This window comes from Podarcis vaucheri, assembly GCF_965113315.1.
Source record: "Podarcis vaucheri genome assembly, chromosome: 2".
In the NCBI taxonomy this organism is placed as follows: domain Eukaryota; kingdom Metazoa; phylum Chordata; class Lepidosauria; order Squamata; family Lacertidae; genus Podarcis; species Podarcis vaucheri.
In genome coordinates this window covers 64,159,685-64,303,863 of record NC_138760.1, presented here as the reverse complement: position 1 = coordinate 64,303,863, position 144,179 = coordinate 64,159,685, and the positions used below count along the sequence as shown (strand labels likewise).

General features: G+C 41.6%; 1 protein-coding gene across 2 annotated transcripts; it reads left to right on the top strand.

The window, feature by feature from the left end:
• The first annotated feature begins 33,431 nt into the window (after window positions 1–33,431).
• TRPC7 (transient receptor potential cation channel subfamily C member 7) lies at window positions 33,432–142,130 on the top strand. Of its 2 annotated transcripts, XM_082211557.1 has the most exons (13): window positions 33,432–33,759; window positions 42,962–43,741; window positions 77,564–77,746; window positions 100,358–100,522; window positions 104,629–104,845; window positions 108,549–108,782; window positions 112,063–112,327; window positions 119,428–119,623; window positions 121,118–121,339; window positions 128,834–128,911; window positions 135,415–135,468; window positions 140,052–140,127; window positions 140,938–142,130. In XM_082211557.1, the coding sequence occupies exons 2-13, from the start codon at window positions 42,989–42,991 to the stop codon at window positions 141,078–141,080; spliced, it is 2,586 nt and encodes an 861-aa protein (XP_082067683.1). In that variant the 5' UTR covers window positions 33,432–33,759; window positions 42,962–42,988; the 3' UTR covers window positions 141,081–142,130. The 2 variants fall into 2 exon arrangements, with proteins under 2 accessions (XP_082067683.1, XP_082067684.1); XM_082211558.1 differs by lacking the exon at window positions 121,118–121,339.
• The last annotated feature ends 2,049 nt before the right edge of the window (window positions 142,131–144,179 follow it).

Below are 144,179 nucleotides of genomic sequence, written 5' to 3'. Positions count from 1 at the left end.
ATAAACTAATGAGAAGAACTTGGGGGTTAAATCTGCTACCTGCTGGGAGTCCCAGGACACTGAACCACCAGAAATGAAGCCTGCTCTTATCTTCTGCATTGTATCACCCTGGGCTTTGTTTCTTAGTTGTAGAGTAGAGCATGGCTGAATGTCACTATTTGTAGAAGTAAAATTCAGTTTCCAGGAGTGCTTTCTAGAATAAGGAGCTAAGATGGCTATAATGTTAGCAGTTCATCTATTTTACTGCTCAAGAGAGCAACAATAAGCATTCTACAAAACATTTCATGAGTCAGGTTTCCCGACTGCCTTAACTTGGTAATGGGAAGTGCCACTCTTTCTTGCTTTAGTGCAATCTTCTCAGTGTGTATTGACGCAGTTGGGAGCAGCACACAAAGAGTTGCACTTCCATCGGTGGTGGAAGGGGAGGTGGCAAGAGGCTTGTCAGTTTTGACACTTCCTTGCCTGGTTCTTCAAAGAACTACATCTGGCATAGATTACCATGCTTAATCCTTTGATGCTCAAAAGGCATTAAAAAGATGCACACAGAATTAGACAAACTCAGCTTCTGTTCATTATCTTTCAAGTTGTTCTTGTTTGCTTGTTGGTGCTATTCCTACTTGGGTTTTGTAAACAATGAGAGTCAGGCTAATATGTGGGATGATTTGTACCTAAACTCTCCAGGATTAGCCACCTCCCTCTTAAAAAAATAACATTTAAGAATGGCCATCAATTACCTTAAAAGGAAAAAGGACAGTCATTAATTCTGATGCAATTTTATATTGCATTTAATGGGTTTGAGCAGCAAAAGAGGCATTTTAATACATGGATTTCTTTATATAGCCAGTCCATTATTTTTTTCATATTTTGCTCATCCAATATTCGGCAGCCAATTATTCGCCACCCATCTTCAATTGTTGTTTACAACTTGATTTCTCAACTATTTATTGCTGTTTACTATATAAAGTGCATAGACAGAGTTCACTACTCCAATAGGGAAAAGATAGAATGGATAGAATCAGTACAGGACATGGCAGCTCAGGCTGACACAACCCTCCCTCATGCTGAACCCTATCTTCCAGTCATGTCTTATTGCTTCCTACATAGTTCAGGACTGTTCCCTGTGCTGCTCAAGTAGTCCCAGAGCAGAAGCAAAAGCATGGCATATTGACCCTGTTGTGCAATACCATGTGTGGTTAGACTGCTAAATGGGTTCAGTATCAGAATGGGTATTTCATATTTTCTCATTTCCTTATTTTCCTACTCTTTTAGTTCAGTTCTCCACATTTCCACATACGTGTGTACATTGTTTGTTTGTCTTAAAAATAAGTCTTCATGAAAATTCAGCAGCATATGAGGAGTTTCTCCTCATATACCAATCTTTGTATGCAATTATGCCTCATTTACACATTCTTAAAAGCAAGTTCCCCTGATATGATGCCTTTCGTATGGTATTTGTACTAAAATATGCATTTCCCACACACTTTACCCTAGAATATGTATTTTGGTGCATGTTGCACCAGAGAAATGCACATTTTGAAGGATTCAGTTTGTGCATTGTTTTGCAAAGTGAAAATTGGATATGTTTGCCCAGTGCTTTTTTTCTTTAAAAATGTTTAGGGGTATGCGTCCCCCCCCCCGAAAAAGCACTGTGTTTGCCTATAAATGCTAACTGAATTTCTTCCCCATCTCTAGCTTAGTTGGTCCTATAGTCTACAGCCTGTGATACTCTGTGAGCAAATTAGCACAATATTCGCAAGAAAATAGCAACAGTTTCCTGCCCTCTCACATGTTTAGAATACAGCATCAGAGTGCCTCTGGGCACATACTGTACTTAGAAAGGATTTTTATAAGCAATATAAGAAAAAGATTAAAAAAACCCCATTCCTGGTTTCTTATACCCCTTCATTCCATCAACCAAAATGGATGCCAACCAACACAATGGAAGAAGATGTTGTTTTTTAATGCTCATCTTTATGGTTGTTCATTATACTGTGAGGGTGTGTGTAAGGCTACAGAGAAAGCACTTCCCTTCTCACAACTGCACCTGCTCTTCATCTGTCTCCTCCTTCAGACTTTCATGGCAGCTCTCAGTAGTGGTTTGGGAGAAAAAGAAGAGTGAGCCAGCCAATGGCAAAGCACCGCATTTACATTTAAAGCTTTTAGGAAACTCTAAAGCTTTTGGGTTGTGTGTTAACAAACATTATTTAATTTTTTTTAAGCATGTAACAAATGTGTGCCTCAGCAAACAAACATGAACCATAAACCAATCCCCAAGTGGCTAATTGCTCATACTGTTGAGAAAATTGCACTGGGCGACCTGCCTCCTTCATAGAAATGTGAAAAACAAGACACAATAGTAACTTGAGTCTTTTATCCAGAAGGTCTCTCCACAAGTCTCCATGAGTTTGAGGCGACCTTCTCATTTGATCTTCCTGGCACATGGTTGCCATACCACATCAAAGGGTAATGGGTTTCATTTACCTTTGGCTGCTTTTACTTAACAAGTTAACTCTCCTTCCAGGGTAACAGACTAGGCTTGTGTATACCAAGAGTTCAGTGATAGTCCCATAGCAAACATTTGTTTTGAAAAAACACATTTAGCCAGTTTCTTTATTTGCCTCAGACAATAGAACGATGTTATATAACGATTATCATTTTTGGCTGGATGTCCAAACTATTGCCCAGCTAGGCATTTTAACTTGCGGTGTCTTTAGACCTACAAGGTTATAACAGGAAATAAAACCCCACCATTGTGAGAACCTTAGATTAGATCTGTGGGATGTGGATGGCATTGTGGTCTAAACCACGGAGCCTCTTGAGCTTGTTGATTGGAAGGTTGGTGGTTCGAATCCACTCGACAGTGGTGAACTCCCGTTGCTCTGCCAACTTAGAAGCTTCTGCCAACCTAGCACTTAGAAAGCACACCAGCGCAAGTAGATAAATAGGTACCACTGTTGTGGGAAGGTAAACAGCGTTTCCATGCACTCTGGCTTCTGTCACAGTGTCCCGTTGAACCAGAAGCGATTTAATCATTCTGGCCACATGACCTGGAAAGCTGTCTGCAGACAAACAACAGCTCCCTCCGCCTGAAGCGAGATGAGTGCCACAACCCCATAGAATCATAGAATCATAGAGTTGGAATAGACCACAAGGGCCATCAAGTCCAACCCCCTGCCAAGCAGGAAACACCATCAGAGCACTCCTGACATATGGTTGTCAAGCCTCTGCTTAAAGACCTCCAAAGTAGGAGACTCCACCACACTCCTTGGCAGCAAATTCCACTGTCAAACAGCTCTTACTGTCAGGAAGTTCTTCCTAATGTTTAGGTGGAATCTTCTTTCTTGTAGTTTGGATCCATTGCTCCGTGTCTGCTTCTCTGGAGCAGCAGAAAACAACCTTTCTCCCTCCTCTATATGACATCCTTTTATATATTTGAACATGGCTATCATATCACCCCTTAACCTCCTCTTCTCCAGGCTAAACATGCCCCGCTCCCTTAGCCGTTCCTCATAAGGCATCGTTTCCAGGCCTTTGACCATTTTGGTTGCCCTCCTCTGGACACGTTCCAGTTTGCCAGTGTCCTTCTTGAACTGTGGTGCCCAGAACTGGACACAGTACTCCAGGTGAGGTCTGACCAGAGCAGAATACAGTGGCACTATTACTTCCCTTGATCTAGATGCTATATTCCTATTGATGCAGCCCAGAATTGCATTGGCTTTTTTAGCTGCCGCGTCACACTGTTGGCTCATGTCAAGTTTGTGGTCAACCAAGACTCCTAGATCCTTTTCACATGTACTGCTCTCAAGCCAGGTGTCACCCATCTTGTATTTGTGCCTCTCATTTTTTTGGCCCAAGTGCAATACTTTACATTTCTCCCTGTTAAAGTTCATCTTGTTTGTTTTGGCCCAATTCTCTAATCTGTCAAGGTCGTTTTGAAGCGTGATCCTGTCCTCTGGCGTGTTAGCCACCCCTCCCAGTTTGGTGTCATCTGCAAATTTGATCAGGATGCCCTTGAGTCCATCATCCAAGTCGTTGATAAAGATGTTGAATAAGACCGGGCCCAAGACAGAACCCTGTGGCACCCCACTAGTCACTCTTCTCCAGGATGAAGAGGAACCATTGATGAGCACCCTTTGGGTTCGGTCAGTCAGCCAGTTACAAATCCACTGAGTGGTAGCATAGTCAAGACCGCATTTTACCAGCTTCTTTACAAGAATATCATGGGGCACCTTGTCAAATGCCTTGCTGAAATCAAGGTAGGCTACATCCACTGCGTTCCCTTCATCTACCAGGCTTGTTATTCTGTCAAAAAACGAGATCAGGTTAGTCTGACATGACTTATTTTTCAGAAATCCATGCTGACTATTGGTGATCACAGCATTCCTTTATAGGTGCTCACAGACTGTTTGCTTAATGATCTGCTCCAGAATCTTCCCTGGTATTGATGTCAGACTGACTGGGCGGTAATTATTTGGGTCCTCTCTTTTCCCCTTTTTGAAAATAGGGACAACATTTGCCCTCCTCCAGTCTGCCGAGACTTCGCCTGTTCTCCAGGAATTCTCAAAGATGACTGCCAGTGGTTCTGAGATCACATCTGCCAGTTCTTTTAATACTCTTGGATGCAGTTCATCTGGCCCTGGAGACTTGAATACATCTAAACTAGCCAAGTATTCTTGTACTATCTCCTTAGTTATTCTGGGCTGTGTTTCCTCTGCTGAATCATTTGCTCCAAATTCTTCAGGTCGGGCATTGTTTTCTTTATCGGAGAAGACTGAGGCAAAGAAGGCATTGAGGAGTTCAGCCCTTTCTGTGTCCCCTGTTTGCATTTCACCATCTTCTCCTCTGAGTGACCCCACTGTTTCTTTGTTCTTCCTTTTGCTACGGACATACCCATAAAAGCCTTTTTTGTTGCTTTTAACCTCTCTAGCAAGCCTGAGTTCATTCTGTGCTTTACCTTTTCTGACTTTGTGTCTACACGTGCTGGCTATTTGTTTGAATTCCTCTTTGGTGGTTTCCCCCCTTTTCCATTTTTGGTACACATCCTTTTTTAATCTTAACTCAGTTAAAAGTTCTTTAGATAGCCACCCTGGCTTCTTTAGGCACCTTCCATGTTTCTGTCTCATTGGTATTGCCTGACGTTGTGCTTTTACTATCTCCCTCTTAACAAACTCCCAGCCACCATGAACTCCCTTTCCTTTTAGTATTACTGTCCATGGGATCTCACCCAGCACTTCCCTAAGTTTTATGATAGTTGCCTTTGATTGGACTTAACCATCCAGGGGTCCTTTACCTTTACCTTTTTACCTTTTAGATTAGGCTCATGCCAGCTGTGACTTGCTTGCTAACTACTGTGTTCTCTACCTGCTTTACCTAATTACCTCCAAAGATAACTCATTGCCTTTTCCAGTGCCCAATCTGCAGCAACACGGAGGGGATCACATGGCTAGTAGTCTGCATTCAACTTGATGAGTCACTGGGCCATATTCAACCTAATGCTTGTGCTAATGGAAGCCACTGCTCCAAAAGGTTCAGAGAAGAGGGAGGTTGTTTCATTGGACAAGCAGAAGTGCTTGTGATAATGGAACAATCTCCTTAGCACTTCTTTGAATATAATACTTTCCAGGTATTTTGCCTAGTACAGTGGTACCTCGGGTTAAGTACTTAATTTGTTCTAGAGGTCCGTACTTAACCTGAAACTGTTCTTAACCTGAAGCACCACTTGAAGCTGATAACCCGAAGCTAATGGGGCCTCCTGCTGCCACCACTCTGCTGGAGCACGATTTCTGTTCTCATCCTGAAGCAAAGTTCTTAACCTGAAGCACTATTTCTGGGTTAGCGGAGTCTGTAACCTGAAGCGTATGTAACCCGGGGTACCACTGTATGAGAATTAAGACTCATTGTCATATATTTTTAATATAACCAGTTTGATAAAAATTAACATAAGTAGTGATTTATACATTATTTTCAAATATTGTTATCCCAAGATTTGGCATGTTGTAAGCACCCTATTATTGGCACTTCAACTTCCTTTTCCCTATGGGCCTTTTACAAAATGCCAGGGAGCTGTTTATATCCATCTAGAATATTGTGAAACTGCTTTGAGCTTTTTGTTTTATTTTCTTCTGACATATCCCGAGGGTGCCAATACCCAAAGCCACTCAATGTCTCTTTTCCATCATAACTTTAGGTCTGACTCATCCTAATAGATCTCTGGGCTGATATCGAGGTGCTCTTTACTCACTCCTAAAAAAGCAACTCCCTATGGGCAAATGAATGTTATTAAAATGATGGTTTGTAGGAAACATCAATATCACACAGAGCCTAGCTCCCCAGCTTGACCATATGCTCAAAGGGACAATTTCCTCAACAAAACAACTGAGTTCGTTATTCTCACACACTGCTTTGAAAAGCCTTTGGGGAATTTCCTACAATTCCCTAGCTGTGTAGAGTTTTAGGTTTATGTAGGGCAGAGATAGGGGACCAGTGGTCCTCCAGATGTCACAAAATAACAGAAATAAAAAATTGTAAGTTGGAATGGACCCAAAGGATTATCTAGTCCAACCCCTTGCAATGCAGAAATCCCATCCACAACTATCCTTGGGTGGAATTGAACCACCAGTCATTTTGGGACTCTAACTCTCACTAGCCATGAGTAGTGGCCCTGCTGACTTGGGGTGATGGGAGTTGGAGTTGAATGACATCTGGAGGGTTGTACATTTTTCCACCCCTGCCATATGGGCTTAGAGCTCCAGCTGCTAAAGGTACTGCTCATACACAACATTCTCAATATGAGGGATCGTCAGTCAATAATTTTAGTGATCTTGAAGCGGTGGCCTTTGTGTGATGAAAGAAAGGATGAGTGCTTCCTTTGCTTCTACTGTGCACTTCAAAAATACATATGAGTCGGGGCATCTATACCAATGGAGAGGTGTATTAATGCAATGCATTCTCCCCCCCCACCCCTAAAAAAAGGATCGTGTGTGATGTCTCTGGGTACTTGGGTGTTACTGTGAGGCCAGGGCTCAGATATTCTCTGAAGTAAAGAGTATGTCACTGCTCTTCCACCATACAAAGAACATGCCCAGTTCCTGGGGTGTTCCTGGAGAACATTCATACAGCAGCTTCTTGGTGAACTGATAAAGAGGGCATAGGGATCCAAGTGGACAACATGAGATGAAGCTGTGCTCTTCCCCCAAACCTTTTGGAGACCAATTGCTCCTATTGTCACAGCCTTCATAATTAGAATGGATAGAACGAAAATGTTTTTAAAATAACATGATATGAATTATACACAAATAGACTTAGTTACCTTGGGGAGGGTGGATCAGTGAAGATGGAACAAGGTCTACCAGGGTCCATGAAATGAAAGACAAAACAAGCAGTAATTATAAAAACTGTTGATTTTTAACATTTTTAATGCTATCTCACTGATTATGTGACATGTTTAATTACTGCAAATAAATCAACCTGGCTGGGGATTATCTGTGCCACACGGCATTAATTTGCTTAACTTTTACATAACATTGTAACTTTCAGCAATGATTTTCCCTTTTGTCACTCACACCTGGCCCAATGGCATTGCTGCTTGCACCCTTTTCCAATGAGCCACACTCCTTTCACTGCCTGCTAAACTGCAGAGGACAGAGGTGATATTCTATGTAGTTGGTGATGCAGTTGCCCTAGAACCACAGAGTTGAGGGAAGAATACTTTTCCTTCTGCCATCAGCTGAGAGACCAGGGGACACTGGGATGTTTCCCCACCTATCTCGAAAGAAGATAATGATAGTACTGGACCAATATGTCCCTATCCATCAGTCAGCGAAGGGCCTTGCTTCTGACCTCACAGTCACAGAGAACAGCTGGCTTCAAGTGCCCTTTGTCCTAGGTGTCAAAGGGAATTGTGCTCAGCTTCATCCGTAAGCCAGAAGTCCATCTAGAAAGTCTTTCCTAAGGTGGCATGTGAAATTTCTATGAAAATAAAATAAACTATTCTCCCTCACTAGTAAGAAGTTTTTGGTACATGCTTAGTTCAAGTCAACCTGGCTATGATTACAGAAACTGGACGATATTAATAGCTAAGAATCAAACCCAAGGGCATGTAGTTTACCTCATGAGAAAGAAAGAAAAGTCCTCAGGTTGGCCTATGAGAATTCTGTTATCTCTTCAGATGTTTGAATGAGATTATGAGTGAGACGGAACTTCCAGTAGCAGCAGAGATATGGAAAACACACACACATGTAAAATTGCTGTTGTAATTTTATCTCAAAACAGATGACTTAGCCATGCCTGTTACATGGTGGCTGATATATCACTAGTCCTAATCATTAACCTTTGTGAATGGTTAGCATTTGTAAAAACTGGAGACAAACAATAGTGCTTAGTGTACATCACAGTTCAATATTATAGCAGTTTTTTCTCCATTGCTTTCTTTATAAATCTTTATAAAAACCTACCTTCTGCCCTTACTGATCTATTTGTGGACAAATGAATCACCCTTTATTGACAGAGGTGTCTACATATGTTTACTGGAGATAAGGGTCTGTTTCCTTCCCTCCACCCAGCTTCTTAGATTTCATGCAACACATGCAGAGAATGAAGTATATTTGAGAATCTAATGTTCCTGCCATTGCTGGTCATCTTAAATTGGCAATGTGACTGGAGGCTAGAGTAAATTAAGTTCATCTGCCTTACTTTAGTAGAAGTTATTATGCAGATTATTTGGGGAGAAATTGTCACACTGTTTAAAATGTGTGTGTTCACTAATGATAAGCAACTCTTTGGCACTGAATGGAAAATTAAAATATAATGTTGAGGCTAGCAATGTATGTTCATTGTGCCAGCTATTTTTATATGTGAATATAGGTAAAGGGACGCGGGTGGCACTGTGGGTAAAACCTCAGTGCCTAGGACTTCCCGATCGTATGGTCAGCGGTTCGAATCCCTGCGGCGGGGGGAGCTCCCATCGTTTGGTCCCAGCTCCTGCCCACCTAGCAGTTTGAAAGCACCCCTAAGTGCAAGTAGATAAATAGGTACCGCTTTATAGCGGGAAGGTAAACGGTGTTTCCGTGTGCTGCGCTGGTGCTGGCTCGCCAGAGCAGCTTCGTCAGGCTGGCCACGTGACCTGGAAGTGTCTTTGGACAGCGCTGGCTCCCGGCCTCTTAAGCGAGATGAGCACGCAACCCTAGAGTCGGTCACGACTGGCCCGTATGGGCAGGGGTACCTTTACCTTTATAGGTAATGTTGTCTATGCATACATATGTAGAACCCACCCAACACACTCAGAAACCCCTTCATCTCAGAAGTGCTACTATGTCTCATCCTTCTCCCTATGTCCATTACTTTGACCCCCCCCCCCGGTGTGCATCAGAAAAGCAGCAAGGAGATAGCATATGCTATAGTACTGTAGAGGGACTATTTTATCCTATCTTTAATAACAAAAAAGACACCTTACTTGTGTACTACATATAGGCAGAATGCTTATATGATGAAGGCATAAATGAGAGCCAGTGTGGGGCAGCGGTTACAGTGCTAGACCTGAGAGACCAGGGTTCAAATCCCAGTCTGGATTCCACCATGAAGCTCACTTAGGCCAGTCATTCACTCCCATCCTAATCTACTTCAACCCTTTGTGAGGATAAAATGAGGAGAGGAAATTTTCAGAATTCCTAGGATAATGGTTTTGAATTTTGCTGAGTGAGCATTAAAAATATATATATAAATGTTGATCCATAGGGAAACATATCCCCAATTTATAGTGCCCCAGCAGCAGCAGAAGTCAACTAAAAAATGAGGCTTTAAGTGGAAAAACAACAACAACACCTGATTGTACCAATACAATCACTTTCTTTATCTGGCTGTTGAGGGGGAAATATCCCTCCTATGTGCCAGAGATGTCATTAGACACATTTTATTGCTCCAGCGATATGCTCTTGTTTGCCACTGAACTGCCATCTATTCAGGATGACTAATTTATGTAAACATACCTTACAAAGCTTTGGTGTAAATCAAGCAAATGAAATAAAGAAGACTGCCAACTTCCTGAATTTTATCTGACATCATTCCCCTCCCCACCAATAATAATAATAATAATTTTGAATGAGGAAGCATTGAGCATTCTTGAAAATGTAAGCACATTAAAACAGGCTCAACTGCTTTGAGCTGCATATGGACACAGTTATCTTTGCGATGTCAAAGAAGTCAGGTAGAAACAATTTTTACCTCCTTTCATTTTTCAAATAGGCCATAACTGATTGATTACTATTTACCTACCACAAATAATCAAGGAACTACAGGATCTTACCCCACTCTCAGAAGAACACTAAAAAAAATTGGTTGCTTTTATTTTCTGTGGCAGCTTCATTTTTATCACTGCTAGACATGATGAGACCTGCAAGACAGCACACTACATTTGTAACTGGGAACAGGAAGATAATTGCATCATCACGTACTGCAGTGTCTCAGCTTGTTGTGGGCAGAGTAAAGTGTTGGTTTTATTTCATCTGAAGGCATAGCCAGATCTTGATCTCTAACAAAGACTCAAAATATGACCAGGTTACTATCCAGTATTCCAAACCAACCAAGAGTCCTGCAACACATAAAAAGCCAAACAGATTTATTGTGGTGTGCGTTTTCATAGAGTACACTTCATCAGAGCCAAGCAATACTGCAATAGGCAATAAATCTAATAGAGAGTGCAATTCTCTCCTGTCGTCTGTTGATAGCTTTGGGGTGGGAGAGTGGAAAGAGCAGGACGCTGCATGGATTTCTCATGGGGCTTCACCATGGAGTTGGTTTGAGCTTCAGAAAGAAGAAGGTATTGCTGTTGGCTCTCCCACTGGTGGTAGCTTACAGCAGTGTTTCCCAACCACTGTTCCGCGGCACACTAGTGTGCCGCGAGATGTTGCCTGGTGTGCCGCGAGATGTTGCCTCCCATCACCTTCAAAAATCCATCCTCGGTACAGAAGAGTTCCTGGTCCACAGAAATCCTAATGTGAACCTTCCTTTTTATTTCATCTCCTTGTATACAGCACTCACTGCTACGATCTAGACAACACTCCCATCACATAAAAGCACTTTTTGTTTTAGGCTATAAAGCTAATCAGCTTCTCTGCCACATTGCTGTTGTGACAAGTGTGATGGATGTTCAGCACCTTTAATCCCAAGGGTTTCCCCTCCTTTAACCAATTTCTGCTCTCACCTGTCAATGGAGTTTGTTGATTTGTTGCAAATACAGAATATATAAAGCAGCTTGTTTCAGGCTGTCCAGTTCAACTCAGGGACTGAATCCCAAATCTGAATAGGCAATACTTTGTGTCTCACCCATTCACTATTTGGGGGGGGGGAGTTTAACTTTTTAGTCTTCTTTTTTATAGAATTAAATGAAAGTTGCAACTATAGTGGTTCCTCCTGAGTGGATAACACCTGCCAAATTATAGACAAATAGGTTCAGAAGACTTTGTCTGGGTACTTCAAAAACTGGATTTTTCAAAAATGGACTGTGCATCACTTTATAAACTTATTTTGACAGTCTTGGATGAAAGTGGCAAGCATGATGTGATTAAGTGCAGTGGTATTCCAGCCTTGGCGAGCTACAAAGGTGAGTCCTGTTTTCAGGGCACACTATGACAATGGGTGAAGTTGCTCACTACAGAGGACTGTGGGGGAAGGAAGTGCTTCCCTTTGTTGCCTAGGCAACAGGGGTGCCATTTCCCTTTGTTTCCACAACATAGAGTACCGTATTTTTTGCTCTATAAGACTCACTTTTTCCCTCCTAAAAATTAAGGGGGAAATGTGTGTGTGTGTTATGGAGTGAATGCAGGCTGCGCAGCTATCACAGAAGCCAGAACAGCAAGAGGGACTGCTGCTTTAACTGTGCAGCGATCCCTCTTGCTGTTCTGGCTTCTGAGATTCAGAATATTTTTTTTCTTGTTTTCCTCCTCCAAAAACTAGGTGCGTCTTATAGAGTGAAAAATACGGTAGGTGTTTCGAATCTCAGGCCCAGAGAACTAATATGTCCTCTCTTCCTGGCCCTTTGAACACTCCCTAGGCCACTGTCCTTGCTGTTGCCTGGCTTGAATGTATCATTGAACTCATAACTTCTCTTGTTTTCTGGGTGGAGGACAGAGAGAGATGTATGAAAAGCCAATACAAAGGTAAAACTTGTATTCATTGCTCTACTTATCTTTGCCTCTGGATCCATTTATCACCAGCATGTGGCCCCTGGAAAGTTGCCCAGAAGGGTATGGGCTGGCAAAGGGTTTCCCACTCCTGGCATAGAATCAGAAGTTGAATAAGTTACTTAGGCAATTTTGGAACAAACCGCTTTGGAAGGACTAGATCATTCTGGCTGCAAACAGCCACAATAAGACATACTAGGCTGCTGCATTTCATGATCCACAAACCCCTCATGTCATCCATCACATTTCTAAAAAAATTTGTGGTTGTTTACATACAATATAAATTACGCAGTTGGATAGTTATACTTAATTTAACTTTAAACCGGCTTTAGAAACATATTGTGAGTTAGAAGCCCCCCTCTTTGTTCTGAAATATGTGTGAAACTAATGCAATCAATGAGAAGTGAGAAACTCTTTGCAGGCTCAGGGACATGCATCTTCAAAAGTAACTCTGAAAACCGGTTCTGGGTCTCAGCATGTGCTCAAATGAATCTCTGATGTTTACACACTTTAATATATAAATGGTCTTGGAATTTCTTTGTCTAGTATTCCTGTATCGTATACTCCATTGTAAATTTGAGATTTGAAAATAAGTGCCATAACAAGGCATGCCCCCAGGGAAAGTTCCCCCTCTATTTTAGGCCCTAGACATTATTTTTGTCATGCAGATTTCACACTCCACACTTTGAACTCACACAATTCCCCCCCCCTTGTTGAACACCAGAGTTGACTCACAGTAACCGCGATTTGTGTCACCACCAGCAGACATATTTAGATGAAAGGAAAGGTGAAGAATTAATTCTTTTCCTTTCCTTCTGACTGCAGTGCTGAAAGCACAAAGGTAAACTGCCAAGACTGCAATCCAGCTCTGTTAAAAGCCATAGGAGTTTTGTCACTGGTATTACTGGGAGGTGGATCACATCAGTAATCTATATTCCATATTTTCATTTTGTCAAGTTTGAGGAAGCACTTGAGAGGTTATTATTATTAGCAATGTTGACAGTAACAGGTGTGCTCATTTCACTTCGGGACAGGACAATTTTAGAAGGCAAGCAAAGGGCATGTGTGGATCAATCAGCCAGTCAACCAGTACTTAGTGTTCTGTAATCAGGTTTTTCCAGATAAAGCTGTTTTGAAGCCAGTATTTTATGGATAAAGAAAAATTCACAGGAAAAACAACAACTGTACAGGTGGACTCTTTCAAAACTGCAGTGATCTTGAGTCTGGTTTTGGAGTGGAGCAGTTGTCCTGGAGGGCTTCAGCATTCACACTGAGTCTGCCTTTAATGACTGTCTCCATTTGGTACCAGTCCAATTTACAGAGCAAGACACATACTCAATTTACTCTTTACCTCAGCGTGTGAGATGGATGGTCTGGAGATAAGGGGACATTGACATAACTCCAATGTTAAAGTCAGGTCAGCCTCTGGAGAGACAGTGAAGAGAACAATAATGGATGATGCATTCCATTAGAAAGTAGAAAGTGGATTGTGGCTGAAATCCTAATCCTGCTTCGCTGGGAGTAAGTCTCCTTGAATTCAGTCTGATTTACTTCTGGGTAGACATGGTCAGAATTGCAGTCTTAGTGCATATGTTTGGCAACAAACAACATTTCAGAAACAAGAAAAGCAAAGAGGCACCTGCATACATCCATAAATAATCAAAGCAATTTACATATTTATTTATTTATCTATTTATGTATAATATGTGCATGTTAAAAATAATTAATTGTGGAGAACTAAGGTAAATAGCTTTCAAAGCAAGGGCTTGATAGTCCATTTTCAACAGATTCCTCCTCTGACATCCCTACCAGAGAGGGTTTATTTCTGCTTTATATGCCACAGAGGAAGACGGAGAGGATGATGTAGGACAGAAGATGTGGTAGGTCGACACCTGTGTGACAGATTTGGAGCATAAAGGTAAAGGAACCATTGCTTGATTTAAGTCCCTTTTGTACAGTCTGGATCCAACCCTATGCACAACCACTGGCCCTGGTCCTGAGTTCTTATGAATCAGAGCTGAGAACACAGTGAGCCTTGTGTTTATTAGTGATTTGATAAACAGTGCACTGATCCTGGGAAACTCTAATTTAAAAAAACAACAACATCCTGGCTGGGAGGTTTATGAGTCTTGGGGGCTATCCCATTTAACAATAGTCTCGTTCAAAATGATCTTGGTAAGGTGCCATATTGCTTCCTATCTGAACATTTATTGCATCAGGAGGAAATCCAAGAAGTTATAATCATTCATCTCTTTGTAAACATAATATATATTATCTGTAACTTGTGATAAAGGCAGAAATGGCCTTCAGGCACCACATTTCCTCCTGTGCTCCTTTCAACTTGTAGCAAACAACCCATAAAGCTTTCATTGCTGTAATCTTGCGAGCACGAGGCCATCTGCCGTTCTATTCCCAGAACATGTGATTTGCTGAAACATATAGTAATCTTAAATATTAACAATCAAGAGTGTTGCTGTTTTCCAGTGTGTCCACAATGCAATATCCTGTTATATACAGGTCTTCAAGAGGGAATGGGACTTTCTCTGACCAATTATATCTCTAATAATCAAAAAGAAGTGGATGTAATTGTGATTATTGGGTTGGCGTCACATTTTAAATGCAGTGTAATGTTTGCATTTACGTTATTACCTGTCTTACGTGTAATTTTAAATTACATTGTGCATTAATATATGTGGAATTGTTTTTTGTGGGGAAGAGTAATTATGTTAATGGTATTTTTGTAAAACAAAATAAAAATATGTTGTGAATAGTTGGAGTAATAGCCAACATTAATTATACCCAGAGCAGAAACATTAAAATCAATGGACTAGACAGTATTCAATGCCCTCATTTTGTTAGCACAAGCATAAATCTTTGTGCTAATTAAACAAGAGCCTTAGTACTTCTTTGTGTACACAGCAATATTATTATTAATAATATTGCTTGGTTAATAATGGGTATGAATAATATGTGCTTCTTAAACATTGGGCTGTTCAAAAATATAGCAACCTACGCATCATACATATTCTACTGCATATGCCAAACTGATTTTACAGTAGCTTCTATAAAATTCTATAAAATAAGCCCTCCTCCCTACATTGAAGCCATAGCCAAAAAACCTGGCCCTTAGGCAATATAAAATGCTCAGTATCCTTTGTACTTTCCAATTCTCATGGGTTAACATGCCTTATTGTTCATTACATGGTGCTGTTGTCATTGTTGTCCAGTCTTAACCTGCTGTTTTAGAGAACTAGTGGATCAGTGCTAACTTTGCCTGGAGATTATTGAAGTGACGACATCACTCCAGTCATGACAGAATGTAGGTTGGCTTTTGTGGGGGTTGCTGTACCAGCTCCAGGCAGGTGGGGATGGGGACAACAAATGGTTTGGTGTAAGCTATGATGGATCCATAGACAGTCAAGGTCCAGCTCTTGCATCCCAAGAGCATCCCATTTTGGGGGTCCTGAGCCAGGCAACTACCACCAATGGGAGGAACATCAGCACCAGCTGGTTTGGGTGGAGGTCAGGCCTTTGCTGCAGTGGAGCCCTCTTATCAGTGGCACTCCTCCCTGCCAGCACAGATGGCCTACACTTCATCCTAACCACTAACCCCAGGTATCAACATTGGTGGGTTGAAATTGTAGCCCAGGGCTGTGTATTCACATGTAGTCTGAAGGAGCATCTCCACCCTCATCCAAGGCCCAGTATACCTGACGGAGCGTCTCCACCCCCATCGTTCTGCCTGGACACTGAGATCCACTGCCGAGGGCATTCTGGTAGTTCCCTCAGTGTGAGAAGCCAAGTTACAGGGAACCAGGCAGAAGGCCTTCTCAGTAGTGGAACACCCTCCCATCAGATGTCAAAGAGATAAACAACTATCTGACATTTAGAAGACATCTGAAGGCAGCCCACTTTAGGGAAGTTTTTAATGACTGATGTTTTAATGTATTTTTAATCTTTGTTGGAAGCCGCCCAGTGTGGCTGGGGAAACCCAGCCAGATGGGTGGGGTATGTATTATTATTATTATTATTATTATTATTATTATTATTATTATTATCTGATTATCCCACAATAGGCCAAGCTTTACACTGGGTACAATGAAAATATCAGGCACAACACTACAGAGATGTTAGGATAACTTGCAACCTCACTGGTATTCTGAAGATCTTGAATAAGAGACATACTGTTTCTTCAGCTTTTTTGATAAATTGCAGCACTGTGGAACTGTGCCTTTGTCAAAGAAATGGATTTCCTAGCCATTTCAACACTGAAGAATTAAAATGGGAGTCAAGGAGTTGAACCCTAGTAAGTTATCCTCAGAATAGATCCATTGAAATTAATGGGCCTAAGTTAGTTGTGACCATTAATTTTAATGGGTCTAACCTGAGTATGACCGATACTGGATATAATCCAGAGACATGCAAGCTTAATTTATAAAAATGTGACACTGTCTAATGGACTTTAGTTGGGTCATGTTATGTATAGAGGTGATCAAACTGAAATCCAATAGACAGTGCCACATTTTTACAACAATAATATTTGATTCATTATTCTTGTAATGTAGGCGTAATATAGAAGAAGGTTTGTTAAGTGTAACGTTGCAGATACTCCTCTAGTATATAATGCAACAATGACATTCCTGTGTTACCATTTCCATCTTTCAGACCAACTCTGGTTTATTTTATTTTTTTAACAAAACTTATAGACAACATTTTATTGCAGTGCACCAATTGTATATTTCTATTTTATGCTTAGAAATCAAAACAGGGAAAAAGGAGCGTTCCATCAATTTGTCATGTCTTTACAAACTGCATGTTTTGCATATCTTTATCTCCTCTTCTGTCCTTGTCCTTGTTTCCTGTTTTGGGAGAGTTATATTTCTTCTCTGGAAAGCTCTTAGTTTATTTTAAGTAGGGCTGTGCCAAAAGCAATTTTTGTGACTATTTTCATTTAAGGAATTTTTCAGGGATGGGTACAAAACAGGAATGAAAGTGTTTGCCTCAATCAAAAAGCATTGCCCTGAATAGGCATCATTTGAGGTTCTGTGATTGTCTAGGATCATCCATGCGACTAGGACAGGAAACATATCTCAGTCAGGTTTTTCGCCCTCAGTGATGTCAGCTTGAAGCCAAATCTGACGGGCCACAAAGCTTTCTCCCACCGGAACATCTGTGATTGTCAGAGACACCATAATGGCTGCTATGTGATCCTGATTGATTGGGTCACTAAGACTAATCTAGTTGTTTAAAAAACATAGAAGTAGATGGTGAAAGTAATGGTGGTAAGTAGAATTGAAAATGGTGAATAGTCTCACTAATTAAGGGGGATTTGGAGAAATGTTTATTCAGCCCTCCCCCCCCCCAAAAAAAGCACTAGTTTCATCCTGGAAATGGAAATGGGTGAACATTTGGCACAACCCACATTTTAAGTGTGATACAAATAAATAAATAATCATAAACATGTTTAAAATCTCTCACTCACAACCCCCTGCCAGTTCAATACACAGAAAATATAATGCATGCAATAATCAGGCCTTAGCGGTTTTATATATGAAAGTTGGAAGATATAGGAAGAAGACACCAAGTATTCTATTAGAGTAGGATGTCAGATGCAAAAGATGATAGGGCTTCTGTACCTTTAATAATTGTGCAGAACAGGTAATTTCATCACTTCTAGCCTCCACAACACCTTCTGAAATTTCGTCTTCTACACCACTATTAAAGATGCAGGAACCCTGTCTTCTTCTACATCTATTCAAGATTCAGGAGAATGCATGCAGCATAGCATTTGTCGAGCATTGAAGCTCTGGAACTGCCCCCATCATATCCAATTCCTCTTCAAGATCAAGATCAAGCTCTGGGTTTGGGTTTGGGAGGGGAATGATTTTAAAAGCTGAAGCAAACGCTGGCAATTATAGAGCACAACTTGGTTGTCACTGCCTGTGATATCGCCAAGACACTTCCTTATACAATGGCTAGAACAGGTTTACTATTTTTACTTGAGAAATAAAATAAAATGAAGGATGAATATGGTGCTTTGAATGGATCTCAGAAGTCAGGAAACATTGGCAAAACTGATGGCTGGCCCAGGGTTAGCCTAGACAGAAGATACACCTGTTTTGTAGATGATAATCCTGGAAGAAAGCCATGCTCATCCCAAACTACTTCTATTCAAATTTCTTTAGGTTAGGGGAAGCTTGCTTAAATAGATTGAAGGAGGAAATGAGGGTTTCTTAACTTGGTGCTATAGGTTGGCAGACTGATTGTAATCATTAACCTTGGCTTGAAACTATAATCTTTCAGCTGTTGTATACCAACACCACTTTAGGCCTGGGTGCAGCTGGTGGTTGTAGCAAAGATGGCAATCACTACCAATGTGCTTCAAGCTACGATTTAATTTATATGGAGGATGCAAGATCTGAAACCAGAAAGGGAAAAATAAAGCAAATGAATGAGAAAAATAAGCAGAATTGGGTGTCCTAATCGGCAGCAAAAGAGAGTGCACTTCAAAGGCTATGCAAATGTTACACCAAGAGCTTGACTGAAGTGCATTTGGAATGGTGAGTACTTTTTGCATATTTTTTATTATTACTGTAAATATTGGCGCTACAACCTCTGGCGTATTCCTCTGCTTCAAAATTAACTCTGATGTGTAGACTGAGGTAAATCTGAAAGTGTTTCTATCTCAAAGTCTCTCTAGCTATTGAGAGTTTTGTGAAACGATAACATGGGCATCCTGTAGTGATGGCACAGAATTTCAATGTTGCTTGTATCTTAATGAGATAACAACGTTGCTTGTATCTTAATGACTTAGTCACAGGCATATACAGGACATTAATCAATAATAATAATAATAATAATAATAATAATAAAATAAATTAATTATATCCTGCCCTCCCCAGCCGATACCGGGCTCAGAGCGGCTAACAACCGTAAAGTAACACAGCATTCTAAAATCAATTCATTATAAAATCAGTTCAAATGAAATTAATGGCAACCATTGGGCTAGAGTTTTGTGAGGATTACCAAAGAAGGGGTCAGGCTATGCCTTGGCCAAAGGCATGGTGGAACAGCTATGTCTTGCAGGCCCTGCAGAAAGACGTCAAATCCCGCAGGGCCCTAGTCGCTTGTGAGACTAGGTTTCCAGAGGTTTCATTTATTTCAATGAAGAAAGAAGTGGCAGGGTGGCAAAAAGCTCATGAAACAAGCACAAGAGTGGTCAAGAAACCCAAACAGGATTTTGGTTTTTTTGGCAGAGAAAAAGGCCTGTGCTAAGCTGACCAGAGGCAGGACAGATCTGGAAAGTTGAGGGTGTTTAGACCATGTGACTTTAGCAAGTCATCTTTGTTTTTCTATACAAATAATTTAGAAACATTTTTCAAACTGAAGTTGAACTCTGTCTTTTCTTGCTGCTGTATGAGAAAGCACATGAATCTGACCTTTGAAGAGTTTGTATATTTCCATGCTTTACTTTACTGCATGTTTTGTGATCCTAAATCTCTGCTGGGGCTATCTTGCCAAAGAGTTCTTGCCCCAAACCTGGATCTCGGCATCCAGTAAATTCTCATTTTATCACACCATATCTTTGTTCTTTTAACTAAAATACAAAAACCAATACCTGATTCAAATTTATTTCTAAGCATTCTTGAAAAGTTTCACTCAAGCGCATTCTGATTTGAGTTTTCCTATTGCTAGTGGCAGCTGATGCAGAGCTGATGAAACTGAAGGAAGACGAAGGACAATGCGATGTGCAAATTGCTGAGGATGCTGGCAGGCACGCAAGGACTTACGATACTCAGAAAGCAGAAAGCAGAAGACCATGTAGGAATTGTTTCAGTTCTGGAGAATGGTCTCACTAGGGAAGCCACCTGGCACTTTTGTGGATGCCATTTTGGTGAAGAACTTTTTTTATTCTCCCAGACTTTTATAACATTTTAGGCCACTGTAAAAGTTTTTATCTTCTGTGTTTTATTACGTTTGCCTTGCTGTTCTGTTGTTCTGCTATTTATTGATTATATGAGGTTCATGATATTGCATCTTTTATTGTGACTCATCCTAGGAGCTCTCGTTGGGGGAGGGAAGGAGGGAGGGAGGGAGGGAGGGAAGGAAGGAAGGAAGGAAGGAAGGAAGGAAGGAAGGTGTAAAATGGCAATATCGTGTTTAGTATACAGTGTTGCTCCCATTGCTCGGTCCCTGCTCCTGCCAACCTAGCAGTTCAAAAGCACGTCAAAGTGCAAGTAGATAAATAGGTACCGCTCTGGTGGGAAGGTAAACGGCGTTTCCGTGCACTGCTCTGGTTCGCCAGAAGTGGCTTAGTCATGCTGGCCACATGACCCGGAAGCTGTACGCCGGCTCCCTCGGCCAATAAAGCGAGATGAGCGCCGCAACCCCAGAGTCAGTCACAACTGGACCTAAGGGTCAGGGGTCCCTTTACCTTTACCTTTATACAATGTTAGTACGGTGTGTAGTTGAGGATATTGAGAAGACACATGCTGTGTGTATACAGAACAGCCCAGGCTTAATCCCTGAGAACTTCAGCCAAAGAGTCTCAGGTAATAGTACAAAGATGCCAGGGATTAATGCCAATTAGGGCATGGATAGACTAATGGTCTGTATCAGTATATGGTGGCTTTATTGATTCAAATGTAAACAGTGGGTTTTATACAATGGGACAGGTTTGAGGTTGTGACTGGTGATCATGAATAGCACATGAAGTGGAAATAGATGTGCTGGCGTGTAAAATTCTACTGTCTGTTGCTGGATAGAATAGCATTGTGCTCTCAGTATTTCCGGGAATTACCTAGACTTTAAACTCTGTTGTCAGTCAAACTCTTATAGAGGCCTTAAGGGTCATTATATTGACACAAAAGGCATCTTTGCAGTCCCCCCTGACCTTGCTCATTGCAAAAGTCCTATGGTGTCAGTGCAGAACAATTGTAGCTGACTTAATGAGAGTGCATGTTATAAAGTACAACCACTAAGCTTGTTTTTCTATTTCACTTCTGGAGCATCTTAAGTAGATGTGTGCATTTGATTTTATCCTTACAGGGTTATTAATTACACAAAGGAAGTTCACCTTTAGTGCCAGCTTGCTTTAACAGATAACACTGACATCACCTCGGGAATGCATACATGAATCCACTTTGAATAAATTGAATCTTGCTGGTCTGGAACTTTTTACAGTAAATTGCAGGAGGAGGGAAGAAACCTACAGAGACAAAACTTGATGGGATAAATAAATAAATTTTCACCAACGTAATGTGTGCAACCTTTTTCATAGCTTTCACAAACAGTGAATTTCAAACACATCTATAATCTTTGAGAATTCTTGGAGAACTGGTGAGGTCCCTGCAAACTGGAAGTGGACTAATGTTCTCCCCACCTTCAGAAAGTGGAAAAAAGAAGACCTAGGTAACTACCAACCAGTCAGCTTGATGTAGTCATGGCTAGGATTCAATCCATACAAATAGTATTTGGGATTTAAAATAATGAGCTATGCCTATAATGGTGCGGTCTGTAATTAGACTGTATCTGTTCTCCCCTGCACTCCCCTTCCTTGACCCATGTCCTCTTCACTCTTGCAATCTCTTCCTGACTTCCAGCCTTTGTCTGCCCCACCTCTCTTCTGCTGTTCTGCTTTGATCCTGCAAAAAGTTGGTTTATCATCTCACCTGCTTATGTTTGACATCAAGCTGTTGTTGAAAGCTAATTGTCTGTGCCCTTGTCTAGCAACTTGTGATGCGCTAACTCAGTTAGCCATGTTTGTGCAAGCTCTCCCTCCCTCCCTCCCTCCCTCCCTCTTCCTCATACAACAATGTAACTCTCATACCCAGCAGTAGCATCAGACTGAGATAGGACAGCTGATGGAACTAGGCAGGGTTAGCACAGGAAAGAAAATGAAGAACAAGGACAAAGAGTGGAGATGGAAAAGTGCTAAGGCTAAGCTTCATCCAGGACTCTCACCAGACATTTTGCTGTCTCAATGGAGCAGCAAACGGTGTCCCCATCTCAAGCTGCCTAGTACCAGCTGTGAAGTGAAGGGGTGGAACAGCAGCAGCGTTGTTCTAATGATGGCAATGTGCTCACTGGGGTGGGTCAAGACATGGTGATGGCAAGATTGCAGGAGCTCTGGTTTGGTGGCAGTGGGATGAGAACAATGCTGCAAGACCACCACCACTGTCAGTCCAGACTTCAGTCACCCTCTCTGGCAAGTGCAAACAAGAATGGCCCTGTGTCCTGCCAATTGGTCTTCCTCTCTGAGGCATGGTAGGAAGCTGCCCAAGGCTTGGCTCTGTTGGCCTACTTTCACCTGTGGTGGCAGTTCTGCTCTCTGAGAAGCGCAAGTGTCCTTGCTGTTGAGGGTGACTTGCAAGCTTGGTTGAATCCACAGCTCAGGCAAATCTATCCTAGGCCTTGTGTTGCCTTCCTTTCTAGACTACATCAGTAGGTTGACAATGATGCCCCGAGGCTGCTAGTAGATATGGGCTAGATAGCAGCAGATACACCACAAGCACAACATACTTAGTATTTCATAATTATTATGCCTTGTCTATATTCTGACAGATGCTGTGCATTCTGGGAAGTCACACTGAAGCCTTGTTGATATATTTTTGGAAAAGAATTAGTGCCCACATGACTGCACTCGAATGACAGTCCCATTAGGCTGAGTTGAAGGGAAGCTGTTCCAGGAGTGGGACTTTTACCAATGCTGTTAAGTAGATATTCATGATGGGGAAAATAATAAAAATGGAAACTAATGTGCTAAATTAAATCTGAGAGGCAGACATGCTGAGGAGCAAAAAAGAGAGGGCATTCAACGATATTTATTTTTCTACCCATTCTTTACATTTATGTAGATGCATTTCTTTAATTGAAACAACAATGTTTACTCTGGGAAGAAGTAACTCTTGACCCACTTTTTATATTCCAAGTAGGAGCAATTTGCAAATGGTAAATCTTCCAGCATCAGCATGTGGTTGCATGGAATGAGTGTTTTATTTCTCTAGCACTTTGTATGATTAGGAGCAGGGAGAGCGGGTGTCTTCCCCACCCCACACACACCATTAAGGGCTGAGATCACTGCAGCCACAGCTTGCAAAAGGACTGTGCCACCATTTATTATTATTATTATAAAACAAATCCTTGAAACCACTAAAACAACAGAGTCCCCAAACCCAAGAGAATGACAGCAACAGCCAGAATTACTTAAGCTACCAGATCATATTTATCCACTCAACAGCCAAGACCCTTCCTTCAAATAAATATTTTTACACATGTAAACCATAAGAGAGTTAGTCAAATGACTCAACTTCCTTTGATAAAGGGTGCCATGGCATGGACAGGAAGTATCACTACTGAGGAAGCCTTGGAATCCACATAGACCAGCTTTTACTTTACATTCTAACTCCTTCTTACTCAATTTCATATCCTGCTGAGCAGAACTAAGTGTCTCAATCTAGTATGGGGGATTTGTGAGTGGAAACAGTTTTATAAGGGTTGCATCAATGAGCAGTGAACATATGAGCATTGAAAGAGGGGAAAGGTAGTGATGACACAGTGCATAGAGAGGGGCATCGTTTAAGCAGGACTCTCCAGGACGTCTTTTAAATCCTAGGAACATACAAACATAGTTCTAGGGCCTTCTTGGTAGTGGCGCCTTCCCTGTGGAACACCCTTCCACCAGATGTCAAAGAGAACAACAACTACCAGGCTTTTAGAAGACATCTGAAGGCAGCCCTGTTTCGGGAAGCTTTTAATGTTTGATGTATTATAGTATTTTAATATTCTTTTGGAAGCCGCCCAGAGTGGCTGGGGAGGCCCAGCCAGATGGGCGGGGTATAAATAATAAATTATTATTATTATTATTATTATTATTATTATTATTATTATTGGAACATAAGTGCAGTGTGTGTGTGTGTGTGTGTGTGTGTGTGTGTGTGTGTGTTATAAATAGTCATAGTCACAGATGTGTAGGATTAGGGGCAGCAGGTCTATATCACTTACTTGTCACTTAACTGTCAACACTTACCTGTCAACAAACTGCAATGAATTCAGTATTGGGCTAGCTATGGTTAGGATTGCACTGTTATAAGAATATCAACATTTACAGTGGTATGACTATTTCCCAACCAAAAATATCCTAAAACTTAAAACTAACACACACACGCAGAGAGAGAGAGAGAGAGAGAGAGAGAGAGAGAGAGAACACTCATTTTGATAGAGAGGAGTAACAAAAACACATCCCATCAGGAATTGATAAACTGTTATTGGGGTATTACTATGAAGAGCAACAGGCAAAAGACACAGCAAAATGGATTCACAATCTCTGGATGCCTATAACTTTTGATATATGAGAATTTAACTGGATGTCTGGCGTGTGTTTTTCTCTTTGTCTTGAAAGACAACTGTGCAGATGGTACATAACTCAAGGTACTCTTTGAAAAGTAATAATCTCTTAGAGTATCGTATGTTCCAAGTGCAATAGAGAAACAGGTGCCTACTTTCATACGTGAGGCACTTGCAAATTTGCGCCATTGAGAATTAGTAAGCAATCCTTGAAGCTAAATTACTGAACACATATATTTTGAAGTGTAAAACTTTGTTTTAGCATAAACTGTGTTCAGGCATTTGCGGGCAGGGAAGGGCAGAAAACCCCACCCCAAGGTTCCTTGACTAAAAGGCTTTGCGTCAGAGAGTTTTAAGCATGCTTAATTGACTGTGCTTAGAAACCCTTCCACAAGGGGGACCTTGTCTTATTGGGGTTTCTGAACAATCAAACATGCTTGAACTCCTCTGTGTGCTAATTGCACAAAGGTCTGAGGAGCAATCTGTGTACCAGAGGAGACCACCCTATTAGAGCTAATGGGGCACTGCCCCCTGCAAATCCCAGTCTGCTTTAAGGCAGCTCCTATCTGCCTGCCGCCTTGGTTCTCACTTACAACAAGCCAAGGAGGTAGAACTACCTGCCAGCTTCCTCCTCCTAAGTGTTAGTGTTCCCCCTTGTAGAACTCAGCCAGAGGACGATGAGGAACAATAGAATTTGTTGGCTTCGTTTGTCATTTACAGTTGGTCTCCTCGCCTTCCATCCTACCAGTTCCTATAGGAACCAGCCCCCACTGCTATGAACCAAGGAATGTTGGGGGTGGAGTTTGCATCCCTGCCCTGTTTTAGGTTTTACAGCTCACATGTTCAGGCAAATAGTCATTGCTCAGTGACAAAGCTTCGCAACTCTAGGTAAGCATGGAATAATCTGTATGGATTCTGGAAAGCTGCTGTCAATGAGTGTCAGCAATAATGAGATAGATAGATGGATAGATGATTAGATAGATAGATAGATAGATAGATAGATAGATAGACAGATAGATAGATAGATGATCCAGCTCATTATAAAGCAGTTTCCTATATCTGTACCTAATAAAAAGAAACAAAACACTGTACTAACACATTATTGTGAACTATAATCTTACATGAGCATTGCCTGGGGGTGGGGTTTCAGGCATGGGGAGCCAGATCTTTATCTCCCCCTTACCCCCATGGGCCACCTTTGACAAGTGATGTCATAAAGACATCATGTGATTGACAGATGGATTGCCCCATCCACCTTGCTGCTGTGCCTGACCCAAGCAGGACTGAACTCCCTGCACATCAATTGATTTTGGCAATCAAGCAAGCAAGTGAAAAGCGTGACAATTAAAAAAGAACCTTATTAAAGCATGAAAATAAAAACCAAGAAATAATGTGTAGCCTCCACGCAAACAAATCAGGATAACCGATAGATAAAGAAAGGACATAGTATAACCTCCAGGCAGGCTTTGTGTAAAATCAGAATAATAGACAGATCATCTGAAGGAGTCATGTACCTTTCTGTGTGATTTGCAGGTTTGAACACTGGGTTCCAGTTTTCCTTGAAATTCATCCACTCCCTACTATTACGGCTCATTGGTATCATTTGCCATCAATGGAAAGATTTTCAGAAAACCGTTTGCTAAAATGCATACATTTTTGAAAGTAAAAAAAGGAAAGAAAAAAGAAAGAATGGCTATGGAATGTCAATCAACTTTATTGTGTGCTGCAGGCTGCTTGAAGCTCATAAAATATATTTTTCTCTGTCTTTTGCTCAGCAGAGCAGGAGCTGGAGTTGTAGTGGGAAGTCTTCAATGAACAGTAAGTAGAAGAAAGTACGTAGTTTCCCCTTAAAATTATAGCAGATGTGCTGTAGGTCACTTGAACAAAGGGGGAAGCTGACGATTAAAAGATAAAGCAGATCAGAAAGCTCTGTAAAAGGAATGCGTAGCAAAAGAAATGAACTTTTGTAGGCTGCCAGTTCAAGAGTTCTATTTATTACTCAGGCTTAGTTGAGCAAACACCCGCAGCTTATTATCCAGAGCTCATGTGTACATGGGAGTCCTGCTGTGGGACAAGAAAGAAAATCTGGCAGATTGGGGGTACTTTTATTTAATTAATGAAATAAGATATAACAGAATTTTAAAAAGGGAAATACAGTTAATGTCATTTGTACACTTTGAAAAGAATCCACTAATTACGAAACAAATATTCAGTAACAGTCTACCTACCCTGCTAGATTACAAACATCCCATTCAGGAAGAACCCTTATTGAGGAACTAACTCCTAACTTCTGTCTGTTACTTTGTTTTCGAAGGGCCCTGTCCTCCAAGTGTTTTGGACCACAGCTCCCATCATGCCTCACCATTGCCAATGCCAGCAGAAGTTGATGGGAGTTGTAGTCCAACATTTCTGGATGCGATGCCACCTGGTTGGGGAAGGCTATTCTAGATGTTGAATGGAAACATTTTAACCAGAGTCACAGTTTGGTATTAAGAGAGACAGTGTAGCGTGTAGTGATAAGAGCAGGGGTAGCCAACGTAGTGCCTTCTAGAAGTTGTTGGGGTCATCAGCCCTAACAAACATGGTCAGTGTTTAGGGGTGATGAGGGCTGTAGCCCAACAACATCTGGAAAACAGCATTTTGGCTACTCACAGGTTAGAGGGGGGAGGACTTTAGTTCTTGCCCTGCCATGAAGCTCACTACACGACCTTGGGTCAGTCTCTCTCACACACAACCTAACCTCCCTAACAGGACTGTTCTGATTATAAAAAGGAGGTAGAAAAGCCTTTTATGTTGCCTTCAGTACTTTGAAGAAAATGTGGTGTGTATTCATAAATGCCTGTATGTATAAATAAGGTGGTCAGTATTATCTCTGAATTTAGATGTTTTACACGAGGTTATGGCATGCTAACCCACCCAGGCATGATCTCAACAGCCTAAATGTTAGGAATTCATTATGCCATCACCTCAGCCGTGCAATGAGAAAATACGCTCCAGATATGTAATATACTCTTTAAGTGTATAATCGAAGAGGAACCCAAATGAGGGAACAAAAAGTCGCCAAGGGACCCAAGTGACTGGAGATTTTAGAAACATATTAGAAGAGATTGTTGGGAACATGGCATAACATCTGATGAGAAAAGGCAATGGAGGGAAAGAACACGAAGGGAAATGAAAAAGAATTCGAAGGTAAATTAATATATGCCCAAGAGAAAGAATAACCATCTGGCAATCTGTGCATTGCATCTGCTTTTGGGGGGAAGAAAGGGGAAATATTATCTGGGTAAAATGAAAAAATATATATGTGATTTTGACTTGTATATGTGGATATCATTATGCAATAGTAGCACATAGTGGAATTGAACAGTGGTTTTGTTCTTCCAACATTAGCAAGAATAATACTTTTTAAAAATCTTTATAATAATAATAATAATAATTTAATAATTTATTATTTATACCCTGCCAACCCAGCATTTCGAAAGGACGTCAAAGTGCAAGTAGATAAATAGGTACCGCTCCAGTGGGAAGGTAAACGGCGTTTCCGTGCCCTGCTCTGGTTCACCAGAAGTGGCTTAGTCATGCTGGCCACATGACCCGGAAGCTGTCTGCGGACAAACGCCGGCCTATAGAGCGAGATGAGCGCGCAACCCCAGAGTCGGTCATGACTGGACCTAATGGTCAGGGGTCCCTTTACCTTTACTACCCTGCCCATCTGGCTGGGTTTCCCAGCACATACACCAATTTCAGAAGAGAGACTGATAATTTATATCCCAACTAACTTTTCTTCTTTCTTTGGCGATCACTTGCAGCCAAGTAAGATTGTCTTCCATTAACATGGTCTTAACAGTGAGTCCATAAGTGACTGTGGAGGCCAATTCTGGATCTACACCTCCTTCCACAGTGGGGACATATAGGTTTCCGGGTGGGAGTTGACCATGGTGAGGGTTTGTCAAATGTGCCTTCCTCTTAGCTGGTTTCTCCCTTTCATCCTGAGTTTGAGCATTTTCAAAGTCCATGACATCTTTGGTAAAGGTTGTTCTCCAACTGGAGCGCTCGCAGGCCAGTGTTTCCCAGTTGTCTGTGTTTATACTACTTTTTTCCAATTTGCCTTGAGACAGTCTTTAAACCTCTTTTGCCGATCACAAGCATTATGCTTTCCATTTTTAAAGTTCAGAATAGAGTAGTTCCTTTGGAAGACAATAATCAGACATCCACACAACATGACCAGTCCAACGAAGTTGATGTTGAAAAATCATTGCTTTGACACTGGTGATCTTTGTTTTCCAGTACACTGGCGTTAGTTTGCCTGTCTTCCTAAGTGATATGTAGCATTTTTTTGGAGACACTGGTGATGGAATCCTTCAAGGAGTTGGAGACGGCATTTATAAGTGGTCCATGTTTCACAAGCATACAGTAAGATTGGTAGTACCATATCTTTGTAAACAAGCATTTTTGTTTCCCTGCAAATGTCCTGGTCCTCAAACACTTTGTGCTTCAATCGGGAGAAAGCTGCACTCGCATTTTTCTTGAATTAGATTTGTGGTGCTGCAGAGGGGTTGCTTTGTGCTTGTTGGTGCAGCACTTCGGATTTTGAGCAATAGGCCAAGGTTTTTGTAAACTTCTGCGAAGATATTTAAGATGGTTTCAAGGTCATCCTCGGAGTGTGCACACACCACATCGTCATCAGCATACAGAAGCTCTACGATGGAAGTTACAGTAACCTTACTCTTTGCTTCCAGCCTACTCAAATTAAAGAGCTTTCCATCTGTTTGATATATGATTTCTACTCCTGTGGGTAGTTTCCCTTCAACAATGTGTAGGATCATGGCAATGAAAATAATAGAGTTGGAGCAATAACACACCTGATCCTACTGTGAATAGATCACTTTGAGAGCCATTGTTATCTGTGATTGTTGCTGTTGTTGTTATCATGGAGGAGCGAAAGGATCTTCACAAATTTATCTGGGCAGCCGATTTTCAGAAGGACAGTCCACAGGGCATTACAATTTACAGTATCAAAGACCTTAGTCAGGTCAATAAATGCCATATACAGGGGTTGGTTTTGTTATTTGCATTTTTCTTGAAGCTGTTGAGCAGTGAAAAGCATGTCCACTGTCCCCCTGGAAGGTCAAAAACCATTTTGGGATTCAGGAAGGGTAGCCGTGGATATAGTTATGAGACAGTTTGCTAAGATCCTTGCAAGAATTTTGTTGGCTGTAGCTAATAAAGAGATGCGTCAATCGTTTCCACAATCCACTCAATCGCCTTTTTAAAAAATGGTTGATAATTTTGGCATCCCTAAAGTCTGCTGGGATCTCCTCTCTCCCCCAGGTTTTTCCGGTGAGCTTGTGAAATTGTTGTGTAAATTCAATTCCGCCCACTTTGAAGACTTTGAAGGCAGGTATCCCATCAGGTCCACTGACTTGGTTGTTTTTCATTTGGTTACACAACTCTCTCAGATTTGGAGATACTACAAGCTCATCTCTAATTTGTTTTTACAGAGTTTGTCAGATGACTTCAGCATCTATGGGGGAGTTGCGGTTAAAGAGATGCTGGTAATGTTCTTTCCAGCGCAATGCAATAGCTTCTTTATCTTTTGGAAGTGTGGTACCGTCTGTTGAGCATAGGGGGAACATACCATGATTTATTGGCCCATAGGTGGTCTTTGTGGCTTTAAAGAAACTCTATGCATCATGAGTGTCGGCCAAGTGCTGGATCTCTTGAGCTTTATTTAATCCCCCAAGTGTTCTGCTCTGAGATTGGGGTGGCGTGTAATGATATAAATGATGCAAAATACTGGTATTTCCTACACAAAAATTATCATTCATTTCAGCTCATTGTGACTATAACTGGAATATTATTCCTAAAGGAAATCCCCAAGTGCACTAGAGCACATACTGATCGAATGCTACATTTTCATAATATAAAATATGGTTTGAAGAAGATCCTAATATGACAAAAATAAATTCATCTAATTTTTTTAGCATTTTGTGTGCCTACAAAAAAAATCTATTAGCATATAAATTACTCTCCATCTGATATGTGTTAATAGTCAAAACTGAATTTTCAGGGCTGTGATTCAGACAAGGCAGCCATAACTCATTCTAGAGTTAGTGGGTGATCTTCCCTCGCAGACTAAGAGAACATTGGCATAAGGAACACTGAGTGCCTACCTGCCCTGATTAATAATAATAATAAACTTTCTGGGAATCACCAGCAGTACTAAGGATAAAAGTAATCATTACCATCTAACCATTAGATTATTTATTTATTTATTTATTTATTTATATAAAAGTATCTCTAGATTATGATAATTATATGGAAGGATTTTTTTGTTTTTTTATACGATAGAAAGGTAACAGTGTAATCACCCCTAAAATCTGCTCTGATGGGTTTAGGAACCCTGTAGAGCAACTTTTTTGGGATATGCAGGGGGCTGGAGGGGGGGGAAGAAACCAAAAGCCCTGTGGATTTCTGTCAGGTAAGCAGGTAGACATCATTTAATGTTTATATTGTGTTATGTATTTTAACCATTGATTAAATGGATAATGTCCTATCACATTATGCTGTGCATGGCCCTGACCTCCTTCAGGTGGCATGTTGATACATAAATATGATACATAAGCCCCATTGTATACAAATATGTGGGCAGACATAGGATCAGACTGCCAAACATGCAATGTTACTGCTTTGTTCAGCATCCTCAGATTACATGGTGCTTTACAGAAAGCATCATAGCCACAAAACACGCACACAAAGACAAGTGACAGGGTATCTGAAGAAGTGTGCATGCACACGAAAGCTCATACCAAGAACTAACTTAGTTGGTCTTTAAGGTGCTACAGAAAGGAAATTTTCTTATTTTGACTATGGCAGACCAACACGGCTACCCATCTGTAAGTGACAGGGAGTTATAGTGCATAAGCAGAACGTTAGCTTGGTTTTTGCTGATAAACTAATAATTAACTAATTATAATAAATGCCTTCTTAGTTGATTATGAGGTTATCAGCAGAAAATATATACACCACTGCCAACTTTTGGCAGTCCTCGGATTGCAGCCTTCATCACTTTCCACACATGGTGGCTTGAAACAAATGTAACTGTTGTTGCATTTAGAATCTAAACATTTGTAATACACATAAATAAAATTTGGTCAACCCATCACATTAGCAAAATAAGACATCATATCTGTTGCACATCACAGCATTTAAACATGGAGCTAAAAACAATACACAAGAATGGATACAGAAGACTCTACTTATGGGGCACTTCCACTGGAGGAAAGGTGGAGGTGATTTAATTTAAACAATTCAACCTACCTCCTGCAGTCACTAGTGCCCCCTGAAAAGTTTCTTGGGAGCACTGAGCTTCCCTCCAGAACAACTCTAGAGGTGGTCTGAGGGATGGAGAGCAAGCCACTGTATTGCATCATGAAAGGAAGAAGGAGTTCTGTTCACAGAGGGGTGACTCTGGATCCAACTCAATGAAATTGGCCTTTTCTAGAGTACAGATGCAACACACCATGCACTAGTTCCAGATATGTACATATTTTAAAATATTACCTTCCTCCATAACAACCCCTGGTGAGATGCTGGTGGTAATGCTTTCCACTTGGTACACTGCTAGCGATCCTTCTTGGATTTGCTATAGCCTTCACTTTTATATTATACTACTGGAATGCCTAAGCTGCCTACCAAAACAAAATTTCCGTTGCATTGGGGTTGGGGACAGCGGGAGCAGGAGAGAGATTGGAGGAATCCTAACACTTTGTAAAAATGCACTGAGCTTGAAAATGTGCTGTTGGTTCTAGGATGAGTCCCAGAAACTGACAATGAAAACATATTGTTAGTCAATTAAATCATTGAGGGACACACAGAATGTAGAGAAAGAGCCATGATACTGATGATTCTTGAAAAGTTGCCATTTAAAGTCTTGTCATCTTTTTGTGGCTCTGCTTTGCTTGAAAGAGTCCCTGATTCTTTGCCTTCCTCCCCTTCAGTATTACAGCATACTAAGTAGCCACTGTTATGAAGAGGAGATTGTGTTCTGCATATAAACTCATGGAAGCCCTTAAATCCTCAGAGGATTAGATGTGTGAAGGCAAGCATACCTTTAGAAGGATATTGGTTACTCCTTCGCTAAATCAATTTCCCTATAATGAGGAATAGGCTTACAAGGTTATTTAATAGGTTGACAAGACAAAGGAGATTAGGAAACGGGAATATGTGGTCAGGTAGTTTTATGTTGATAAAGGAGAGGGATGGGAAAGGGAAATTATACAGGTGCGAATTAGACTTTGTGGAATGTGGTCTCCTAGAAAGACAGATATGGGTGTTTCAACATCAAAGTCTGGAGACAACAATTGGAGCCAGCTCTGAGGTTTGGGGTGGGATTACGGTTAAGATTACTCTCTTTTTTTGCTCCTGTGAGGCTTGGAGTTGAACGACCAAAGAGGAGTGTGTCTCATCACTAGCTTTTGCCTTTGCAGCCTAAACTATCCTGTTGGGCAAAGTAAAAAAGAAAGAAATGAAAATTGCTGTGAAAGGTTCGGATACTCGAGATAATCATTAAATGCAGCTTGTATGGGAGGTGTGAGTGCTGTAAAGCCACAGATGGCTGCCAAAGTATCATTTCATACCAGGTATTTTCCTTTGATGTTCCTGTGACGCTTAACAGGAATGTTTCCCTGCATGCCTATTTTATTTCCCAGGCAAAACAAAACAAAACAACTGTAAGGGATCATTCTGGACTGAATGAGGGGAAACTTTTTTTTTAATTACATTATATAATAATTGAAAACAGAGGAGTGTAGATGGGTATAGACGCTGCACACATAGAGCAGGTCTGGGTCAGGCGAGTAGGATGGGAGGGAGGGTAAGCTCTCTCACTGCCAAAGCAGCCAGCAAAAGAGCAAGAAGAGAAGGAAACCACACATCAGCCAGGCACGGTTAAATCCCTAAGGTTCCCTGGGAAATTTCCTCCGTCGAGCGAAGGTGGTAGCAATGTTGCAGTTTATCCGTAGCTCAGCGTACTATTGCTGCACGAGGGACAGAGCCGCTCAACCTTGCAGCTTCTGCCTCTGAAGGGTCCCACTTGCCCAGATTAAATAACATTTTCAGCACCACGGACAGAGATTCGCCGACCTGAGTGACAAGCATGGAGCTCGCTGAGCCTGCCGTTCAACCTTGGACTCCAGACATCTAGAGGGGAAAGGATCCCACGCCTCGGATGATAAATGTAAGATGGGGGACGCTTTTCTATAAGGCATAGGGGATGGGTCTGTGCTGCTGTCGCTTTTTAAGGTGAAATGCAACTTGAATCAGTTTTTAATTATTGCCCTAGGAAATATTTCCTGGTGCCTTCTAAAGTGCAAATTCTCTCTCTCATAAAGGAATCTTGTGAGCCCTTTGTCTGAATGAAACCTAACTTTGTGTAGATTAACAATGCAGATTTATTCTCAATAGAACACAAAAGGGTAATTTGACACTTCTTAGCAATGTCTGGTTGTTTCCTTGCTTCTTCAATGTGGGCTTTTACTTCTAAAATAAAATCAGTGCTAGGTACACTGGATAAGGAGAGATGATGTAGTGCTATCCATAACCTTAGGGCTGGAGAAAAGTGCAGTTCTGTAGATCTTATTTTAATTGTATTTCCTTCAAAGTTTTGGAAAAGGAAATTGTTAGTTAATTAATCTGATGTTGACTAGTAAAAACGGGTTTACAGAAACATTTATTGTGAATATTAAGGATATTTAAAGAGGCTGATATAATGCCAAAATTATGCTGCCATCTACTGGAAAAACATAATTCCTGTGACTATTATAAAAAAGTAAAATGTTTGAATAAACACTATTTGTACTCTGATAGTTTGCAAACTTGGAGGATTTTCAGGGGAAAATATATTTTCCAAGTCCAGTTTCACACAGAACTCAGTTTCTGTAGATTTAGCATTACTTTCAGGAAGTCTTACTATAGCAGCTTAATTAAAATTGGTCACTTGGGGGGACAAAGGGAATTGCTACATTAGCTTCAATGTTAAAGAAGACAAGACTCTACATTTTCAACAAAAAATAATAATCCTAGTAGTATAGATAGTATTTTGCTATATGCTTAAATGAGTAGTTTAAATTCAGTATCTGGGTTCTTTCTTATTCTCAGTTCTAAATTTTAAAACTGGAATTTAATTTTAAAAAACTTTTAAAAAAATAGCAGATGGGTAAGATTTGAAATGACAGGAAAATAAAAACAAATGATCCAACTGAAATAATTTATCTTGGAATTTCTATATAAAGCTTGGATCTCAAATAGGATCCATTTATGAAAACCTAAGATCAAGTCTTACGCTGTCAGAGCACATCATTAATTAAACCAAGGAGGAGAGCAAAGCAAACTGAAATAAATGGGCAGCTATAACCTTCAATGAAATGAGGCAGAAATTTTGGAAGAGTTGCAATAGTTTGCACAGGAACAAGAATTGCTTGAACAATGGCTTCTGGATATTGCTATTTGTATAGCATTTCAGAATAACAACATACTGCTAAGTTGATACTACTATTTTTGTTAGTGGGGCTTATGCAGTACATGAATCCACCTACACCCTGGAAGTAATAGAATGTGCACAGTTACAGAGTGCAAAGCACCTTATATGTTTACATGGTTATTCATGGCAAATTATGAAGGCCTATAGCAAAGTGCTATTGACTCTGCACCCACAACTCATTGGCATGATGATAACTTAATAGCAGTAAGTGTCCGAAAGCTTCAGTTCCAAATGATATCTCTTATAAAAATCAAGGGCAAATGAAAGAGCATGTAAAAGTGATGCATAATAGTAGTCAGGATAATTCTCTATTGATTCAATGTACAATGTGAATCCTAATCATGTGGTTTTTGAAGGCTTCATTGTAAAGAGTGGAAGGCTTAAAAAGGGGAAAGGGGTATGAAGAATAGAAAGTTGCTCTCAAATAGTTTATGGGGAATAAGGCCAGGTGTAACATGAACAAGCTCAAAGATGCTTCTCAACTAGGGTTGAAGCATGAATTAAAACCTCAGTTATTCATTGCCGAAGAATGAGAATAAGTATCTGCCAGGCAAACTGTAGGTAGACCAAAAAAGGGGAGGACTGAAATGAAATTAATGGGTTTCTGATAGCAAGTATGACATAGATTAATTTGTGGATCTTATCTTATTTCCTATGTACATAGACTTGGTGAATATCCATCAGTGACATTTGTCCAAGGACTGATGAGTCCTGCAAAGTCAATGAATATGAAACAGCCACATATTTGCTACTGGCTTTCTTCAAAATTCCTGTGCTTTCATTGGAGGCATTGCTTTCACAACTGAAGGAGGCCCAAGCAAAGTTATCATGATGGACTACTTTAAATAGACATATATGCCTATGTTCTTCATGATGGATAATTTCTAGACAAATGAAACAGGACGTACATTGTTCTGCAGGATTTACTGATAAGCTGACCCTAGGCCCAATTGCCAATATTTGTGTGCATGTCTGAAAGTACTTACACTGAATCGTATTCCTAGAAGCTATACAATATTGGAGGTACAAGAGTTAGAATGGCTGTTGAGACACCTGGAAGGCAATGGGCTAGGTTGCTAGAATGCTTGGCAGCCTTGTTCTTCTCTCTTCTCTCCATACCATTTTCACTCACCACCACATACATGCACATTTCTCTCCCCCCTCCCTCCCATATTTCTACCTCCACACAGCTGTGTCCCTGGGATCTCTTGGGGCTAGTCCATGAGGACCTATTTAATAGAAACTGAATGATATTTGACATTGCAGTGCAATGACAAGAGCTATGATACTTGGGTGCAAATTATACACTTTCGGTGAAAAAATAGGTACCAATGTGCTGCTTTTTGCTTTTGTGGATATGTAAGCTCCTTGGGTTCTGTGTGAAGCAGAGAAATGTAGAATTTACATTTTTTCACTCTTTTGCACATACATCAGCAGAAGGGGCAACCAAAAATGATGATTTTGTCCCAGATGCGTACAGGTTTGTCCTACATGCTGGTCAGTGCAATACCCCTTTTACTACTACACTCTTTTCTTTTTTAAAATAGTTGTGCCGTGTCTCTGTGACACTCTAGGAAATGAAGATGGTGGCAGTAACAGCAGGGGGTTGGTGGACTGATGGAGAAAGCAGGGCAGGAGCAGCAGAGCTGAAAACTCCCATGATTCTTAGGGGAAGCCATGGCAATTTAAAGTGGTGTCATAGAGCTTTAAATGGATGGTGTGAATGTGGCCTAACTTAAGTCTTTGGTTTCAATCCCTCCTCCCACCCCCAAAAAGGGACCCTTGTATAGAGATGGGTTCCCTTAGACATTTTCAATAAGTGTCAGTGATCAGTGATGGAGATCTAATATACAACAGGCCAATCTGGATCATGTGCTTTGGGTCTCTCTCAAAATCCCATCATTTTGGCAACAAGCAGAAGGGGAATTTGCTATCACCTTATTCTAAGATTATATTCATGCAGTTTTGGTCCATGCAAAATGATGGTGAAAAAGGGAACTCTGGAGGTGCTTTGTGGCCAAACAATCTATAGTTTTTAGAGTTCTTGAAGTGTAAATAAGTTTCATCAATAAAGAAGTGACTGGACATCAGGTTGGACAACAAAAATGAAAAATTATATACACTAGGCATGAAACTTTGGTTATGCATGATCAGATCTGGAACAAATATGTAGAATAAGTGGCATGTGGTGGAAACAAACACATGTCTGCTCAGAAACAATCCCTGTCGAGTCCAACCAAGGAAGTATGTAGAGTCCCTGTTCATTTCCCTCTTTTATTTTCATTTAATAGGTTTAGGGATAAGGATTGGCACGGCATCTATGATCTTACTTCATATTTATAATTGTTTTAGTATGCTATCAATTTGAAAACTAATTACATTTACAAATTGCTAAAGATGATTAGTTCATTCAGGTATAAAAAAAATTATTGGGGGAATTATGCACATGCAAATGTCATTTAAATCAGTTGGTCAAAGGCATGCATAATTTGGCACAATATTGTAGTCTGTATATGCTAACTTTACATCTATGGATGTGGGTTCTCTGTAGGAGAATAGGAGATGAACATGAACACTCAGAATGGATTAACAGTTAATCCCTCTTCCCAGGGAACTCTGGGAATTGTAGTTCCGGGAGGGGAATGGGGTCTCCTCACAGCACCCTTAATAAACTACAACTCCCATGATTCTTAGGGGAAGCCATGGCAATTTAAAGTGGTGTCATAGTGCTTTAAATGGATGGTGTGAATGTGGCCTAACTTAAGTCTTCGGTTTCAATTGGTCTGTTCTTAGTAGAACTAACGCTGAATATAGCCCTATGATCTCTTCACATGGAAACTCCTCACTTGTGAATAACTTTGACCTAAAGGTAAAGGGACCCCTGACTATTAAGTCCAGTCGTGACCAACTCTGGGACTGTGGCGCTCATCTCGCTTTATTGGCTGAGGGAGCCAGCGTACAGCTTCCGGGTCATGTGGCCAGCAGGACTAAGCCACTTCTGGCGAACCAGAGCAGCGCATGGAAATGCCGTTTACCTTCCCGCTGGAGCGGTACCTATTTATCTGCTTGCACGTTGACGTGCTTTCGAACTGTTAGGTTGGCAGGAGCAGGGACCGAGCAACAGGAGCTCACCCTGTCACGGGGATTCGAACCGCTGACCTTCTAATCGGCAAGTCCTAGTCTCTGTGGTTTAACCCACAGTGCCACCCACGTCCCAACTTCGACCTAGGCAAAGCTAATAAAAAAAGTCAGATTATAATCAGTGGGCTTTATGATCCTATGCAGCAAGGGAGATTCACATCTTGTGTGAAAGACTGTACATTGTGACTGCTATGTAGTCCTCTGTGTACCTGAGAAATGGAGCTGATATTATTCTAGCAACAAAATATGACTAGAGCAGGATTGGGAGAGTACTGTTTATCACAATATTGTTCACCAGTGCCATCAAATGTCAATACACCATTCCTAGAAAAGTACCCTATCTTAATTGCTGTGTCTGATGAGATTGATCACTAGCAGCCTTCATAAAATATGCAAATACAGTGTAATTTAAATGCAAAGCACCATTAAACAAAAATGTTAAGATAGGTGCAATCAAGTCACAATTAGTTGTTTTTTTTAAAAGAATGCATCATGCTCACTCTATACATATGATTAGTTCCCAAACCAGAGCAAAGCAAGAACTTAAAAACAAAAAAACATAATAGCATGCAGATCTCCTGTCACTGACTTTACAGTTTGCCCTGTTAATCTCCAGTCATAATTCAAAGGCAACTCAAATATATTTTAACAGAACATGAATTGATGGCTAAACATTATGCCTGGAAGTGTTCAAAGTTAAGAAAATCATTTTCTTTTGAAGGCTCCCCCCCCCCCTTAGCTAGAGCTGGAGCCATAATTCATTCATCTCTGTAGTTGGGCTACACTACATACTGTGATAGCATAAATCTTTGCATGTTTTCGTGGAGTCAGCAGGAAGTCCCATAGCATCCAATGGGATTTAATCACCTGTGTGTTTTGGTCAGGTTTTCAGCCTCAATGTTCAATTTCAATAACAATTTTGCTTGAATTATTTTAGCTTCATGTTGCCTTACCACACTAAGTCGAACACAACAGATGTTTTGTATGGCAAATGCTTAGAAATGTAAGGAAGAACTGTAAAAAAATAAATAAATGCGGTAAATATTACAGCCATGTACCAGGCATGTGGCACCGTGTGAGTGTATAAGCAGTGAAGTCAGAGAGAAAGGCAATGCATTACATAATCTTCTGTATATACCTGCCAAATTGAGATGACATTTTATGCATTCCATGAAGTTGAGTCTAGTCCAGAAAGTTTTAGACCTTATTCTTATGATGAATAAGTGGATCTTTTTTATTTTTTACGATAAAGGCAATATTCATTTGTGGTTAGTCTTTTTATGGGGTCACATCCTGGTTGTCTGTGGGGGCAAAAGTCAGGAATAAGGTGAGGCCAAAACAAAAAATGGCTGGCTTTATCCCATTTCTCTCTCTCTTTGCCTTCTCCATCTTTCTTTTCACCCAACAAAATGCCAGAGCGGGTACAGGTTGGTTGCTCTTGACAGAGGTCTGAATTGAACACTTGCAGGGGGGTTTTGCTGGTAGGCTGAGGGCCTCAGGTTGCCCATCCATGATTTAATAAATATATTGGTCTTGAAGGTACCACAAGGCTCTTGGACAGCATGGTGCTGTCCCAACAATGGCAATGCTGCCACCATTTTCCTTGATGAGGTGCAACAGGGCAATGGTGAGGTTGAGTCTGCCCAGGTGCACTGGGAGACCAATCCAGCACTCTCACCAGTGCACCTGGGCAGCCCCAACCCCCAACCATTGCCCTGCCCCCCTTCAGCTAAGTGTTGCCAATCAGGAGAATGGCTCTGCAGTACGACTGCCCATGCCTGCAGCCCTGCTTTTTGGCTTTAGTATGCAGACATTGTGGGGATATAGCCTAATGTGGGATTTCTCCTTGTAGAGTGTAGAAAGCTATCAATAAGTAATACAAAACCTGAAAAGTGATAAGCAATTGCAAGATGGTGGACTTGGTCCTTATTGACTTATTTTTACCATAACTTTTGCTTGTCTGCTTTTCCCCACTTCATTTCAATCAAACTTTTTCTCAGCTCCCATGAAAGTCACATATTTAAGAAATTACCCCTTTGACAGGATGGTTTCCATACATTCTGCTCCAGCAATCTCCTTGTTTGGGATCATATGTAGGTTTCTCCCTAAGCTCTGGGGCTGTCATTTGCTTTTCTATGTAGTTCCCAACAACCAGAGCTTCCCACATGTCTGCAGCCACACAAAATAAGCCTGCAACCTTATTCAGGTCCTGTGTACCTTCTCATTGCAGGAGGTCCAGGAGGCCCTTGTCACTGAGTCCCCTGCTGAAGTCTGGGCCCTTGGCACATGCCCCGCCATGCTGGTTCTTGGCTCCAGCTCTCTTCAAGTCCACACCTGGCCATTGTTTCATTAAAAGCTCACCACCACTTTTACTCCTCGTCATTCAGTTAGGTCTCTTTTGAATCCGTTTGGCTTTGTTGTTCATCCTTTGTGATTTGGAAAGCTACAGAAATGTTCTAAACAGCCAACTCATCTGACAAGTAATTGGATCTGAGCCTCCCAATGCTTTGAAAAAGTTAGCCATAAATATTGGCATTCAATTCTCAATGGGAAATGGCTGTGCTGATGGCAAAAATAAATTTCGCTGCTATCAAATTCCTCCCTCCCTACCCCTCCCACCTCTGTTGACCTGGTTTAACAATAAATGTGATTATGGAAAGTAATTAATATGTCTGGACCCTTTGGGGGTGGGTGCTGAGCACACCTACTTGTTTATATCTCTTTGACACTGTCTACAATGGACCAGACCATAAGTTAGACTTGCCATACGTCAGGAAAATTCCTGACATGTCCTGGTTTTCGGGTGTAAAAATGGTGTCAGGGCTAATTTTGCTGAATAGTCAAAATGTCAGGGGAAAACCCAGATGTATGGTAATTGACTATTCTATCAGCTTCCAGGGAGCTGTGTGTCTGAAATAATCCCATAGCACAAGATAGATATTCTAAACCATCCTGGTTGTGGTTTGTTCTTGGTTTTTTAAAGAATTAAATTATATCAAGCGTTTAGGAGTAAATAATTCCCTTTTTCCTAGACATCAAACCTGTGATCCTATGGTCACTGGGAGGGCGTCCCAGAGGCTGTAAGATCCCCTGACATGCTCCAGTAATTTAGGACAAAGTACTTCAGCCTCAGAACTGGTTTGGTTTATTTCCCTTCCATTTGAATTAATCAGAGGGAAGGTGTGTGTGTGTGTGTGTGTGTGTGTGTGTGTGTGTGTTTAAAAAGGAACAGGAGGTCTCAGTCTCACCCAACTTCATCACTGCTCTACCAGCATGGACCTAGCATGACACAGAGAAGAGGTAGCTCATTCATATTTGGTTCTCTACCCGCTTTCCTCTGATAGATAGAGGAAAAATAAATACTAAATTAATAATATAAAGCAGGTATTTTCTCTCATTAGCAATAGAATTTCACCTGATGATTACTATTGCAATTCTAGGATTCCACTGGAGCTACCTAGCCATTTATCATCTAAATCACACTTGAGCACTAAGTGAACACCTGCATTTTGATGTGATGTTTCAGAGATCCCTAGGGATTCTCCAGGAAGGAAATCTTCTTAATAGGTGACCTTTGGCAATCTTTGGTTTTAAATTGTGACATGAGATCTCAGTGGAGAATATACATTCAGATGTAGGAATCTATTAAGGAGATTAATGACTTCAGAGAAGCGATGTGGCTTATATATTACTATTACAGTTTCAGTTTTCAAACAATATATTGTAAAACTGCTGAGAACCTGGAAAAGAATGTTGCCATGAATTATTGAATCTTGTGCCCTTCTTTCATCAGTACTTAATTGCCCCTGGAATGATTCCAAGTAGTATTGAATTATTGACCATACAATTTACTGTGGTGAATTCCACTTTGTGTGAGCCTTTGAAGGTGTCATCCAAAATGCAAACATTATTTTTAACTTTATTGAGCTCTGAATCCAAATCCCAAGTTTCTATGTAATTAAAGTGTGCTGTGATAGTAAAATTCTGCTTAAAAAGGAAAATCTCAGTGAAACAAACCCAGATATATGCCTGATCCTTTAATGGGCACTTCATAACTTTGGATGATGCAGCAACAATCAAATCTGTTCTTCACCCTATAAGTATGACCAGTATTCATTACAGGTCAGTATATTAAGATATAGGTAAATCCTTTTAAAACATGCCATGTTGACAAGTTTTTGTGTGCCTGCTTTAGGAGAAACTTTATGATTTAAAATAATGGATATGATCCAGTTGAAGTTAAGCTCAAACTAGATGTTACTTTAATTGCATAGTTAGTAGTTACAACATGGAATTATTATTTTTATTTTAAAGTTGGACAGGGTGGACCATTTTTCACAGGAACTGTAGTGCTTGAGGAGGAGAGGTTTAACACAGCCTTCCTTAACTCTGCTCTCAAAAATATCCCACCGTCCCCCAGAAATTAACCTTAAATGAAATCTCCAATTGGTGCCAACTAAACTAATTCTACTTTCAGTCTCAGAAACCTTTAAGTTCCTTGGGTTGCGCCCAGCTTAGAGTAGACCCACTGAAATGAATAGACCTAAGTTATGCCCATTAATTCCAAGGGGTTTATTCTGACTATGACAAACATGTGTTTCAATAGCAGAGTTAAGTACCTAAGACTTTCTGCTTGACTCTTTTATGGATATCAATGGGAAATAAAAGTCAGATCAAGCACAAGGTAATCAATAGATGGATAGCAGACAGACAGCATTCGCCTTTTAGAAATCTACTATATTCTGTTCTTTCCCCCCAGGCTTGAAAAACCACATATCTGAAAATCATGCATCGACGGCACACCACCCTCCGGGAGAAAGGGCGGAGGCAGGCCACCCGAGGTCCAGCCTACATGTTCAATGAGAAAGGCACCAGCTTGACACCTGAGGAAGAGCGCTTCTTGGATTCAGCAGAATATGGGAACATCCCGGTGGTACGGAAAATGCTGGAGGAATCCAAAACTTTGAACTTCAACTGTGTTGATTACATGGGACAAAATGCTCTGCAGCTGGCAGTGGGCAATGAACACCTGGAAGTCACTGAACTCCTTCTGAAGAAGGAGAATCTGGCTCGCGTTGGGGATGCACTCTTGTTAGCCATCAGCAAAGGATATGTGCGTATTGTGGAAGCAATATTGAACCACCCGGCCTTTGCACAAGGACAACGTCTCACTCTCAGCCCCCTTGAGCAAGAGCTACGAGACGATGATTTTTACGCTTATGATGAAGATGGAACGCGCTTTTCCCATGACATTACTCCTATCATACTTGCTGCTCATTGCCAGGAATATGAAATCGTTCATATATTGCTACTGAAAGGGGCACGGATAGAAAGGCCCCACGACTACTTCTGTAAGTGCAATGAATGCTTTGAGAAGCAAAGGAAAGATTCGTTCAGTCATTCGCGATCGAGGATGAATGCCTACAAAGGATTAGCAAGTGCTGCTTATTTGGCTCTTTCTAGTGAAGACCCTGTTCTTACCGCTTTAGAGCTAAGCAACGAACTGGCAAGACTAGCCAACATTGAGACAGAATTTAAGGTAATACAAGATGAAAATCTTTTCTCCCCCTCCAACACACACACACACACACACACACACACACACACACACGTAATGATATCAGAGTTTACAAAGAAAATGTAAGACCGAGCTAAACTACCGTATTTTTCCATGTATAAGACTAGGTCCCCCCCCCCAAAATGTCCAAAATTTGGGGGTGTCTTATACATGGATAGATCTTCCCCTATTTTCTTAAATTGGAGTCTCCAAAATTAAAGGGCATCTTATACATGGGGGCGTCTTATAGACGGAAAAATACTGTATATGTTAAATGTATGTTTTTAAAATGTCTGCATTTTGTTTTTCAAATTGCAGCCATGATGTTGGGGGTGGATTAGGATCAGAACCATGGAAGGCAGGGGAGGGAAATGAACTGTTCCTCACGTGCTGAGATCCCAGTGAAAATCCCTCCCCAAACAGCTTTTCATCCTTACAGTGGCGTAGCGTGGGTTGTCAGCACCCGGGGCAAGGCAAGTAATTTGTGCCCCCTAACCCGTGGATTTGCGCCCCCTAACCCATGGATTTGCGCCCCCTAACCCTAACCCCCAGATGTTGCACCCGGTGCGGCCGCCCCCCCTGCACCCCCCACGCTACGCCACTGCATCCTTAGAAGAGAGCTGCTATTAATGTCGAAGTGGCAAATTCAGAGGGGTGTAGGACGGCACCATGGAGGGAAAGGGTTAAAATTATTTTCATACACACATGCACGCACGCACACACTATGGTTGCATCTCTGCTTGGGCTCTTGCAGCTTCTATTTGATAAACAAAAAATGCGACACCTTAAATGCATACACACATTTAAGGTATCTCCTGGTCTGACTATTTGAGAAAGCACATGTATCAATGACTGGCAGGACTCCAAGGAATGTGTGGCAGAGGCAGCAGGGTCAGAGGCTGGTCCAGGGGAAGTGGGTAGTGATTTGTGCAGTTTTGTGCCTCTTGAAAGGCAGCATCCAGGGCTGGAGGAAGGGGAAGAGTCTGAGCAGTCAGTGACAGAAGAGGAGGTGCAGGACACAAGGCTGGGGCTGGAGGACAGGGAAAAGTTGTAGCAGCTGGAGCCAAGGGAAGAAGGGCAGGATACACCAGAGTGGATGAAGAGATGCACCTGAGGGGGTGTGTGGAATCCCATCCATCCCTTTCCCTGCTGTCCCCCAGGACCAGGAGGGGCTTAAAGAGAAATGCCCAGCAGCAACTTCCATGATGTTTGCTTGCATGCACCCTGTCAGATGAAGGTACTTAAGTTTGGACAGAGGCATGGTCAAGTTGTTGCCCCAGAAGTCCATCTTGGAGCACAAGCCTGGTGAGGGGATGCCATCTATTTAGTTGTCGGAAGTGTGTGTGTTCCGTGCATCTTAAGAGTTATCGTAAATGTGTGCTTTGTCAATAAAGAATTAAGCTACCAGCTATTTGTCCTCCCTGGGCTCAGCTGGCTCAGGATAACATTCTAGAAGTTGTTATAAAGAAATCTTATTTCAGACTAGATTGATGGTTTTAGATGTATGGATGAAAGAAACATGAATCAATTTGATTTGGGTCACTCATGTAACAATGATCACCAGAATGTGGAAACGAGAACCCTTCTTGGTTCTGCTTGGCAGGTTGTTAGAATCTGTGGATGTTTCCATTCCATGCCAGCTTTGCCTACACTTAAAATCATGGCTCTGTTCCATCCTATAATTTTGGCCAGGGACCAGTGGGTGAGGCCTATGCATTTCAAAATGTAAATGGAACAAATATCTCCCCCATCCCTATTAGAACCCAACATATTTTCACATTTGAACCAAATCCTGAAAAGCTAGTTTCAAACATAGTATCTCATATCTTACTGGAAAAGTCGTTGACGTTATTCATGCTTCTGTTAAGAAGGGTAGAGTTCTAGCTATGGTTTCTTGGAGGGTGCTTGAAATGGTCTCAGTCTGATGCTTAATCCCCATCAATCTATTATCCTGTTCCCAAATATCTATCTTTGGGGATGTAGTCGTTTCAGTTTCAGAAGTACCATGATGCCATACCTTCCAAGCTCTCTATCAGTTTTGCTTTTGGGTTCCTGCGAGACTGTGCACACTCCAGCCCTTCCATTCAATGGGTACATTGGCTCTGGTGATACCTGGAATCAGGTACCATCAATAGGTTGCCCTCTGTAGGTATCAGAAATCCTACAGTCATGGTGCGTACTACTTAGTTGCTTCACCCTCTTTTCCTTGCCACTGAAATTCACCTGCTGCCTTTAAACAAACAAACAGAAAACCCGGATATGGTTCCTCTGCACATTAAGTCTTTGCAGAAGTGTTTGGGGCCGGGAGAACAGCTCTGAAAAAGAAAAGAAAAAGCCCTTTCTTTTTTGAGTGTGCCAAGATGTCAGCACAACTGATGGATTGGTTCCAACCTCTGTGACTTCAGTACCTGGGAGTTTGGAAGGAAGGGGGATAAGACAGAAAATGGTCCTGACCACTGCTAGAGGCAAGAATCAATATGACAGCTGTACTGCCTTCATTTTGAAAAGGAAACCACCAAGTATCTAGAATTGTTAATTGAAGTAGGAATAGCATTTGCTTTGAATGCACCCATATTTCTGTTAGCATGGCTCTGGCTGCCAGAGGTGTTTTAAAGATTAATAATCAATCCAGATAAGAAATGAGTTTCAGAAAGTGTGTAATCATCAGGGGGTTGGACTCGATGGCCCTTGTGGTCTCTTCCAACTCTATGATTCTATGATCAGAAACAGGGGTCTGAACTGCAAGGAATTCTGCAGTTATATGCGGTGGACATGCTGACTGCTCATAGGGAAAATAACAGTAAAATATATTATGCAATAGACATTCACCTCAAATTAGATATTGATTACCCAGCCATGTTTCTTCTAATGAGCATAGGTGTTAATCCCATCAATACTTAATTGAGAAATCAGTATTTGATACTGTGTAGGATTTCCAGCTAGAACTATTTCCATGAATACTATTGCTATTTATTTATTTATAATTTTATATATGATCAATAATATATTAACAATCAGATTATTAACCATTACTATATTTATTATTAATACTTTATTTGTTTAGTAATATATTACTCACTGCCAAAATACACTTCTAAACATTTTTTTAAAAAAACACCAACTGCGCAAAACTATTGAAATACATAATAATTAAAATACACCATAAAACAAAAATGAAAGAAGTAGACAGAGAAAAGCCATGTATGCAAAATATAATGGAAAGACTTTGAAAGACTGATTCTCTAAGCAAGAAGACTTTGAGAAATAGTCGCTTTATTGATTCTTTTCTAACTAGTTGTCAACCTAAGATATACAGAATAATGATTCGCTTTCCCTCTGCTTATGGATTTGGGCCAGGGTTCATCTTGAGTGAGTTGACGGTCAATGTTCTGACCAATAAACACTACCAGGGAGGGCATTTTTTAAATAAAAAAAATCCCATATATCACCTTCTTAAACATCCTTAGAGACCAGTCAGCAACAAACTTTGAGTTCTCTTGCTCTAAAATATTACAGATCAGTCTTCAGCAATTGATGGGCGCCTTACAACAATATGATTGTAAGGACATAACATCACCCCTGAATGGAGCCATAGCAGGGAAAGATAAACCTGCCCGTAGAATATTCAATATCAAATTTGTTTTAAAATCCCACATCTGATAATCTAAAAGACAGATTTCAGATGCATGTGGATATTCACCAATTCACATGAGCACACCCAAAACAGATATCTCCTTGCTTCGTGAATTTTCAAACCAGCCAGGACAGTTGTCTCGTCTTTTTCCACTGCTGCAGTAACTGGCTAGTATAGCTGAAAGGCCCGAGGATCAGGTCCCTCAGGTTATCTATGGACTTAGGATCCAATGGACCCAATGTTTTCAGGGCATCTAGGATGGCCATGTATCCCAATTTACAGAGGGAAGCTTTCTAATTCAAAGGGCTATGGTTATTTTTAAAAGCATCAGACAGATTTTAATGGTTATTTTAAAGCATCAGACAGAATTGTCTTAATTTCTGTAAGTGAATTCTTCTTGAAGTTCTGATCAAACTCACAGTGAGACTGATTTAAGATCAAATAAACAATTTTAGAATGATGTGGTGCACTTCCAATTACTGTACAAGTTTAGAAAGTCAAGTAAACATGTTCTCATAGACACCAAGGTTACAGTCCATGAAATGCAGTTCCTCCTACACATATCCCACTGAAATGAATTAAGTTTTGATTTAGGAGAGGTTGAACCCTAAACATAACATTTAGAAATACATAATTACTTTGACCTGTGTGTCACAATATCATTCGGCAGGTGAATTTCAGAGCAGCTGACTGCCATGTAGCAAATTAAAATTATACAGCAACTTGGTAAAAAATGCAGGCATTTGTTCTCTGATTCACCTTAGAAATGCCTTGTTCTATTTAATTTAAGAGCAGCAAATTCTCATCTTTAACCAGAAAAGACATATTCCATTCTCAGGTACAAGCCTCCTTGTCTCAATAATCAACAGAGTTCCTGAATATGTTTCTTTCATGAGTAAGTTGATTACATATTCTGTAAGAGCCTGGAAATTTGTCACTGAGGAGTAAGAGACACAATTTGACCCAATGCAAGTGGTATAAATTGTCACCTTCATATGAAAGAATATGCAGATTTCCTCCACTCCCCTCCTACAGGTAACACCTGCAAGCAAGCAGGAAGCTCATTTCGTAAATAAGGAAGTGAAATAAACAAGAGCATTAAGTATAAAATGGCTGGATGCTCATCGATCATCTCTTCAGGTGACCATATTTTTAGCAAGCGTTCTGACGGCAATGCCCTTGTAAATAATGTCATACAAAATGTCAAACCTTAGTGCTTCTAAATGAAAACCCAGAAATAAACTACACAATGCCAAACAGAAATTGAATCATGCATTCTTCTTATTTCTGAGCGGCAATATGCCTCTCCTTGTTTGTTACCTACCTAAATCTATTATCGTGCTGAGTACAGGGCCTTCCCCTTACGCAAGCAGCATTCGGTTTCAAGATCACTTTGAGTCCTTGTGATAAAGAAAGCAACATCCATAGCATTCCATTTAGTAATCTAAATTCAATTACAGAATTGCACAGAGGAACAGGATGCGGTTTCAGCAGTCAGAAATGTTATTATAAGATTTCAAGTCACACTCATTAGTACGTGCTACTCCTCCCAACCCATGCCAGCAGAATGGAGTCCACACTGTTTATAAATGCCACCATCAGGAATGTATGCTAGCATAACCTCATAAGCAGCTCTTGATCTTAATTAAATTTAGGATGCAATCCTAACTTTACTTCCCTGGGAGTAAGATACACTGAATACTGAGTAGATGAGTTTAGGATTGTGCTGTTAGTTGAACCTCAAGTGGCTTTCGCCTTCTGAAGTCTCCAACCTCCTTTTTCTATCGTGGCTGTTAACACATGGTCCAAAATTCTTTACAATGCAGTTTTAGTGTTCATAAAGTGAGCTAAACCCTTATGGGAGGCAATGTGTGACAGTAATAGTCTCAGCAAGGCAGGGTCAGAGGAATAGTGAGCAGAAACAGGCATGCAGGATAAATAAGCATTGAATGCCAGCCACATTTATGTTGATTTATTTCTTAATAAAATTTCTTTTGCACTCTTCACCATAAGGACTCAAGTTACAACAATAAAACATACAACTATGTAGATGAAGAGCAATAGCAGAACAAGGGATTTACACAGAAGCAGAACATAGTTCACCTTGATCACATGACCTCCTAAGATTCTGCCCATGTGGATTGGCTAGCTGGCTTCCATGTGGTGGTCTGCTAAGTAAGGTCCTACAGCCTGACACCCAAGGCTTTTAATTGAACTCCCACTGTGCTTAACAAGTTATGTGGTGTACCTTCATTATCCATTGCATGCAAGGGCCTAGATATCTAGTGGTATCTGTGGGATTTGGGCAGATGAACTATGAGGAGGATTGCAATCCTTTGTGTTTTCAAAGTTTTTAGACTGCAGAATGGCTTCACTGACTTTAACAAGATTACTTGAGAGCAAATGATTTTATGATCGGAACCAAACTCCCTGGTGGCTGGAAATATTGGTTTGAGGAAAAATAGACTATGGGTAAATTGTAGGCTTCCTGGAGGTATTTAATTATATACTGTGTATTGCTTCCAAGAGAGCTTCCACAATAAAAAACACCCCCCAAAACCTGAAGTTGTCTCAGCAGGCCAGATAATGAAATGGGGATATATAGATAATTCAATAAATATTATGTCCAGGTAATGGGGATACATAGAGAATTCAATAAATATTATGTCCAGGTAATTTATAAGAAACAGTTTTGGAATATAAAGGCAAACTAAGGTAGCTCATTATGACAACCAAGGAGATACAGGGAGCACTATGGCAAAACTTCTGTCAGCACAAGCAATTAAGCTTGTCAGATGGAAGACCCCTTTCTCCTTTCCCTGTGTGTTGTGTTCTGGAGGTTGGTTGGGGTTATTTGCAGGGAAGAGAGAGGGGAAAGCCTTGTTGCACTCCTGTCTATTGATTCTTAAAATTTCTTTCTTCTGCTTACAATAGAAATGCATCACATTTTAAACTCTGTGAAACCTATTATGTTGCCCTTTGCCGCCACCTAATATATTGTGGTCAGCTGGCCATTTTAGCCAGCGCTTCTCAACCTTGGGTCCGCAGGTATTGTTGTACTACAAATCCCATCATCCCTGACCATTGGCTAAGGCTGGTGTGATAGAGGTTTAGTCTGACAACATCTGAGGACCCAAGGTTGAAGAACATCGTTCTTGGAAGAGTTGTTGGGCTGCAAGCTGGTATGGAAAAGCCATCTGCTGCTGTAAGCAGAAATGGGGTAGGCTTTCAATTCTTTTCTTTACAATTAAAAATAAAATAAATGTTAGGAAGCTCTGTGAAGTGAAGAAAGGATGTATTCTTAAAAGGCTTTGTGCCACAAGCAGAGCGGAACCACAGAATGTCAATGAGTTGAGCTCTGCTTATTAAACCTTTGCATTGCTTGTGATTGGGTGATTGGGGGGGGATTTTACTTTTCTTTTCATTGCTCCTCATTTATTACTCTGCATTCTATTTCCTAGAACTTCCTCTGAGCACAGTTCAGCCCAGATAGCAAATATACCTTACATGTTCTGGTTCTAGACTGCCTTGCCCCACCATTCTGGCACCACTGTCTTCTAGTCTAGTTTTCTACCTGTTCATCTTTTGGCATCTGAGTGAACAGCCTCTTGGAACTGGCCTCACCATTTCTCTCCAAAGTTGTGCCTCCCCCCCAAAAAAAACCCCACCTCCACACCTTACTATGCAGTAAAGGTAAAGGGACCCCTGACAATTAGGTCCAGTCGTGACCGACTCTGGGATTGCAGCACTCATCTTGCTTTATTGGTTGAGGGAGCCGGCGTACAGCTTCCGGGTCATGTGGCCAGCATGACTAAGCCGCTTCTGGCGAACCAGAGCAGCGCATGGTAACGTCGTTTACCTTCCCGCCGGAGTGGTACCTATTTATCTACTTGCTCTTTGAGGTGCTTTTGAACTGCTAGGTGGGCAGGAGCTGGGACCGAGCAACGGGAGCTCACCCCGTCGCGGGGATTCGAACCGCTGACCTTCTGATCAGCAAGTCCTAGGCTCTGTGGTTTAACCCACAGCGCCACCTGCAGTATCTGGGTACAAATCTTGCAAATGTTGCAAGTAGGGTAATAATATTACCTCTTTCTCTCCAATTTTGCCAGTTATTGACAACTTTTTTATTATTCTGGCAGGCTTTTTGCTATACCCAGTAAATACTGGTTTTTATGTTTCAGCTATTGAACCTACCTCTTAAGTAGGTCGATTTATATTTCTTTTTATTAAACTGTGCTTTTTAAACATTGGAAGTTGGTCTTAGTGGTGGTTTTGCACCAGAAGAATGGGGATAAAAAATATTTTACATTTAAAAAAATGGATATTCTAACATTCCCCTCAATTCTGGATCACTAACCAGCTTGCAACAGCTATGAAAAGTACACCTAGGCCAAGTGCATATATTTATTATTTATTTTCTATTATTCTGTTGCCCATATTTGAACTGAATATACTTTTGTGGTATAAGTGCAACTATCATAGTTTGGGTTGAATCCAACATCTTTCCATCTCATTTTGAGACAAAGGTCCCTCCCCTTTGTTTTAAGATGGTGTGAGGAACCTCTGTTGCTGGACCTCAGGGATCATTAAAATTGTAGTCCAACATCTGGACTACTACAGATGCTCCTGTGCCTGTATAATATGAAATACAGCTATCCTTAGTAGGGTTGCCATAAAGTGAAACTGGATATTTTTGAGCTATTTCTGAGGTAAATTGGCAAAAATGACACTCCCGACCCTATATACAGTATATGTACCTATTTATCTACTTGCACTGGTGTGCTTTTGAACTGCTAGGTTGGCAGAAGCTAGGACAGAGCAACGGGAGCTTACCACTGTCAAGTGGATTCGAACCACCGACCTTCAGATCAGCAAGTCCAAGAGGCTCAGTGGTTTAGACCACAGCACCATCTGCTGCGGTGGGAAGGTAATTGGCGTTTCTGTGCACTCTGCCACTCGTCATGGTGTCCCGTTGTGCCAGATGAGGTTTAGTCATACTGGCCGCATGACCCAGAAAGTTGTCTGTGGACAAATGGCAGCTCCCTCGGCCTGAAAAGCGAGATGAGCGCTGCAACCCCATAGTCACCTTGTTCGGACTTAACCATCCAGGGGTAATTTACCTTTTACCTTACAGTATATGTAAGTGTCATAGAATTCAGCATGCTTATTGCTGATTACCAATTTGTTTCCAGGCCCAATACAAGAAGTGCTCATGTTAGTATTTAAAGCCCTAACAACCAACACCCCAAATATCTGACAGAGCCACCATGGGATCTCTAGGTGAATGAAAAGAAATCTAATCTAATCAATAATAATAATCTTCATAAACTTTTCCATTGTGGGAGGCTGCATTATACCAAAGACTGTCACTGTGCCCTACTCCATTGTAAGGAACAACCTCCCTAAGGCCCCATTAAGTTCCTGAGTCCTCAGCCACCTGTTTTCTTCTCCCACAATGTCTTCAGAAGCTTCTGCCTCCCACTCTTCTGTCTTCTGGAATGGATATTGATTTGCAAATGTGAACACCCCTGAGGTATGACTTTCCCCAGAAAAACTAGGCAGACCACATTTTTTACATGCATATGATTTCCACCCACAATGGGGAAAAATATGTGCCTAATTATTGATTCTCCATGACACACTGAAAGAGAGGTGAATAATTTGCAGGAAAATGAATCTTGCATATAAATTTAAAGAATGTGGATTTGATTGAAGCTGAGATACTTTCACATATCATTCAGCAAATATGCTATTTAATATTGTACAAAAACATTTCCTGCAGTAATTGATTTCCAACCTGCTTCCGTGTGCTGTTTTACTCACTGGTCAAATGCTGTCTAGGAAGCAAACACTCTGTCAATGTATATAAATTATCTGTGTCTTAATTATTACAGTCCTCAGCAATATAGGGATATATGCAAAATTCAAGGGCAAGCATTATTCTGCATTATGGCAAAATTCATTTTCTGAAAACGTGATATTTCTGTACTTGGACCAAGCCAGGAAGGCAGGAAGAGAAGTGGAGAAGAAGCAGACTCTAAATTCCAGGCGGCCATACCACGCTAAATGCTTTCTGATATGGAAAGTTCAGATTTTGTCAGAGAAATGGTATAATTGTGGGAGAAGGGGAGAAAGTGACAGGCTGGACCTTTCTGTCTGTTGGGACCTGTAACACCTACCTTAGCAGGCAACAGCCCTTAGGATTTCAGGCTGAGGTATTTTTCAGAAATCTGAGAGCCTTTTTGTGTGAATCTGGGATATTATGTATGTAGAGACTGTGCTCTACCACTAATCTATGATGATGGATTTCCTTTTCTTTCATTATAAGGTTTGGCTCAGATTAGTTATTAAGCTGAGAATAGGACTGTAAATCTCGGCTCGTTCATATAGTTAATTCAACCCCTGCCCTGACATTTCTCATCAATGTATATCCATACCTTCTGCTTTCTGTCTTAGAGTAATATCTGTTGAATGTCCAGTTCAAGTAAAAAGCAGAATGCTCATTCTAACCCACCATGAATGCTTGATAGCAACCTTTAGAGCATAAGTGGGGATCCTGTAGCTCTTTGGATGTTGCTAGACTACAACTCCCATTATCCTTGAATCCGCTGTCCATGGTGACTGGAGCTGATGGGAGCTGGAGTCTGGAGGGCTGCAAGTTCCCCTGTTTTAGAGATTGCTTCCACTTGGGTCCTGCCACCTTTGGCTCCGCAGTGACCAAGGTAACATTTCACTAGAATGAATGGAACCTAAAGCTGGCAAAAATACATTTTTGAAAATGATGATTGAAGGGGTAAAGGAAGCTTTTCCTGAAGCCTCCCCAAATGATTCACAAGTGGATCCAAACACCTGGTGCAGCACATAAGAAAAAAATAGATTTATTTATGCCTCTGAAGTTATGTCTTTTCCTAATCATGCGAGAAAGTTGTCATTTTCTCCTGAACTTATTCATCCCCAGGTGTACCGTTTACTGAGCCCATAAGCAAACTACACAATCTTCCAGACTCCTGATCTAATGCTAATGTATAACATACTGGTATACTCTTCCCTTCTATAAGGTAAAGGGTTAAAAGAAGGAACTGAACATGTGAAGGTCAAAAATTGTTACAAGGGAAAGCTCTGAAACATAGAGAGGGAGTGTGGGGTGGAGGACATGTTTATAGAAGACTTCTTTATGCGTATGCATTCTAACTAATGGTAACAAAAATAAAGAACACTTTTCAATGAGCCTTCGTGCAATTTTACTTCAATCCACCTGGCCATGGGAGGCATGTTAAAGTGATTTTTCCTGCCAATATATACCAGATGTTTTATCAGTGCACAGTTTAATAATCTAATTTTGTCAGTATGAGTTCCTTGGTTGAGGGATGTTCGTTTTTAAGTGCGACAGATACTTACTGGAACACTTCATTTTACCACTGAGGCTCAAGCAATTTTGCTGTACAAAACCTTGTTACAAAACTGTTCAATGCATTCAGACTTTTTATATTGGTTGTGGTATGGAGGTGGGGCAGAATACACCACAAACTTTCTGCAAAAGTCTTGTACTGAAAAAGATCAGTAGCACATAACTGAAAATGTTCATTAAAGCCATGGTAGCATAGTTCTTAAAATCAATGTAGTCTACGGGTTAAGAATCTCTGATTACCTGGGAGACCCAGATTAAAATCCTCTCTCTGCAATGAAGCTCACTGGTTGATTTGGGGTTCAATCATTATCTCTTGGCTTATTGTACTTCACAGGCTTGTTGTGAGGATAAAATGGGAAGGGTGAATTGTGTGTGCTGCCTTGGGCTATGTAGATATAAGGCAAGATATAAATGTAACTGTTAAATGAAATATAGGATTTATGAATACAAAATGTTGAAGTAAAAATATGTAAAAATGAAAGTCCCTACCAGTTTGTATGGGGTGAAATGGGGTGGCATTTCTGTAGCTGCATTCATTTCATTTTCTAACACAGAGGCACCTCATAGTGGTTGTACCTTATGGAAGTGCTTAGATAGAACATATTACAAATTGTCAGCTTACAGAAAATCCCAAAGCAATTCACTGTTATTTAAAAGCAGAAACAAAATGGGTAGACTTATAGTTGCTACCAACTTCATAAAAGCAGGTGAGGCTGTGCATTGCTGAACATTGGAGGCGGCCTGAAATACAGAATGGTTGAAGAAAATTGGGAAATTGTTTTACAGTACTGACAAAACATAAATAGAATTTAAGAGACACACACAACATGCAATATAATAACTCATATTGGAAAGTAGTTATTTGCTTTGAATTCAGGAAAATATTCAGCTTTGTTTATTCTTTATTTCTATGCTTTAAAAACTGGCCCCCTTTTATAGGATACAATGGCAAGCTACCGGTATGTGTTGGGCACGACTTGTTTAGCAAGCCACTCTTATTTTAGGATCTTTACGTCATAAACAGATGAGCACATTTGTAGACCTTTGTCAATGAAAGACCATCTTGACTTTTATTCTGTTTGAATTACTTACTTGGTTTCTAAAACTTTGTACTCCTACTCAGCCACAAAGCTCACAACGATGACCTTGGCAGATCACTGTAACCTTTTAGGGTTGTGAGGAAGATAAACTGGAGCCCCCCACTTTGAGGTCCTTGGTTGAAAGGTGGGATAAGAATGTGAGATAGGTGCAAAAAATGCCATGGGAAATGTAGAAGCCATGAGAATTACATTTCCCATACTTTATGGCAGGCATCCCCAAACTCGGCCCTCCAGATGTTTGGGGACTACAATTCCCATCATCCCTGACCACTGGTCCTGTTAGCTAGGGATGGTGGGAGTTGTACTCCCAAAACATCTGGAAGGTCGAGTTTGGGGATGCCTGCTTTATGGCATCTTCAGATCCTGCTGCAAGCATGCCCAGCAGTGTCCTTGACACCAGGAACCATGGGTTACGTCTTGCCATGATTGCTGATATCCCTCATAGGCAAATTTCTTTGGCTTTTAGCAGTGGGGGTACCTGAGAATCTATTTAACATGCTGTTACCATCTTAGAGAGTGCTCCAGCGCAGGAGTGGGGCACATTTCCTGGGGAGGCTTGCTGTGATCGTGGAGTGGGTCGGGAGTCTCTTTTAGCCCAGTGAATCTTGCTGGGACAGAATGCAGTTTGCTAAGGATAAGGATAATTTGTGGGTTCTCCCCCATCTTGTGCTTTGGGTCCAACCTGAGAGCAATGCATGAAATAAACAAGATTTCATGTGCTCGATATATTGGACATGATGTACTGAAAGCAGTTATTAAAATCTCACCCAACTACCATGGTCAGAGATGGAGAAGGGAGATAGAGACAGGGGGAGGGAGAGAGAGATTTCTGAAATGCATTTTACCAAATCTTGCAAATCAATAACTTTCTCTTAATGTAGATTCTTTTTTACAGATTAAAAAAGAAAAATAATTGTTTGTCTCTCAGCAGACATTGCCTTGCAAATGAATGTCATGTAGCTGGAGGGTGATTCAGAAAAAGAAACTGCTCTGTTTTAGCAGACATTTTTATGTGAGAAATATTGTGCTTTTTATTTCCTGGAGAGTTGAGTATTGGCACAAATAGCTTGCCTGGGCGCAGCAATTGATTGCTGGCTGCTCTCTGTGTTAACTCTTCCCCCCTGTGCACTTGGGTGGCTGGTGGTTTTCCATCTGCTTTCCAATTTGCTTTACTGCTCCCACCAAGATAGAAGAACATCCTTGCCACACTTAGGCTTGAATAAGGCTTCCTTCAGTGAATGGTATCTTAATGCTGAGGCATAATGGGCACCAATTTCACTCACTACAGAGCCTAGCAACCACAGGTAATAGCTTGGGATGAAACGTTTTCCTGAGAGTTTTGAGGTACTTTGCAATGGTGGGTTATCTAGCAGAGAGATGTATCAATTGAATGCAGGACTCGTGAAGTGAAGGTCTTCTTTGACTTTGATCCTACTGTCACTCTTGAGCTAATTCAGACTGAAATCCTATACTCAGTTACCCAGGAGTAAATCCCACTGAACTTTGTGGAGTGTGCATAGAGGATTCTACTCTCAGGCAGTTAAAGGGGGTTTGCATAAAGTAGGAGTAGCTCGCCCATGACACTCCAGAAGTTGTTAGCCTCTCTTTAGCCCCAGCTGGTATGGCCAATAGTCAGGAATGAAGTGATGTATAGTCCACCAGCATCAGGAGAGCCAAAGTTTAGGCACCTTGACATAAGGTTTATACTGTTTGGGGAAGAACACTTGAGGCAAGGGAGCTGGTGGTTTACATAAGCACCTACAGCACATGATTTGTCATAACTTGATTGCTGGATATTTGATAGATTAGCTATCTATCAAGAATGCTTGATAGTGTTTGAGACAATGTGAAATGATGGTGAGGTTCTTTTGTGGCATTTGATCTGTATGTGAGAAGCCAATGCCGGTGGGAGTCTCCTCAAGGGGGAACTCCTCAAGGGGGAAACACCACAAGGTTTTAGCCTTGGGTGTCTCCCCTTCTGGGATGCCATTGAAGCCAAGGACAGCACCAACATGACTGTGGTGGGTCGGTGGTGGAAGGGCCCTGAGTGCGAGGCAGGGTAGTGAAGTTATTCCAGGGTAAGAGTCTGGGACAGAGAAGGAAAGTTCCCAGGTGAGAGCTGGGTGAATCTATCCTTTTCTGCGAGGGGTAGGAATTAAGAGCTTCATAATTGTGTTCTTTTGCACGGCTTTTGTACTTTAGATATCCTGCTGCTGATTTTCCAGTCCCTACTTTTAAACTGTGACCATTGGATATATATTATAATTGTACCTGAGATTATTAGGTAATAACTCATGTTATGAGAATCTGCATTTTATCAAGTTTTTATTAGTAGAATTGTGTTTCTATAACTGGCTTATTTTTGTATTTATTTTTGTATTGCATAGATATGGTGTTGTATATTGGCATTTTTTGTTATGTTCTATGTTGCCAACCGCCCTATGGTCTTTTACTTAAGGGTGCTTTATAAATTTAATTATTAATAATAGTACTAATAATCATTATTTCAGCCCACTGGGTTTCACACTCGTGAGATACCTATGTTCTGTGGGTTCCTGACTCTCAGTCTCCATTCATGTCCCTATGATTGGGTTGATTAGGGTACTTTTCATAGCAAGATGCTTGTGGACCATATTTTGAGACTTGCCATTTTTGTTGGGAGGAAATATCTTGAAAGGCACACTTTACTCATAAGGCTACAGTGGATTGTCTTTTTCTCTCCTCCTCATCTGACTTATGTAGTCTCCATGCTAATACTCAAATTCTTTTCCATGGCTGGGGTCTGTGTGATGGACAATCATGATGATGGTTTAAGCATGATTATTGTATTAAAGGTAAAGGTACCCCTGCCCGTACGGGCCAGTCGTGACCGACTCTAGGGTTGCATGCTCATCTCGCTCATGAGGCCGGGAGCCGGCGCCATCCAAAGACACTTCCGCATCACGTGGCCAGCGTGAAGAAGCTGCTCTGGCGAGCCAGCACTAGCACAGCACACGGAAACGCAGTTTACCTTCCTGCTATAAAGTGGTACCTATTTATCTACTTTCACTTAGGGGTGCTTTCGAATTGCTAGGTGGGCAGGAGCTGGGACCGAACGATGGGAGCTCACCCCGCTGCGGGGATTCGAAGTGCCGACCTTACGATCAGCAAGTCCTAGGCACTGAGGTTTTACCCACAGCGCCACCCGCGTCCCAGATTATTATATTACCTGTTGTGAAATTGTGGTTGCCAAAAATTCTTGATTTACTACATCACCTGGAGTAGTAAATTTCATCTGATCCCTTCATTATACACCTTTAGGTGCCAGGCAAAAGCGTTCCTCTTTAACCAGGCCTTTGACTAATTGACATCTGATGCCCTTTCAGATGTGTTGTGGAAGGGGGTTGTATTGAGTTGTCTTTGTTCTTATTTTTATTATGTATCTTGTGTTTTTTATATTGTAATTTTGGATTGGGAACCAGCCTGAGATCTATTGGTATAGGGTGGTTTACAAATTCTCATCATCATAATCTAACACCTGTATTCCAGAATCTTCACTATCTAGCCATTGATTGGTGGCCACTATTTATGGACCTATAGAATCCCAATTGACTTTGGCTGGAGACCGCAATATCTGTTAGGGCTGTCACATGCGGGATGGAGCAAGCATGTTTTCTCCTGCTCCAGAAGCTAGGACCCAAACTAATGGATTCGACTTACAGGATAGGAGATTCTGAGTAAGAGCTGTTTTACAGTAGAACAGACTCCCATGAGAGGTGTGGACTCTCCTTCCTTGGAGCTTTTAAAGCAGAGTTTTGCCATGTATGATTTAGTTGAGATTCCTGTATTGCAGGGAATTGGACTAGAAGAGTCTCAGGGTCCCTGATGACTCTACAGTTTTATGATTCTGTGGATCATTACCCCAAGCCCTAAGGATGAGATGGGCTATACTTCAAGTACTGCCTATAGGTTGATAGAGTGCTATTCTTTGAGCATATACAAGTTTCTGAAGAACAAGTTATAAATGCATTGCAGGTCTTGTATACATCACAGCCACACAGATCAACATGTTAAGCTGCAGCACTAGAGCCAGTGTGGTGTAGTGGTTAAGAGTGATAGACTCGTAATCTGGTGAACTGGGTTCGTGTCTCCGCTCCTCCACATGCAGCTGCTGGGTGACCTTGGGCCAGTCACACTTCTTTGAAGTCTCTCAGCCCCACTCACCTCACAGAGTGTTTGTTGTGGGAGAGGAAGGGAAAGGAGATTGTTAGCGCTTTGAGACTCCTGAAGGGGAGTGAAAGGCGGGATATCAAATCCAAACTCTTCTTCTTCTTCTTCACTACACTGTGGGCAATGCCATTATGTTGTAGGCACTTGAATGAAAGGAGCTTGAATGGCCACAAAAACATAATCCCTTATCAGAAATTAATTAATTGTTTAGATGCCACTGTTAAAAAGTCAGATACTAAATCAGGAATTTAATCACCATTTAATCATGAAGGGAAAAGAAAAGTGCACATTTGTTTTCTGTGCTCAGTCCTTCCCAATGAGTTGCACACGTTGTCTTCCTTCCAGACTGTGACGATGGACAGATTTCCTTGTGTCAGTAAGATCACGCTCATTCCTTTCCTCAGCTTCACACTCTGAAGTATTCTAGAAGGCAGAGCAAAGGAGCATGATGCTAGAAGAACGCTCCCCGTGTCATCCTGCTCATGCAGGACAGATGGAAGGATAAGTTCACGAGGGCCTTGGGGAACAGTGCTCAGCTGCAGGCTTTCCTGAAAATGTAGATATGAGCAGCACATGGTTCCCTGTGTGCCTATTGCCAGATGCCCGCAAAAGCACAAGGCAAAGGAAGAATATGGGACATTGCCCATCACTTCCGATTGGATGGAGCTACTCTGCTAAGCTGTGGCTCTTGGGTTTGCAGCCCTAGTGACTACCTCTCAAAGCAAACAAAATACTGGAGCTGAAGCAGATAAGCCTCTTTAGCAAAGAAAAAAAAGTTGAGTTCTTAGATAAAGCTCCGTATGCTTAGTTGATTTCTGCTCCTTGACTGGACTGTATCCTATAAACCTAATGCACATGTATTATTCTTTTTTTAAAAAAAAGCTAATTGGCAAAGTAATAAATAGCAACCAATCAAAATAGCAGGACCCACTGGTTCATGAAATCCTCTTCCGTGCTCTAAAATGTCAATGCATTCCCAACAGATCTCTTTCCAATTTTTGACTGAAAAAATCTCCAAGGAATGAAATTGTACAGGCCTCATGGGATCTGTATGGCATGGTTGAACTTTTCTTACAACATAGGTAAAGGTAAAGGGACCCCTGGCCATTAGGTCCAGTCGTGACCGACTCTGGGGTTGCAGCACTCCTCTCGCTTTACTGGCCGAGGGAACCGGCGTAGAGCTTCTGGGTCATGTGGCCAGCATGACTAAGCCGCTTCTGGCGAACCAGAGCAGCACACGGAAACGCTGTTTACCTTCCCACCGGAGTGGTACCTATTTATCTACTTGCACTTTGATGTGCTTTTGAAGTGCTAGGTTGGCAGGAGCTGGGACCGAGCAACGGGAGATCACCCTGTCGTGGGAATTCGAACCGCTGACCTTCTGATTGGCAAGTCCTAGGCTCTGTGGTTTAACCCACAGTGCCACGCGAGTCCCAGGGCCACCTGCATCCCCGCGTTTCTTACAACATGGTGCCCTCCAAATGATCATGGACTCCATCTCCAGTCAGAATGGTCAATAGTGGGGGTTGTTAGGAGTCACAGCACAGCAAAATCTGGAGGGCATCATGGTAGCTACCTCTGCATTACAGTTACAAAGTTTTTTCTGACATGCAAACTTTTTCCACAGAGAACTACAGTCTTCATGCTGAACTGATAGTCACAAATAATGCCTAGAATACATTTCTACATTCCAAAAAGAAATGAAGTACCTGAGTTTGCAGGCAATGTCTCAGGGTGATGAAAGCTGAGTACAAACAACAGTGGGCTGTGAGTATGTTGGGAATTAAGGAGATAGTCTTATTTTAAACACAACTTTCTTGGTTTAACTTGGGAAACTGCTTGACCTAGGACAAAAAGCAATGTATTTTGCAGTACAGTGTGGTACTATTGAATTTCTTGGAAGGCCTTTCTAAGAGAACACTTGAACCTAGAGACTGTGGGGCCTCCTCCCTTGACAGTTGATGAAAAAGCTGCTACTGCTTTTTCATGGCAAGAAGGATTTGGAGCAAATCCCCATTTAGAATTGTTCTTTGCTATGAATCTGATTTTGGCTAATTAGACTGTTGCTGTCCACTGTAAGTGTTGAGTAAGGTTGTCTGAAATGTTCCCATCCAAGCTTGCATCACAGAGCGGTGAAATGTCTCCATCCAAATCTTCCCCAGGGTATACTCTGTTTAGGAGAACATCGCTGAGCCCTTGCGTGCTGTAGTCTCCCTGGCTATGAAGTCATGACAATATTGAAATTGTCACTGCAACCAGGCAAGGGGTGGCATTGGTCATGAAGAGTGAGGGAATTGTATATCTTCATGATGTTACCTGGGTACACTGAAGGCAGGGAAGCTACACTCTATCATCACACAATATTCTTTGGCTTCATTTTCAAAAGGTGGAAAGGATGCCCGTTACTGTTTGGCAGCAGAGGTGTACTTCAGGTCCCTTGCACCTTTGGCAAGGAGCTGTATCAGTGGCTCCCTGAAAAATCACTTTACCACAATAGCCACATTAGAAATCACTACATTTTACACAACCCAAGTGAGGGTGAGGTGAGGAGGAAGCAGGGGTGTACGAAGGAGGGCAGGCCGAGGGGGCGGTCCCCCCACATACCACTCTGGGGGGTGACAAGATGTCCTGCTGCCTCCCCCCAGCTGTAGAGCGGCCGAGGCTGTGTGTGCAGTCAGTATGGGCGCCACTCGTGCAGTGACCATACTGCTGCTGCTTGCGCATGGCGTCCATACAGGCATCCGTATGGGTTTCTGCACATGCGCAGTTCATAGGGACGTCGCACAAGTGCCACCAGGAAGTTCGCCCCACCCCTTGGCGTCCCGCCCCGGGTGCCTGAGAGGGTTCCTCTGCCAATGGGAGGAAGGGCAAAAAAAATCACACTTCTTTGTGCCATGGTATGATATGGATGGACAGCTTTTGATCTCACCACAACAGTGGTGGTTCATTTCCACACACACATACATCATATAATCCATACTCTCCAGTGGTCTACCTTCATACTGGCTTTCCATTTTTCCTACTGCTCAGCTCCCAGTTCTTGTCTAAACCAGCAACTTTACTCAGATTTCTGGGGTGATTTTTGTGCCCCCTATGGGGGCCAGTTTCACCAACCCCTAGGTACTTCCCTGTTTGGCAGTGAACTAAGTACACAGTCGGAGTCAGGTTGCCCATGCAGGAGGGAGAAATGAGCTGCCTCAGGTGCAGTGGGGGGGGGGTAAATTTGGTTCAGTTCACATTTAAAGACGAACCTACCTAACTCACACTTCCTAGAGAAATACTCAAACTGAAATGCAACCCTCTTTCAAAATCCATGCTTCTCCAAATTTTTGTTCTCCAGCCAACTGATGTGCACAACAAGGCACATACTAGCGTATAAGTGTGCATTAAAGTGAATATTATGGTAAAAATAACATACCTGGGCTGGATCTATACAGATGAAACACTACAGAGAGAAACGTAAGAGCTCTTTATTGAAAATCCCATTGGCAACAGATTATTGCTCTACAGCACCATCTGGTGCCGCATGTTTATAACACAGTTATAAAAATGTATTTGACTAGTGTAGCTGAGTCCCAAGATGCATCATATAAACTACCTGGCCAACATGCTATATACAAATGTGTATTAGGATAAATTTGTATTAAAATATTGGTGAATTCCCATGAGGACTTTTAAAAAATGCTAGCTGATGTGAAAACATGAAAAATTTAAGTTAAACTTGGAAAAGGGAGAATCAGAAATAAATGAAAACTGACATATTCAGGTGGCACCATAAGTAGAGGATGAAGGCAGGTACTGGTGTCTGAGTGATGCAACCAGTCTTTTTTAAAAAAATGTCGAGCCTAGTAGGGTGCAGCGGAAACTGTGTTATTTTGGCTCTTCTTTCCGACAGCAAAATGTCATGAGCTGGCACCCATGCCTAATTTAATTGTAAGTGTATAGCTTAGCTCTATTGAACTCATTTAAATACTGATTGTGTTTTATTTACTCCGACCTATATCAGTGAAACATCAATACTGTCAAGCCAGTGAACTACTCTTTTGAGCTCTGTATATTTTTCCCAGTGGAAAAACGGGATGCTATTTCAGACCCTGAAAATTCGATACAGAGATGAAATGTTTTGTTACAGCTATAAATATATCACCAGCTATATCAGGATTGGAATAAAACTAATCATTTTTTTCTTGAAAGTCTAAGGACTGTGTTTTCTCTTAAGAGCTGAGCTGTATATGAAGGGCCTTTTGTCTCCAAGCAGGGTTCAGGGACTTGAGGCTATGAAATTAAAATGGTCACTTTTGAGAGCAAAATTCATTGCAGAAAAATATATATCAGCATAGTTTAGAGAACCATTTGCTGCCTAGTGCATCATTTGCTTCTGCTGCGCTCTCAGGCAAGAAGTGGACTTCTTTAGAATTGAGAAAGGGAGGCCAATAATTGGACTTATTTTCCAGGCAAGTGTGTATAGGATTCCATCCTTAGTTGCATATTGAAATCCAAGGTTGGCATATACTTGCCATCACATTAATTTAAGTGGTGTAGTGTCTGATACACAATTCACACACTGAACTTTTAAGTGCCTTCTACAACTGACCACTAATATATGCAATATTGTGGCACATGTGTTGAGGGAACATTTTCAGTACAGTCAAACTTTGGTTGGTAGTCTGTTCTGGAATCCTGTTCAGCTTCTGAAATGTTCAAAAACCAAGACACGGCTTCTGATTGGCTGCAGGAGCTTCCTGCATTCGAGCGGAAGTCGTGTCAGATGTTCAGCTTCTGAAAAAACGTTCAAAAACTGGAACACTTCCTTCTGGGTTTGTGGTGTTCAGGAGCTGAAACGCTCCAAAACAGAGGTGTTTTGGAATCAAGGTTTGACTGTACCACTACCAGTTTTGCTCTGAACTTGACTTCACGCATGTCTACTCTTATTTTGATCCTGTGATGGTCTGAATCAACTGCCACAGATCAAATACTATAAATATTTTTCATGTCACACAACATTTTCCTTTATGGAAGCAGTTCATGGCTGCAACTCAGATTCAAAGGTATCTCATCATGAAATATGGGATAAATATGTTCGTATATGTGCATGTCTGGAATGACAAATCATGTAATGACTACCTACCATTGACCTTCCTGATGTTGTTGGGCTACAACGTTCATCTCCCCTGACCATTGGCCATGCTGGCTGGGGCTGACTGGGTGTAAGTCAGGTTCCCCATCCCTGAGCTACTGTTAAGTTGGAGAGTCATATATTATCCTGCAAACTTATCCACAATTCCTATTAAATCACTGTGCTTCTATAACTCGGGTGAATCATTAATCTTTTTCTCTAGGCATTTATTCACAAGAAGCACACTTTTCTTTTCTTTTTAAAGAAAGGTGGATATTCCTATGTATCTTGAAAACAACCCAGGAACAGTTAGCAGAATGGATGATACAAGGCCCCAAGGGGACAACACTCCCGTTTTGTGCTCTTTTAATGGTATAATGTGCATGAGATGCAAAATGAATTATGCTCAATGAATGTGGAGATTTGTTCGATCTTTACATACCGGAGTGCTTGCCTAATGCACTCTACGCAGCTTAAGCTTGATATCCAGAGACTCTGTTGTTTATCAGCTAAAAACAGGTGTTTTAGCATAAACACACAAATATGCTTGGAGATATCTATAAGAGAGAAAAGCATTCTAATTAGCTGGAGAATCAAAGGCATGTGGATTAGTTGTGATGTGGAATTGAAAGCCAATTCAGATTAGAGTGGTGTGGTGACAAACACCTTAACAACTGAGAAGTGGCTTTCATTATAAAACTGCCTCATAAACCTCAAGATATTCCTCTCTCTTGTGTGCAGAAGAATGGTGAGGTGTTGAATATGTTAAAAAATTGAACAGAATTAGCGACATTTTAGAATGTAGTTTTGCTTTTTGTTTGAAGCTTATAGGAGCTACAAAAAAACCTCCTACTATTTTAGGATGCTTATATTTAGAACAGCCAGGTTCTTTTCAGAGGTTGCTGGGCTCCCATTACCCCAGTTAGCGTGGGTAATGGTCCAGCTTGGTAGGAGTTGCAGAACCAGTGGTGTAGCGTGGGGGGTGCAGGGGGGGCCGGCCGCACCGGGCGCAACATCTGGGGGTTAGGTTTAGGGGGCGCAAATCCACAGGTTAGGGGGCACAAATTATTTGCCTTGCCCCGGGTGCTGACAACCCACGCTACGCCACTGTGCAGAACAACAACATCTCAAGGGCAGCTGCTTAAGGGAGGATTGGCTTAGAATGCACGTCACCTGCTCTGCATCTCAATAGACACCAGGGGAGGGCACAGAATGCATGAAATCACACAAAACAAAATACAGACCATAAACCACATTTAAACAATTAAACTAAATCAACAAAGCAGCTTAACCTATCACCAAAAACTAATAATTAATATGCTAAAATGCTGAAAATGCCTAGGCAAAACAAGGAAGTCTTTATGCAGCACCAAAATGATAAAAGTACTTCTAAAGAGATTTTAATAATAAACTAGGCACCACCCTAGGAACCTCCATTGAAGGGTGATCTAAAAAGAAAGGATGAATGAAGGACTGTCAGAAGTTCACCTGGAGCCATCTTAATAGCATTTTCAGTTCCAGGGAAATACTTTTCTATTCATCTAATTTATCTAATCCCTTATGGTTCACAGTCTTGGTCTTTTGGTATTAAATTGTGTCTTTAAAAGTGTTTTAACTGGATTTCAGGGTTTTTTCTGTTTTTTTAAATAAATTGTTACAACATAAAACATTAAAAACTATATGTTAATGTATTCTGTTTTGTGAGCTGCCCAAAGAGCTTCTTTTTTAGGGTGGTTCTCTAAATATAGTACTGTAAACAAATACAGTGGTACCTCGGGTTACAGACACTTCAGGTTACAGACACTTCAGGTTACAGACTCCGCTAACCCAGAAATAGTACCTCGGGATAAGGACTTTGCTTTAGGATGAGAACAGAAATTGCATGGTGGCGGCATGGTGGCAGCAGGAGGCCCCATTAGCTAATGTGGTACCTCCGGTTAAAAACAGTTTCAGGTTAAGAACGGACCTCCAGAACGAATTAAGTTCTTAACCCAAAGTACCACTGTACATAAATGTACCTACAAGAAAAGCTATCTTTTCTTCTCTTGGCTTCCTCCTGCTTAGGCAGGCAGGAAGAACAGGACCTTCAAATTATCTATAAAATTGGGAGGAACAAGTTTCTCCAATCTGCTTTGCATTCAGCACGTTCAAAGTAGATACAGAGAATACATATGGAGAATATAGTTTCAACAGTTGTCAGCAGTATTTTCAAATGATCTCAGAAACACTGAGAAATATAATTAAAATGCAAATTAAGGCTGGAAATATGGAAGGGGAAAGTATGAGTCTTCTTCTTCTGCCACTGGGACAGCTGGTCTATTTACATTTCAATATTTTCTGTAAAGTCAAACCAGGGCTGTTACCTGAACCCAGTGGTTGCCATACCCACCCAAAAAGTTGGGTGCATCTGAGTGTGCATGTTGGTCACACAGAGTAACTTGTGGTCACTGCAGCCAATGAAAGGTCCAACAGCAGGCCTCCTCGTCACTGGCAAATAAGCCTGATGCAGGTAAGCAGTTGCTGGTTGTGATTGCCTGAAGAGGGACCTTGAGCTGCATCCGTCCACCAGTCTCTGTTCAGTGTCTCCTAATTCAGGTCCTCCATCATGGAGGGCATGTGTTGCGGTGAGATCACTAGAAACTGCCTCCCTGTTGTGGGGCGGGACCATTTGGATGGCCATGTTGCTGCCCCATGTTGCTGAGGCAGAAATTTGGTCAGTTGGGTTGGCTGTTGGCTGCTGAGGGGCTACTTAAGTTTCTGAACGTTGCTTTCTTGCGACATGCAGCGGATCACCCGCCCTCCTCTCCCTATAATTAGGGTTGTTCTTATGGCCTTGCTATGCCTGTCTAGGGGTTGTCTGTTTTGGAGCAGGGGCCCGGTAAGAATTTTGCCATTTGGCTGATTGGCTGGTGCCACTTGGTTTTTGCCTACCGTGCAGCAAATCATCACAACATTGTAAGGTTGGCGGTTAGGCATTTGGTTCAATGTTTTGGGGAGGGGATGTGGTTGGCTGTGCCTGACCCTCCATCGCTGCTGCTAGGGAATTCCATTAAAGGAATCCAGGGGCTCGCCCTGCATTTGTCAGAACCCTGTCAAGGGGCTAGGGCCACGCCAGAGCCCCTGGGAGCATCTGGGGTGAGCTGTGAGATCGAAGGAGTTCTGGCTCCCCCAGGATGCTTTCCCTTACTGACATATGGTGGTGCCCAGTGTCAGTCCTGTTCCTGCCACCGTGCAGGTTCATGTAGTCTGGAACCAATGCCTAAGCAACCACTCACATGCTGTAATCAAATAAGTTGTCGCCAAAATTTAATGCCACTAACATTAAACTAAAATCTGTGTCTATGGTGTCTTCATTTTGGGGGTAGTTTTGTGGGTCTTCACACGCAATTATAGAGAAGCAGACAGAGAGGAACATTCCATTTTGACATCATCACTATGTCCTGGAACAATTCAATGCAGGGAACGTTAAAATAATTGGCGGCTCATAGGTGCCCACTATGGATTGTGTCAGTGCTGGTGCCCAGTACACCATCACAGTAAGCCCACTGGGTGGATGAGCTATGGCAATTTGCCCAGCCTCTGTGCACCCTGGAACAAGCCCTGTTAGCAAATGGTAATTGGAGTGTGATTTCCTGCCAAGAATTCTGGTGGTGGGTGCTCACCAACTAACCTATCCCTTTCCTATTTTTGTCTGGAGGTTGGGGGCATAACAGAAAAGACAAGACTTACAGTGGTAGAAAGCAAACCTCGATCTAAGTCAGTCTGGCAGCTGTCTGCATAATTGAACATCCCTGCTTTGAATAGTTGTCCTACCCCACCTAAAAGTTAGCAAGTATTTTCACCCCATCTACCTTAAATATCATGGCTTGCTCTTGCTCTCCAGCCTGCTAGACTTCACAAATGACCCTCAAAGTTGAAGGTAGATATTCATGTAACAAAAATTATCAGTGCTCTCCCAATCTCTTGTCTTATGCAGAGCAGTTTTCTACTCTTGCCCATTCTCCTGCAGGCAGACTCAGTACTTGACTGCTTTCCAAACATATGGCAACTCCTAGGCAAAATAAATAAGTGGAAGGAAATCCAATTTGGCCAAGCGTACTACACATATTTCATCTTAAGGCAGTTTGGCAAATATTTATAAGCACTTGAGATATTTGAAACGATGTGTTTCTTTGGAAAACTGGCAAGGAAGTCAAGATAAACGTTTTTGGGTTTTTTCTTGCACTGGCATTCAGGGGTGCCTTTAGAGCCAGATAATGGGACACAGGTCTGGGAGGCCAACCCCACAAAAAACTCACATTCCATCAGTAACTGCCACCCACAATGTCATTTTTTTTTATTTTAAGAGAGGGTGCGTGTTGCCAAGCAAAGATCCAGACAGTCGCACCTACAGTCTTTGGATCCCAGAGTGATGCACTTCTGGACCCATGCGGGATGCTGGGAGGTGAAAATGGCTGTCTGAAGCTTTCCTCTGCAGCATGCCTGCTCAAAACAGAAATACATTGTGACCAGTAACTGCTATCACACCACCTGGTAAGACCAACTAGTGCAAAGGAAGGAGAAGGTCTGTATTTATTTATTTATTTATTCAAAAGTATTTGCAGGGGTAGTTGGGTCAGAACTTGACAACCTATGTGAAACTTTAGGAAGAAAGCAACAGGACCTGCTCATTCCTTCATGCTCATTCTTGCATGCTACCCGGTAAGCCAAACTCATGCATTGACTCTTCCTTGTGAGGTCCTGGGCACAAACGGCCATAAAATGCTTTCTGTATTGGAAAAGAGAGCCCCCCAGTCTCAGATGAGTCCAAATTCAGTAGAAATGAAGACTGCTTCCATGCTTAGATTTCCTTGCTGAGTTGGACCAATGACACTTTAAAATCCTAAGTGCTGCGACTGCCTGGGGGTTAACTCAACAAACCAAGGATAGAATTATTATGGGTGACTACTGCTGTGAATTTCACCCCCCCCCCCAATTGCTCTTCTTATGTAAAGGAAGTGCATATCACACTGACTCCACACTTAAAAATTGCTGCCTGCAGATTTCCGCAGATTCATGTCTAGTCAGTGGAACACACAAAAAAAGAGAATCTGTGACTGGCAAAGTGTACGCACTCCTTTCTAATCTAATGCTGGGGTGTACGAATCTTACTCCCAACCTCCCACTGCTAGATCTCTGCCACATCTCAGAAGAAAGCAGCTGTCAAGAGCAAGTGTGCCATTTTTCTCTCACTGTTTCCACTGACAGCCTCTCAATCCATTAAGTTATCTCGTTTTTTAAAAAAGCTGTTTTTCTTTCATTAATTAGCCAAGGTAGGCTGGCTGCTCTCATTGTATTCCTTCTAACCGATATTAAGTAGCAACGTTCCTTCAGCTCCTTCTGAATCGAGAAAATGTGTGCGGCTTTGAACAGATGTAAAGGCATTACAGAGTTCATTTAGAACATAATCAGCAGATAATTACAAGGTACTCAGCTAAATTGCAATGAATGGCAAGTGCCAGTCGCTTTCTCCAAACACCAAAATTAGGCGTTTTTATCTCCACATGCAAAAGGGGGTCAAAAGGAGCAGGAAATGACTAATTTGAAAACCTTTTATTATGGCTGAGTTTTGTAAAATTGATATTGTACATTTTGTGCAAGAAAACAATGTTCTGATTGTTTCTGCTGTGTGTATCCTGTTCTATAGTAAATAATAGTAATCAGAAGCATTGTAAGTTTTCCTCCAGTTAGTCCAAAACATACACCACCTAACCTCAGATTCTGCTGGACTTGAAGCACATACAGTTCTGAATCTTCATAAAAACTATCAGTGTGTTTTGATGGTGTCTGTTTTCAAAACATAACATGGCTTTATATATTTTTTTAAAGGATAAAGCCATTTTAAAAAAAGGATAAAGCCATTGCTCCTTTATTGCAGAATCCTAGGTGGATGGCCTGTTTATCTGTGGCACCTGGCAAACACTTATTCAGCCTGCAATCTCGGTCTTAGAAGTGAGTCTACAAGTTGAATTTAAGGCTTCCACATTATTTTTGTCATCTCCCCATCCCCTCCCCTCCTGCCTCTGCAACCTCACAATTGGCAGCATGTCAGGACCCCACTTCATTATAGAACGACTCACCTAATTTCTGTGATTGTAAGTTGATTTGTCTGGCAGGCAGACTCACCCAGAACTTAAGTAACTTTTTACGCATTTCCATCAGACCTGAATTGCTAACTTAGGCTTCAAGCCTAATGCCACTTACTTGAGAGTAATCCCCACTGAATTCAACAGGACTTGCTTCTGAGGAGGCATAGTTAAGATTATACTGTTAGTTAGTACTTTGCACTCAAAATGATGGTCTTTGTTACATTTTTATCATGCCCTTCCTTACAGAAACTCAGAGCTGTTCACATCCTCTATTTTATCCTCACAACAACCCTCTGAGGTAGGTTAGGATGACAGAGAGCAACTAGCGTAAAGATGCCAAGTGAACTTCAGGGCCAACACTACCATTAGGCAGGGTGAGGGGGCTGCTTTAGGTGGCAGATGATGGGAGGCAGGGAGTGCTGGTGAAATAAGATTCAGCGACCAATCTACTCAGCTTCTGTAAGCAAAATGTCTATATTGTCCTTTGCATCCGGCAGCAAAATGTCTTGGGGTGGCCCTGTGTGGCTGAACAAGGATTTGAACCTGGGTCTCCACTCTATTTACTACGCACACTGGCTAAGAGCAGCACGGTTTCTGCCACCATAATGGTTTCCTGCAGATCATGCAGAGTATGCATAAAGCTTCTACTCACTTGGTTCAGATACATTATGCGATCCTTGTGATGCGCTATATGTATTATTTGCATTCACATCAGCAGAAACACCTCTGTGGCTTTACAATATCCATGCCTGCTTGTTTCATGTAATGTTGTCCTAAGCTGTATTTTCAGATGTTACTTAAGAAGCTGGGGGCCTGAGTGGCTTGCAGGGTCTTAAGGCTGATCTCTTGGATGGCATAACAACACTTTGTTCCTTGGCACTTTTCTGTCTCACATGCCCTTTCGTGATCTTTATCAACTCTCCCTGCAGAAATACTGTCAAATTTAATAAACCACTCAGCATTATTTATAAAGCTGGATGCTCTAAGAAATGTAGGAAAGGGAAGATGCTCTGAGCTACTTCACATTACTCCTAGTCAAATGATGCAAACATGTGGCTTCGAGTGATATTTTGAAATCCTGTGAGTTTATAAATAGAGAAATTTTTTAGCATCTATCAACATTCTCACACCCCATTTTCCATGATAATTAATGATTGGCTTAATGTTCAGGGCTGTCATCCCAGGCAAATAGAACTAGGTCCTGCTGTGCCAATGCAAAGTTATAGCCTGGTGCCATTGCTTCCAAGAGACTCAGGGTTTTGCATTGTACAATGGATCCCTCCACAGCAGTGGGTTTCAAATGTGCCAAATGGGAAGGAATGGGGACAAATCGGGAGGGTTTTTTTCCACCATCCTTGTGGTATTTTGGTCACCACAGAGGCTCAGGAGACTCAGAGCCTCTTCAAAGGAGGTCTGCTACTCCCCAGCTTCTCCCCAGCAATGCCTATGAAAATCGCCCAGATTAAGCTACTTCCTGTTTGCTGCTCTGTTTTCAGGGCACTCCTGCTGCAGTTCTAGAATCTCAATGGTTTGGGTAGCTCTCAAAGGATGACTCTCATGGAGCTGTAGGCCTTTATTCATTATTATGTTCAGCACACAAACCAAATGATGTATTGATGCAGAACATCAGTGGATTATAAACCAAGAAATTCAGCACTGGAGGGTCAAATGCCTAACAGATATTATACTGTTCCTGGTGGCACACAACTTGGCATTCTGGGGATATTCAGATAAGCACTTTTCAGATAACAATGGAATTTTTCTGCGGCTTGTACAGCTGCTTGGCAAGTATGATGAGGTAATGGGTGAGCATTTGCGGTGTGCATCTTCAAAGGTGCATAATGATCACTTCTGTGGGAAAACCGTTGAGAATCAACTGATAGTCTTTATGGCCAAGGAAGTGTCAGAGAACATACAGAGCAGGCTGTTCATAGCCAAGTATTACTCTGTCATACTAGTTTGCACACCGGATATAAATCCCTTTAAGATTTGTTGACAAAGGTGGGTGCTAAAGGTTTCTGTAAAGGAATATTTCATAGAATTCAGAACAATGCATGAATTAACCGAAGAAGGGCTTATGGACCTTTTTCTAAAGAAACTTGAGGAAAACAATATTAAGGTTAAGGGCTACCACAACCAAAGTTATATAATGGTACCCATATGATAGGACAAAAAAGGGTGCCCAGGCAACAACTGCTAACTGCTAAGCTACTCCATGGCTGTCATTGTCTCAGTCTATTAGTTTCAGATGCAGCCTCATCATCAAAGGAGTCTATTGCCCCTTTCTTTGTGCTATTCTCTGCCTCTGTTCAGTGGAGCCAGATACTGAAAGCCAGTGATCACCGTAAAAGAGCCTCCAGAAGCCCTTGATGTTGATGCCGCTATCAAAGAACCACCATGTAAGCACTGAAAAAAGAGGAAATTTGAATACGAGGGTCAGACTCACAATGAGGAGTGTGTTCAGAAGAAATCTTCAAATGAGAGTTCTTCTACACATTTGTCAACATTACTCACGTTTCAGTTGAGCAGCTTGACTATATGGGTGATGCATCGGGATTCTTGTGCAAACTTGAGAAGCTACCAGAAGAGACACTTACCAGCCACTGTATGGATTTCTACAGAGCCCTCACCAACCACTCCAACATCAATAGTGCAGGTGTTTATATCGAGCTAGACCATCCCCACCACATTCTAGCTCCCACAATAGGCTCACTACAAGGTGTTCTGCATTGCGCAACCATGGAGCTCAGCTTGCTGCCCTTCCCTTATCTCAGTTTGGTGCTCAGACACTTGTTTTTGCCACCCTAAATCAATGCAAACATGGAGCTGAATGCAAACGTCCTAGCACAATTTGGAGGGGAACACAGCCAAAGAGCTCAGATTGGCTCCATCCCTCCTTCTGTATAATTCTCCAACCCAGGGATAGGATCTCCAGAGGTTGCTGGACTTGAATTAGCCCCAACCAAGCTGTCCAATGTTTTAGGGATAAAGGGAGCTGTAATCCAACAACATCCATAGGTACGCAAGCTCCCCATCCCTGTTATACAACATGGGTTGCCACCATCTTCATCCTAAATTTCTGCAAATAATCTCAATGAAAAATACCAAGCAGAAGGAAGCAGGGTACATAACTGTGAATTTAGATACTAGCAACAACAACAAAAATATACCCAGTCTCAGCACAAGGAAATACAAAGCAGATTTATTAGGAATGGTATCCTCTGAAAGTCTCCAAAGACTTCCAAAGAATCCAGAAAAGTGTAAGGAAAAGCAACTCATGACCTCATCAACAAACAGGTTTCGCTGTCTTAGGTTTTGGTTGATTGCTTAATTATGTGAGCCTCTGAATTTAATTAACTCATCAAAGCTAATTTGAAAAGATCTCTCGAGGCTGTGAGAGCTTATATTGTGACTGCCATTTGTATTTGCTGGTTTGGGACCATCTATCAGGGTTTTGTCATTGCGTCAACATTAACTTTAATCTTGTTTGAATGTCATTGTGTTTACTCAGTCTCCAGTTTGGGGCTTTATATCCCCATGTGCGCTGGTGGCTCATAAGCAGATTACTTATAGGGAGGGGGCGCCTGGTCTGAATGGTCACATGTGGCGAAGGGGGTGTGCTCTGTGTCCTTACCACTGAGCATCATGAGGCAGCAGCAGAGGCAGGGGTCACCTTATGCTAGAGTGTGGCTGCTGACTGGTCACTAACACCAATGGCCTGGCAGGGAACATCCGGCCAGTCACAAGCCACATATCTATGTTGTGATGATCCACTGCTTCTGTTGATTGGATTATCAACTATGACGAGAGAGGAGAGGGAGAGGGAGAGAATTACTTAGATTCAGTGTGCGACTCTGCAAAAAACTGCCTTTGCAAGAGAATTCTGTTCAGCGCCTTTATGCCTGAATAACCATTTAGGAGATATTTTTTAAATAAAAATGAACAGTGCAATCCTCTATGAGAAGTAAGCCCTGCTGAGTGCAGTGGGACTTATTTGCTGACAACTGTGTATAGGATAGCATTGAAGCCTAGATTATTCTCTCAAAGGACTCTTGTGTAGAATCTTTACTGTACATTGTCATGCCATTCTGATAATCTGAACCCCACTAGGATTACCTTTGTTCTCACATTCTTTTATTTTCACCAAATGATATTTTTTTTTTGCTACCGAGCAGAGGTTGGAGGGCCACCTGTCATGGATGATGCTTTAGCTGAGATTCCTGCATTGCAGGGAGTTGGACTAGATGACCCTCAGGGTCCCTTCCAGCTCTTCATTTTTATGAGTCTATGCAACTGTTTTATTTGAATTAACCATTTGTATCATGCTCTAAAACAATGCTGACTATTGTGATTGCTAGTCATAAACAGGAAACCTTTGTCATTTGCAATATAGAAGACTTTACATTTGCAGAACAGAATTGAGACTAGCACGTATTGAAGAGACAGTTTGACCTTTCCACAAGATGGTTCTTTAACACCTGTCACCTATTTGGGCAATTTTGATTCTCGCTACATTCCCCATTTCTGTATGCAGATTGTCTCGTATAATAATTATGTGCTTTGTATTTGTTGCAATCATAGTTTGGAACAAGAGGGAAGCCTGGCTGTGACTTGTTTCCATAACTCTTTCACTGCCTACTTTTTGAAAAAAATGGATCGAAGTATTGTGTAATGAAGCATTGATTCATAGGATCAAACTTTTTATTGTATGCACTGTTAATATTTTACCACTGCTCTTGGTAACATATTTGTATCTTCTAGAAGAAAACATAGTGGTAGATATCTGTGTGTCTGTAGAAGCCAACATTCCTTGGCCTTTCAAGTAATTTCAGGTACAGAATGTTGCTTTTTCAAAAGTACAAGATCATGTCTTTAAGCAGAGGCTTGACAACCATATGTCAGGAGTGCTCTGATGGTGTTTCCTGCTTGGCAGGGGGTTGGACTCGATGGCCCTTGTGGTCTCTTCCAACTCTATGATTCTATGATTCTATGTAAACTACAGATGACAAATCGAACACATTTACCAGAGTGTACCACTTCATGCTGCAAGGATCATAAGCCAAGGCTTAACACCCTGACCCCTGCTCATGAATAGGGACGCCACCCTTAATACACCTACTAGGAAGAAAGATGTTCCTACAAGTCACCTTATTGTGGCCTTGGTGCTGCTAATGCATACAAGTGTTTCACAACATTCATACAAAATCTTTCTTACCAAAAGGCCATCTCGTATTCCCACCCCTCACCCCCGTGTAAATAAGGTTTGCAATTTCTATGGATATTTTTACTCATTGGATTTTCTGCAGAAACAGTGGGTTTTTATCCAACACTGCTGTTCCACTCACACAGCAGAAATCCACTTGTGCAATGGAGCTTGCACCTCGTCTCTCCTGCAGCCTCCACCAGACTCTCAAAATTTGTTCCAGAGGGATGGGGGACAAATAGGGAGCATGAGCAAGAGAGGGCCCACTGCATGAGTGAGAGCTGCTCACGCAGTGCATACCTCCAACATTTCACCGATGAAGATAGGGACGGCCCATTCCATAATGATAATTTTACTATTTATACCCCACACATCTTACTGGGTTGCCCCAGCCACTCTCGGCAGCTTCCAAGATATATAAAAACATAATAAAACATTAAAAATCTTCCCTATACCAGATTGCCTTCAGACGGTTTGGGGGTCGGATAACTCCACACCCTCCAACATTTCTCTGATGAAAATAAGGATATCCTAAGGAAAAGTGGGACATTCCTGGGCTGGCTTCTCTTAATCAGGGACGTCCCTGGAAAATAGGGACACTTGGAGGGTCTGGCAGTGTTGGATACAACCCAATGAATCCAGTTTAAATGGGAAAATAATGTGGGCTAGCATTTTGGTGAGCAGGGTCAATGCTGGCAGGGGCTGATTGAAGTTGTAGAGAATTGTGGGAGCCTCTCAAACATCTGGAGGTCACTAGGTTGGTGACAGCTGTGCTTCTGAGAGTCTTCTGAACCTAAGACAAAACTTTTCAGGGGCCCAGGGGACTACAGTACAGTAGTGAGACAGGAAGAACCCCGTTTATGTGTCCTCATGCAAGTCCTTCATTAGATGACACATATTACATTTGTACACAGGTATATTGTGGCCTTCAAGTTGTAGGTGGCTGTAGAACCAAGTAAATTCATGCTGCGATGTTTAAAATGTTTGTTTTTCTCTGTTTCATTAGAATGATTATAGGAAGTTATCTATGCAATGCAAGGATTTTGTGGTGGGTGTGCTGGATCTCTGCAGGGACACAGAAGAAGTGGAGGCTATTCTGAATGGAGATGTGAACATGCAAACATGGACTGAGCATCATCGCCCAAGTCTGAGCAGAATCAAGCTGGCCATTAAATACGAGGTCAAAAAGGTAAGCATCCCATCAGCTGCTTTGTTGTTGTCTTTTTCCTTTTTCTTTTGGAAAGCCAAATACAAACTGATAAACTAATGGAATTACTGTATGAGTTTCAGTTCAAAGCACACAAATACAAAACTGAAGTGGAAACTGAAAGCAATGTTGGCAAATACGGAAGAGCAAGGGGCAGTAGGGGAGAGTAATAGCCATGAACGTGTGTGCTGCTGAACCCTGGAGCAGGTAAATGCCTGGCTTTTGGCATTTACTTTCTTCTTTCACAACAGGAGTGACCTGAGGCTTCTGTGTTTGATCCTTGGGACTTTCATCTGCCCATGGCACAGCCCTCAGTCCCCTGATTTGAACCCTTCTTGAGCATTTTTGCGCGGCTAGAACGTGTCCTTCAACTCTGATAATGCTTGCACTTGCCTGGAGAGAGGATAGAGAGGGGAGTGTGAAGAAACAAGCATTCTGTAGATTATAAACTCACCTTTATTGCCCTGCCCACTTTTGCCTCTGGCACCACCCACCAGAAGATTGCCCAGGAAAGAATGCAACCCTTGGAAGGAAAAATCTCTCTCCCCCCCCCCATTATATATAAGGCCAAGACCTATAGAGTACAGTGAAGAATCAGCCTAACATTACAGGCAGAGTATTAGTATTTTTAAAAATATGGATTGGAGGGAATTCACCCAATGGGGCTTTCTTCCCTCTGCACTCCCTGAACTTGACTGGGTGGAGTCAGGCACTGGTGGAGGAAGAGGAGTGCGGGGGGGAGTGCACTGCCCCCCGGCAGCATGATCCTGACAGGGTGCCATCGCAGCTGCCCCCCCCCCGGCTGCCTGCACTGGGCACCCCGCCCCCACAGGTGTTGCGCCCCGGCCCCCATCTGCTCTCTGCTCCGCCCCGGTGCCGGAGCATGAAGCTCCACTACTGGAGTCAGGAAAGCCCCCCAAATAGCATGTGGTGGGAGGAGAGGAGGGATCATTCTGTTTGGCAAGTGGAAATGCTTCCACAGATGGAATGTTCATCCTAGCGTGATGTTGAATTTGACCCTTACAGTGGTACCTTGGGTTACAGAAGCTTCAGGTTACATACGATTCAGGTTACAGATGCTGCTAACCCATAAATAGTACCTCGGGTTAAGAACTTTGCTTCAGGATGAGAACAGAAATCGTGCTCCGGCGGTGTGGCAGCAGCGGGAGGCCCCATTAGCTAAAGTGGCACCTCAGGTTAAGAACAGTTTCAGGTTAAGAACGGACCTTCGGAACGAATTAAGTTCTTAACCCAAGGTACCACTGTATTAATTAAATCTACATATATGTATACAATGCCAAGCCTGATCTAGGCTGCTTGATGAATTTGATTTTTGTGAATTCTGGCTCAAATGAACCAGGGGAACTCTATTACCCATCACCTTTCTTCACACATTCCAAATGTTCTGACATAGATCATGGTTTGAGAACTATGGGAAAATGTGCATTTTGAGAGAAAATGTGTTTATAGTACATATTTGATTTTGCAATTAATTTAATTAAGAGATTGATGCAGAAATAAGGTAGAACAAGCTTATGGGGATTCAGATTGCAAATCAGATTGCAAAACTGATTGAATTGCCCATCCCTGGCCTAAATGAATGGATTCACCTTGCTTCCTAAGTGTGAGAAAATCTCTTTCAGTTCAATGCTGCACTGCTTTGGGGCCTAAGTACTAGCTATGATGTGGTCCATTTGCCACATTATGCTTCTGGCTTCCTATACTGTATAGATTTGGCAGAGGAGAAAGGGATCACCACTTCATTTCTCAGACTACAATTGTTTGCGAATAATTTTATCTGTCTGAAACTGGCAGAGAGAGGGGAGGGAGGAGAAATGGAAAGAAGTAGATGGATGATGCAAGAAAACTTGCTTTGTTTTAGAGTCAAGTCACCTGGTATGTTAAGCACACTTCTTTCTATATATAAAAAGCATTCTTCGTGCTGTCTGTTTTTTTCAAAAACTAGAAAAGGAAGAAAGCAGCTGTGTGTAGGGACCCAGTTCAGATCAGGATGGTAGTGCAGTGGGGAAATAATAATCTAACCCTTTCTGTGCTGGGCAAATAGCAATTTGGTGTGAATTTTGGCATGAAATAATTGGTTAGGAAGGGTTAATCCTGTCCTCTCTCTCCCCCTCCCCTTCCTACCATTATCCCAGTCTGAATTGGGCTACCAGGTGAGTGCTTTTTCTGGAAAAAAGGAAAGCAGCCAGCAATTTAATGTATAGCTTGACCCCTAGCAGGATCTTTTTTTTTATTGTGGACAAGTGCTATGTGAATGAAAGCCTGGCATTTTTCACCTAGGAAGCTTCCCTCATTTATTTATTTTTGAATGCTTGCCCAATTTATTCTCCATCTTTCAAGGGAACCAAAAAATCCATCAGAACTTTGTCCTTGTGAAACGGCCACAGCGTTATTTTGCCTCTGCTAAAAGGGAAAACTGTGAGTAAAAGTGGCCAAGAGAGGGAAAGCAACAGCCTGTTAAAAGCATGGGAAATTACTTTGTTCTAGTCAGGGCATTATCAATGGTTCTCCGTTGCGAGCATGTGCTATGCAAATTGATAATTTCTTTCTTTCCTGGGCCTGGGTGGTTCAGATTAATTATTTGTACAATGTACTGTGATGGAAATTGGGATACTGTAAGTGGACTGTAGAGATGTTCCAAATTTTGTAGCTAACATCTGTTCCCTCCTTTTCCTCCAACTCCCACCACCTGCTTAGTTCTGCCTCTCGACAGCTGTGGCCAGAGACGGTCTCTTCCTGTTATCAAAGCAATTAGTTCAGACTCTAATACTGCAGGGTCCTCCATTTTAATTCTCCCAGAGAGATCCTGCATTTATCCATCATCCCCATTGTTGGATTTGAGGTAGTGTTTCTTTGAAACGTCGGCAGGGAGAGGGGATGGAGGGGGTTGGGGAAATGAACGAACCGGGATTCACAAGTACTGGCGCCGCAGTGTGATATTTGCAAAAATAGGAAGAAATTCCCCACGCTCATTAAATTCTGATGAACATTTACTAGGGAGGACAGTAACTCAGTGGCTGAGTACATCATTTGCATGCAGAAGGTCCCATCTTCAATCCTTGGCACTTCCCATTGAAAGGATCAGATAGCAGATGATGCAAATGATCCACTGCTTGAGGGCCCATCACAACATGATGGTTTTTAGAAATGCAGATAGCATCTGCAGGAGGGCACCAGTAATTAAGTAATTAAGCATGGGCAGGGATTTTAACCCTTTCCTCCGCTGCCACTCTCTTGAGGAAAATCCATCCTCTGAATTTGCTTTGGGAAGAGCTCCCCCATAGGCACCATTGGAGGTGCCCCTGCCAATTCAAATGGCAGCTTCAGAAAAGTGATTTTCCTCAGGACAACAGCAAAGGAGACAAGAAGTTTAAACTCTCTCTCTCTATGCCTGCTCTGATCTTGATTCAACCACTCCTTTTGCAAGTCCTAGACATTCAGAGGAAATGGGTGGATTAGAAAGTGGGTTGCTGGGTGAAGGGAGTAGATAGGAGAATGTGTTCCAACACAAATAATTCAATTCTTCTTATTAATTTTCAAACTATTGTGCAGGTAGCAATCATTAAAAGTTGTCCTGAGTCCACCCCTTGCTGCAGCATTTTTTATGGGTAGCAAATCACTTATAGGAATCACACTGCTTCAGTTCGGAACCCTTTAAGAAACTAACTGGAAGTTTCATAGCCATAACTCGGTCAAAGTGTTTTGACTGTTTTTAATGTTGGTTTCACTTTGTGAGTTGCTTTTGTGTCACTTTTTGTGCGGAAAGTTGTTATTATTGTTTTATTTATTAACTGTATGGAGATACTCTGCATTACTTCCTGCATGGATGCTGATACCTTTTTAAAGGTTATGTACTGGGTGTGTAAGGACTTTAATGCCCAAAGCACATTCTCAGGAACTTGAACAACCCATTACATGTGAGCTGCCATTATATAGCAATGCTTTCTCCCAGATGATTCATCCCATCACAGAACTGTACCTGGGTGCTCGCATATTGAGGCTTCACACACTCAGCTCAGCGTCCATCACCTTCTGGATTACTTTCACTGTTGTTGCAACATTGCAGGATGCTCTGGAAAGTGGCCCAGATTACAGGAGTTTTGGCTTGTGTGTTTTCCTAGACGGCCAGTTGGAAGCACATTACTCTAGCTAATACACTTTTTTAGATGGCTGGTTGCTCTGCCTAATGAGCAGTGGCAATCACTGCTGGTTTTAAAAGCAAAGCTGACTCAGAGAAGGAACTGTGGGATAGGCTTGCAAAAATAGTGACCAAACCTTAAGAGATATGCAAATTGGATTGGATCATATCTTAAGCTAAGCAAATTGCACAGCACCACTCCAACTAAAACAGGGCCTGTTTTTTGGCATATTTGTCTCACACTTTTCCAATGCAGAGACTTTATCTTTCCCCTTTGGACTGGTCTTCTATATAATTGCCTACATAGCTCACAGTAGGTTGGTTGATGCCTTGCAACCAAACAGTGATGCAGTGGCCATGCTCCCAGTGGTGAGAAAATTCAGTATACGAATAGGCTGGCCATCAAAAGAAGACTAACTTTATTGCAGAAGTGTTTGGTGAATGAGGGTGAATGAGAAGCATCCATTTGTGGGCACTTTCTTCTCCATCTGAACGTTGACAAGAACTTCCTATAGGCAGAGAAATGGGGGCCCAATGTAAAGACTGAATGAATGCCCTTCAGTCTGGCCCCAATGCATTTGGGTGCTCTTACTGCATGCTGTCAAATGGACTGCCTGGTGATGGACAGAAAAACCACCTGAGATATAGAGAGAGTCACATAAAGCAGTCCTTGTATATTACTGTCCTATTCTGAAAAGGATCTGAATGACTGCTTGCCTGAATACACCAACCCTTCCGCCCTCAATTTCAAAGTCTCTCTCTCTAGCTTAGATAAGGAATAAATATAAATATAAATATAAATTAATTTGAAAAAAATGCATTTGATTTTCAATTCAAGACTAAGTAGTATCTGATTCAAAACTTCCACAGAAGCATTTGTGTAACTGCAGTAAGAGAGAAAGTAAGATACTTGATTGATGTGAAATTCAACCAAACAAGATAGTTCTCTTGCCACAACTGCTACTGTCTGCTTACCAGAAACTCTTGGGGCCATTGATATTTTCCACACATTTCAACCAGCCCTTAGTCTTATTTATTTAATTCATCTTAAATTTTCTAAACTCTGTCTTCATTCAAAACATGGCTTCTAGGCAGTGTACACAGAAATCAAATATCAATAAAATATTCCATTTTCTAAAACATATCTGTACCTTCACTGGTTCAGCAGCCAGAATTTCAGGCTCAGCCTAAGTATTATTATTTTTTAAATATTCCACAGGTCTCATGCTCCTGTTCAATAGTTTTTCTTTTTCTTCAAGAAATATAAACTTGTTATGTTGCAAACATCACTTAGTCTCATTATTTTATCTTAATTTATTAGTTTGCTGGAACTAATTCAGCGAAAGGAAAATCCTCACTGTCCAAATGCCGGATCATAGGTAGCCCATATTTGACTGAGTGGATACTTCTCTTCTTCTGCAGATGTGAATAGAGCTGCACAATGTAGCTTAGAGCTACCTGAATACTCCACTAGCTCATACAAATCTGTCATCCTGAATTTCCATGGGAACCAATCTATTTAATATTCCAGCCACAGTCTGCATTGATTCATATCTTGTGTTGTCCCATTCATTCCATTGCATATTTTCACAAATGTTCTTAAGGACTCCAGAGGCTTTCAGGGATATCAAAAGAAATGTCATAATTAATTCAGCTGGCATAAATAAAAAATGCCGTTTAATAAACTGCATTGCTCATGGTGATAAACATCACCTCAACCCAGCATGGATAAAATACCTGTTGAAACCAGGTTTTATACATAGATCCTGTTCTGGATTTGGGGTGACAACAAGCTAAGTCATAGTTAGAGAAAACACACTGAAATCCATGAACTTGCTATTTAAGTCGATTGATTTCCATGGATCTACTCTGAGTATGGCTAATATTTGATGCTAATCTGTGTCTTCAGTGTGCAAAAGCAGCATGCATGTGTGCTCTTGCTTGTTGTCGTTTAGTCGTTTAGTCGTGTCTGACTCTTCGTGACCCCATGGACCAGAGCACGCCAGGCACTTCTGTCTTCCACTGCCTCCCGCAGTTTGCTCAAACTCATGCTGGTAGCTTCGAGAACACTGTCCAACCACCTGATCCTCTGTCGTCCCCTTCTCCTTGTGCCCTCCATCTTTCCCAACATCAGGGTCTTTTCCAGGGAGTCTTCTCTTCTCATGAGGTGGCCAAAGTATTGGAGCCTCAGCTTCAGGATCTGTCCTTCCAGTGAGCACTAAAGGCTGATTTCCTTCAGAATGGATAGGTTTGATCTTCTTGCAGTCCATGGGACTCTCAAGAGTCTCCTCCAGCACCATAATTCAAAAGCATCAATTCTTCGGCGATCAGCCTTCTTTATGGTCCAGCTTTCACTTCCATACATCACTACTGCTCTTGGAAACCAGGTCAATTTGCTTATTTATTTCTATGGGGCATTTCTACCCCACCTTTTACTCAAAAAGGCTGTCGGAGCAATTTGCAAAATTTTGTACTATCACTGCTGATCACACTTCATTGAATATAGCATGTCAAATCTATGTGCCTCTTCTCCACATTTCACAGGAAATTGCCAAACACCATTGGTCCCACTAACCCAGTAAACTAGGTTATCATGTGTCTATCTATCTATCATCTATCTAATCTGTTTATCTATGGTGATATCCAATTATGCTCATTTGCAAGTGGAACAGATTTCTGTGGAAAGGACAAAAGTTATTTCCCCTCTTATTCCCCTCTTCTCTCCCCTATCCCCCTTCTAATATCCCCTTTCAAAGGAGAACAGGAACAGGAAAAGTAGGTGGCAAGGCCACTCCCAGAATTTCCTTAAGAACAGCTGCGACTGGATTCCATAATCAGTGTGTACACTAAATTTATGGAAGATTCTATTCAGTGAGAGTTTGAAATTTGAAATTCTAATTTCAATGACTCACGCGACTTCTTCTTTTTTTTGCCATTATGCATTCCATGGGCATAATGAGTTTGTGATGTACGAGTGGTCTTAACAACCTGTGTGTGCAAACCCATTGCTAGGTTTAAGGCTGAGCTGCAAGCTCTTACTGGTGTAAGCAGTAGATTAAGCAACCATCCAGTGCTTCATCTGAGTAATGCACAAAAATGTCCAATGGCATTATTTTATTCACAGAAGGCTTTTGGATCCAGGAGAGAAGAACAGAAGGGCTGGAATCAACTTCACTGATTCACCCTTCCTGCTGCAGCTCCATTTGTTTCCCCCCCCCAAAAAAAAATCTGCCTCAAAGGGTTGGGGGACAGAACAACATCATCAGAGGTGCCAGAGGCAGCTCAAGAAATGGGAAAGTGGGGGCTTCTCTGATCTAGTGGGGATTCTTTTTACCTACTCTAGATGTATTCTTCAACATGTCATGTATGCAGCAAAAGCGGATAAGTGGTGGATATTAAACTGGACCATCCACACATTAGTTGTTCAGCAATGCTTCCCTACATTATTGTCATCTGGGGGAGCAGTCTTGTGCTATAGTGCAATAAAAGTGGGGGAGGAGGGAAAATAACAACCAGACAACCCAGAGCATTTGTGGTATTAAAAGGTTGCAGAATTTTAGTAGGAAGTTACAGGACAAATGTAAACAAAGCAATATGTTTGTTCCAATACTTTTGCAGGCTCAAACAAAATTTTAAGTGGGAACACATATAAATTGGAGTCCCTTTCTCTCCTCCCTTCCATTCACAGAATAACAGCTATGTGTAGTTTGTACCTTACCTCTTTTATTATATAACTTTTATTATACCTCTTTTATTATATAACATTCTAGCCTGCTTAGTCGTTAACGCTTCCTCCAGCAAAAGCTGTCTGATCCCCGCAGCACTGCTAAGAAAGAGGCCTTTAAAGCTGATGATATTTCACCTGATAATCATTGAATTAAAGATCCTCTAAGATTCCCATTCCCTCTCCCCCCCCCTCCTTCTAAGCTTCAGAGCATTTTGGAGTTACTTAGGCTTCATTTCAAGATTTTCCCTACAGCCACTGGCAATCAGTTGCAGTCAACTGTTGCATGCTGTGCAGTGAAAACATCCTCTGCAAGATCAAGAGAGCAACTCAGTGTGATGCATTAAAGAGGAAGTTGGGCTGGGAAACCATCTGTGCATTAGTCTTCCTGCGTGCAAAGGTCTGGCCAACCATGACTGATATCTGTCTGTTAGGGGTGTGCAATGGACTCAGACAAATCTCAAATCCTGAGGCAAAACAGCATGGGTGGCTTGCCAGAGGTGAAGTATGATGTCCATGAGGTAGCACAAAACAAAGTAGAACTTTGTGGCACTTCAGTCATGTATACATTTAAAATAATGCTGCAGACAAGCATCTGGTAAAGGTGAATAACAATGTTTCTAAGCCTGCCACAATGCCAAGGTAAAGTGAGAGAGCTCTACTTGACTGACAAGTCAAGCTTGTAATTTTCACCCAGAAGGTGAAATATCAGTTGCTTACAAAATACTAAAGGAGACAAAATAATTCATTTTCCACCTACGCCAAGTCTTAAATGGATGCCTCTACATGAAAATCAACTGAAGCTATCCTGAAATCTGGCAGAAATTCATGCCATTAGGAGGGGCACCCTTGTTGGCAAATGCCACCCAATTCCACACACAAATTCCAATGCTGTAGAAGTTTAATTAAAACAAAATGCAAAGCACAAAGGCTTCTGAAACTATTAACCTATAATTTGGCAGGCCATATCCACACTGGATGAGTTAGTAGTCCTGTAGATTTTTTTCACTTCTGTCAAAGGGGGGAAAAGCTTAAAAAATTTCCCAGTGGTGAAATTGTGGAAATGAAGTAGACTTGGATGAATCCTAAGCTGAATAACTTGCTATGAAGTGTTTTGGACCTACACAAGCCATTTTCCAAAGCATCAAATTGTGGTCTGAACTCAGTCTTGTGGCAAGTTGCATACTCTTGTTAACTATCCTCTCTATCTAATTACACACCTGTTGAGGCTGGAAAAATATGATATAAAAGTAAACTGCTTAGAGGTTTTCTTACAATCAAGTAGCATATAAATTTTGTTAAATATATATATATATTTTAAACTAAAGGCTGCAGTATAGAAGTCCACGGAACTCATTTCTGTGTCGACATACATAGAATTGTACTGGATGCTGCTGTTTTGTAATATTTCTATAATTTGAGGTTCTGCATTCTGCGTGGCTTCCAACAGCCTTGAATTTCAAAAGATTAGAGGAAAACAAGAGAGTGGCATTCTGTTTTGTTTTTAGTATTTTAATCTTCTGAAAACACTAAGAGGGGCTTGACACAAAGTGCGTTCAAATCAGCAGAAACTGTTCTACTTACGTCAATACTCATCCCCTCCCCCCACCATGACCATATTTGTTTATTCCATAGATATCTTCTTGCTGTAGGAGCTTATTAGCATCTCTTTATTACCCACTTTATCAAATTCTTGGAAAACAAAGTAGGTTTACTGGTGAGTGTTCTGTGCTTTATAAGTTTAGCACTCTAAATGATAGTGGAGAATCCCACATATAAAAGAATCAGTATTATATATTTCATAGAATGCACACACACACACACACACACACACACACACACAGCTGACACTCAGCTTGCTTCACTTGCCATTCCCACTACTCTCTCACCAACCCTCTGCCCCCTAAGCCCCACCCATTCCCATTCCCCTTACTCTTACTCCTTACTCCTCATCAAAGCCCCTCCTTACTCCTTGCCCAAGCCCCCTCCTGTATGCCCCTCCCCTTACTACTTGTGAATCTCAACAGCTCACATGTGCCACCACACTGCCCTTGTTGCTCATCGGCAGGCAGGTGGCGCTGTGGTCTAAACCACTGAGCCTTTTGGGCTTGCCAGTCAGAAGGTCTGTGGTTCGAATCCCTGCAACAGGGTGAGCTCCCGTTGCTCTGTCCCAGCTCCTGCCAACCTAGCAGTTTGAAAGCACAAGTAGATAAATAGGTACTGCTGTGGCAGGAAGGTAAACAGCGTTTCCGTGCATTCTGTCATGGTGTTCCGTTGCACCAGAAGCGGTTTAGTCATACTGGCCACATGAGCCGGAAAGCTGTCTGTGGGCGAACGCTGGCTCCCTTGGCCTGAAAGCGAGATGAGCGCCACAACCCCATAGTCACCTCTGACTGGACTTAACGTTCCAGGGGTCCTTTACCTTGTTGCTTAAACTGCCCCACTGTAAGCCCTGCTCACTCACCCCACAAGCTACCTGTCTCCATTGCTTTCCTCACCCTGCAGCCTGTCACCAGCATTACAACAGACCAGTGTGTAAACACACATATGCACACACATTTCCAATAACCACGCCTCAGATTAACATCATTGGCTATGATACAGCCATTGTACTACTATATATATATATATATATATATATATATATATATATATATATACACTCAAGGCGGGCTCTGATTATTTCCCACATATTCAGTAATAGTATATAGATAAGCAAAGGTTTTAAAAAAACAAAGTCCAAGCTATGAATTATTATTTTGCTTTTGTCAGAATGCAAGTACATCCAGTACTATAGTGAGTAGATGAAGTATCATGAAAGATGGTCTCTATCTTTATAAAACACCAAGGGAAAAACATCACAAATATCACTAAAATAAACAATCTGACCTTTGTGGAAGGAATCTGTACTTTCAGCTTGCCTTTTCATGCAGCCGTAACTGCAAAAAAACCCTTGGGACTGTGGGTACATCTTATCTGTACAGATAAGAAAGTGATTTTTGTTGTTGTTGTTCTTGTCAAGGAGTAGCACAGGGGCAGCTTTTTATACACACCCTCAAAAGTTGCTTTGCATCAGATAATGGAAACAGAAGAAAAAGCCCACAAGGAACTTCAAACAATCCTCCCCCCAAAGGCCTACCTCCCACATTCTAGCCCTACTTGAGTGTTCTACTCATGGATCAGAAGAACACACATGGGGCTGTGATGAGTAGCCCCTCCTAATGGCATGTGTGTGTGTGCAGTGCACACATCTGACAGAAAGGCGATCTGGAATGTGGTCTTGAACCCCTGGTTGCCCAGGGTTCTGGATCATGTGTTCTGCATGCATGGAGTCTCCCCCCTCCCTTCAGATGCTTGTACTGTACATCAGACGTCAGGCCAGGAGGGTTAGTCAGTAGAGCTTTTGGCTAGTATTTAACTGTGACTGGAATGCCGCCCCACAAGGGGCATTCTTTCAGCAATGAGAGGTGTGGTTTCAGCTGTTCCAGTTCTCAATAGGCAAGCTTTAAACTCTCTCATTGAAAGCAATGAGCAATTGGGCTCCTGGGCAGAGAGGGGGCATGTGAACAATTATAGGGTGGAGAAGAGAGGCCAACTCAGGACACCTTGACTGGAGGCAGTGGTGGCAGCTGCCTTCTTCCATATCTTTAAACTGGATTTGGATTGGACAGCTCTTCAAACAGAGAGCTACATTCTGTATAGCACAGGTCCAGGGCCCCATTCAGTAGAATGAACGGGAAGCCCCCCCCCCAGCAAAAAAAAAACTGCAGCAGAACTAGCTTACCGCATTTTGAAGTAAGTGAAATGATACATATTAACATCTAAAGAAGCACACTCTTCAATAAAACAAGTCCAGAGTCTAAAAATTCTTAACAGCAGCACTACCCAAGCCCCATCCCACTCCATCAAAAAAAACCACCAAAACAACAACAACCTGGAGCCAGCATAAAATCAATGGTGGTGGGGATGATTATATCATTTATTGGATTTCCTTCCAGACTGGGTTACAGCAAAATAAAAATGCAAGATTAAAATCAGTTAAACACATTATGGAATACCTTGGATTTATGTTGTAAGTATGAAAGGCGCAAGCCATTTTGTAATGAAAATGTGTTTTCCCCTCTCCAGCACTTTTCGTTTAATATAGCCCAGTATGAAGCCAGTAGTCCTCCTTGGGAGGTGAACCATTCATCACCTTCATTCGAGACGTCAAGTGCACCTCTTTCTATGCCACCAAATTGCAGCTCTCGAGAGCCCAGCTCCAGCTTCCCACAGCTGCCAGTACAATTTTTTACTCACCACGAAAGGCACAGCACCTCTCTCAGTTTAATTAACAGCTAGGCACATAAATTGGTTTTGGGGAGAAAAAAAATTAATAAAATTTAAACAGTTCTCCAGATGGCTTTGCAAATTCTATTTAAAATACAGAGCTGATTCAGGAAACATCTCCCCCTCCCATAATTTCATTATTAATAATTAAGATTGGGAAGATGCTCCAAGCGGACGACTGCCTGCTCCATTAAATTTGGATTTTTCACTGCATTGGTCACACAGTCAAGATGCTTGAACCTCCCCCATCCTGCGTGGAAGCCTCTTTCCTCCCCTCCTCTCTCAGCATGTTGGAGGACTGGCACATTTATTGGGTGGGGAGGGTGTTTAGTCACTTCTGCTTCAGTCTCTTAGCTCAGTTTGCATGACAGGAAGAGATAGCTACAAAAGTGAAAGAAAATACAGTGGTACCTCAGGCTAAGTACTTAATTCGTTCCGGAGGTCCGTTCTTAACCTGAAACTAATGGGGCCTCCCGCTGGGGCTGCACCACTGGAGCACGATTTCTGTTCTCATCCTGAAGCAAAGTTCTTAACCCGAGGTACTGTTTCTGGGTTAGCGGAGTCTGTAACCTGAAGCGTATGTAACCTGAGGTACCACTGTACAGTGGCCAAGGAGAGGCCAGGCATACAAAAAGAATTCAGTTCTCTGTGAAACAGAATAGCTGCAGCCAGGAGGGTAAATAAGCTGAAGGAAGCAAATTCAGGTATCTTGTAAAGATAAACAGAAGACATTAGAAAAACAACAACTAATAAATAGCAGTAACATCTTCTTATGTACCATTCTGTTCTCAGAGGGGCCAGCAAAATGCCTATAGGAAGCCCACAAGCATGTCATGAACACAAGAGCATTCTCCCCACTCATGACCCCAGAAACTGATATTCTGAGGCATACTGCCTCTGATACTGGATGTTGTACACAGCCATCTTGGCTAGCATCTGACCCAATACATAAATAATGGGCAAAAATGAATAATTTGGTAACAAATGCCCATACCCTTCTGTTTAGGCTCCAATTGGCAGGCAAAGTTCAGATGCTACAAAGTGCAGAAGTCCGTTCCTCTCATTCTCTTCACAGAACAAGGACCCAACAGAGGCAGGTTTAGGAGTTCAGTCGCATTGAGTGCAGAGCCTCAGGGGCACTGCAACTATTATTTAGAATGGAGCATGAAAGGTGCTGAATTTTGGCATTGCTCTCAGCCTTAGTTGATCCTGTTCCAAGATCTCGGGGTTCATGTGATCCGGCCCTAATCCCAGCTCATTTAAGTAACTGCCGCACAGTTAAAACTTTTCAACAACTGTATTGTAATTTGCTTGCATAACTATGCACCCTTTGTGCTTTCTTGCCTCTGACTTTTCAGAGTCGACATAAATCATCACAATCATCCTTACTGGCATGGGTATCTCATTTAGCATGTTATTCACATGTGATTCATTTTATTTGAATTCTTAAGCTTCCTTTTTGCTCACTGTCCATACAAGGGTTCCATGCCTTATAGGGAAGAGAGAAAGCTATTGAAATAAAATGGCAACCTAGACAGACCACAGATAAAAAATTTGATTACTAAAGTTAAAAGGATTAATGAAACCAATTAGTGGCTCTTGCAGAGTGTGTGACCTGGGCTGCTCCCAATTTAGTCTACATATATTTCTCCAGGAGCAGCAAACCCTTTAAAGTATGTTCTTTTCATACTGTGATGCTAAATTAATGTGAATACAAAAAACAGAAGGGACACATTCTGGCATTAGAGTTAATGGAGGGTGAGATTCCAGATCTTGTATATTTACCTAACTCAGGGTCAAACATAAAGATGGGCAAACCAGGCAAATATCTGAGGCACTGTGTATATTTAGAGAACCACAACCCTGTCATGGACTACCATCTCAGCTATTGCTTTATTTCTGTAAGCATTTCTGACTTTCTCTAAGCAATTTGTATATTAATATCTTGGTCCATAGCCCCCAAAACAATTTATAAAAGCAATGTCAACACAAAATTAATGAAAAGTAGCATAAAGCCATATGCCAACAAAAAAATCAGTAAACAACACTAAGAACCAGCAAGCAGAAGACAAAAAGCAATCTTTTAAGAAGTAAAACCATGGAATCTTAAAAGCTGGGGAGAGCACAAGGGGCTTCACCTAGCACCCCAAAACTTTGAAAGTAGAGAAAGAGCACTCCATAGCAGTGCCACTCAAGTTATTCATCCTCATTTCTTTTGCTAACAACACTAAACTGGATGGTCACACTGGTGTGAATATTCAGCAGGAGGAGGGTATATTGCAAAAATGTAAAACATTTCTGCCTGTTCAACAGGTAGTGTATATGAGTGTGGGTGACTGTGATATCAATTCATTCATTTATTTGTCTGTTTGTAAAATGCCCCACCTTTCCTCTCAAGCGACCTTAGGATGGCAAACAACAAAGTAGCAAACAATGCAATTAAAAATAAAATAAATTGCATTTTATATACATGTAAACATTTTAAGAATTGTATCACAATGTTCATTTTTGCCATAAAAGGGAAAACAGAATGAAGTAGAACGCTTCAGGAAAGTATGTGGGTTCATTTTTCACTAGCCTCCAAGAATGTTCTGGAACTTGGTAAAACCTCACGGAACCTTCCAGACTTTCTCAGAACAGCATTTTCCTTGAACCTCCTGGGATGCCTTCGCCATGCCCTCCATGTTATGTAAGGGCAAGGCATTGCTAGTCAGTCAGTAAAATGAAGTCATACAAAAATGAAGTTCAGAGCTCAGCTGCAGCATTTTGAACTTTGTTCGCTTGCTGTTTTATTGACTAAAAATGCCACTGGCCAATCGTTGGATCTCACTGGGGTCGTGCTTCACTGAGTGGGGGCAAAGACAAGAAAAGTAACCCACTGAACTGATGAACTGTGGTTAACATTCTTAAGGTGAGGCCAACTGTGGCATTGTCCAATGTTTGTGCACAGATCCTTTTCTTGATGCTAGCATCTATCAGTTTCTCTTAAAATTCAAAAGCTCTTATAAACCTAGAGGAAACTTTTGTTTATATTTGCTTGTGAAGGTTATGAATTAAAACAGACTGACAACTCCAAGCATGCAAAATTTGCCATCTTCTATGAAAGGGATAAATAATGGGCTCAGGCTGTGTGGGGGCTACAAAGGCAATAAAAACATCGGGTATTCAGAAGCTGGACAACAGGGAGCAAAAAGCAAACAAGTCTGTGTGAGATGGTGGCTTAAAGTTATGGAACACTTTTGACATAACCTGCTGGTGCACTATGCCTGCAGAGAGAAAGGAAGATGAGAAATCTGCTCTCTTTCTTGATGTGCCAAAGCAAGGCCAACCATATTTAACCCTATTCTCTACAGCATACAGTCTGCAGTTTTTAACCATGACAGTTTTGTACAATAAAATGCTGCGTGCTCATAGTTATGGTGCATGTGCATAGGATTGTAGCCAAAGTGGTTGACTTCCTTCCTTTCTTTTTGCAACAAGGTCTTCACCATAAGATGAAGACTTTCATTTTGATGTTTTCCTTATAGTGTTCCTTTGTATGCTTGCATTCTAAATAAGACATTAACAGCCTCTTTTCACATTTTCATGATGTCAGTTTCTAGGAAAGAGAAATAGCTAAATAAAGTAATTATTTGAAGACCCTATAGTTAATACTGCTCAGTTTTGCAACAGGTTACTGACTCATTCTTTAAAAAGGAGAAAACAGTGGGGAAAGGGGTTGACTGCCAGAGCCTAAATTTGTTAAACTTTTCAGTCCCTTCTAATTTTATTCCAGTCTAGCAAACCACCAACCTTTGTTTTGTGAAGAAAATATGTTTCCATGAATTTTAATAAACATAGATAGGACAAAAATCCCTTCTCACTTTCCATTTCATAGTTGTTTTTGCTTTAGCTGTTCCTACATACTACTGGTGTTGAAGTAGATTTAAATATATGATGAATTATAACAGAACCAGTCTTAGAGTACCTTGCTGCCAAATGCAATCAATTATTTTTCTATTACAATAATTATTGGAACATGCAGCATGTTGAGAATAGCTTGTACTCTCAAATTCAGTTAGCAATGACTAGGGGCCTCCAATTTAATGAAGCCCTGCAACTATAAATAGATGTGCCTATTCTACTGTGATTCACTGCAGTTGTTGGTATGCTTACCATTCATGTCAGTTAATAATAGGTACCTGCTTGCCTGGGTTTGGCCACATTTCTTTTTGGTCCTCTGCTCTCAGTGCTCTAGCAGCAGGGAAGGGAAGAAGGATTTATTGGGATGAATGAGTTTCAGGCAGATGGGAGGAGGTTTCAATCCACAAAATCAAAAGGCTTTCACATTTGTCAGAGAAAAGCTCTCAGTTTCAATTTCTCCTGGTTTTTCATTCTCCCAAACTTTTCAACATCAGTTTGCAGCTTTGTCTTGTTGTTTTTAAAAAGCCATCATGAAAATTTATCAGCATTTGGATGCAAATTTCTCCCAATTTACACATTTTTAGATGCCATTTCACCTAATACACACATTTTTGCAAAGCAATTTTCCCAGCTATAATGCATTTTTGTGTGTTGTTTTCACTAATATGTGGGGGGAGGGGGTTTAACACAATGCCCTGGTCTATGTATTTGTGTACGCATTACTTGGCTGGAGAAGTACATTGCAGAGTTTGGAGAAGTATGAATTTCAAAGGAGGGCAGCATTTTGGTTCACAAATTGTTTCAGAAAGTATGCATTAGGTAGGATCACCTACCTAAGTGCAAACAGAATTGAATTTATCATTTATCCATACCCAGCACACCCCAACCCAGCTGCAGAACTTCCCCCAATCCTGAAGCTGGCATAGTTAATTCACCCTGATCACCACCATTGATGGGAGGCAAATTAAGAAGGGGGGGTGGAGAGAGAGAGATACTTGACATAAAAATAAATAAATTCAAATGTGCTCCACTTGTTTTTAATGTTCATTTTATAAGTCACTTTCAGTTTCACTTTTGGGGAGGAAAAATAGTTCATTGTTATTATTACTATTAATTCAGGAACATTTGAAGGCCCAAATGCAGCCCACATCTGCCATATTCCAGCGCAGGTAGTTTAGTGTGAAACTTATCTGCTACTTAGCTGTCTCTTCCTTGATGTCCCTTCCAGTTTAATATTCTGCTGCTCCATCAGCTCTCGGTGAGTCTGTCATCTGGATGCTACCTTTATCAGACAGTCACAGTTATGTCCAGGTTCAGAGATAATCATTCCTTTGAAATCAGTGCCTAAAACTCTATTGATTTTTATGGAACTCAATCATATACCCACAAGAGTCTATAATCATTTGAAACCTCACACCATAAATGCTACTATTTTATTTTTCTACCAATGTACTACTTATAGCCGGCTGCAATAAATTCACAAGTTATATTTGCTGTTGTTCTCTGGTGTTCAATGTCTTTTTCTCCCCCTGAGATATCATTTATATAGAGATGTGTCATACTATCCCTGGGGCTTGTGTCTCTGAACACTTTTTCCTTTAAAGAAAAAATTCCTCTTGAAGAGCCTTAATCTCCTTTTGCTTTCTCACAAAATGCAATAAACTATGATAATAACATTTTCTTTATCTCTCCTTTTCATTATCTTTATCTTTAATCATGTCGAAAGATTATTAGCAGTCAGTCACATTATATGTTGTGCAGAGATGGAGTCACTCTGGGGTAAAATATGTAAAAGGAAGAAGCTTTATCTCTTCTAATAAAAACTCCTTTGTGAAGCTGTGGTGGATTTGTCATTAGGAAACCATGCTTTGATACCAGGCAATTTCATTTGTGTTCAACTAGATTGGCGCATGATCCCAACTTTATGGAAGAAAGAATTAAGAAGCATATACCTTCTGAATGTCAGCAAAAATTATATCCCCTGGGCTCATGTATCTCATATGTTATGCATATCACTGGACAAGTGAGCTGTCATTTATTTCTGACAGAATCTGTGAACAGCTTAATGGCTTGGTGTTATGAAGGGAGAACTTGACATTATCAGGGCAAAATTGTGGTTCCATTTGCAGAGGTAACAAGATCAGGGAGCAAACCTTTTGGGGAGCACTGAGGGAAATGCTGGCCATCAAGGCCATTTCTGCCTTGCCCCACATCCACTGAAGAGCAGGGAGTGTCTTTCCAGTTAAGTGACATTTGAGTAAACTTACCTGGAGCATCAAGCCCCATGAGTGGCAGAGACAGACTGAAATGTTTCATTGGTGGTTACAACAACCACTGGAGGCAATTGCCTCCAGAAGGTTCTCTGTTAGAATAAGAGTAGCAGAGAGCAGTGCCTCTCTATTGACCTGTGATGGGTGGACAAGTTTTACATGAAAAGGTTGTGGTTTTTTTTGCCATGGTGGCTCTCATTATTTTTTGCTACCGTTGCATTAATTAGGATGTGCCTGATTCTTCTCCTGCATTCTGCTATTTAGGGTGGACTTGTCCCCATTAGCAACATTGACTGGTGGAGTCATATAAATGGGGTGGGTGGGTGTGGGAGAGAGAGAGAGAGATCCCTTGCTTATTGATTTAATCTTTGTGAATTTGGTATAGAACTATTTTTTCCTGTGCATTGACTATGCAGCTCTGTTAGCTGATTGCAGCATTTTTATTAATTGTTTGTGTTTTTCATAATATTGTGTTTGTATGATGCGATTAGTTAGCCTGGGCTTTCTTTTTGAGGGAAAACCCCATAATTTTACAGATAAAAACATTAACAAAGATGATGGTGACCTAGGCTCACTGCCAGCCAGATATGGAGTCTAAAAGAGAGGTGATTTGCAGAGTCAGATTTGCAGACAGAATCAGCCGGCAAGGACAGGGTTAAGCACCACACTTACCTGTTGAGTCTTCACTGCGGGTACCCTCCAACCCCTACAACCTAGCTGGAAATCTTGTATTTCCTTCCTTGATTAAATAAGACACTCATTTAGATTCCAGCTTCCAGCAAAGGAAATTGTATACCAGGTAATCAATAAATAACAGCACTAAAAAAAATCAACAAATATTTCAATAATCATTTCCACTGGACCAAATGTGGTCCAATTCCTGTGGGAAAGCACTAGCCCAACTGATTGTTAGCTAGTCACCAGCCTTATGCTGCTAGACAGTTTGCCCTGGCTACTTAAGATTAAGTAATCTCTTTCAACTCTATTACATAATAACTATTCTGTTGCATTGTTCTATATTGTTATATAGGTCATGCTCTGTTTTAATGACATTCACAGTTCTCCAGCTGTAGATATACACCCTCAGCTTGCTTTTGCAGCTCAAATTAGACAATATTTAATGATTCCTAAATGTGAGATGTCATATCCCTCTAGGAGGAGTTTTAACATTTAAACTAATAAGCAGTTCGTTTGCTTTGTTCAAAACATTTTGGACTCTAACTGCCTTTGGCATTGGTTTGATTAAAAGCTGATTTAATTGTCTGCATTGTGCCTACAAGAAAAATGAAAAGCACGCAGAGGTTTTTTATGATGGTTTTTCTTCCAGCAAAGAAAATGAAAATATGGTGGTGGACAAAAGGGGTACAGTTATGTGCACACTGACATCAGCACCATACTCTGAAGTTCCAATGAAAATATTAGACAAAGAGATACTAGGGACCAATGCCAAGGGCTGGTCACCTGTGGTTTCAAGCCTCCCACTCTGCTCTCATTTGTCCCCTAACTCTTGTCCCACCCAACCTATGTGTTGGGAAGAAAAACATAATCCAAAGAATATATACTGCCATAGGAACCCAAAGAGTAGACAGAGCTGCAAGTACACAGCAACTACTATATTCTGTGGGGGAAATAAGGGGTATATATTTTACATGCCTGCAAAAAAATAGGTGCTGGTGGATGTAGGAGGGAGTATGTAGACTGCTCCCATTCAATTCTGGTTACAGTGGTCCCTTGGTTCTCAAAAGCCTTGGTACTCAAACTACTTGGAACCCAAACACTGCAAACCCAGAAGTTAAGTGTTCCATTTTGCGAACTTCTCGGAAGCCGAATTTTGAGTGTTACGCTTCCGTTTTGAGTGCCGCACTTCCGTTTTGAGTGTTACGCTGAGATCTGTCTGTTATTGCTCTCTTTTTTGCGTTTTTGCTTTTGCAGCTCTTTTTTATTTTGTTTTTGTGGCTGTGTGGAACCCAGTTCAGCTACTGATTGATTGATTGATTGATTGATTGTGTGACTGCAGTACATTGTTTATTGCTTTCATTTTATGGATCAATGATCTGGTTAGATAGTAAAATTCATGTTAAATTGCTGTTTTAGGGGTTGTGTTTAAAAGTCTGGAATAGATCGTTCCATTTTGCATTAGTTTCTATGGGAAAGCACGCCTTGGTTTTGGAATGCTTTGGTTTTGGAACGGACTTCCAGAACGGTTTAAGCTTGAGAAGCAAGGTACCACTGTATTTGCTTCATAACCTGTTGGATATACCAGTTTCATCACAAACTGGTGCAAATGGCATAGTGAAACCAGAGGCGCAACACGCATGATGAACTGCTTTCTGTGAATGTCTCACTAAATTGGAGCTGCCTCTTATAATTAGATTTCAAGTGCCACCAATGTAGTTGTGTATTTGTGTCAACGAGGGCCCCATTCCTGCCCCTCTCCACCTGGCCCAGGGTGGGGCCTGACAGGCCTCTTAAGGACTGCTGTGGCTCCTGTCCAGCAAGGACTGGGGTATTTGGGGAAAAGCTTTGTTGGGAGTTTTTGCTGTTGTTGCTGATATCACTGATATTAACTTTTTGTAGCTTTATTTTTATGCGGAAATTGTTCAGTTTGGTTAAGTAGTTTTTAATGTGTTTTATTTATTTTTCTGACTACTTTGCTGTATTTGCAATTAGGTAAATCTTTTCATATTGCAAGCCGCCTTGAGCATTGTTTTAACTGTGGAGAAGCGGCATACAAATAAAATGATGATGATTATGTTCTGACAAGGATGCAATGTTCTTTCTACCACAGCATTGTAGACTTTCACAAGCTTCTTAGAAGGCAGCAATATGAGCTCAGAATAAAAACAATAGACCTCTGTTGATCTTTCACTAGATATTCTCCAAGTCCTCCTTATTGTAAGCCCCAGAAGTGGTCACAAAAGGACAAGGTTCTAGGCATGCCAGTAGTAACCATAGCAAGCAGGACTCTAGACACCTTCCAACCCTTCAAATTCTGTTCATATCCTGCAGATCTATTAGCAAAATTTATGAGCAGTTTTGGGACTTCCGTGATAATGAATCTGTGAATTCTCTGCTTCAGGCTATGCTGCCCTTTTGAGTTGATTACTGGTAGAAATTAAGAGGAGGAGCAGGAGCAGTAGTAGTAGTGTTTTAATTTATTACCTGTCTATAACCCTGAGCTCCCAGCATGGGTTACAACTTAGAATGACTTAAAATCACAAAAATATGGTGGGTAAAGAGACTTGTATTCAGCTTGCCTGAAAAGTGTATTATGAAGATGCCAGATGCAGAAAGTGCATCTCTTATCACACTAGACTATGGAGCCATCAATAACATTGAAAGTGGATTCAGGAAACAAAAAAGGAAATGCATTCATAAGTAATGAAAATTCTGATTTTTACTACAGCAATATGGAGTGATGGCCATTAGTCTAGATGCTTCTTTACAAAGCTTTCTAAGATAACTTCCTTAATATTAGCATTCACACCAGACTTCTTCAGCGAAGCACTACAAGAGATGTTTTAGTGTGTTTTGAAAGCTGAACACAGCAGGATTGCAGCTGAGAATACAGTCATAATGGGAATACTTTAGTACTTGTGTGTTTTTTTAGACTGTGGCTTTTTGAACGGTGAATATATCCTGAGATGGCAACTTAAACTGTTGCTATTGATACTGATCACTGTTGGATATAAGAGACGAATCTGCAGAGATAATGGGGGTGCTTTCAAGTCAGTGTAGATGTTGCATATGTTCCAAATGGATTATTGCCAACAGATTTGTTTTTTTAAAGAACTCATTGGATTTTCTGCAAAAAGGGTTTATCAGAATTAAAATGGGGGGGGGGTGGAGGTGACTAGCAATTTGTTGCTAACAGTGCTATGTGGATGCTGCAAAAAAACCTGCATGGATGAGGAATACTGTTCCACAATAAATTCTTGTCTGGAAGTACCTTAGATTTAAACTTTTGGAACAAGCAATGTTTTGTCTGATAAGACATAGCTGATGAGTGTTACATGAATGGGCCTAATCTCTCTGTTTTCCAGGGATTTGTTCTCTGCCTTTGCTACAAGCCTTGAGTGTTTAAAAGGGGCTCTGTTTCTCTGTATATTTACAGCTTCATCACCCCTGTGGTCAGGGGACTCATGCTATTTTCTTGATCAGCTCTTATATTCTTCAGGCAATGCTTACATTCATTTTTCCTCTTGCAGTTTGTTGCCCATCCGAACTGTCAGCAGCAGTTGCTCACCATGTGGTATGAAAATCTCTCAGGCTTACGCCAGCAGTCCATTGCTGTGAAATTCTTGGCTGTTTTCGGAGTCTCCATCGGCCTTCCATTCCTTGCCATAGCATATTGGATCGCTCCCTGCAGCAAGGTACAGATTGGTTAAGGTGCATGTTTGTTTATCATTACTTACACACTGTAAATTCCTGTGGGGCTTGATACCAAGGCAGATGCTTAACTAAGACCACAAACAAATATTGACATCCTGGTTGCAAGAGGGCTAGAAGAAAGTCTCAAGGGTTTCCTGTGGGGTGATAAAGGGATAGGAAGAAACCAGCCAGGCAGCTCCGAAATTGTTTTGAAATTTGTTCCCCAAAGTGCTAGAGATGAGAAGGAGAAGGATGCTATTTAGAGACAGGTGGGGAAAGCACAAATAAAAATAGGAAATAAGGGATGGCATAATGGACGTGGGTGGCGCTGTGGGTTAAACCACAGAGCCTAGGACTTGCCAATCAGAAGGTTGGCGGTTCGAATCCCCATGACAGGGTGAGCTTCCGTTGCTCAATCCCTGCTCCTGCCCACCTAGCAGTTCGAAAGCACATCAAAGTACAAGTAGATAAATAGGTACTGCTCGGCGGGAAGGTAAACGGCATTTCCGTGCGCTGCTCTGGTTCACCAGAAGCGGCTTAGTCATGCTGGCCACATGACCCGGAAGCTGTACGCCGGCTCCATCAGCCAATAAAGCGAGATGAGCACCGTAACCCCAGAGTTGGCCATGACTGGACCTAATGGTCAGGGGTCCCTTTACCTTTACCTAATGCCAATTTTACTAGTTATTAGGGGTCATGGGTGGATGCAATTTTAGAAGAATCAGCTAAGAAACCTTGCTCCTGTTGTTACTACTACATGCACATCCCCTTCAGCCGGGTAGCCCAACAGCAAGATGACTGCAGGTTTCCTATCTGTCCCTTAGGCCTAATGACTGCTATCAACCCAAGCTGTCACATGCAGTACATTTAAGGGAACTGACACATGAGGAAGGTGACACTGTAAGGCACTGTAGGTGACATGGTGCCCTTCAGATGTTATTGGAATACAACTTGCAGGATCCCTGATCATGAGGTTAATGGGAGCAGTGGCGAACTTTGGACTCTTAAATTGCAGTGGCACCCTGTGTTATGCTAAAATTCAATGCCCCCCCCATGTGCCTCTCGCACTCTGTTCCACAGCATTGTTTTGGTGCCTCCTGCAGGGCAGTGCCCAGCAGTACCACAAAACCGCCTCTGATGGGAATTGGAGCCAAACTGCATCTGTAAGGCAACGTTTTCAGTGTCATAATCACCTAGGCATGGTTTGCATTTAACAAAATGAAAAAAACAGAGACAAAAACCAGACAGTAACTGAAATCAAGGCAGTAACTGAAACCTGCTAAGCCACTCATGTCCAAGCACCAGCTGAACAGATATCAGTTAGAGAGATATCCAAAATATTAGGTTTTGGGAAAGGGAGAAGTGTTGGGATGATTCTGAAGGTCTGAGGTTCTGCATTATTTATCTTCCTACAAATTATATTTTTATGAAGTTTTGAAAGCTGCCATTCCAAGGACGATTTCCACAGCTTTCATCAGACTAACAAAGAAAATAAAATATTGATGCAGCCCTGATCGAACATGGAATTTTTGACCTCACTGGAGAAGAGCAGTTATATTAAAAAGAGTTTCTATGCAACCTTATTTCCGTGGCAATGCATGCAGTACTTTGATTGTGTGATGTACACCTGGGTCTCTGTTGGTATAGGCTGCCATCCAGTGTCTACTTACCTACAATTCCCACTGAAGTCAGTGGGCATTCTGAGTAAACATGTATCAGATTCCACAAATCCAGAGATGTGCTGCTTCTGCATACAGCTGCTTAGACAAATAGTATCAATGTTATCTCCACCAACACCACATACACACAAAAAGTCATCAGGACAAAGCAGCAGTTCTTCCCTATATTGTTGCAGGTAGATACTGCAGAACAAATGTTATGAAATAAGAAGCCAGAGTGCCTTGGCTAGAATAAATTCTAAGCACTGAATTGACTTTTCACAATTAGTGTTCACACTGCAATTATCGTCATCGTACCCTCTCAATACTAAAGCCAAGTGGTCCCATGCCTATCATTTTGGAAGGGAAATATTCAAAAAAAATAAGGTAGTGGACTGCATACTAGAGGCACACCCCAGGTACTGTATGTGAAAGTGCATTCATTTGTAAAATAAATGTTTTTTTTAAAAAAACTGCACAACAAACAGCTTAACTTAGTGCCATCCAGAGCCCAAAGCAGGCATAGGCAAACTCAGCCCTCCAGATGTTTTGGGACTACAACTCCCATCATCCCTAGCTAACAGGACCAGTGGTCAGGGATGATGGGAATTATAGTCTCAAAACATCTGGAGGGCCGAGTTTGCCTATGCCTGGCCTAAAGGATCCTGACAGCATCTAAGCTACAGAATGTTAAGAGTATCATTTGGGAGCAAAGGAATATGAGGAAGTAGAATGAGCCTGCTTGAGCCCCCAACAACAGCTTGTAATATCTACAAAGTAGGTATTAGGACAGGGAGATGAGGTTAAAAAAAGCAAAACTACTTTTCTTCCCTGCACTAAATGGGGAGGTTTCAATTGTGGCTATTAAAAGGGTGCGCGTGCACACACACACACACACACACACACACACATATAATAAAATATCCAATAACGTAAAAACAAAACCACAAAATGCAGTAAACCACTGTCAAAATAAAAATAGTTAAGATAGGACCTGAAAAGTCTAGAAAGCTGAAAAATGTAAAACCAAAACAAAGCACCGTAGTTGTACCCATTCTAGAAAGATTATTCATCCAAAGGCCTTCTTAGTCTTAATTTAAACAGGTGCCTAAAGGCTGATAACATTGGGGCTTGGTAGATCTCAGTGAGTTGGGGTATTTTACAAGTTTTGTTCTGCAGGGAGAAAGGGATGTACGTTAGTTTGGGGGATCCTTCAGGCTTTTCACTGCCAGCAGGGTTGAAATGAGAGGAAAGGTGTGTTTTTTAATATTAACCAGCCTATACGTAATATAAAATTCTCAAAAACTTTCCTCAGGACAATATTTTCTGTACTCAATATGAGAATATCCATCCATAGGTGTTTGGACCTTTATGCTGAGTTGTTTATGCAAAAATGTGCTTCAAATTATATCAACACTTCATGAACTTGCTATGTTAGTATTGTGGAAGCTAAGTTTCAGGTCTGGCAAAAATATTTGTGTGTGCTTTAAGCTTTAAAAGAGATGTTCTGGCTTCAAATAATCCTTTGTTTATATGATTAAAGTGAATATAGAAGCACTATGGAAATACTGGGATAAAGATAATAGATTTTGATCTCACATTTGGAGAAAACCATTTAAGTCTTTATGAAGTCCCCTAGGTTTTTCAGAAGTGTGACAAGTTTGTAAATTTGTTTGTAGTCTTTTCTTTCTTTCTCTCTTTCTTTTTTCTTTAAAGATAATATTTCTCTCTTGAACAATTACTGGTACATTATTGCAAGAGTTTATTGGCAAAGTTGAAAATTTAAAATGTTGAAACTTCATAGTGAAAACTTGTTACAATGTGGTGGAGTGGGCAAGGACCAAAGTAGATTAAACAGCTATGGATCTGTGACTTCCTGGACATTTCCAGAATCCAGCTGTCTTTAGCAGTGTCCGGGCAGAAATTGGAAAAAATGTCTGGGGGAAAATGTCCAGGAAAAAATGTCCAAACTTATGGTAGCCAATGGCAGCAGTGCCATTTTTGCAATTTTTTTTAAAAAATAGAAATAACTCAAAAATGACAAATAAATTGCAACTTGGTCCCCCAAAAGCTAAAAACAACTCAACAACTTTGCCCCCACCCCAAAAAAAAAGCTCGGATGTTTTGAAATATGGCAACCTTACTTTTAGGTCCCAGGAGGTAATGACTTATAAGTACAACTTCTGGGCGATCCTTATTTTGGAAATGTCACATGTACAAGTGCATAGGTACTATCAGCAGGACTGTGTTAGAATACCTGTAAGTGAAGTATTTGTGTTTCAAATCCATGACTTAGAAGTAGATGCCACTGAAATTACTGAAATTGCCTTACTCTTAAATAATGCTTCAGGCATTGAAATTGTGCCATGTAAACCTGAAGAAAGTCTTGCTTTTCTTACGGCAGAAATGTTGAAGTCAGCTTCATGGCTTTGTATGTCCTTTGTCTTCAGCTGGGACAGACACTCCGGAGCCCCTTCATGAAGTTTGTGGCGCACGCCGTTTCTTTCACCATTTTCCTTGGACTCTTAGTAGTGAACGCCTCAGACCGATTTGAAGGAGTCAAGCTGCTACCCAATGAAACTGCCATGGATCATCCCAAACAAATATTTAGGGTAAAAACAACACAGTTCTCATGGACAGAAATGCTCATCATGAAATGGGTTCTAGGTAAGTGGAAATGCAATCACCTATTGTTCTCGTAGGCACAGGTCAAGGGGACACAGACCGATGGCAGTGAAGAGCAAAGTCAGGGCTAAAAGCTGGAGCTCAGGGATGCCTCTGAAAGGGGCCTTCTCTGTGGAATCTTTCATCCCCTGACAGTAACATTACATCAGAGGTACCTAAGTGGTGCCCTGCAGATGTTGTCAAGCTACAGCTACCACTCTCTTTGATCATTGGCCTAATTGGAGATAATTGGAGTTGGGCTAATGGGAGTTGGAGGCCAATAGCATCTAGGAGGGGCACAGATTCCCCATCCTTGGTGTTTTAAAAAAGACTCTTGCCAACAGGAATTATGAGGAAGGCATGAAGATCCAGTGGTGAGGCTGTTGGCTAAAGAAGTGAATTGGTATCTGCCTTGTGTGTGTCCGTGTGAAGATTTTGGTACCTTGCTCATAATCAGAGAAATCTTTATCACTACTGCTCCAGGCACTCTGGAATAATGTTGGATTTTATTCATTTATTTATTTTTATCCGACTTTCTAGAAGAGTGTCGTTTGATTTTCTCATTTAAATTGCTTCTAGGAAGTTATACCATTCTGTTTAATAGCTTGCCAATTCTGATACAGCTTTATGAATGTTTTCAAGGGCTGATAACAAACAGTGTAGCTCAGCTCAGTTGCATTTGTTTTGAGCAGTGCTTGAAGTCCCATGGGGGAGAAAACATTTGCCTACATGATTGACTGCCCTCTCTCTTGCTATCCATTGGTAAGCAAATTATCTTGGAACTCAAACACTAAGACTGTCTCTACTTTGTCCAAACAGCCTTGGTGGTCCTGTATAACACACCTGATCTTTCCAAGCCAAATTGTGCCAATGCGTGGATCTTATAATTCCCCAGTGAATTATATGGCAGTCTGAGAAAATCAGTAAGATCATAGCAGGCAGCATTGACATGAGAGAACAAAGTTTACATGGGAGAACAATGCACAAAACCCCTCAGAAGCTGCTTTCCTGGGTGCTGTTTCACTTTCTTAGGCTGAAGGTCAAACCACTTGTGATGTGTCTCATAGTTTACTCTGCCATGCTTGGTTTATTTTTTTATAAATAAATAGCAGATGTGATACGGGGAAGCCCAAACTGGATTAAGTCCACTGTGTATTGGCAGGAGGTATAGCTCTTTGCCCCTGCAATGGACCCAATCAGAATCTACCCTCCTCAAAATAATAATAATAATAATAATAATAATAATAATAATAATAATACCCCGCCCGTCCAGCAGGGTTTTCCCAGCCATTCTGGGCAGCTCCCAACAGTATATTAAAAAAACAATAAAACATCAAACATTAAAAACTTCCCCAAACAAGACTGCCTTCAGTTATCTTCTAAAAGTCAGATTTCCTTGACAGCTGATAGGAGGGCGTTCCACAGGGCGGGCACCATAAGAAGGCCCTCTGCCTGGTTCCCTGTAACCTCACTTCTCGCAGTGAAGGAACTGCCAGAAGGCCCTCGGAGCTGGAGCTCAGTGTCCGGGCTGAACAATGCGGGGTGGAGATGCTCCTTCAGGTATACTGGGCCGAGGCTGTTTATACACCTGCTGTTAGCAATGAGAGAAAAGGTCCCATTGAAAATAGCAAGTACTGGGTGCCTCCTTAGGAAAACAGGAATCGGCCTCATACTTAGTCAGACCATCTAGCTCAGTATTATGCACAGAGACTGGCAGTGGCTCTCCAGAATTTCAAATCCGGGTTTCTCTCAGAGCCCCCTGGCAATGCTGGGGATTGAACCAGGGATGTTCCGCATGCAAAGCAGATGCTCTACTACTCTGCTCTGCTGTGTGGCCACTAACCAATATGCCTATGTTCCCCCTCTACTGTTGGAGGCAGCATGCTTCTGAATCCCAGTTCCTGGAAACTGCAGGAAGAGAGGACTGCAGTGCTCAGGACCTGCTTGCATACCTGAATTGAATTTCTACACCTGCTGTGCCACAACTGACAGGGCAGCGGGTGGGCCCATGTTTTTTTCCTGGGTTGCCCCAGGCTGACATGGTTTTGTGAAACTAAGGAAGCCTCCCATGCAGAGGTGCTCCAAATTCTACCTGGAAGATTTGCAGCTGAGTTATTTTTGTCAAAAGCTGGTACTGTCCTTCAGACAATGGAATCTCCTGGCTCTGAGCCTGCTCATTTACAGTGCAAATAAAGATATGCAATCTTTGTGCATCCCAAATGAAAGTGCGTTAAACAACAGTTGTGTGGGATATTAGATTTGGGAAAGTGAATAAGCGACAAGATGTAAAAAATTCATGAATGACAATATGAATTATTTATTTCTTTTAAATCATATTGAAATGCCTCCCAGGAGATCTGTATTTTGAGAAAGGAATGCTTTTTTAGGTAGCAGGTGCATGACAAGTGAAGAAAATTCAGGATATTTGTTTGCCCTCTCCACCCACCCCCAAGATATCTTCCATTTTCACTACTGTTCTCTGAGAATAACTGCCCACAACCTGTGCAAGCTCTCTCTGCAGCCTAGATAAAGAATATAATATTTTACATCTTGCTACAATTTTTTTCTGGTTTCCCCCCAATTATTTTCTCAATTACATCACAAATGAAACCTCACTCAGTCAGGATGATAATATTTGGAATTAAGCAGAGTGAATTGAATTTCAATGAAAAAAACTGCATTTGATGTGAAAACTGGTCCTGCGACATTAACAATTCTTCATAGCTGAGTTTTGGGTGGAAAATAATGAATTACTACAAAATTTCTCCTGGTTGCTATTGGTGTAGCATAGTCGCTATGAGCCACCTTTTGCTCCACACTTTCTAATCACAGGTTCACACTTTAAAGCTCCATGTCTGAGCACTTCTTTTTTACCTGCCTCTTTCCTCAGGAAAACCCATGCTTTGACCCAAAATCCGAATAAACAGCAGTGTGGGTTTTCTGAGGATTGCCATTTACTCTGACTCAGCAGTATAGACTAGGCTTTTGTGGGTAAAATGCCAGGGCAAAAACAACAACCCAAGTGATCAGACATGGCATTTTAAAGCGTGGACCTGTGTCTAGAAATGTGACACAAAAGAAAGTCTGGATGAGCCCTAAGCTACAAATCAGGAGGTCCTTGGTTTGAATTTTGCTTCTGCCATGAACTCACTAGGCGGCCTTAGGCCAGACACCACCACTTAACTTAGCGTTGCCATACGTCCAGATCTTCCTGGACACGTCCAGGATTCCAATGACGGAATTAGCATGTGGGAGGAATTTGGGGAAATCAGCAAAATGTCCAGATTTTTACTTCTTGAAATGTCGCAACCCTATTTTAACTTCTCTTACAGGGTTATTGTGGGGATTGCAACTATAACATGTACATGAAGTGCTTTGAGGACTTGGCAGAACTATTGTTGTCGGTGTTGGTTGTGATTTATTATACTGAGAGTCAGTGAATATTCGGAAGGACAGCTATAAGAGAACATAGATTGCTCTGGCCACTAAGTTTTTGCATTCCAGGAGGGACCACATTTTGGGTGGAGCTGAAGAAATGCTGCCTTTGCCGTGTTGCTCAGGGGAGAGAGGCAGAGAGACAGTGTTTTTGCAAGTTTAATGCAACATCTGGTGCCTGGGCATGGCTGAGGATTTTGAGGGACACACCTTTGCCAACCTTGCTGATGACATGATGCCAAGTTTGTCTGCCCTCCCCTCCTCCCCTCAGGTATGATATGGTCCGAATGCAAAGAAATCTGGGAAGAAGGCCCCCGGGAATACGTCATGCATCTTTGGAACCTGTTGGATTTTGGGATGCTTTCGATCTTTGTAGCTTCTTTCACTGCCAGATTCATGGCTTTTCTCAAGGCATCAGAAGCACAACAATACGTGGACCTGTACGTTCCCGTTGATGACCTCAGTAATGCCACCCTTCCTCCTCAGGTTGCCTACTTCACATATGGTAAGAGAGGGTTGTTACTTAATACATTTTTGTTGCTCCAGCTCAGGCGGAAGCAGCAAAGTTCTTCTCCTGAAGGTCAGGGGATGTTTGCAAATTATTCATTAAATGTGTCCAATTGAGCCAGTTTGTTAAAACAACTAATACAGAATCAGACAAGTCTGCTCTTAAATGAAATTCCAGATTTGTATGGAGATCAAACCGAATGCAGTTGTATGAACAACCTCAAGGCCGCACAGGAGAAGAACCTCTGCATTGTCAAGGTTCACCGTACAAAAGGTAACCTACAGATGAAGGGATCTGCTTTGTGTTCCCAAAGAAAAAGAGACCGAGCGAACGAGACATTCACAGCTTGATAATATGTATGTACATTTAGCAGGTGAAACTCCTGGGGAAGCGTTGGCATATGACTCACTGCTAGGGTAGGACCCCTTAGTATTTCTCCAAGGGGAAAAAGGAAAAGAAACATTTGGCTAAAGTTATCACTGACTGCCAGCAGCTCCTTAGTAAAAGGGCACTAGGTTAAAAAAAATAAAAATCAAAGTTTTGTCTGGTCTGGTGACAGATGGCAATTTCCCAAATCAGGTTTTGCAAAACTAAAATCCCAATTCAAAGCACCATTCCCACACTGTGAGCTTGTTGTCAAAATGCATTGAGAGAGATTCCTCCAGATGAGGAAATACAAGTGAGGTCAAAACTGAATTATCAGTGCCCAACATGCATTTGGAAACCCAGCAGCATGTCTGTGCTTTAAAGGTGATGGTGGTGATTTGCAGGCAAAAGCATGCAGGTGCTTAACCTTCATCTTTTCCCTGCTTTCCAAGCTGTTTTCCCTGTATGATATCAAATATGCACGCAGAGCTTTCATGGGGGTGGGGAGAGAGAGCATCTGGGGGGTTGCAGGGGAAAGGGGAGGGTTAAGCACTACACCCCTCAGTCTTTGCTTCTCACTTGCAAATTGTGTCTGTAGTGCCTCCTTAAATGTAAGGGGTGATCTGTGTGCAGAAGTCCCTGGGGTTTGCCTGATCTCAACCTCCTATATTCCAATATACATCTTTGGAATGCACAGCAGAATCTCTTTGGGCCTCTTTGGATTTTGATGTGTTAATGTAATTTGTCAACAATTGTAGAAACAGGATTGTAGCTGTTTCAGGACTAGGTCACCAAAAGCAGGCTGAAATGTTTTTCTTCTGTCACACAAAGTTGCCATAATTTTGAGCCATACATCTTCTGGGCTCGGTTGTTACAGTTGCCTGGGAAAAAACCTGCAGAACAGGGAAGCCATGAAATAATACAGTATTCAGATGTAATGTGACACAATGTACTTTTATTGAATTTGGAAGAGCAACGCTGATTTCTTATAACACCCAGATGCAGAACACTTGGAAATAATTTACATTTTCTCTAAGAAAACGTGTCAGGACAAACTTTGTTCACACACATAGTAAAGCAGTTACTAAGCAGGGCATGCATATGGATTATATTCTTTTTTGACACTGCTAGACCATTTTACCTTTTTCTATTACATATTGTGGGGTAAGTGCTCCCTCTTGTGGAACAACTGTGTAATCAGCATTATTCTGAAGTACAAAGTGAAAAAAGCAAGAAAGGATTTTCCTGTAATGTAATTCACAGAATTCTACACAAAAATGGAAATACTAAAACATCCAACTAGTTATCATAAAAGTAGACATTCAGACAAGGGCCTGTCAGAGACTTGATATTTCTGCCTATTATTTCTCTTCTTAGTTATTTGTGTGTCTGTCTGTTTATAATACCTCAGTCAGCATCTTTGTTCTGAATAATCATAGTATTGGATGGCTGAGTTTCCTCATTTCTTTTTGTAAACATATTTGCTAAATTCAAGTGAAAGAAAAAAAGGAAAAGACAACAGAAGCCTCTAAATACTACACTAGATTAAGAAAAATTAAGTAAAGGAAAAAGATAATATAAATTGGAATACAGTGGTACCCCGAGTTTCAAATGACTCAGGTTACAAACGCTTCGGGTTACAAACTCCGCTAACCAGGAAGAGTTACCTCAAGTTGAGAACTTTGCCCCAGGATGAGAACAGAAATTGTTGGTGGCGGCACAGCAGCAGTAAGAGGCCCCATTGGTGAAAGCACGCCTCTAGTTAAGAACAGTTTCAGGCTAAGAACGGACCTCCAGAACAAATTAAGTTCATAACTAGAGGTACCACTGTAAGCTATAGGGGGAATGTCATCTGCAATGTTTTTTCCATTCTGGTAGCTGATAAAAAGAGCCCATCCTTTCTCTCTGTTTCTAACCTAGTGGCTGATCTGCTGTGCTTTCCCTGTATCCCTGATCTGGTACCGTCCCTACCATTAGGCAGTGTGATGTGATTGATTCATGTGGCAGATGTTGGGAGCAATGGCGGCAGCACCCTGACTGTTCCTCCTGATCTCCACCACTCCTCCCACCTAGTCCTTGGTGATAAGGCAATATATCCCATAGTTCCTCCCCCCCAAAGAAAAACAACCCTTAACCTTCTGCCTCAAGTGTGATGGAGGACACTATCCCATTGTCAGTGTTGGAGTAAGTTTCAGTTGCCAGTAAATCTGTAGAATGGGGTGGGGAGTACCATCTTGTCCTTTGACTCAAACAGCAAGATGTCTTGGGCCAGCCCAGGCTGGCCCTGGTGGTGCACATTTGTCACATCCCTGACTGCCATTGGCATGCCTGCTATAGAGAGTGCTGAGTTAGACAGACTAGTGGTGTGCCTGGGTTAGTGCAAGGCAATATCTTGTGTTCTCATATATACTTTTAGACATCTGCTGCACCTTGATCCTCTGAAATGTGATGCTAGTTAATGATGGTGATGATGATGATGATGCTTTTATTATTTGTACTCGGCCCCTATGATGGGTCACTGCAGCCACTATGGACAACTTCCAACAAAACATAAAAACACAATGAGACATCAAGCATTAAAAACTTCCCTATAGAGGGTGGCCTTCAGAAGTCTTCTAGTTTAATGGTTATTCTTGGGTGTGCCTCTGCTTTGGCCGAAACCCACTATTTTGTTCTAGAATTCTTGCAGATGAACTACTGCAGTAATGAAAGGTAATAGAAGAAACTGGGAGGGTAAAGTGAAGTGGGTAAGAAGGGAAGACCGTAACATCTAGGAAATCCCTAGGAAACCAGCGGTGAAAGAAAGCATACCCTGGGTCTTCCTCCTGCAATGTACAGGTCCTCAGCCACCCCTTGAACCTTAGCTCTGTTCACATTAATAATATATATCACCTCTTGTGTTTCATTTTAGCCAGGAGCAAGTGGCTTCCCTCAGATCCTCAGATCATATCAGAAGGACTATATGCAATTGCAGTGGTACTCAGCTTCTCCCGGATTGCATACATCCTCCCTGCCAATGAAAGTTTTGGTCCTCTCCAGATCTCTTTGGGAAGGACTGTGAAAGACATCTTCAAATTCATGGTTATTTTCATCATGGTGTTTCTCGCCTTCATGATTGGAATGTTCAACCTTTACTCCTACTACCTTGGTGCAAAATATAACCCAGCATTCACGACGTGAGTATCTCTGCAAGACAGTTTGTGATGCAACTGGCTTTCTCTCCAGATTGCCTTTGTATTTTTCTATACAGAACCACAGATTGCATAAAATTCCATGCCAGTTTGATAGAACAAGTGTTGAACTATGCTGTGCAATAATTAGAAGTAGTAAAATAGACTTTATGCAAAAGTGCCACATTTAAGAACTTGAGTACTGTTTAGTTTGGTGGCTGATCAATGCAGATGACACATCATGCCCTTTAATTTAAGCAGTGCTATTTTTCTAGAAAAAATAGGTGCCGGAACTCACCATGAACTCCTTTCTTGTTCTCTTAGAATGGCAGTGGCACCATTATGAGATGTGCCAGAACTGAGTTCTGGTGAGTTCTAGCTGGAAAAAAGCCCTGGCTTTAAGTATGATGCTTAGGAAAGGTTGGATGAAACCACTGATTTGCTATGTTTGCCCCTCTCTTCCCTAAGCCATTTGTCTTCACTTGTCTTCTGTGTTGTTGTTGTTGTTACTCCAACTTTTTCCCTGATGGGACTCAAGACAGCTTACAGATAAAAACATGAACTGCTAAAAACATAAGGAAAAAACTATAATTGAAAAACAATTAAACATTGTTAGGATTAAAACTATATACATATATAAAATTTGGTTTAAACATGCAATTTATTACAGTAAGAACAGCATAGCAGCAGCCCTTTCATTAAAAGCAGCCAGTTCCCAAAAGCCTGTTAGAACAGGGAAATCTTCACCTGCCAGTGGAAGGAGAACAAGGAGATAGCTTTCTCTAGGAAGGAATTTCTCAAGTCTGGGGGCAGCTACTAAAAAGGCCCTCTCCTCCCATGTCCCCACCAAGCATGCCTGTGAGGGTCACAGGATCAAGAGAAGGGCCTGCCCCAAATATCTCAAAACACAGGCAGGTTCATATAAGGGAATACGATCTTTCAGATAGCTTGTACCTAAGCTATGTAGGGTGCTATGCAGCTTTGAGTAGCTGAATCACGAGAATTATCAGCAAACATTCTCTAATATTCTCTTTTCGAACCCCAGACAATCCTGGCAGTTGAGGAATCCTTAGGGACTTTGCAGCTCAATGTTTTCCATATGCTGATGATACCTGGATGCAGTGGCGTAGCGTGGGTTCTCAGCACCCGGGGCAAGGCAAGTAATTTGCGCCCTCTAACCCGTGGATTTTAGCACTCGAGTCTCTTCCGCGCCCCCCCCAGATGTTGCGCCAGGTGCGGCAGGCCCCCCTGCACCCCCCACGCTACGCCACTGCTCCCACCACAAGTCTTCAGGACAGCCATCCGAAGGCTGGCGCGGGGAGAAGGTCTCTCCGCCCCACCGCCAGGCTTCGGAGCAGCCTTCCGAAGGCTGGCGGTGGGGCGGAGAGCCCTCCTCCCGCCGCCAGCCTTTGGAGCATCCTTCCGAAGCCTGGCGGCGGGAGGAGGTCTCTCTGCCCCACCGCCAGGCTTCGGAGGAGGTCCGAGGACAGTGGGGAAGACGCGCTGCGCTTCCCCGCTGTCCCGGAGATTTCCCTATGGACTTTTGTCTTGCGAAGGGCTGGCCAAACGCGCCCCCCCCCCAATGTTGCGCCCGGTGCGGCCGGCACCCCTGGCACCCCCCACGCTACGCCACTGCCTGGATGAGTGTTATCAGTGTATTGAACACATTGTTCTACAACTTTCCTGAGAGCCAACATGTGAAGCAGGAGTGGTCATTAAAAAAAGACTGTTGAAAAAGCCCTAGATTTGAGGCTATTCGGACTTGACCTTTGCTGTTTCCATATTCATTATGCTACCCGATGCTATGTGCTATTTGGGTAGCATCTTAACAATATACATGAATATAAAACTTTGTAGCTCAGTCAAGCAGAATGAATCATCCAGTTTTCAACTGCCTGTATGCCCTTAATTCTGCTCTCAAGTGCACACATCCTTTGACAGATGTTGGAAGTGAAAAATAGTATCTAATCCTGTAATTAAAGGCTGTGGCCTAAAGAAGCTGTACAAGATAGCAGATTTCAGGTTGCAACTGTCAGTATTTCACTTCTTAGTGCTCCAATTCATCATTTTTTAAAAAAAGATAAATGCAATTTACATTTGAATTTATGCTGAATTAAATTCCTTGTCTTTGAGAGATTAAATGTAAAGGAAGGCAGCGGTCACTGTCACATGGCTGCAAGTAATAATCCTATTTTACACATTTCCATTAGTGATGATGCCCATTTTGGAAACAAGGAGAATGAAATTCCCCAGTCTGGAAATCGAAAGTTCATGACAAGCTGGGCACAAGTTGCCTTTGAATTCGAACAGTTTCAAGTGTGCGAGGATCATAATCTCAGAGTGTGCTCAGAAATAATATGACTTGTTTCCCGATTTTATGGGAAAGAATCCATTCTAATGCCCATTCCAAATCACAAGTGGAGGTCTGACTCGTCAACTTGCTTTGCTGTGGTGGCATAAGGTGGAAGGCAGGCTATCTAAAGCAGGGGTCAGCAAACTTTTTCAGCCATGGGCCCGTCCACTGTCCCTCAAACCTTGTGGGGGGCTGGACTATATTTTGAAGGGGGGGAAATGAATGAATTCCTCTGCCCCACAAATAACCAGAGATGCATTTTAAATAAAGGCACACATTCTACTCATGTAAAAACACACTGATTCCTGAACCATCCATGGGCTGGATTTAGAAGGTGATTGGGCCGGATCTGACCCCCGGGCCTTAGTTTGCCTACCCATGGTCTAAAGAGTTAGTGTGGGGTGATCAATGAGGTCGAGGATGGTGGTGGCAAGGTCTAGGGTAAAGTTGGCAGTGTCTAGGGGGTAGAATAGGTGCCAAGGGTGAGCGAAGCAAGCAAAGGGGCAGCCCCTAGTATATAGCTATAGGGAGGAACTAACTTAAAGACCTTGAGCTGCGGGCTAGTCAGTGATGGAGGAAGAGGGGGGTGGGGAGCGCACCGCCCCTGGCACCAAAATCCTGGCAGGGTGCCATCGCGCCGCCCCCCCCCCGCCGCTGGGCACCACACCCCCAGGACGCACTGCGCACCATGCCTGCTCTTCGCCCACCACTGGGGCTAGTTAACTAGCAAGAGATGGTTCTCATGTCAGATTGCTTTTGCACCAAAACATCCCCAATACATCAGCTGAAAGCCTGCACCATTTATTACTCCTGTACATAGAAATGTAGCATGTTTTGGAGAAAGCTTAGATTCCAACAGAGAATGTGTCTCAAATACAGAGACGGGCTCAGTCCCACAATCTTACTACCCACCCCTGCATTCTGGATAGGTACATTAGGCCTACAACACTTAAATTTTTAAGGCAAAAATATTCATCTGGAAAGACACCTTAATGCTTTTTTCAGACAGGAGAGAAATTATGCAGGAGAGATTTACGTAAGTGATGTGTCCTCCTGGAAATAAGCCTCATGCTTACTGAAACAAGGAGAAGTCATCATGCAGCTCAGCTGTCTGTCACATATTTTTTTCCTGCATGGTTTTAATGTCACATATTACTATGTGGTGTTAATTCTTTGTTTGATGAAAGATCGTAATATCCTCTGTTGAGCTTGTGATGTGTAGTAATGGAAAAATCCCATCTCCCTCCGGAGACAGATATATGTAGATGCCAATATAGTAAGGGAGATTGTGTGTATTGCAGCAAGAGGGAAGCAGCCAGCAGGCTTCAGACTCGGCTTGCAGCTTTAATTCACTGGATAAATTTGAATCATTCACTTCACTTCCCACATTCTGCAGTTTATCCTTCTGCAAAGTGGATAAATACCTGTTCAGTACTGAAGAAGGAGGGTATCTGATCACTACCACAGTGCCGAATGTAACAGGTTCGATCCAGACTCAGCCATGCTTAGAACAGACCCACTGAAATCTACAGGACTTAAGTTTGCAAACTCAACTGCCATTGATTTCAGTGGATTTACTCTAAGCATGGCTTGTGGAGCAATCCAAATTTTCTTGCCGCCATGTGGAGCCACCACCACAACAACCACCTGGCCAATCACAGTAGCAGCAACAGAGGGGGAGGCAGGTATTAGTGGATCCCTAGGATGCTAAACAGACCTACTTCCTGCTGAGTCAGAAGGGGAGAAGGTAGTGAGTGGGATCAAAGCTGGGTTGGGTGGGGGAAGGGGAAGTCAATGTGACAAGGTGAAGCCTATAGCAGGGACAGACAAAATCTGAGCCCCTGGCCTGTGTCACTATAGAAAGTAGGCTCCATAAAAACAATAGAAAACCTTGAACTGGATCTCAGGAAGATCAAAAACCAAAGATCCAGCAACCAAAACCCTTCCTTTCTGACATCTAGTAGTTTATGTGGATGACAGCTTTGGGATGGAAGAGCATTTTTAAACTAATAGTTTTTTAATTGACTTTTCCAAAGGGAAACAAAAGCAAATACAGTCAAACAATACAAATAATCCCTAATAAATCAAAATGTTGTGGTCTGTGCACACATGTAAGGGGAAGGAAGGGAAGGAAGGGAAGGAAAGAAAGGACATCTGGTGGTCCAGACCAACCTGACAGTCAAATAAATAGTTTTGTCGAAAGGGAACCAGTCAGAGGGCCTTCTTGGTAGTGGCGCCCACCCTGTGGAACACTCTCCCATCAGATGTCCAAGAGATAAACAACAATCTGACATTTAGAAGACATCTGAAGGCAGCTCTGTTTAGGGACGTTTTTAATGAATGATGTTTTAATGTATTTTTAATCTTTTGTTGGAAGCCGCCCAGAGTGGCTAGGGAAACCCAGCCAGATGGGCGGGGTAGAAATAATAAATTATTATTATATTATTATAAAGAGTCCATGTGTCAGATAATTTCCCATCTTTCTTGTGCTTGAGGTCAACTTCTCATATGCTGCAGTTGTGTCATGTCCTCAGTCTGCTGTCTAACGGGGGTGCTGGTGGTAGACTTCTCCATGTTAACATCCACCTGCCTCACAAAGTGCTACAACTTAAACAATGGGTTTCCCACTACCTCAGACTGCCATTTCAATTATGAAAGGGCAACAAATCATCAGTTGTTTTTTATTCTTATTCTTATTCTTATTCTTATTCTTATATTTTTACTGCCAAGAAGTGGCTGGGGGAAGAGATGTGAGGGCTCTTTATTATTATTATTATTTTACCTCAAGTGCCAAAATAATTTGGCAGGCTTTGGACAGTAAGCACTTTGACATGGGAAGAGGGTGCCATTTTCTGTTCTACCTCATTCAGTTAATATGTATAGGACCATTGTGGTCACAGACTCACAATGCCTGCATAACAATGAGACTTTCAAGGGAAATATGGCAGCATTCCAAAACAGAGGTTAATGCTTAAGTTGTGAGGGAAAATAGCAGTTTTGACACTAATATATTAACATTGCTGGGAGGACCTGAAAAAATAGTGGCACCCTTCCAAATTAAAATAAAAGGTTAATAGAGCGATACTGCTGGGGTCAAGGTTTTTTATTTCAGTTGGCTAAGTGATTTAGATGACAACCTTCAAACATTTATAAAAGGTATTATTACTGGGAAATGTTCTGCTTAATGGAAGAACAGAAGCCATGCCTCAGCTTATATGAGCAACAGTTTTACAGTTCTTTATATGTAGTTTTCAAAACCCTTCAACTGTTAAAAGGAAAAGCAGTGTAAGGATTGTTGGTTTCTGTTTCCCTCACTGAGCAGCTAATGCATGCCACAAGACACTGTTTACATTCCACAGTCAGAGTTACTGTTGGGTTCCCACGGGAATGGGAGACTGGATGTGACGTACACTGGTTTCCTGTTTTTCAGTGTTCTCTCGGTTTCTTTGTGTCGAGAGGAGTTGCTTCTCTGCTCTCACAGAGGCAAGATGTATGTCTGTATGCTCTCAGCATAGCTTGTAAATAAACTTCAGCATGTAGCACATTACCTGCTTATCCTTTCGTTGGGTGACTACGTTCTGCGTGGGCTCAAGATAAGACGGGCCTGTACCAGCTCCAGATGGGCCGGAGCTGGTCAAAATCTCACAAGGATGCAATAATGCTCATTAGTTTAGCTCATTTGCTGTAGAGTAATGCCAAGCAGCAGGTGTGATACTTACCTGTGTATAGGAAAGTATACAAAAGTAAGTATGCGTCTCTCCATTTATCTGGGTAATCAAAAGGCATCATCACAGTTCAAGCAAGCAAAATCACTTGAGGATATGGAACAAGCCCAGTGAGCTGTGTGGTCCAGTGAAAGGTGTGCCATAGTGAGAGTCCAGAAAGTAAGATTGCCCCAGATGGCCACATTTAGGGCCGGGGCCTGAGGATTCTCACCCCTCAATTAGATCTTATCATCTCAGTGATTCAGGAGTCTCCTCAGAACACCATGTGGGGAGAGGGGTGGGCAGATCGTTCATCAGAAATGAATTCCTCACATAGTGTACATGTTTTAAACAAACAAAATAAAATAACAAGAACTGTCCCATGGCTATGCAGCTTGGGTTCTCATGCATAAGGTAAGATGTGAGGGGAGGTGTGTTTAGTTCACATTTAACCACAGAGCCTAGGGCTTGCCGATCAGAAGGTGGGCAATTCGATTCCCTGCAACGGAGTGAGCTCCCGTTGTTCAGTCCTAGCTCCTGCCCACCTAGCAGTTTGAAAGCACATCAAGTGCAAGTAGATAAATAGATACCGCTCCAGCGAGAAGGTAAACAGCATTTTTGTGCACTGCTCCGGTTCACCAGAAGTGGCTTAGTCATGTTGGCCACATGACCCGGAAGCTGTGGACAAATGCTGGCTCCCTCGGCCTATAGAGCGAGATGAGCGCCACAACCCCAGAGTCATCTGCAACTGGACCTAACAATCAGGGGTACCTTCACCTTTTAACCAGTGATCCATGGAGGATTTAGTGGATTGCCAATAGAAATATTGAAACCCTGTATGGATTCATAGTCCAGATCCAGACTAAAATTGGAAATAGGAAAATCAGCCAATGTAAGGGTGTGATATTGTTCGTCAGTGCTCTTAGCCTCTTAGTACATCATGTATCTTTATCACCTCAGAGGATATTGCCTAGTTGTACATGCAGCTCCTGTGATCACATGGAGACAAGGTATCTATGGAGGACTAAAGACTCTTTTTTTGTCTTTAGGGTAGAAGAAAGTTTTAAAACCTTATTCTGGTCCATATTTGGTTTGTCTGAAGTAATATCAGTGGTGCTGAAGTACGACCACAAGTTTATTGAGAACATTGGATATGTGCTCTATGGAGTTTATAACGTCACCATGGTGGTTGTGCTCCTCAACATGTTAATAGCCATGATCAACAATTCCTATCAGGAAATTGAGGTAAGGTACATCAAATGTGATGATGTAGCAAATTTAATTGGTGACTATATATTATGAAAAGGAAGATCATCTCTTTTTCTCACTTGGTCATTTATTTTATTTTTATTTATTAAATTTCTATCCCACTCTTTCTCCCAAAGGAGCCCAGTTCCATCACTGTGGCCTTTGCTCTCTCTAAGGGCAAAATGCATCTCTACCCAGTGGGTTTCCTCTATTTAATTTGCAAATGATTTCAAGATCCCTTGAGGAAACATTTCTGTGTACAGTATTTCTAATCTGGGTTTGGATGATGGGGCACAATATGGCTAAACCTGCCCCCAGCCTACTAACCATAAAATAGGATGGTTGTTTGCTGCTACCTCTTTGTAATGTAGTTATATCTGAATTCCTGTGAAACACAACATTACACCAGAAGAGAGGTTTTAAAAAGCTCAGGAAGCATACTGCATTTATCATGGTGCAGGTTTAAGAATGGACTGTCAGCAGGTGCCACATTCTCTTACTGACGCTGATAGCTTTTTGGTTTTCACTCAGCAAACAAACAATAATTAATCTGGAGATCCGAAGGTACAAGTGGAAAAACAGAAGAAAGATGCCATTTAGATCAAAACAGGCAGTGCTCACCTTGAATTGCCCTCCCACAATTGTTATTTGTGTCTTGGCTCCTTTGAGAGTCATGTAGCAGTGAATTTTTTAAACTGAGAAATGAACTTGTTTGCACATCCTACATCTGAAAAAGAACCACATTATAGGAATAAGGCCATATCAAGAAAGAAAGAAAAGGCCTGATTATAATCCTACCAGAAGGGATGAGAAGTGCTATGTGAGAATTAGTAGTGGATCAAATGCCAAAGAATTGGATATTTCTGTAGTGCATTTGATTCATGGCTAATTGCAAAAGGAAGTTATAAGCAGCATTTCTGCAGACGGTTGACTTCAGGACAAAACATTTTGGCACCTGTGCAAGATCAAAATCGAAAGAGCACTTTTTAAAGCATCTTTTCAAGACTGTTCTAGTAACAATGAGCTTACCTATCCAGGAGCCTGTGTGTTCTGTTTAAAGTTTGGGAAAGGTCTGGGTTGCAAGCCAGACTTTAATTTACAGGGATGAGAAGCAACCATTTCTTCTTTATCCCAGAATTCCTAGGTGTATGACCTGACATCTGTAGTTCCTGGGAGGGACTAATTCAGCTTGCAATTTCCATCTGGGACTGAGTCTATAAACAACCTCATGCCTCCAAGATAAGCCTAGGTTTTGTACATCCCACCCTCCCTTATTTATTTAAAAGCATGTACAGACTGCTTAGTATTTCTTTTTTAATCTTGTCTGAGGAAGACATCTGGAGAATCAAAAGCTTGCTGCACTTTTGTGACAGTTTGGTTGGTCCCAACAAATGTATTGCCCATCTGTGGAATGATATACACTGAGTTGTCTTCTGAAATGGTAACATTGCCATCTTTTAAAAAGCAACCCTCGTTTTGTTCCTTTTGCAGGAGGATGCAGATGTGGAATGGAAGTTTGCACGTGCCAAGCTTTGGCTTTCATATTTTGACGAGGGAAGGACTCTACCTGCTCCTTTTAACCTAGTGCCAAGCCCTAAGTCGTTTTATTATCTCATAATGAGAATTAAAATGTGCCTCATAAAACTCTGCAAATCCAAGGCCAAAAACTGTGAAAATGATCTCGAGATGGGCATGCTGAATTCCAAGCTAAGGGTATGTCCTTTTATTTCTAACAAAAGTTGTGGGTAGGGGATTGTTCATTCATCCCTTCATTTAATCATTTTGTTTAAACCAGTGTTCTTCAACCTTGAGTACCCAGATGTTGCTGGATGACAGCTCTCATTGTCATCAGATAGCTTAGCCAATGGTCATGTTTGATAGAAGTCCACCAAGAACTGAAGCTGAAGAACACTCCTTTAAAAATGTGGCAGCCAGCCTTTATGGAAATGTGTCACAATATGAGAGAGCGTCACTCTAGTGCAGATGTTTTTGGCCTAGAACTCCCATGATCCCTAGCTTGCAGGACCAGTGGTCGGGGATGATGGGAATTGTAGTCTCAAAACAGCTGGAGGGCTGAGTTTGAGGAAGCCTGCTCTAGCGACTGCTAAAGCTAAAATACATCCACAGTCTCCCTGTGCATTGGTGTGGCTTGTGTTTGCTCTGCAGAGTCTTAGAAAAAGCAATAGTGCAGCAAGGAGAACAGGCAGCAAAGGTGAAGGACCCCTGTATGGTTAGGTCCAGTCAAAGGCGGCTATGGGGTGTGGCACACATCTCGCTTCAGGCCGAGGGAGCCGGCGTTTGTCCACAGACAGCTTTCCTGGTCATGTGGCTGCACTGTGCTATAGCCAGATGCATCAGCTGCTATTCAAGAATGTTATCCTATTGCTGGTTCTTTGTCCAGAGTTTATGAAGCTGGGGGTGGAGTAGAGTGTGTGTGGGGGGGGTAGAGACAAAACTTCCAACTGGTGCTTGAACAAGAGAATTTTATTACAATGATGTGACCCCCGCATCTCAATGTATAGCTTTTCTCAGCAGCAAAATAATCATGGCACTCCCCCCCCCCAAAAAAAAATTAGACTGCAGGTGTTCACTCAGACCATGACTTTCAAAACCTCATAGGCTTTGAACCTGCACAGCCTTCCCCAGGGGTTCGATGAAGAAAACTTGCAAATAATTACAGTAATATCAGTTACATAGAAACTGCTCTTTTTAGTGATGAATTAGCTCCTTCTGGCTTAATTTGGAACTGGCCTTGGCAAACTGAGCTATTTTCCAAAAGAAAGTCAGTTCTCTCTCCACACCCTGCTGACCAATTCCAAATTCAAAAACCCTCTCAGACTGATGTCACTGAGAATGCAGCAAGGTTTCCAGTTGTGTCTCTCAATCCATTCCACAACCTCCATGAAACCTTGAGTCCTGCTCCGCTGCGCCTTCCTTTTTCCAGAACGTTCCTAACAGAGGCAGCCAAGTCTGTTTCTATAGATGGGTGCTTGTCTTTCCTGCTCTTTTGTTTCCTCCATCCATCCTGTGCATTGAATGCTTCTATAGCAGTGTCCCAGGTGCAAAAAAAAAAAAAAATCCGAGGGAATGTAGCTCTCTAAGCCATCTAAATCTTTTTATTTATTTTATTTTATTTTATTTTATTTTATTTTATTTTATTATTAATTGACATCCAAGGATATCATAAAGGTAAAGGTAAAGGTACCCCTGCCCGTACGGGCCAGTCTTGACAGACTCTGGGGTTGTGCGCCCATCTCACTCAAGAGGCCGGGGGCCAGCACAATCTTAAATACACGTACAAAGAAAAGGTAACACTAATAATAATAACAACCTTAAATAATTATACCGTTAAATATTGATTTAAACTTGTACTTATACGTGCTCTTTTCTTATACTTTCTAACTAAACAAAAATAAACCAAAGTAAAATCCAATAAACTAAACTAAGTCAAAATACACTTCCAGTCATTTCCCGATGTAAGTTACATTTACAACATTGAATGTACTTATACTTCTTACCTTACTCTTAATATATTTTCTAATACTTTCTTGTAAAATATTGTACCATTTCTCCCAATTTAATAATGTTTAATTTACACAAGGGTCATTCAAACGTTGCCATAGAAGTTATGTCGTTATTATATTTTTGTAGGTATTTCTTGAACATATCCCATTTTTGCGTGAATGATTGTTTTGTATTTCCCCTTAATCTATTTGTCAAATGAGCCATTTCTCCATAGTCTAGTAACTTATTCTTCCATTCCCTTACTGTTGGTACTTTTCCCACTTTCCACTTTGATGAAATTAATAACCAGGCAGTGGCTGTCGACTAAGCCATCTAAATCAACAGTATGGGCTGTGGTATCCTGGATAACTATGATTTCCAAACTATCTGGTTCCTGAGATGTTGCTGAAATATTTTAGGCTATAGGTGCTGGGGCCTGGGGCCCTCCAGAGGCTTTTGGACTCCAGCTCCCATCAGCCCCAGTCAGCATGACAAATAGTCAGGGGTGATGGGAGTTGTAGTTGAGCAACAACAGGAGGACCACAGGTTTCCTGCTCCTGTTCTAGGGTATGAAGCGAGCAACTTTGGATAAGCCTCCCTCTGAACACAGCAGTTGTATCTGAAGGGTGTCCTTCATAGAATCATAGAATCATAGAATCATAGAGTTGGAAGAGACCACAAGGGCCATCGAGTCCAACCCCCTGCCAAGCAGGAAACACCATCAGAGCACTCCTGACATATGGTTGTCAAGCCTCTGCTTAAAGACCTCCAAAGTAGGAGACTCCACCACACTCCTTGGCAGCAAATTCCACTGTCGAACAGCTCTTACTGTCAGGAAGTTCTTCCTAATGTTTAGGTGGAATCTTCTTTCTTGTAGTTTGGATCCATTGCTCCGTGTCCGCTTCTCTGGAGCAGCAGAAAACAACCTTTCTCCCTCCTCTATGTGACATCCTTTTATATATTTGAACATGGCTATCATATCACCCCTTAACCTCCTCTTCTGCAGGCTAAACATGCCCAGCTCCCTTAGCCGTTCCTCATAAGGCATCGTTTCCAGGCCTTTGACCATTTTGGTTGCCCTCCTCTGGACACGTTCCAGTTTGTCAGTGTCCCTCTTGAATTGTGGTGCCCAGAACTGGACACAGTACTCCAGGTGTGGTCTGACCAGAGCAGAATACAGTGGCACTATTACTTCTCTTGATCTAGATGCTATACTCCTATTGATGCAGCCCAGAATTGCATTGGCTTTTTTAGCTGCCGCGTCACACTGTTGGCTCATGTCAAGTTTGTGGTCAACCAAGACTCCTAGATCCTTTTCACATGTACTGCTCTCAAGCCAGGTGTCACCCATCTTGTATTTGTGCCTCTCATTTTTTTTGCCCAAGTGCAATACTTTACATTTCTCCCTGTTAAAATTCATCTTGTTTGTTTTTGCCCAGTTCTCTAATCTGTCAAGGTCGTTTTGAAGTGTGATCCTGTCCTCTGGGGTGTTAGCCACCCCTCCCAGTTTGGTGTCATCTGCAAATTTGATCAGGATGCCCTTGAGTCCATCATCCAAGTCGTTGATAAAGATGTTGAATAAGACCGGGCCCAAGACAGAACCCTGTGGCACCCCACTAGTCACTCTTCTCCAGGATGAAGAGGAACCATTGATGAGCACCCTTTGGGTTCGGTCAGTCAGCCAGTTACAAATCCACTGAGTGGTAGCATAGTCAAGACCGCATTTTACCAGCTTCTTTACAAGAATATCATGGGGCACCTTGTCAAATGCCTTGCTGAAATCAAGGTAGGCTACATCCACTGCGTTCCCTTCATCTACCAGGCTTGTAATTCTGTCAAAAAACGAGATCAGGTTAGTCTGACATGACTTATTTTTCAGAAATCCATGCTGACTATTGGTGATCACAGCATTCCTTTCTAGGTGCTCACAGACTGTTTGCTTAATGATCTGCTCCAGAATCTTCCCTGCTATTGATGTCAGACTGACTGGGCGGTAATTATTTGGGTCCTCTCTTTCCCCCTTTTTGAAAATAGGGACAACATTTGCCCTCCTCCAGTCTGCCGGGACTTCGCCTGTTCTCCAGGAATTCTCAAAGATGACTGCCAGTGGTTCTGAGATCACATCTGCCAGTTCTTTTAATACTCTTGGATGCAGTTCATCTGGCCCTGGAGACTTGAATACATCTAAACTAGCCAAATATTCTTGTACTATCTCCTTAGTTATTCTGGGCTGTGTTTCCTTTGCTGAATCATTTGCTCCAAATTCTTCAGGTCGGGCATTGTCTTCTTTATCGGAGAAGACTGAGGCAAAGAAGGCATTGAGGAGTTCAGCCCTTTCTGTGTCCCCTGTTTGCATTTCACCATCTTCTCCTCTGAGTGACCCCACAGTTTCTTTGTTCTTCCTTTTGCTACGAACATACCCATAGAAGCCTTTTTTGTTGCTTTTAACCTCTCTAGCAAGCCTGAGTTCATTCTGTGCTTTAGCTTTTCTGACTTTGTGTCTACACGTGCTGGCTATTTGTTTGAATTCCTCTTTGGTGGTTTCCCCCCTTTTCCATTTTTTGTACACATCCTTTTTTAATCTTAATTCAGTTAAAAGTTCTTTAGATAGCCACCCTGGCTTCTTTAGGCACCTTCCATGTTTCCGTCTCATTGGTATTGCCTGTCGTTGTGCTTTTACTATCTCCCTCTTAACAAACTCCCAGCCATCATGAACTCCCTTTCCTTTAAGTATTGCTGTCCATGGGATCTCACCCAGCACTTCCCTAAGTTTTATGAAGTCGGCTTTCTTAAAGTCAAGAAATTGAGTCCTAGTATGCTTGGCTGCTCCTTTCCGCTGTATAGTAAACTTCAGAAGAGCATGATCACTCGCGCCTAATGATCCTTCCACATCTACCCCACTAACCAGGTCATCAACATTGGTTAGGACCAGATCTAAAATGGCTGTTCCTCTTGTTGCTTCTCCCACTTTCTGGACAATGAAGTTGTCTGCAAGGCCAGTGAGGAATCTGTTTGACCTTATGCTCTTGGCTGAGTTTGACGTCCAACAAATATCCGGGTAATTGAAGTCCCCCATTACTACTATCTCCCTTCCTTTTGCATGCTTGGCCATCTGTTCCAGGAAGGCATCATCTATGTCCTCCGTTTGGCTTGGGGATCTATAGTAAACTCCCACAATGAGGTCTCTGTTATTCTTCTCTCCCTTAATTTTGACCCAAATGCTCTCACTTTGGCTTTGAGGTTCTAAATCTTGGATCTCTTCACAGGTATACACATCCCTGACATATAACGCCACTCCTCCTCCTTTCTTGTCTGGTCTGTTTCTCTGAAATAGATTGTATCCCCCCATTATTCACCCTTATCAACTGAAAAGATCATCTGGAGGGGTGAGAAACACAACCATATCCACTGTAGTGTTGTTGTTTTGAAGTTTTATTACAACAGTAGGTTCCTTAATAAAGCTTCGGGAACCACTATGTATGGGAAAGGAACTAGGAAGAGAAATTTGGATACACACCAAAGAATATGTGACATCTCAACCAAGTAAGCAGCAGAGCATCTCAAGCTCCATTGTACAAAAAGAACAAAATATGGTAGGGATAGATTACCATTTCTGTAATGTTCTGTTTCTGATGCATGAGGAGAACGCTGCATATTTAAAGAGCTTTATAGATCCTTCAGAGCATAATCAGCTGAAAAAGTGGCTTCAAAGGATTTTCAAGCTCCTTTCCAAGGCCATACAATCAGCGGAAACAGTGATTTTTCCAAGTGTGTTTCAGAGAACTGAATTCCTCAGTGAGAAAATCAATAATGAAGGGCAAGCTTCCTTGAAAGTCAGCTCAACCCCCCCCCCCCACACACTACTGATTTCCTCCTGTGTTGCAGAGCCATAGGGACCGTTGGATATATTCTGGGAAATCCCCCACCCGTATCACCGAGTGGCCCAATAGAATTGTTGCTAGCAGTTTGTGGGAAATAACTAGGCATCCTACACATGCCCCAGAACCCTCTGCATCTACAGGCAGGGACTGTTGTTGGAAGTAAATTCATAAACCTCATAATTTCTGTTCTGAAATAAGTGGTTGCACTTTGTCCCTGCTCCACTACACTACTGGTTGTACTGGGCATATATATATATATATATATATATAGAGAGAGAGAGAGAGAGAGAGAGAGAGAGAATTTTTCACTAGGTGTTTCATGAAGCAGAAAGCCCCAACTATTTAGCATTCTGGGCTGTTAAGCAGCAATCTGTCTAACGAAGGAAAGGTCAGCAGCCAGCCAGCAGCATAATAATGCACACTGGGTGGGAAGGAAAAAACAGATGAGAGGACATAATCAAATACCTTATTTAGTTCTGGTAGAACTGAAAAGGAATTTGCAGCAGGTCAGCAGAAGGTGGTGGAGCAGAACACCTGAATGTGCAAATCTCCAGGGTAGTTATGGGATGGAACAAGAGGGATCCTTTCATTCCTAGGTGCAGCCAACTGTGATACCAATTCTGGAATAACCCTTTGCTTTATGAATTTCACCCATCTGTAAAGTACCTTATGTAATCTACTTAAACCTCCATCTTAATATACATCCTTGAAGTAAAGAAAAGTCACAAAGGCAGAGAGAAAATGGGTTTTTCTCTTTTTCAATTTCACTTCATCCCATTATCTACAATAAATCACCACCATCAAAAAAGGGAGATGCACCAGTTTGATGAGGATAGAGTACTGTCAGCACATAACTCCTGTGCTTAAAAGCTTGCACTGGCTGCCCATATGTTCCTGGGCCAGGTCCAAGGTTCTCATATTAATTTAGAAAGCCCTTAACAACTTGTGTCCAGGATCTCCCAAGGGCCACCTGTTCCCTTATATCCCAGCCCAATCACAGAGATCTTCAGGTCCAAGCCTGTGGAACTCCTGCCTGACTGAGATTTGACAGGCATCCGCTTTCCTGAATTTCAAGCACACAACAAATAATTTCTTATTACACCGGGCATTTTAAAGTAGTGTTTTGTTTCCTGGATGAATTTTACTTGTTCTTATTCTTTGTATACCGCTTAGAAATTCTCAATATTAAGCAGCATATAAATACCCAAAATAATAAACAAACCAACACCAGCCCAGAAACTTTGTAACAACAGTTGTCTTTTGTGGGGCCTAGGGGCTGATGCTGATGAAACACATTATTTCTCTGGAAGTATGGCCCCACAGCCGCTTACTGAGCATGTTTCTCCTTCACACAATTCATATGCGAAGGGGGGCAGTGTGGGTAGGTAAGGATTTAAGATTTCAATTGTACAAGGCCACACTGAGTAGGTGAATGTTTTCCAACACCATTCTATTGAAATCTACACTGATGTCCCTACAATCGTTAAACAGTGGGTTGTATGAGAAATTTTGTATGTCTGAAGAGTTCATACATCATTTAAACACTAGGACCAGATTCTATTTTCACAAAGTGATATGTATTCAACAGTTTCTCATCTACTGTAAAAGTGTGAATTGCCAGAAGCACATAGCAAAAGGAAGCTAAGTCATCTGGAATATGAGACCTTGTCTTCGGATGTAATAATATCAGGTCGTTTCTTTGCACAATGCAGCTCACCCCTTGCAAGGTGTTATTAGCCATCCTTTTCTTAGAACTTCCCTTCTACTGCTTTCATAAGAACATTTCTTCATTGGTGATGTACTCTACATTTGTACATTTCAGAAAGTCCGTTTCGAGTCCAGTACTCAAAATTCAGACTTTACTGTGAAGAATGCCTACAACAAGCCCACAAGATACCAGGTAATGGCAATACAAAAAAAAGAAAGGTGTGGCATAGAAAAAGATAAATATGTCAGAAGAGGTTCTGCTTACATGTTTGTGGTCTACACTTTGATCCTACACATGTCCACTTAGAAGGAAACCAATCTTTAGCCATTTCCAGAGAGATAGTCACATCAATTTCTTGAAAAATAAACAATCAAAGGGTCTTGTGACATCTTAAGTAATTTATTATGGGATATGTTTTAGTAGACTTCATAAGTGGGATAGAGTCCATGAAAGCTTATGCCATAATAAATGTGTTACTCGAAACAAAATAAAAAAAATTCTTTCCAGTAGCACCGTAGAGACTAAGTTTGTTATTGGTATGAGCTTTTGTCTGCATGCACATCTGGTACAGTGGTACCTCGCAAGACGAATGCCTCGCAAGACAAAAAACTCGCTAGACGAAAGGTTTTTCCGTTTTCGATTTTCCTCGCAAGACGAATTTCCCTATGGGCTTGCTTCGCAAGACGAAAACGTCTCGTGACTTTGTTTCCTTTGTTTTGTTTATAAAGTTAATTTATTTTCCCTTCAATTTTTGAACTGCTCTTTACAGTATGTGTGACTTTAAAGAGCAGTTAATGAACTGTTGTTGTACCAAATTTGGCTTTGTTTGGACTTTTTTTGACCATAGGAACGCATTAATTGATTTTCAATGCATTCCTATGGGATTTCGTGATTCGCAAGACGAAAAATTCGCTAGACGACAAAACTTGCGGAACGAATTAATTTCGTCTTGCGGGGCACCACTGTATCTGAAGAAGTGTGCATGAACACGAAAGCTCATACCAATAACAAACTTAGTTGGTCTCTAAGGTGCTACTGGAAGGATTTTTTAAATTTTGTTTCAACTATGGCAGACCAACACGGCTACCTCCTTGTAACTAAATGTGTTACTCTTTAAGCTTTAACATACCCTTCCTTCCTAGTAACTATGCCTAAGATCTCGACCTTAGTAATTTGTAGATGACCTTCATTCATAAAAAAGCACAAAAATCAACTTAAAGACCATTCCAAGGCAATGCAGACTATATTATACTTTATGGTGTACAAGTACTAGCAGCAGATATGACACCCTCCGTTATAGAGGTGACCATTCATTTAATATCAAGCTCATGTAACTCTCTGTTTAATTCCCACGATACAACAAATCAAACAAAATCTTTAAATGTTAGGTTGCACAGTACCATTCAAAACACACCTCAGGTATATTAGTTACATAATACTTCAAAACAAAGAAAGAAAGGATTGCAGTGTTTTATTTTGGAAATTGCACAGAAGAAGCAATCTACATATCTCTTTTGATATTAATAAGAGAATCACTTCCGCAAGCTCTCATTCACATCACTGTTTTGTTCTTTATATAACGTTAAATGTTTTGGATTTGTTCTGATCTGTTTGTAGCCTCTGGTGTATTAACTGAAGTTCAGAGGATTGTGTTGCAAAACAATAATTAGGATGGAAATGATAGAATAACAATCTAGACCCATTGCTAAATAAACTGCTTTTGTTGCAAGATTTGCAGAAGTTTACCAGAGCAATCCTAACCCCTGATTCATGCTGCAGGTAATGAGTTAGGATGCATCAGTGTTCCTCTGCAGCATTCTGCTAGGGGGTCTCTAGTAATGCCTAGTTAGAATTGCTCCTTTCCTTCGGATAGAATTGCCCTTACAGTGGAATTAACTACTGGAGTTGAGTGGGACCTGCCCTGCCACCCTCGAAAAGAAAGTGAGGGGAAGAAAAATAGATGCCACAAACCATTTTTAGACCTTGCTGATGCTCATCTTGCTACTAGCATAAGATTGCTTTTTAAAGGATTAGACAAATTCATGGGGGGAGTGGGTATCATTGATTATTTGGTGCGATAGCAAAATGGAACCTCTATGTGATCAAAGGCAAAATATCAGAAGCTTCCCAAGGTGTGTCTGTCTGGTCAATATTTGAAATGCAAGGATGCTGGACCAAAGGGACCTTTGCATCAAGGCTCTTGTGGGTCTCTCACTTCTAGCCTTATAATTTACACATCTGCATGAGGCTTTGGTCAATCATAGTGGAAAGTGATGCATGGCTTTCTACCAGTGCCAGCTATTAAGTCATTTACCATTCTGGCTCCAGATGGTCTTGAACAGATAATGAATGTATTTTTCAAGGAAAACTCCTAAAAGCCGAGCCAGAATTTTGAGTTGTGAGGGTAAAGCTTGAGAAAGACAGAACTGACTTGCTTGTGGGCCAAACCAGGATGGCAGGCCATGTGGCCGGCAGTCAGGAGTGGATATTTGGCAACTGGAATCTTCACTAAATCAGGTCCAAGGATGAAGTTTCACAAGATCAGGTTGGGAACATCACTGCAAGTAGAAAAAAAATGGAGTTGGAAGACAGCACCTTGAAAAACAGAGAGCGTATGGGACAGATTTAAGGGAAGTGAATGCGGAAGAAAGTTCTAGTTTAATTGCTTTGTGCAAAAGATGGAGCACTGATGGATCCAGGAACATCACTGAAGGGGGAATGGTTGGAGCGGCAGTGCTGCCCTCCATACAGACGTACTACTGCTGCTCACTAGCTCAGGGCAAGGTGAGTCAAGGTGATGCCAAGATTGCTGGAAGTCTGAGATGGCCTTCACACACATCCCATGCACTACTGCTGGATGGATCAAAAGTCCACCTAGTCCAGCAGCCACAGGTGCCCATCAACAAGATATGAAGGTAGTCACCCTACCTTCTGTTGCTCCCCAAGCATTCAGTGGTATAATGTCACTGAACCTGGAGCTTTTATACAACCATCATGACTAGCAGGCATTGGGAGACCTATCTTCCCTGGGAAGAATCCCCCCCAACCCAAAAAAAAAAAATCACCCCTCTGCAATGGCCCCTTACAACTTTTTTTCCTCGCTATCTGTCCTTCCAAACATATTTGAAATTGTTAGCAAGGAGCAGAATATACATGTGATAATGGGTGAGAGCGGAAAGCGTTAAGGACTCTCTTCCGTCCATCAGTTCTCCCTGCCATTGTCCTCAACCCATTGCCTTATGTGAGGTAGGGAGGGGACAATCCCAGTCCAACCCTCTTGTACCTACAAACATGTGAAGCAACAGACTGGTGTTGCACTTGTGAGCTTTGCCAACTTAGTGTAAAAAGGTAAAGGGACCCCTGACCATTAGGTTCAGTTGTGACCAACTCTGGGGTTGCAGCACTCATCTCGCTTTATTGGCTGAGGGAGCCGGCGTACAGCTTCTGGGTCATGTGGCCAGCAGAGCAGCGCACAGAAACACCGTTTACCTTCCTGCCAGAGCGGTACCTATTTATCTACTTGCACTTTGACGTCCTTTCAAACTGCTAGGTTGGCAGGAGCAGGGACCGAGCAGCAGGCATTTGAACCGCTGACCTTCTGATCGGCAAGTCCTAGGCTCTGTGGTTTAACCCACAGCGCCACCCGTGTCCTATCCAGCTTAGTGTACTTCTGGGCAAAACAAAGAATATGTGAAGATGAGCTAAGTGGTACCAGATATTTAAGAGAAGCAAAATAGCAAATGCTTGCAGGAAGCAGATAGACATGTAGTAACTGTACATAATAGGCAGTTCATCCAACAGCTGCATTTCATAGTTTAGGGTCAAACCTAGAATGGTGACCCACAAATTGTATCGGGATACACACTATCCTTACATTCAGAAACAGATGTTGAATGTTTTTTGACCATATTCTACTCTGCTAAAAGAGTTCAGACACACTTTTTTGGAGGGGGGGACCAGTCACCCTCCCTTGTTCTCTTGAGTTCAATCTCCACGCTAAGTGTATCTGATTTGAAACACACACACACACACCCCGCAAAAGGTTCAAAACAATGAATTCAGCCCAAACTAAAAAAGCCATGACACCTTCTGCATGAATGATGTTAACCTCAGAGTAATTGTGCAGTATAAATTACTCTTTTCAAAAGGGAGTAATTATAGTACATGGTAGGTGAAGACCCACCTAAGAGTACTGAAGCCAGACGCATTGTTGTTGTTGTTGTTGTTGTTGTTGTTGTTGTTATCCTTGAAAAGAGACAGCTGCAATAACATTCTTTGCTTTTTATAATGCTCTCACCAGGCTTGGTTCCAAAAGATACATTATTTAAAATGTCAAGATTCTGCCCAGAGGAAGAATAACAAAGTAATAATAATAGGAAGCAAAACACACTGGACAAGCATACTTAGACAAAAGAGAGAACAAGCAGCAGCGATCAATTCTGTTGTCTGGCCAGTAATTATTTTCAGCTACAACGGGATAGTGTAATGTAATTACTAATATGACTCCCTGCTCAGTTCTGTCTAGTTAGCTTTTAAAAGTGATGCATCTCTGCCATGTGGAAGTTAATGAAAGTACAGAAATACAGGCGCTGTGATACCAAGGTGGGAACAGTAATAAGAGGATCGCAGAATGTGGTTGCACTCGAATGATCTCTTGATAATAACCCACATGCTATTGTCTGTATCTATATATCCATAAGTTACTTTGGTGTTTGATGTTTTAATATTTCAAGCTGTTTAATGTGAAATATTGAAGTAATATGTTCTTTCCTCCCCTGTGGGTATGTATCGGAGCCAGTATGAAATATGGACAATACAACAAAACATGAGAAAAAGCCACATATAGTCTGCCTTTCCCCCATGTTCTCCATTTTCCTCTCTTTCCTAGAACAGACAGCCCTGTGGGGATTTGCTTAAACCTTAAAGAACAGCAAATTCTGTCCCTGAATAGGGTTATGCTTAAAAATATTGAGCAAATAGCTGCATCATTCATTGCTCTCAGTCTATGACTTTAGTTTCCTTCCTTGCACTCTTTTTCACATGTCAATTCCTCTTAGTTTATCCATGAGTTATAAAGAAGATTCCATTTTGGAGCAGTTTTTCCAGGTGAACCCTGTTGAAAAGGAGTTTCACAAGAGCAGCTGTGCTATAGAGGAGGAGGAGGATTAATAAATAAATGCATAAACACAACAGGCTCCTATGGGCTGCTGGATGATCATTCCGTTTATTTCTAATCAAAGGGAACTAATTAACCTTGGGAATTTCTTTGCACTTTTGAATGAGAACTTGGAGGAAGTATCCTCTGCATCCCAACTAAGGGAAAACCATTGGCACTTGGGACTTTGAACATTCAGGACCATCTTCTGGGATCACATTCGGAATAGCATCTCTTTGTCTCCACTTATATAGAACAAATACTACAAAAATGCCGGTGCCCTCACTTCCAAAGGAAAACAAACCTGCCTAATAGATAACGGTCATCTGCTTTGAGATAATAGTCTATAGACACCTCCCATCCCCACTTGCCTCCAGCACCCCTCTTTTTTGCCCTCAGGTACAAATCCAGCTAGTGGGCTGAAAGAGATTGTCCTCTTCTGCTAGACACATTTGGCAATATTTATTAGGGTTAATTTAATCAGTTAAATTATTCGATGAAATTTTTTTAATCAACTATAAAGATGCCACTGATTAATCTGGGAGCACATTCTTTTTTATATATTTTAAAAATGCAAGTGCTCATGTGACAAACACCATCTTAAATGAAGGATGCCCTTCTGTGTGAGCCAGAATGGACAGTTTGTCTTATCGACATATCAGTTTACTTGTAATCTATGCTCCACAAATATTGTGTTACTATTAGATGGCTATTTAAACAGAAAGCTCATATCTTCTGCTTCTTATTTTGATTAGTGCTACATAGATTAAAATGCAGAATTGTGTTGTACCAAAAAAATGTGTTCTGCATGTACTACAGTTACACCTATACATGACATTTCCAGAAAACTGCTGTCAGAATTATGATCTTTACAACTATGTTGTGACAATCTTTTAGCTAATGGAATAGTTTGTGGAGTGGACTCCAAAAGGTGCTAGGTTATCTGGTGGATCTAGTGAATGGGAATAATAATCGTGTACTTACAATTTCAGTTGAAGACTGCCAGTCAATATGTAAAACATCTAGAAGTTTGAAGATTACCCATGAAAACAAGGGTGCTGTACGTGTGACTATGCTGGTTGATAACCCAAGAAAGAGAAATTAACTTAACTGATCAAAGCCTACAATAATTTGTTGTCTCAGAATTACAAATACTGTACTACTAAACACATGCAAGGAAAGCTAGATATGGTTTTATTTAAAATAGTCAATATTTATTTATTTAAAGTGTTAGTTCAATGGACACAGTAAATACTCTATGATCTCAATATCAACCGCATGATTAAATACAGCTAGTATTTGTAGTAAATGAAATTCCAGGCATTCAACTCTTATTGGGGAATGTTGCAAATGCTGTGGTAAAAGGTGTGTTAGGTTGTTGTGAATGACAAGGAGATGGTGGCATTTCTGCATGCTGATTCCTTGTTTTCCTGCCCCACACCCCACTTCTTAGCCTTCTCCTTTAAAAGTAGTATTTCCTTTGGGATTCAGTTATTTCCCCACTTTCCCAAAACTTGTTCCTCAATTTATGTTTTCTCAGGTGGCAACACTTCTTCCCAATGGATTCTACCATCATGGTCATCTCCAGCACATAGTATGTGTATTGTACCTCATGTATTCTTCCAGAAGTACTGTAACCCTGTCTCTCTTCTACATTGCCACATTGCATAATATATCTCCATTTATTATGCAAACTGTATATGCATGGTATATACAGGTTTCACTCTTTTTATTGGTTCCAAGTATTTTGTCTCTATATTTGGCTGAACAAGGACAGGTTTGTTTTTTCGAATAGATTTCCTGGTAGTTCATGTTTTTTCTTACCTTCAAAGAAGAACATACGTTGAAACAATTTCACTGTAATGCCAAATCATTGTTGATTCACACATAATATATATGAGCAGGAATAGTAAGACTGCGGGTATAGGCAGAAGACAGGCAACACTCCTCCTATGAACTTCCTTAGGTTGACTTACCTTAGTATCCAAGCTATAGTGGGCAATCACATGTTGACAGTGATGGCTACCTGTCAATAGATGGGGAGAGGGGGCTACTAGTAATCTATCTTTAAACTCCCAAGAAATTAATGGCACTCTCTAAACTGTTTTTCTGTGTTTGAAGCTGGAACACTATGCATGCAATCACAGCAGAATACTTTTAGGGTATCAGGGGTATCCAGAAATATGAGGGTATCCAGAAATATGGGGATTGCCTTTGTTAGATTGGGGTAGTTGTTTTGAAACACAAGACTTATATTTCATCGGAAACGTTAGGAAAAGAAATAGCTGGAGAACAAGGCGAATTGTAGATTGTTGTTCTGAAGTATTTGCCTCTGGCAGGAAGGGATGGATATTCCTGCAGGTGACAATCTTCATAGATGCCCCCCCCTCCCAATCACTGCTGAGATTTTGGCATTAATACTTTTTCATTTTTGTTCATTTCCCATCACTCAAAGATGCTCATAGGAATTATGTCACAGCTGTGTGGTACAAGAAACTTGCAAACTGAGGAAGTCACAGGGACCCTTTATAAAATACCTTTTATTTTATTTTATTTATTAGATTTATATGCCACCCATCACGAAAAGATCTCAGGGTTGTTCACAAGATAATGCAATCAATAAATGGGTGCAATCAGCTTTTAGCCTGCTGGAGATGAGGCCCCCACATTGCACCAGGCAGTCATGAACAAAGTAAATAATGTGTAACACTGAAGATGAGTTACCCCAAATATTTGGGGTGGCACATCTTGGATTATGAGATGAAAGTGGAGATGCTTGGAGGAAAAGGGTCAAGAAATCAAATTCTTAATTAATCATTCATTTCCCACTGATTCCAGGGAGGGGAGTTGCACTTGGACCTTAAGGTAAAGGGACCCCTGACCATTAGGTCCAGTCTTGACCGACTCTGGGGTTGCGGCGCTCATCTCGCTTTACTGGCCAAGGAAGCCGGCGTACAGCTTCTGGGTCATGTGGTCAGCATGACTAAGCCGCTTCTGGCGAACCAGAGCAGCGCACGGAAATGCCATTTACCTTCCCGCCAGAGCAGTACCTATTTATCTACTTGCACTTTGACGTGCTTTTGAACTGCTAGGTTGACAGGAGCAGGGACCAAGCAACGGGAGCTCACCCCGTGGTGGGAATTCAAACCTCTGACCTTCTGATCGGCAAGTCCTAGGCTCTGTGGTTTAACCCACAGCACTTAGTCCCCTATTAAAAGAATTGGGACCTACCTAAAAGAGCTTAGCTTTGGATGGACCACGCCCATATCTTAAAAGAAATGCAGGATACTTTCTCCAAAATTGTGCCAATAACCCGAGTAAATAAGTTGAGATTTAGGTGTGGCACCCTGTTATACCAGACACAAAACTGCAAAATAATTTTGCCAGTCCATAAGGTGATTGATTCCATATGCTTATGGCACTTATGGCAAATGGTTACCACCAATTTTTAAGTTTTGCAACTCTGGTACATTTTGTACATTTCTGCTGCCTGAGAATTACCCTTCCTTTACAGTTTGGAAGGAGGAGGGAGAGAATTTTAGGTAGCATTGGAGGCTATACTAAATGAAGGAGGAGGGAGAGAATTTTAGGTAGCATTGGAGGCTATACTATTGCAGGGGTAGGAGAACTGTTACTATGACTTAGCCTGCCGAAGCCCCACATATCCTGAGCATTAAGAAAATGAAGGTACCTAATTTCTGGGGCTGCAACCCTATAATTAGGTTAAATATTTTAAACTGAGGGCAAGGTTTAGTGGCTAGACTTGAAAGTAACGAAAACACTTTACATTTTGAAACTATTTGGTTTTGAAGTACCTTCTCAAGAGAAAAGGAAAAGGGGAAATCATGAAGCAGCTTTCTGAATGATATTTTCTGAGTGATGTATAGTATATGGATTTAAATTTAATCAATTAAATGACTAGCTGTCAAAGGAGAAGGAAAATGCTCAACTAAAACTTGCAGCATGGGACAGGTATATTAATATCATTTCTCTACAAAATATTCCTTTTAAAATTGGACCAACTCCTTTTGATTATGATTGTAATCCTACAATTTGCTGCCTCCCCTACTGCTTTACAATGGTATAGTAACACTATATACAGTCACTTGGAAGATAATCCCATTGAAGTCAATGGAGCTTCTGAGTAGACATGTATACGACTGAACTGTTAATGGTATTATGGATTGCAAGCATATTGGAATAGTTACCATTGTGCTCTTTCAGGCTTTAATCCCAGTACCCAGATTGGACTCAGTGGGGCCTGCCTCTTAGCAGACATGCATGAGATTGTTTTGCTGTCATTACAAGCTATGCCATTTATTGCTTCTGAATAACATTTTATTTTAATACAGTGGTACTTCTGGTTACGAACTTAATTTGTTCTGGAGGCCCGTTCTTAAGCTGAAACCGTTCTTATCCTGAGGCGCGCTTTCGCTGATGGGGCCTCCCGCAGGCTGCACGCGCACCTTTGGCACACAATTTCCGTTCGCATCCTGGGGCAAAGTTTGCAACCAGGAGCAGCTACTTCTGGGTTAGCGGAGCTCGTAACCTGAAGCGTTCGTAACCAGAAGCATTCAGAACCAGAGGTACCACTGCATATGGTTGTTGTTAATTTGTCTTTCTGTTGTCTTTGAAAGTGGAAAGACTATTTTTTTTCAAATGTTAAATAATATATGCTTCTCTCACATTTTCCGTAAAGTCATTCTTGCCCATGTCTAATGCTTCTCTCAGCCATGTGGTGCTACTTCCTGTTTTCTCTTTGCAGGTTTTAATACTTGAATGAAGAGATTGCAAAATTAGGATTTCATGGAAGGCAACAGTATCTCCCTGATACAGTTGTGTGTAGTGTCTTTTGCCAAGTAAATTGATTCCCACTCCTTCATTTGAATCTACCCAGCGTCTATGGCAAATCACACACAAATTATTGGCTCCCTGCTTTTTCTTTAGCTGATAATTTGTCAGGAATTTACTCTAGTGTTAGAAATGTGAAGATTACAATTCTTAAGTGGGACCTTCGTGTATGCAATAGACACAGTTCTTAAATTACTTACTCTGACATAATCCCATTGGCTTCAGTGGTAATACCATGAAAGTATTTATTTAAGGAATGTAAATGCTGATTATATGTTGTGCGGAATGGTATAGTTCCTGCCACCTCTATGGATGCAGATAACAGTCCCAGTATCATTAGGGCACATTAGCTAACGATTCTGTCTTGTTCTGGTCATGTTGTGCAGATGCCTGATTATCGTCTTCCAAAGCAACTATTCTATTCCAAACTTAAAAATGGAAAGCGAAACCATTCTGACACCCAGGTTGGATAAACATAAACAGTTAGCCAAATCTATAGCAAAATATGAACATAGGAAACTGCTTATACAAAGTGAACCTAACTCGATATGCTAACTGGCAGTATCCCTTCAAAAAGGAGCCTTTCACACCTCTACCAAAAGATGCTGGTAGATTCATGTTGACATGTTTTGCATATAAAGCATCTTTTCTACCGCTGAGCTACAGCCCTCCCCACATCTTTTTGGGTGGCAGAAGATATTGACATCACTATATAGAAGCAACCAGGGAGGTGGCAGCAACTGTGCCAATCCAGAAAAGTATAAAAGCAGCACTCTTGATTTACACATACTGCTGTTCATCTTTCACATTTTATAATGGGAACACCTCATAGCAAGTGAATATATATTACAATTTTTTTAAAAAATGAAGCTCAAACTTCTAGACCACAGTTCAACAAAAGAGTTAGTTTGTCTATACTTCCTGGATAGCATCTACTTGTGTCCCTCCACTGACTGAAGGCTCTTTGATCCAGTGGAGACCTTCCACCTTCTCTTCCTTATTTGTCCTACAGATTTTAGCAAATTTCCCCATATCTCCTACAGTCTCCTGTGCTACCTCCCATGATGCTTCAGAGGGCACACAATCTCAAGGAGTAGAGGGAGGGATGCAGGAGATTAGAGAGGGAAAGGGGAATTAATGAAAATTGCCTCCTCCCTTTCTACTCACAGAAACTCCACTGAATCAAAGAAATTTTCATCAGTAGAAGACCACCATTATATCCAACCCACTGAAATCAATGCTACTATGTACTGAAATGTGGCCATTGTGCTGTACGGATGTGCTCAGATAACATCAATCCACTAAACTTTTCAATTGAATTTTCAGAAAATAATGAAGAGACTTATTAAACGATATGTCCTAAAGGCTCAGGTGGATCGAGAGAATGATGAAGTTAATGAAGGCAAGCTCTTTTAAACTTACCATTATTGTTGTGAACCTTGTCTGAATCATGTAATGTTTTTAACAGCTTTTGTAGCAACACATTCACTTCCCAGTTGAACCTTGTATCAATCACTTTCTGAGGCAGCTTCTCTCATATGCACAAAGGCAAAAATATGGTGCAAGGGGGAAATATGTTGTCTGAAATTCCTGACATCTCCGAGGTCTCCAGAGTACAACATTCCTGTCTTGTAGTTATTCTTTTTCTGCTGGAAATAGCAACAGGCTTGTGCTGCTTAGTTGTAGATGCCAAAGCTAATTCGTTTCCAGTGCATGAGAATACTCAGTTGTGATAAGTAGAGACAGATATTATTAAATCTGAAGGATATAATGTCCATTCCGGGCCCAACACACAGGATTCCCAACAAGAATGAGACCCATCAACTTCACATGTGAGTGCTGCTGTTTCCTAAAATTCAGCACCTCTGAGAAAGCTATGGATTTGACAGTGCATGCTTAACAATAGTTGGAATAAAGTTCATTGTGGTCTAATACTTCATCTACCCTTTTGAAGCAGACATTATAGAGTACTCACAGGGTCTCAACCCAGTTGGATCCTTGCATGCAGCATTAGATGTGTTCAACTATTCCATGACTACAGCTTTTCCACTCACAGGGAGAGAGGGAAGATCAGTGGCACAAAACTTCTGTACAAAAGAGGAATTTACAAGAGAGAGGAAGAATAATGTAAAGGGCAAATGAATTGCCGGTTGTTATCATTATCCAGTCTGGTTAATAATAACTCTTCCCCCCACCTTGTTGTTGTTTTTAGGAGAACTTAAGGAGATTAAGCAAGACATTTCAAGTCTCCGCTATGAGCTTCTCGAAGAAAAGTCACAAGCAACAGGAGAGTTGGCAAGTCTAATACAGCAGCTAAGCGACAAGTTTGGAAAGAGTTTAAATAAGGACATTTGAGGGCAGACAAATGAAAAAAAAACAACTTTTTTTTATTTCAACCAGCATTCTAAAGGAGCAAAAACTGTGCAAGAGAGAAGCATCGAAAACTGTATCTTTTGCAGATTATCAATTGTTTTATGGGGACTGTGCATTCGTTTGGTTTATTGGGTGAAGCCAATGATCAATTAATTCCTTTATGATATAAAGGTGACCTTTTCGTATAAAATCAAGCCTTTTGACATCAGATATAGATGCATAAACTTGAGAAGATAAGCTTGGTTGTTCTAGATACCCAAAGCAACTTTTGAAAACCGGAAACAAGCCAGGTCCTCCATTGCGATGTGTCAGCATACGTTGAATGGGGATCGGACGCATCAGGAGGAAACAAGAGCGAAAGAAGGTGCCAAAAAAAGGTGTTTGACAAAACTGAGATATTTTACATGAGTGTCCCTACTGGGCTGGAAAGTCCTCAAGTTCAAATCTCACCCCAGGGCAGAGCTGCATTTTATCTTGGCAGACACAGGTTCCAAAACTCCTTATTTGCTGAGATAACATGACTGTGGCGCGGGAAGGTAAGTGTGTAGCTCTTCTGCACCCACCAATTCTCCTCTGCGCCATTTGTTTTTCTCCCCCCAGCATGCGTTAGTTCAAGTTGAAGCCTGGGTTTAAGAGGGGAAATGGTATAAAACTACACGGGGTAGGGTGTGAATAAGAGAAGGGGGGAAAGGTGCAGTACATTCAATGACTGCCAATACTACCTAGACATTACCCTTCCATTGCAGCCTAGTAATGTAGCTCTGCCTCCTACCTGACCTTTGGCTGGCTGAGCTGCTACACCATACAGAGATGGAGTGGGGCAAGGCAGTAAGGCTGTGTAAATGCACCAGTGGAGCCAATCCTGCCAGCGTGTTTGCACCACAGTGACTTTGCCACCACTGTACCCTTCCCCATCTCCTGGGACACTGCAGCAGCTCAGCCAGACAGAGGCCAGGTGAGTAGCATAGCCTTAGCCCCCATACACTGCTGCTCTTCAGTTGTAGATGCATGCTGAATTGCCATTGACTTTCTATACTTTCCATGCAGGCAGGAAAGGGATGGTTCTGAACATGTCCCGTTGCTTATCTGTTTCCAGTCAACTCTTTCAATTGTGCCAAAAGGCGCTTTTTTCTCTTTAGGCACCATAGCCCAATCAACTGAGAAACCATTTTTGCAATAAGTCCGCTCCCCCTTTCAGGTACGGTGGCATTGCGGGATGGCAGAGGCTCCTCCAAGGCCCCAAGGAGGGAATCGCAGCATCGGAGCGCCATCCAGATAGGGGGCAGGCACATGTGCCCCCTTATCAGAAGCCAGATCCTAGCCTGCATCCCAGATTGGCAAATGGGGATGCAGGCTTCGACACGGGCTAGGCCAGGGGGTGGAGCCAATGGAGCAGCAACACTTCCCTCAGGTCCACTCCCTGGCCATTCAAACAGTCCTCACCTGGGGCCCTACCTACTTTTCCCTCCTTGGGTTGCAGGAAGGTTTCTACCCCAGCTGATAAAGGGCAGTGGGGAAGCAGTGGGTTTGGTTCCTGCTTCCTTCCTTTCACCTTTCTTTGTATCTGGGTGAAACTGGAGGGCGGCATCATCAGCGAAAGAATATCCCCTCGGCCAGTGAGCTTGCTGAGACTAAAGGACATGACAGCACAAGAGAAAGAGCTCCGTATCTTCATTTCACCCAGTTTCTGTAGGCTGTATCAACAGTGGTGCAACTATAGAAGGAAACAAAGGGCTTCTTGTTTGTACTGCCACCTGGCCCAGAGTAGCAAGTTGTATTGGACGAGAGGCACCTGGGACATAGGGAAATGCTTTGACTTACATAACAAAGTCATGTGTCTATCATGGTGTGGAGTTTTGATTGGCCATGCACAGGGCCACTGGCCCAAGACATTTTGCTGCCGGAGGCAAAGATTGGGGTGTTTATTATTATATCCCACCTTTCCCCAAAAGAGTTCAAGGTGGCATCCACACTTCTTCATTCCATTTTATCCTCACAACAACCCAGTGAAGTGGTTTAGGGTGAGGGATAGTAACTGGCCAAAACTCACCCAATGGGCTTCATGGCTGAGTGAGGATTTGAATCTTTGCCTTGCAGATCCTAGTCCAGCACTCTAAGGTGTATATATCAAAGGTGATTTCAGTCAGCAATAGTTAATGTGGTGCCTTCCAGAAGCTTTGGACTGCAAATTAATAAATAAAAGCTCCCATTCATCCCAGTTAGCATGGCCGGTGGCCAGGGAAGATGGGTGTTGTAATTCAAATCTTCTGGAGGGCCCCTGGCCTAAGTTATTCAGTTTGTCAAGGGAAAATGGTGAGTGTAACCCATACACACATACTCGGAAGTGAACTCTGTGAAACTTAGCAAGGCCAGCTTCAAAATCAACATGCCTACTATTGAGCGAGTCTTGAATAGAAAGCCATAGAATAAATGTGAGCTCGTGCAATTTGCCGTCAAAGAATCATAAATCAGCAGCACCTCTGATCGCATCATGATCGCCATCGGACATTCCAACAAAATGTGAAATTTCTTAGCAAAGCAGTTTGCTGCAATTTATTCACTTCAAAAGGTGGCATTATTATTTTTTCCCAAAAATTAAATGTTTACAGTCCTCAGTAGTGGCATCTGCATACTGCACTCTTCCAAGTGGAAGTAAGTATTAATTAAACTACATTCTTGGAACTGGTAACTCAGCTGCTTGTTTCTTTGATGGCAGAAATATGATTTCAGCTGGTCAAAGCACACCTTGCTACTATATGGTACCAGAAAGCTGTACTATTTGTTTACAAGATGCACCTATACAATTACATTAGATTTCAGCTAATAATAATGATTAATAATAAGCAGAACCTGAAGGTGACCTGTGACCTGTTTTTAAGTGCCAGATGAGAACACAGATAGCCTAATAGATTAATAGCTATATTTGTTTAAAAAAATAAAAAATAAAAAATGTGTACTGTAGGCATAACTGTTTAGAGAGAGAGACAAAAAAAATCAAATAATGTATTTTTACCTTTAATAATTTTATCTTGTATACTGTAATATTTTTATCTAAAACAATGACGACAAAAATAAAATTAC

Bases quoted from the DNA above. Each gene is read 5' to 3' on its own strand.
- TRPC7 (XM_082211557.1), top strand. From the start codon at position 42,989: ATGCATCGACGGCACACCACCCTCCGGGAGAAAGGGCGGAGGCAGGCC. The intron at 43,742-77,563 runs GTAATACAAGAT...CTGTTTCATTAG, and splicing joins ACATTGAGACAGAATTTAAG to AATGATTATAGGAAGTTATC. The intron at 104,846-108,548 runs GTAAGTGGAAAT...TCCTCCCCTCAG, and splicing joins CATCATGAAATGGGTTCTAG to GTATGATATGGTCCGAATGC.